General features: G+C 29.4%; 6 protein-coding genes and 1 pseudogene across 7 annotated transcripts; 3 read left to right on the top strand and 4 right to left on the bottom strand.

The window, feature by feature from the left end:
- Window positions 1-9561: 9561 nt before the first annotated feature.
- On the top strand, window positions 9562-15450 carry LOC124823821 (beta-galactosidase-like). Its single transcript, XM_047296132.2, has 19 exons — window positions 9562-9912; window positions 10006-10101; window positions 10219-10331; window positions 10463-10529; window positions 10626-10718; window positions 10897-11040; window positions 11370-11458; window positions 11532-11637; window positions 11771-11858; window positions 12044-12162; window positions 12253-12414; window positions 12657-12832; window positions 12956-13065; window positions 13143-13252; window positions 13350-13460; window positions 13570-13680; window positions 13781-13986; window positions 14088-14415; window positions 14752-15450. Exons 1-19 carry the CDS (start codon window positions 9751-9753, stop codon window positions 14860-14862), a joined length of 2502 nt encoding a protein of 833 aa, XP_047152088.2. The 5' UTR covers window positions 9562-9750; the 3' UTR covers window positions 14863-15450.
- A 5815-nt stretch (window positions 15451-21265) lies between these two features.
- Window positions 21266-23292, bottom strand: LOC124823597 (putative polyamine oxidase 5 pseudogene; annotated as a pseudogene).
- Window positions 23293-33202: 9910 nt separating this feature from the next.
- Window positions 33203-35145, bottom strand: LOC124823837 (uncharacterized). Its single transcript, XM_047296149.2, has 4 exons — window positions 34990-35145; window positions 34810-34910; window positions 33480-33558; window positions 33203-33394 (listed from the first exon to the last, which is right to left on the bottom strand). Exons 1-4 carry the CDS (start codon window positions 34990-34992, stop codon window positions 33347-33349), a joined length of 231 nt encoding a protein of 76 aa, XP_047152105.1. The 5' UTR covers window positions 34993-35145; the 3' UTR covers window positions 33203-33346.
- A 5410-nt stretch (window positions 35146-40555) lies between these two features.
- Window positions 40556-46051, bottom strand: LOC124823846 (CwfJ-like family protein / zinc finger (CCCH-type) family protein). Of its 2 annotated transcripts, XM_047296158.2 has the most exons (12): window positions 45854-46051; window positions 45489-45762; window positions 45280-45409; window positions 45029-45148; window positions 44437-44554; window positions 42806-43242; window positions 42290-42575; window positions 41932-42025; window positions 41522-41667; window positions 41118-41361; window positions 40958-41017; window positions 40556-40857 (listed from the first exon to the last, which is right to left on the bottom strand). In XM_047296158.2, the coding sequence occupies exons 1-10, from the start codon at window positions 45923-45925 to the stop codon at window positions 41233-41235; spliced, it is 1806 nt and encodes a 601-aa protein (XP_047152114.1). In that variant the 5' UTR covers window positions 45926-46051; the 3' UTR covers window positions 40556-40857; window positions 40958-41017; window positions 41118-41232. The 2 variants fall into 2 exon arrangements, with proteins under 2 accessions (XP_047152114.1, XP_087961454.1); XM_088105328.1 differs by lacking the exons at window positions 40556-40857; window positions 40958-41017 and having other exon boundaries at window positions 41311-41450.
- A 19523-nt stretch (window positions 46052-65574) lies between these two features.
- Window positions 65575-66801, top strand: LOC124823863 (uncharacterized). Its single transcript, XM_047296174.2, has one exon. The coding sequence runs from the start codon at window positions 65736-65738 to the stop codon at window positions 66555-66557; it is 822 nt and encodes a 273-aa protein (XP_047152130.2). The 5' UTR covers window positions 65575-65735; the 3' UTR covers window positions 66558-66801.
- A 5012-nt stretch (window positions 66802-71813) lies between these two features.
- On the top strand, window positions 71814-75822 carry LOC124823603 (cytokinin dehydrogenase 4-like). The gene is made up of 5 exons (XM_047295854.2): window positions 71814-72488; window positions 74234-74361; window positions 74497-74763; window positions 74852-75120; window positions 75214-75822. Exons 1-5 carry the CDS (start codon window positions 71879-71881, stop codon window positions 75500-75502), a joined length of 1563 nt encoding a protein of 520 aa, XP_047151810.2. The 5' UTR covers window positions 71814-71878; the 3' UTR covers window positions 75503-75822.
- Window positions 75823-79205: 3383 nt separating this feature from the next.
- On the bottom strand, window positions 79206-83120 carry LOC124823874 (cytokinin dehydrogenase 3-like). Its single transcript, XM_047296184.2, has 5 exons — window positions 82145-83120; window positions 81438-81565; window positions 80455-80730; window positions 79959-80227; window positions 79206-79850 (listed from the first exon to the last, which is right to left on the bottom strand). The coding sequence occupies exons 1-5, from the start codon at window positions 82767-82769 to the stop codon at window positions 79541-79543; spliced, it is 1608 nt and encodes a 535-aa protein (XP_047152140.1). The 5' UTR covers window positions 82770-83120; the 3' UTR covers window positions 79206-79540.
- Window positions 83121-104010: the final 20890 nt, after the last annotated feature.

A 104010-nucleotide genomic window follows, 5' to 3' on the forward strand; every position in this document is an offset into this window, starting at 1 on the left:
TTCTATTTAACAACATCTAGAAAATATTATTGATGCTAACATAAAATATTTAATATAAAAGAAAATTGTTAACAACAATAATAAAATAATTAATTTTTAGAGGAACGTCATCGATATTATACAAAAAACAATGTCATTTCAACATTGTTCCAACCTTAACTAAATCCACGACATCTAATCAAAACATAGATTCACGATAAAAAGGAATGTAAAAATTTCTAAACGTTTATATTTTAAGTAAAATTATTTCATGTAAAGTAATTAAATTACTTTCACAAACTTCTAAAAATTGAATATCTTTATAAGATTTGATCTAAATAGCATGTTTTAGAATAAAATATTTTAAATTCTCTTAAATAATACTATTTGAAAAAATTTTGTTTGGGTTAATGGCTGACACGTGTATTGAAGAAGTGAAATGGGTGGGAAAAAATGTTATGGTGGAGAATAAGAGTAACGTGATTCCGTCACCAATATTCATGAAAGGAGCTGATTGGTTATTACGAATTAGTTGTAGCATCAACATTTGGCTGTTGTGCCCCGCCACTTTCCGCCGCGACCACAAACATGACAGTGATATAGACTGGGATGCCCACGTCCACAACACACCTCTTCTATGGAGTTTTCTTCTTTTTCTGCACATCTAAGTTTTACTGTCTTAACACAAATCACCTTTAGTAAAATATATATATAATAAAAATTAAGTAAACAATAATTTCTGTTTATCAAAATGCATTTACGGTAACGTTGCACCCCCAAATCTTCACATTTTTTTTCCTGTCTCGTCTCACTGGTGGTTCTCTCGTATGATGGTATGGTTTCAGAAGCTCTTCAACTCTCACTTTTGCATCCAACAATCTTCACATATCCGTAGAAGTAGTATATTCAACAACACACAACAAGAGGCGCCTGAGACATACTCTTACTATTGATTTTCACAACCATCATTATATAGGTCTTTTAATCAACAATTTGGAGACAACAACATTGTCTTAGCTAAGTTCTAACTAAAGTTCTTTAAATATTTAGGATTTTCATAGGACATAATTGTCCCACTGTAAAAAAAAATGTAGCCACATGAACATATCATCTAATGTAACAGTTATATTACCAATAGAGATATGGAAAGTAGTGTTATCCAACAAATGATAATATCAAATCTTCATCAATCATACATCAAACTGAAATTCATCACAAAATTTTTAACAATCAAACATGTTCAAAATTTGTATACTTTTTTTCTATGGGACACCAACTTGATCTTCCTTTGATCATAGACAAAAGGATATCATATAAAATTCAAACAACTCTTCCAGCATCAAAATTAAAAAAAAAAAAAAAAAAAAAAATATATATATATATATAATATATATATATATATATATATTTAACTACTTTACTAGCATGGTTTTGGCATAGCGTGAATCTAACATGATGACATAACTCATCAAAAGTGATGTATCATGTCAATATGCAAATCTACTTGCTTCATGTTCTTTTTGAAAAAAATCACTGTGTTGTTACTCATCAATATCAGGATAAGGTGATGTTGTATGCTTTTTTTTTTTCAAGACAACCACTTCTACGAGCCAATTTGTAGATGCACCACATATTTTTTCCTTTTCTATAACAAACAAATTCATATAAAATTAAATCAATAAACATAAAAAATAACTAATTTAAAGAGAATAAATAAAGAAAATAAGAACACACACAAAACTAAAATTAAATAAAATAACAAAACCATTACCAATTAAAAAATTTAAAATTAAAAAATTATAATACATGTATTAAACATTTATAAACAAATATAAGCGAAAAAAATGTAAACGAAAAGGAATGCACTTTAGTGAGAAAGAGTGGAAGATAGGAATTGTGGTGGTGCAAAGGTGGAGACGAAAGTAAGAGAGGAAGGAGAAAGCAGATGCGAAGGCTGGGTTTAGGTTAGAAAAAGTGTGAAAGTAAAAGTGGATGAGTGGAGTAATTATAGAAGAATAAAAACAATGTTTACCTTGTCATAAAGATAGTTTACGAATTTAAAAAACTTTTGAAGTACAGGACGAAAACTTAGAGGTACAAGAAGAAACTACCCTCTTCTACCCAAGTACCCACCAGGTTGGACCATGATACAAAACCCTTTTCTAAACCCTCTCAAGCCCAAAATCAAAAGAAGGCCCAATAACTATAAATTCTACCAGGCCCGTCTTCTTGGACCATCTAGTGCATTTTGCACAGCTATCTGATTCAAATTCAGTATATTAATAACTCAAATTAATGTACATTGTATAATAATAACTAGATTATTTATTGTTGCAGAGAATAATTTCTAAAGTTTAGGTCTATGATGAGATATTCCATTATCCATTATTGACAGCTTAGTTAGTTTATAATTTGCACGATTCCAGTGGTTTGTGGGTTGGATTATGATTATTATATTAATGAATCATACCCATCAAATCGTAACACAAAATCTCATCCACCCACTCTTTGACAAGTACACCTTTCTTTAGCTTCTTCTAACTTTCGTTTTAAATCATATCAGTAACTTTAGCATTACTCCATGGTAAAGTGGCAAAGCAAGAACAACACTAGCTTGCAAATAAATAAATAAAAATACGACATCGATCACATCTTTATTCACTAAGCTAACTTAGGTAAATCGACAAAGTTATTTTTGAAGTTAGACGTATATTTAAATTCTCTAGATTTATTTGCAATATAATTTATATTAAGTTTAGACATCAGATAGAATAAATTTTGTGTATATAAATAAATATACAAATCTTATTTTACAAGTTTTTATAAAATTAAGTTAAATTTAAAGTTTAATTCTTAAATTAGCATTATACCTATTTAAAAGTTTATTCTAATGAACTTTGGTATTTATTAGTTATATAGTTTCATTCATTATCATAATCTTATACTTGAAATATAAATACCTTGATGTAAGTATATTTATTAGATATCTCACATTAACTATAACCAAGATAAATTTAAATTTTATAAAACCAAATCGAAGATTATCACATTTTTTATACTTGATAGATAACAATTCCACTCTCATGTCATTTTCAATGTATAGGTTCTTAGATTTGGAATGAATGGAATTTATGACGAGGGGAGTCGATATGGTTATATTTTATGAAAAATTTTCTAAAAGAGTATAGCTTTACGTATATATTTATTTAGGATTTTGGGTAAACTGTGGTCGAAATGAAATTAGTTATTTATTGTTGAATTTAGGATTAAACAAAGGCATATGATAGCCATTGCCATTTCCATTTAAATTGGTAGTTGCATTTAATTGCAATAAATAGGATTTTCACAACTTGCAAATGGCTTATTGTTTGTGGTCCTCACATGTGACGTTTGAGATTGTTCTATCTGTATACTATATTTGCAAAGTATTCAATAATTTTAATTAATTAGCACTATGCATGTGGAGGAATAATAAGGTATATGTTTAACCAACCTTTTATTTTAATATTTTTATTATAAATTATTTATAGCAAAATCTGATCTTTGATTTTTCTAGAATGAGTTTGAAAAATGTTTTGAAAAGCGTTAAAATAAACTAATAAGAACCTTGAACATGAAGCTATGTCACATGATTATGTCCGTTCACGCATCTTCGTCTCGCATGGAGCAGTAACAAACCCTGATTCACCATTCTTTGCTTCATATTCGGGAAAATTTTGAAGATTAATAATTAAGAGTTGGTTTCCACCATCAAAAGATTAATAGAATTTTGATTGTTTGGAGAGAAAGCAAGCTACTTTATAGCTTTATATTATGATTTTTAATAGGACTTTCTAAATTATTTTTTAATTATTATGTTTAATTAGAATATATACTTAAAATTTATTCTGTTAAATTTCTTATAATAAAAATTCCACAGTACATAATGTATACCGTATGTATAAAATGGATACATAACTTGTTCTTCTATGCAAGAAAAATATATGACATCAATATGTTTGGTTGGTTCGTAAGGAGCTTAATATCCTTTACCAAATCTTATTGTACTTCATTTTTTTTATTGTGTTGGCCAATACAACTTTTATATTTTAAGAGATTCAATTTTAAACACATCATTTCATATGATTTGAAAAAATAACATCAGACAATCCAAATAGTCTAACTTCAATACGAGAGACACTTCAAAACCTACAGTGATATACGGTTTTGTATTGTTTTATAATATAAATATATGTTATAAAATAGTACCTCTAAGTTTATAGTTTCCATATTTAAAACCATATGTTTTCAATAAGGGTGTAAACAAGTACACTAGGTTAAATTTTTTTCCCAAATTAATCCTACTACTCAATAAAAAAAACATAAATTGAATCATGTTGAGTTTCTATATTTTTTTTACTACACACAATCTAAGTCGAATTATATTGAATGATGTTTACTTTTTTTCTAAAATTTGTAGTGTGAACAGATTTTTTTTTTTAAAAATAAACTATAATACTAAATATTTAAATGATTGAATAATTTAATATCTCATAATTATATACTTAATTAATATACTAATAAAGTATATTAAATAATAACTATATTAATATTATTTAGTAACGTGAGTTAGATGATATTGAGTTGAACATGCAATATATCTTACTCAAATTAGTGTTGTAAAAATAGCTATAACTCACAAACTAATTTTTTTAACAAGTCAATTTTCAACTTGACTCATCTGAGTTGAACTCGTGGTGAGTCGGGTTGGCTCACCAACCCACCTAATTTAATTTAATTATTTATTATTGTGTGTTTTAATATTATTAATTAACATTTTTTTATTGTATTGTAAATGGAATTAATGAAAAATATGTTTCAAGAGAGAAAAATATTATAAATTTATCCATTCAAGACTCTACTCTTATAACTAGATAAGTGACACAAAAATTATCAATATTATAAACTTATTTATTCGCTTTTTGGGTTTGCTTTTGAATTACATTTGAGTTTATGTTAATTTTTTTTATTTTGAATGTTTTTGGAGGTCAACATTATTTTATAATGAAATGACTTAAATTTGAATTACAAAATCAATTTAACCCACCAACTCGTGGTGAACCGGAGGAGGTTTAAATTTTTCAAAGATTCACTAATAAATGAGCCAGACCGAATTTAAATTTTTTTGAAATGAGCGAATTAAGTTGTCTCACTAAGTGATCAACCCGTAAGTCAGACTAGATTGGGCCAAGTTGCCCGTTTTGACAGCACTTCTCTAAGTACTAAAAATTGGATTAAAAGTTATATTTTATCTAATAATAAAAATAACTTAATTCAATTAATTAAAATTAAATTATCAAACCCCATAAACATTCGTGCTATTATTAATGTACAAGTATGCCATATTATTAGATATTCGTTTGAAGCAACGTGTTAATCATTTTGACAGATTGGCAATCATTGCAATAATTCAATAATAATAATAATAATAATAATAATAATAATAATAATAATAAAAATAATGGAAAAAATGGAACTAAACTTCCATTTACTTTTATTATTGAATAACGGAACTTAATGTTGAAAATCAAATTGAAGACAATATCACGATTGGAAAAGGTAATATTAGAAACAGAGTTGTATGAACTAGTGTGAAGTTGTTTCATTCAATTTTTGTTTTCAGTACCTACCTGCATGCATTAAAACATTACAAAAAAAATATTAAGTGAGAAAAAAATGATTTAGTAAATGAATATATAGCTCACTGATTTATTAAATGAATCTATAGTTCATAAAATAATTTATTATATAAAGTTTCAAGTCAATTAGAACATACACACAGATCTCCGCGTTAGTAAAATATTATTTTTTAACAAGTCTTAATAAATTTGGTTTTAGTATCATTCTAAAATATATTTTACAAATATATATAAACTTATGTTATTTTTTATTTTATTTTATGTGAAACTTTGTTTTACCAAACATATTTAATTTCATAAAGTCAAATTAAGTTTTAAGTATGCTTCTTAACAAAATAAATATAAGATCAAATTATATTTTATTTTAATAATTTCTGTACTTTCCAAATTATTTTTCACGTCGTAAGTTGTAAAAGAGAAAAAAATACGAAATCAACCCTTAATGATATTTTATAGTGTGGAATATTGGTTTCCTCCGTGCAATGGATGAAGCTAAAAAGAGGATGATATTTATTTGTGCGAGAAGAGAATAAGAATGGGATTGGATTCAAAGTAGCTTAACATAACGTACTTGAAACTTGGAATCTTCCTTTATGAGGAAGAAGAGCAACATGATAGAGTGAAAGTAGCCCAAAGTAGCTCCTTTTTTACGCCAATTATCACACTTGTATTTTATGTGCACTCACAGTCACAACAAAGGAAATTGAGATACATTTACCAAACCCCAACGCAAACCCTTAATATTGCTTTTCTACTTCCTTTTGGACAACATTCTAAATCCTGCTCACTCTCACTCTCACTCTCTGCTTTTATCATATTCTTCAACATTCTAAGGAATTGCAAACAAATGTAGCTAATGCCACCATAATTGTGTTGTCGGGACACATTTTAAACTTTTTTGTGTTGTGACTGAAATTCTGGTGTGGTGAACTGTGTTTAAAAAAGTTGAATAAATGGATTTATTCACCATTATAATTTCATTTTTTTAAGATTCCGAAGTTTTTTATTTTTCTCATTAAATAATGTAATTAATTAAATAATAAATAACCATCATACAAATTGCATACACAATTGTTATTACAACAACTTGTAAAATCTAATAAAATATTCAAACAAAATGAAAATAGACATGGTTGAAACTCTACTAGAATAGCTCAATAAAGTATCCACTCACTCAACGATCAGCACCTGAAGATCCACTCGTCTAGTGACTAGACTCCTCATCTAACAACACTAGCACTAAAACTCACAAAGATTAAATCACTCGTAATTTGTTTAGCGAGCAACTTTCACGTCCAATAATGATTAAGTCAGTGAATTCTATGACTATAATGTCTCTTAGTGAGAATATCCTCGCCTAGTGACTTTCAGGTTAATGATTCTCTGACCTTGGTCTTGCCTAGCAAGTATGTATATCACAAATATGCATATTTATGTTATTCCATACAGGTTAAATTATGCAATTTATGACCATAATCCCTATTCAACATATAAAACTCATCACATAGATCATTTGATGTAGACATCAAAGCCAACACACACGATGAGGATCATTAAGACGATGATTAGGACTCAATTCAAGACTTAGATGGACCCATGACAAAATGAAGGCTTAAAAAGGCCTAAGAGACATTGCAACGTAAGATAAATAATCTTTTGGAGCCCATTTGAAGATTCCACATCTTGAACAGGCCAATTTGATTACATGTATTACATGGTTGGATTATTAAAAAAAAATATATCAACATTATAGTTATAATCATTATTTGAACCTAAAACCATTTAAAATGTGTCAACATGACCATTATAACATATTATATTTTCTTAAAAGTGAGGGATTGTAATTTTCTTTTATTTACTTGCAAATGAAGCAAAACCTACAACTTAATTTATATTTTTAAAATTTTTGGAATTCATAATAAAGCAGAACATTGTTACCAAAAAATAAAACGAGATTATTTCTATTGTGGTTTTCCCTACATATTGTGATCTTATTAAGAATTTCCCAATTATTGTGGTGCTCCTCCCTATGTTTATCAAACATTGGTTTGTGGTGTTTTTTTCTCTGTCTAAGTATTCTCTATTTTATTTAAAATTTTCAATTTTATGTTCTTAACTGTTCTGATCCCTGAATATTTGCTTATTTGGAATCATATCATTATTTAATCAGACAAATCACGTTACAATCATCTAATTAGTAATTTTAACATTTTTATAATTTAGAGATAATGCAATTAGTTTCCATTACCTGTGACTAAGCTTAAACAACTTTAAAACCACAAAAACTTTTTAACTCCATAAGATGTTCTATATACACATATAAACATTATAAGAACCATCATGACATAATGTTCTTATGATTATTAATTGAAAAAAACTTATATTGATAACTTAAACTACGCATGTAACAAAAAAAAATAACCATATGTAACAACAAAACAAATTGGACTAAGAGAAAAAAAGTAGAAAACTATCTTAGAGAAACTTATCGATCCAACTTGTGTGTTTATCACTAGCATCACCTAAATAGTTTCAAATACTGAAATAGACAAATAAAGAGTGAGAACTCAAAAGTAATTTTTTGGAGAGATAATGTGTTTTAAAATAATAAAACTCATTTATAACAAACTATTTATATTAAATATTTTTAATATTAAAATAATAGAGTCTCATTTTAATTACCATCCATTCTAAAATTTCATTTTTTTAGTTTTTACAATAAAATTCATCCTTTTAATAAATTGATATTTTAATTATTAAATTTAATAAATACTATTTTATTCAAATAAAATCACTGAATTAGTAGTAAAAGCTAAGTCATACATTAATTTTTGACTTGTAAAATTATATACATATACATATATATATATATATATATATATATATATATATATATATGAATAAATATTAATATATCTATATAAAAAGTTTTAAAATTATTATCCTCATCCAATAATATATTTTATATGCAGATATTATAGAGAAAGTTATGTTATGCATCTAATTATACTCTAATTATTAAATTTAATAAATAAAATAGTTACTATGATTTAAATAAATTAATCAAATTAACAGCAACCTTGATACAGTAATATCTATCTAATAAAAGTATTAATATAATATTTCTATATTTAGAAATTGTGATGAAAATTTATATGTTTAATAAACTTTTATTGAATTATTATATTTAATAAGTACAATAATTAGTATTATTTAAATAAAGGTCCTTAACTAAACATCAAGTGATACAATAATGTCTAGATAACAAATATCATGATCTAAATTGTTTAATTCTTTACTAAATTTAATTTAAGACATGTTTAGTTGATTCAATATTTTAGATTAAAGTCTTATTTTATTTTATATTAGTCTCATGTTTAAAATACTTTTTGCAAATTTTGTTTATATGCATTGTTTCATAAAACACGCCCTTTTATACTTTTATATTTACGATTTAATATAAATATAACTTTTTAAAATACTTTTTTTTATAATTTAAGATTTTATTTTTATAAATATCCTCATTTTTTTTTCTACAATCTTATTTACACTTCTTAAATTACTAACTTCTTATCCTATTTCTAATACATCAGATATCATCCCTAACCATTATTATTATTATTATTATTATCATTATTATTATTATTAATATTATTACTATTATTATTATTATTATTTTATTATTATTGTTTGGTATTATGGTTTTATTACAATATGTTGAACTCTGTTTTACACGTGGATATCTGATATGGATAATTTGTTCATAAACATCTGCAGAATAGTGAATCAGAGGGAGAAAATGGGACCCAGTTGTTGCTAGACTCCAAAGTGTAGTAGTAGCTTGGATTTTCAAATGTATATAAAGGAGTTGCAGCCTTCTCAAACTGCACAAACCCACCAAAACTGCTCCACAACCAAATTACCTTTGATATATTAAAGTCTTTGTTTGCCATCTCCTTTCAACCTCAAAAGCATCAAAATACATTGTGAGGAAACATCAGAAGCGTGTTTCTCTTGTCCCCTTCTTCTCATTTGGACTTTCAGTTTTTGTTTTTTAAATGTGTGAAGGACACTGACGGGTTCACGGGTTCTTATGGAGAATTTACCAAAGGGTTTTTTTTATACCCTGCTGTTATTTTTGTGGGTTTGTGCAGTCACAGCCTCTGTGACCTATGATCACAAAGCCATTATTGTTAATGGGCAGAGAAGAATTTTGATCTCAGGCTCCATCCACTATCCAAGAAGCACACCTGAGGTACTTGCTTTTTATTATTTTGAAATCACCAAAGACTTTTCATTTTTCACACTGAAAACCTTTTTTTTCCACCATTCTAATTGGTTGTTGTAGATGTGGCCAGACCTTATTCAAAAGGCCAAAGATGGAGGCTTAGATGTCATTCAAACATATGTGTTTTGGAATGGACACGAACCTTCTCCTGGGAAGGTAGTAATGCAAATGTTATATTCATATTTTTAAATATATCATTTCCACATGTCAAAAAGTTGATAGAAAGCTCACTCCTTTTTCTTTTATATGAAATTTGGGTAACTGAAAATTCAGTATTATTTCGAGGATAGATACGACCTGGTTAAGTTCATCAAGGTGGTGCAGCAGGCTGGTCTCTATCTTCATCTCCGTATTGGTCCCTTCGTATGTGCTGAGTGGAACTTTGGGTAATGATTTTGATAACCTGTCTTATAATTCTACATAACATAATATGTATATTCAGAGGATAATTTGTTTTGGAAAAGAACAACACTGTTTAGCAATGTTTAAAGGTCTTTTCTTTCTGTTCGATATTCAGGGGGTTTCCTGTTTGGCTCAAGTATGTTCCGGGTATTGCTTTCAGAACAGACAATGAACCTTTTAAGGTTGGAATTTTAATTTTGCTCGGTTATTATTGTTATGGTTTAATTATGAAATCCTGATCATTTTGTAAGCAATGTTCAATTTCGGTAATCATGTAGGTGGCAATGCGAAATTTTACTGAGAAGATTGTGAACATGATGAAGGCGGAGAAATTGTTCCAGACTCAGGGTGGTCCTATAATTATTTCACAGGCATGGAAATGGGATTTGAATAAGATATTTATTCGTAGGATTGCTTTCAAGTTTCAACTTTGCATTTTGTGATGTTATTTTTTTGTGACTGAAGTTTTATTAGTTAGGCAAACCAATCAATTACAATAATGACCATTTATTGATGGCATTTTATTTGGCCAAAAATTGAATGTGACAGATAGAAAACGAATTTGGACCAGTGGAGTGGGAAATTGGTGCTCCTGGAAAAGCTTATGCCCAATGGGCTGCTCAAATGGCTGTGGGTTTAGATACTGGTGTCCCCTGGATTATGTGCAAGCAAGAAGATGCTCCGGATCCTGTTGTAAGACCCTTTTGCTCAAACCCTTTTAAGAAAAATAAAAAAGAAACATTTGGAGAATAATTCTTATCTTCTTCCCATAAATTTGTGTGCCCCACCTTCGTTGATTTGTTTCTTTTAGGTACAGTCTTCAGTAATGTTTTGGTTGTTTTGTTGCATTAGGTTTTATATTTTGATGTAGGTTCATTGGCCCATTTGTCCTTCTCTGTTGTTGCTTTTCTCTTATAGTTTGTTCTAACTGATAGTTAACGTACCTCTCTCTGTGTCATCCACCCATTTCTGTCTTTTTTCATTGGAAAATTGACTGAACTCCCTTGCATCTTTCTCGATAGATTAACACCTGCAATGGATACTACTGTGAAAACTTCACTCCTAACAAGGAGTACAAACCCAAAATGTGGACAGAGAACTGGAGTGGCTGGTATGTTCGACAAATAAATTATAGTAATAACTGGTCTGGATCCTGTATTCAGTTTATGTTTCGTGTTCTGCAGGTACACTGAGTTTGGTGGCGCGGTTCCTCGTAGACCTGCAGAAGACATGGCCTTCTCAGTTTCAAGATTCGTACAGAATGGCGGTTCATTTGTTAATTACTACATGGTAGGTTGGAACATTGCATTTACGGTCTATCTGTTGGCCAATGTCAATAGATTCTTCCCACCTTTTTATGTAATATGTATTCATGCATTGGAAACTTTGATTTGAGTCTAAAATGTATCATTTTTGGATCCAGTTCCATGGAGGAACTAACTTTGATCGGACATCAGGTGGCCCCTTTATTGCCACCAGCTATGACTATGATGGTCTCCTTGATGAATACGGTAGGCTGAGACATTTGGTTGATTTGTTGACATGATTTGAATGATGACACCATGCAAATTTAAATCTATTTAAAAGATGTTTTTTAATTACTTGCTTATGTTGATGCTTGGGGTGAATATTAATCACTATGCTTTTGCAAATTGTACATATTCATACTAGTCTGAAGCTTGTTTAACTATGTCAGGACTTTTAAATGAGCCAAAATGGGGGCATTTGAGGGATTTGCATAAAGCAATAAAGCTGTGTGAGCCAGCTTTAGTGTCTGTAGATCCCAATGTGACATGGCCTGGTCAAAACCTTGAGGTAAGGACCCAAAACACGGACGTGACTTGTGAAAAATACATAACAGAATTGTTGAAACTTTTTTTGCCGTTTGTCTTAATTTTACTTTAGGTACATGTGTTCAAGACTTCTGGTACTTGTGCTGCATTCCTAGGAAACTATGACACCAAATCTTCCGCTACAGTTACATTTGGAAATGGAAAATATGACCTACCACCTTGGTCTATCAGCATCCTTCCTGATTGCAAAACTGAAGTTTTCAACACTGCAAGAGTAAGACAATACTTTTTATCAAGCTTATTTTATTTTATGAAGGAGTGTAGCCGGAAATTATTTGTGCAGAACTTTTCTGTCACTAACATATTTCTCATACGAATTGTAATGTTCAGTACTTCTTCTGTTGTTCAAGGACAGAAACATTAGACAGATTTTTAGCAGAAAATCTCTGTATTCATATTGGGTTCTTTTTTTCCAAGTATGAATATTCATGTTATCAATGCTATGTATGTAAACAGGTTGGTGCTCAAAGCTCTCTGCAGAAGATGACTGCTGTGAACACTGCATTTGATTGGCAGTCATACAATGAAGAGCCAGCATCGTCCAGTGAAGATGATCCCTTAACAGCATATGCACTCTGGGAGCAGGTTAATATCACCCGAGATTCTACAGATTATTTGTGGTATATGACAGAGTAAGTATCTTTCAACTGATCATGTATCTGACTTCTAAAAAACTAATAAGGGAAATGTTCAACTTCCTGACACTGACTATTCGTATCCTCGCTCCATCTAATAAATTATTGTCCCTTGTCCAGTGTCAATATTGATGCAAATGAAGGTTTTATAAAGAGAGGACAATCTCCTGTTCTTACCGTGATGTCAGCTGGCCATGCTTTGCATGTTTTCATCAATGGTCAACTTTCAGGTAATGATATATTTTCAATCCATTTTTTTGTTATAATAATCTCCGCTCGTACTTATCCATTTTCTGTATAAATGCAGGTACTGTGTATGGAGGATTGGAGTTCCCTAAATTAACATATAGTGACAGAGTGAAGCTGAGGGTTGGCAATAATAAGCTATCTTTACTAAGTATTGCCGTCGGTCTCCCGGTTAGTTATCTGGTTTTGTTTTTTATTTCTACAAATATAAATTATTTCAAGATTCTTTTCCTCTTCCTATCTTATGCCAATGTTTCAATGATGCCAGAATGTTGGGATTCACTTTGAGACATGGAATGCTGGGGTGTTAGGCCCAGTCACACTAAATGGTCTAAATGAGGGGACTAGAGACTTGTCTAAACAGAAATGGTCTTACAAGGTTTGTCATCTACTATTGTTTTGCTCAGTTGCAACACTGAAAGGTTTCATCATAATTATGTGTGTGTCACTAAGAAATAAGAGATTACTCATCTGCATTTTGTTGGCAGATTGGTCTCAAGGGAGAAGCCTTAAACCTTAACACTGTAAGTGGGAGTAGCTCAGTTGAATGGGTAGAAGGATCATTATTGGCTAAAAAACAGCCTTTGACATGGTACAAGGTAAGATTGAATTTCAACAAGTCTTGCATTTATTATGTGACTGATCACGGAAGTAAGAATATCTATTTCTTCTGACACATTTATGCTGTAATGTCAATAGACAACTTTTAGCACACCAGCAGGCAATGATCCATTGGCTCTGGACATGATTAGCATGGGAAAGGGCCAAGTATGGATAAATGGTAAAAGCATTGGACGCCATTGGCCTGGATATATAGCACGCGGTGGTTGTGGGGAATGTTCCTACGCTGGAACTTACACTGAGAAAAAATGCCAGACAAACTGTGGAGAGCCCTCCCAGAGATGGTAAGAGCTGATACAAGTTATTTTTCTGCAGTGAATGGTGTAAGTAACTTGAACATCATCATGATTCATGACATTGACAACATATTGTTGGCATTGGACAGGTACCATATTCCTCGGTCGTGGCTGAACCCAAGTGGGAACTACCTGGTTGTGTTTGAAGAATGGGGAGGAGACCCTAGTGGAATTTCTTTGGTGAAAAGAACAACAGCAAGTGTTTGTTCTGATATATATGAAGGGCAACCAACTCTTAAGAACAGGCAGATGCTGGCCAGTGGAAAAATTAATAGACCCAAGGCTCACTTGTGGTGTCCACCTGGGCTAAAGATTTCCCAGATCAAATTTGCTAGTTATGGATTGCCTCAGGGAACTTGTGGAAACTATAGAGAGGGAAGCTGCCATGCTCACAGATCATATGATGCTCCTGAAAAGGTACCACAATCAGCTTGACCCTTTACAATTTAGATTTGTATTGATGCATACTGGTGCTGCTTCTGATGCTTCTGTCACACAATTTCATCCAGTTCTCTTCTGAATTTTCTACCATGGTCATTAATACTAGTAAATTTTGTATAAGTAGGCACCCTTTTTGTTTCATCTGCTCACTTAATCCTTGGTGACATCTACAACCAGTAATTGCTGGATAATTAGTCATTTGGTTCTGAATGATTAGCTCTACCATGTTATGCTCATGCATCTTTTGCTTATTATCAGTGCTACCTTTTTCTTCTGCTACTTTGTACTATGTATTGTTGGTATTATTTGTAGAACTGCATTGGCAAGCAATCTTGCTCTGTGACTGTAGCTGCTGAAGTTTTTGGGGGAGACCCATGTCCGGGAACTGCAAAGAAGTTGTCCCTTGAGGCACTATGCAGCTAGATCATGTTATTCAATACAACAATCAGAGAAAAAACATGGAGCAGATTTATTAGGTTTAGCACAGAGAAAAAGTATTTGAAGTCCAATACATACAGAATCCAAATCATGCACCAGCTTCCCCAAAAAAAATGTAGATAAAAAGAAATTAGCTGAAAGTGTTACATAATCAGGCTATTCATACACATTCTTTCAATAAACTAGCAGTTGGAACTTGGATAATAATTCTCAATTACATAGTCAACCAATAACGTTTATTTATAGAAAAACTCATTTCAAAATCATGACTTGGGCCTTCGTATAACCTTAACGGGCCTCTGCATATCGGGCTACTGGTTGAAACCCAAAAGATTCAGCTTCCTATCACGTTGTTTTATGGATTGAAAACCACTTGCTTTCTCTCATTATCCTTACTCTTTACATATTATGTCTCTTAAATTGGACATGATGTTAAATAATAATTCAGCTATGTTGTTTATGAAAATTATTTTATTTTTTGTTGTTCATGGATTAGTTATGCTATTCATCAACTGTATCCTATAAAAGAATAATCCAAAAAGATTTCTCTTTTTTAATGGATTCACTTTATTATATATATTTGTTAATTTTATTTTTTAACATATATGAGCTGTGATATTTGTACTATAATTATTTGCATAATTGGGTTCAATACCTTAGGACAAAATTAAACTATAATAAAAAAAACATTAAACTCTAAAATAAAATTATTTTAAATAATGTTACTATTCAACAATAAAAATTTAGTGAACTTAAAATTTATCATAAACTAATCACACATATTTAATAGATAGAAAAATTACAATATTTAAGTTTGTTTGATGAGAGCAAAGCAATATAAAAATTATTTTATACAAATATACTTAATGTCTTTCATTTTCTCACAAATTATTGGCGTTTAACGTGACTTGATAACCTTTTAACACATCATTCAAGTCCGGTAATTGTTTATTTCATTTTTTTAAAAAAAGACTATTAAGAAAGTGAAAAATAATATAATAAAAAAATTGAGGATTGAGAACTGTTAGAGGAGGTATTGTTATATTTAATACTTAAAGCAATGTTGTGTTACAAAAAATGGTGAATTGAGGTCCAATAAATGAAGCATTTTAATCATATTTGACCTCCCAAACTGATTTAACTTTACTTGCTTGTACTTAATTGAAAAAGAAAACAAGCTTTATGGATGTAAAGTTCAATTTTAAGAAAGAAGTGAGGACCACCTTCCACTAATTAAGCTTTAGAAGACATAAACACGATTACTCCTCCTTTTTCCTCCACAAAGTAAAAGGAAAACTACTTTCAATGTATTTTTTTTCCAATATCCATTTGTTGTCTATTCATCATTGGTTGTTGCTAATCTCAAAAGGATTTCAAATACTAACTAATCAATTAACGTAGTTTCTAAAACACTTTTCAACATAATTTCTCTTTTCTTTTCTTTCCTATGTAAACTAAAAGGATATAGCTATCAACCCAATAGCTAAAATGACGAAGTTGTATTTATATAAATGTTTGTCTTTTTAAGATAAGTAATTTAATATGGAGAAAATTATAAAAATCTTTTTATAAATATAATATAATGTCTCAGTGTAAATTTTAAATGTCCAACTTAGGTTTATAAATTTTCCATCTTGTTCGTTCTCATCATTAGCTACACAAAAATTAAGAAAAAGTTGTGTGGAAAAAAAGAAAAAAGAAAAGAGAAGGGTCAAGAGTCACAGAGACTACTACACAAGTGTCTATTCATCTTTTAAGTCTGCGAGAAAAAGAAGGAAAAGTGAGTTATGATAAAGAAGTTGGATACGCAAAGTTAAAGGAGTGTTAATTTGCCTAAAGGTAAAGGTGATAGGAACACTTTTGAGAAGGTATATAGTTTAAATGAAAATTCTGTTTTCAATTTACATCATCTTACAAAATTAATTTAAAACAAATATTAATTTTAGATGAAATGGATTTTGTTTCGATAATAAATATTAAAAACTAATGTTAACACATAATACCACTTGAAAAATTACACTTAAAATTTATTTTGGGGTGTTATTAACAAAATGAATATTTTTCACGAATATATTTTAATGTAAATATTTCTTTTATAATATATTATATTTTGTATGGTTATATAAACTTATAGTTTATTTTATAAAATGTTTTTATCTCAATCTTCTTCCTCAAGTTGATATAGAGATGTTATACATTTCTAATTTTTCTAATAATCTTTCAAAAATATGCTCTACCAGAATTTTGATAAAATCATCTGTGAATGGGTATTTATATTTAATATTTGGTAATTTTAAATGTTTTTATTATTTTTTTCTGAATGGAAAAGCTATTAACGTTTACATCACCATGTTGAATAATGTTGTGAGCAATGTTATATACAACTTTATTATCACAATACAATTAAATAAAACTCCTATGTGCATAACTTAAATATTGGAGAAGTACTTAAAAACATTCAAGAACTATTTCTAAGTTTGCATCTAGTTATAACTTTTCACTTTTTACTTCTTCATGTAATTACCTCTTATAAATATGAAATATTGACAAGTTGATTTTGTATCATAAAAAATACTTGTCCAATTTATATAAGTATAAATCATAATATTTTTATAATTAGAATTTTTATTGAACAAGAACAACTTTTATGTACCTTAAAATTTGTGTGATAATAATATCTGTGTTTTTTTCACTTAGATCGATTTCTACATTGCATCTAGCATAACTTTTCACTTTTTACTCTATGTAATAAAGTTATCTTTTACAAATGTGAAGTATTAACAAGTTGATCTTGTATCATCAAAAGCACTTGCCCGACTTACATTAATATAAATCATATCTTTATAATTGAAATTGTTATTGAACACAATTCTCTTTCCAAAAACAACTTTTATGTACCTTAAAATTTGTGTAACAATACCCATGTATTTTTTGTTATTATTTATTAATATAATATTACAAAAGTTGAGGATGCCATAAGTTGCGGAAGATTTTTTACGAGCTTTGGCGCAAGTGTTGCTTCCAACATTTTGATTTGGAGATATTTCCTAAACTTCACGCTGCCAACGTTCTTATTTTATTTGCAACATTCCTATTGTATTAAAAAAAATCATTTTTAGCATATGTTTTTCTAGATATTTTGGATCTTTTTAAGTCATGGGTCTGATCCATGAACTCTATAAATAGAACACTTCCTTCACTCCAAAACACATAATCAGAAATCATTATTCTCTCATTCTCTCTTTTCTTGGTTTCAAACTTTCTCTTTTCTTCTTTTCCTGAAAATATTATGAGTTTATTTTATTCTGTTTTTAGAAATCACTGCTAGTTCCGAGATCATCAAAAATTCTGAAAAGTTCGTGTTGTATATTGGGAAACTTGCACAATACACCACAGATAAGTCCTTAAGGATAGTGATTTACACGCCTCAGAAAATCCTTTGTTCGTGATCTTTATTCTTTTATTGTCAGCTTTTACAACATTTTTTTTCACTTAGATTGTGCATGAATTGACTAATTATACTAAGAATATAAGTTGAATTTGATATGTGAGAAAGATACACTAATCTCTCAACGAGTTTATGATATCTTTCCTTGTTAATTGGAGTTTAGTCTTTAATACACAACTTCAATCTCCTTTATTTGAATAATTGATTCATTTATATGTTGTCAACGACCAATCAATGCCAATATTTATAATTAGACACAATAATACTCACATTGTGTTAACTTTGGCTATAGGAGCGAATTCCACACACTTGTGGTTTAGAATTTTGTTTTATTGAGTTGCGGTTTAGAATTTGATGGGGGACAAGAAATTATGGGGGCAAGTACGCTGCACACCGTGCTCTGATTGAAAGAAAACAATCTCTCTTCCTCCCACGTTTCGTCCTTTCAGTGGTCCTTCCACTCTTCTCTCCAACTAAACCTTCACCACCTATATATGGCATCAATTATCTCTCATAAATACCATCATTATCTGCATAATACAATTCGATATCATCACTCACATTCCATCCAATAATTGAAACATCAGTTTCTTTTACTCATAACAGACCAAACATGTTGCGGCCAAGTATCATAACATGATTAGAGCCAAAAAGCTCTTCTTGTCAAAATTAACTCCTTTCAAATTTCGAATAGACATTGTCATTGTCATTCTTTTTTTAACCTTTTGTTTACAAGTCAAAATATATATTTGAAAATAATACATGCTGTAACAAAAGAAATTAAATTTCACATTGCGTAAATGCATTGTTTAGTACAAGATACGAAAGAAATTGTCAAGCGTGTACTATTCAGAATTGTTCGTTTACGTGTCAGACAAAGATCTATTACGTAAAGCAATGGTTTGTGATGTCCGATCCTTACTTAATGTGTGATCGAGGCACACAAGAAAACAGGACGAGACAGCAAGTGGGACATTACTGTTTTTTTCTGATTTATTTCGGTAGCTCCTTTTAGTACTTATCATTTTTATTATTTTATTTTTGGAAGGGAATTTTCATCAAATAAAGTAAAAACAAAACAAGTTTTATTTGTAGAACAAAAAAAAAGTAGAAATAAAATTTCTCATTTTGTTCTTTTATTTTTGGAAGGGAGTTTTCATTTTCATTATTCAAATTTTCATGTCTGTTCCTCTTGGATTTCTTCTCTCGACAATATCTAAAAGCAAATTAAAACAAGTATCAAGCTTGGATGATTTGTTTTGCAAAAAAATCCAACGTTAGCACCAATAGTTATTGCTTGGTAGGCCACATGTTGGAGTATTGTCTGTAGAAAACTCTTGTGAGTTAAAGCTTGCACAAAAACGGCATTGGATAAAGAAAATAAAAACAAAACGATAAGCATAAATGATTGGGACGAAATAGATAATGGTTTTTATTCGTTGTTTTACCGATTTTAAACTAATCTTTAATAATACTCAGATTTTCTTTTATACTATTATGATAAAGATAAATAAATAATGTGAAAAATATATTTTTAGATTTGTTAGGGTTTAAGAGGAATAGATGGTATGCACGTAGTAATGTACTCTGCAGAGGTTGGATGGGATGGGACGTTTGATATTGATGAATCCTGGAAAAGAGAAAAAATGAAAAATGAGTTGAAAGTAGAATGATGTGCATTTTGGCACTACTACACCTTTGTCTCATTGTTAACGTTAAAGGACATTGTGGTTGGATACTGCTCTCCTTCACCCATGGGACCCTGTCGTTCATCATTCGCTTTTTTCTATCACATCAAATCTCTATTTCAATTTTTCATTTTTCTTTTCAAAATTTTACAAAATATTGTGTTTTTCTAATATTTTTTTACACACCTAAATATATTATTTTTTATATATTAAATAATTATCTAAATTAATATTTGAATTGAAACATATCTTATGGTAATTATATTTATTTATTTTTAATATTTGGAATAAAATTATATTAAGAATTATTATATTGATAAAATTTAATTTAATGTTAAAATTTAAGAATTAAAAATATGTTTAATTTTCATATTTAGTTAATTTTTATTTATATTTTCTTTCACTATTCTCCTTGTTTTATTTTTTTTCTCTTATCTTTGAGTATACAATGATTAATATTGAACATCTTTTTGTTTACTTTCACGATCTCATGGTCATAATATTCATCATCTTTTATTTTATAAGACTTTGTTTGTCCTTGTCAACTTCAACTTGATAACGTGATATGATATGGACAAATAAGATCCATTAGGATCTTGATTTATGTATTCGAACCCTCTCTTACTAGACTGTTGTTCCTTGATGAAAGGTTGAAACAAAATAAAATGGAAGAATGTATTAGTTGATGGAAAGATATTTTGTAGATACGAAAAGCAAATCGAGGTAACAAGTGCGAAAGTTCACGTTATTAAATTTGTACAATAGGAGGATGTGTGCTTATTTGTACAACTATATGACTGTTTGGCCGAAAGGAGGATTTTTTTACTGTCACGGAAAGTGCATTGTGCAATGTTTTATTCCCAATTGCGGCGAACTAAAGTTAAAACGTAAAGACCATCAATTATTGTTCCAAGTAAAACTCTGATCTGACTCAAACAGATGAGTTATTTCCAGTTTCCTGTTCAAACAGAGGCTATTAAATTACTTTCTATTCAAAAACGGATACGTAGGTGAGTTGAAAGACCCGGCTTTACCGGATCCTTTCCTCTGGGGTAAACCAGAAAATACACATCAAACAGTGTTTATAGTTAGTTCCCCCCTGTTCATTTGTTCAAAATTAATGATGTCTCAAAAGAAATCTATAGTTTTCAAAAATCTAAAACAGTTTTGTTAAGGCCAGGTTGGTGTTTCAAAATTTAAATTTAAGAACATTATCCCTTTGTTTTAATGATTTAAAGAAGATGAAGCAAAAAGAAACTGCACCAAAAAGTTTAAAACAAAGTAATATGGGGATTAATTGGCTACTCTGGCTTTCCCTATCTTGCCACTTCTAATCTCAATTTTTGGCAATCGGTTACTAATCTCCCCCAAAGACAAACTAAGAATATTATCATATGAACTAATGATACAAATTTTAAAAGGGGAGAAAATAAAAAAGAGGTTGTTATATTATAAATCTTAACATGATGAATAATGTTGAATAAGCCTATTGGCTTCCCTAAGACCACTGAAGTAAGCTCCATGAGTTGTGGAATAATGGGTTCTGTGGGTTGCTTCCCCTGCAAACAAGATTTGAAGTGGTGGTGAAGCAGAAGGGTGACTGCTGCTGCTGCTGCTGCATTTTGGCAAAGGTTCTGCCATTTTATCAAAATCATCTCCACTTGATCCAACTGCCACATGACTGTATGAGCCTAAAAATAAAGGATCTGTTCCCCATTGGCTCTTCAACACTTTACTGAATTTTACCTTATATTCTTGGGAGTGCTTTTCAGAATTCACATTCCCGTTGCAAAACTCAACTGAATGTGACAGGAAACATGAAACTGTGTCCGAAACCCCTTTAATGATCTCTTCATCTTTGAGTGACTCGAGTGCCAGAGCTTCTTCCCCAGCAAACCAAGATAAGAGGACACCAGAATTGTTGTAGATAGGACAAAGAGTAGCAGTCCTTCTCATCCACCAGGGTATTTTCTTCTGCCTCAACTCAGAGTTAGGTGAATGGAAAACCATTTGCAAGAAGGGGAACCCTCTGGAGTGCTCGTCTCTTGTTCCATGAGGAGGACTCAATTGCATGAACAACTTATTAACAACACCAAAACCAAGCCTTGAAATAGCCTCAGCCTTAAAGGATGGTAGAGGGGGATGGAACATTGACATACCTGAATCATCATCACGGATAGAAGCCTTCAACACTCCCAGTGAAACCGTGACAATGACATGATCCGCAGACATAACAGACCCATCAGAGAAATGTAGCACCACGGGCCTAGAACGTGTTCCATTTTCCATATTCATTGCCTCGTGTCTCTCGGGTTGCCATTCGATTCTTGTGACTTTTCTTCCCAACTTAACTGAACCAGGTGGTAGCACAGATGCTAACGATTCGATTATGCTTGAGTAGCCTTTACCGATTGTGATTTCTTCCCCCGGGAACATCTGGTATTCACTTTCTGCGTCATAATCCAAAGTCAACAAGTCAGCAACAGATGTACAAGTCCTCTGCGTGTTCTCATGCATGGCAAAGATTGCTTCATCAAGCAACTTCCTACTCCACTTTCCGAACCCTTTGAGCTCCTTTTCCTCTTTTGATGAACCCCAATAAGCATCGAGGCCTTGTCTGAGAAAAGAACCGATACTGAGGATTCCGCTCTCACCCTTGGTTGTTGCTGTTGACATCCTTCCCTGAGCATGGTCCATGAGATTGTTGAAAAGCTCGGTGATGGGGTGAACAAAGGAAGGGTTTAGCACAAAGCCACCTTCAGCAATGGTGGTAGCCTTGTTGTCGTTCCCATCCATGCACTCCCAAGGCTGGTCAGACTCAAGTGCATGGATTTGTTGAGCTATTTTGTGAATTGGACTTCCTTCAATTCCATGGATCCAAGTAGCACCCATCTCAATCCGGTCACCACCAAACTCTGAAGTGTTGATTCTCCCACCAATCCTGTTTCCACCTTCCACAACACACACCTCAAACAAGTTCTTTGAGGCACTCACACTGTGAAGCCTGTTGGCAGCAGTGATGCCCGCCATTCCTGCTCCAACGATCACAATTCGTGCCTTCTTCACCGCCATGGTTACCACCTAGCTTTGCTTTTTGTCACACCAATGAATAAAGATTAGAGGAGGGAAAACAAGCGGTGTGTATGAGTGTGAAGGTGAGATTTGAGTAACTGGCAATGAACTTATAAGTGGGTGATTTGTTGTTTTGTTAAGATTCAAAAGTACTTCTCGAAGAAAATGTTACGAACCAAAATGAAATCGAAGTGACATACTATGTTTCAAAAACAAGTTTAAAGAACAGACACGTAATCATTTAATTAAGAGAATTTGTTCATTTACCTTTTTCTAGTGACTTCTTTCCGCACACTATAATTTATTATGCCCTAATAAAGACACGGCGCTACTTTTGCTTTTTCTCTCTGTAAGACTACAGTTACTTTGAAAATGTTACTTTTATTCAAGTCATTTTCTTTTACTAATTCTTCTTTGATTATAATTGAAGGTTCATTTTACGAATTTTATAGCACTTTAAAATTTATTGATGTAATAATAATGTAAGGAAAGGGGGCCATGTTGAATGTTTTGAAGTGAATAAATGTGGAGAAGTAGAAATGGTAAAAAAGTAAATATGGAGCAGAAGTTAGAGTAATAATTCAAAGACAGGTAGTACTGTGGTCAGCACTGAGCCACATAACCTGTGGCCCTCTTCACACCGCCCAGAACAAACAAATTCAGTTGTACAATGCAGAGACAATTTTTAGAGAAAGGAGAAAACAAAATTTCTAAGCCCAACTTCTGCTTTGTTTGAAAAGGAGTGGGATCAAAAACAAAAAAAAGAAAAAAGAAAATTGTTACATCAATATAATCTCAACTTAGAATCATTTACAGACAAACGAATTAATTCGGTGGAAGAGGAGGAGATTCACATTAAAAACTTATTCTGGAGGTACTGTAATGTGTAGTGCATCTGTTGATCATATATATATATATTTTTTTTTTTTTTTCTATATTTCAAATGTTTTTCTTTTGCTTTCTTTGCAGCACGTCCAATATCTAATTTCATAATCTTATTTTTTACTTTTTCTTTCACCTCCACAACAATTGATGATGTTTGTAACATAATGCACTTTGAGTTTGTTCATTCAATCCAACAAGCTCATACAAGTTCCTTTCACATCTTTTTTAGCAACTAGTTGCTAATTAATTTCATTCACAGACAAATGTAGAAGGCGAAACATTTGTGTCTTTTTGTGTGGTTTGCTACTTCACCTCATTCGTGATATTCTTCCTACAAAATAAAACATTAACATTATTATATTATTAAAAAATTTCAAACATCATGGATTGATGATACAAAAATCGACAAGTTTACTTTAGGAGACAATTAAAATCAATGAAACAATGAGTAACATAAGGAAACAATGATAGAATTGGTGCAACACATACTCAACTCATGTACACGAGCTATAACATGAAAAGACAATAGTAAAAACTTGTTAAACAATAATCACATATTGAGAGTCACAACTGTAAAGTCTAATAATATGTTGTAAAGTTTCAAAAACTTTTTTAATTTCTCATTAATTTTGTTTTCTAATAAGTTTTTCAATAAATTTTTTTTTTACTAAAGTGAAATTCTTGATTGATTGTTTCAAAGTATTGTAAGTATGAATATAGGAAGTTCAGTCTTAGAGCTCATCTTAACATTCTAATGGTTATTCATTCTCAATTAGAGAGAATATGAGACATGTCATGAGAATAACAGGAAGTCTTAGTCTAGAGGTTCTACTTTGACCTAAGGCGAGTGATAATGAACTAACCTTGTATCATACCTTGAGGGACCAGTTGTTTCACCACGACAAGTGCACAAGATGTCATAGTTCGATATTCATACTAATCTGGATAATCCAATCTAAGTCTTGACATGTTTAAGATCTTTTGACTTACTTGTGATGTTTGAAATATTAACTTTTTATATGGATTTTTTTTTTTGTATTTATAACTTACCCTTTTGTTTGTGTAATGTTTGTATGTACTTGTGCTTTAATCTTGACTATGATCATTCGGTGGATGTGAGCAGAGGGTGATGAGGTATCAGTGGAGCAGACTATAGATGAAGGACTCATAGATATTTAGTCTTTTGGTTTAGACGATATGGATGTATATAGTTTTGGTTTAGTTTGGTTTGTATATAAATTTCTTTTATGGTTATTTAGTTGACAATAATAACTTTATATTTTTTCTGTTTTGTTGACTAATTTATTTTATTAAAATTGTGTTAACTCTTTTATAGTATTTATATTATATTTTGGAATGTTATAGTTTGAACTTGTAATATTATCTACTTTTTGTATTATCATAATATAAACAATCACGTAAAAGAATAGTTAACTTAAATAAATAACAATTATACTATCTAGAAGTATTTATTAATAAATTTCAACCTTAACACATTTATATTTTATTAATAATAATAATCAATTTACACAACCTCGCAACATATTTCTTATCATAACAAAAGGTTAAGTACCTGTACTACATTATTGAAAAGTCTATTATAAAATCTTCAAGTGTAACAATATGTAATCAAAGCATTTTCTTTATACATATTCTTTATATGTTCTACTCCTTCCAGTAGTTGCATAAATATTAAATACCACAAAAAAAATCAAATTAGGTAAGATTATAAGTTTAAGTAATCTATATTTTAATCAACAAAAAGTTCTTATCTAATAATAATAAATAAATATGTATTCATAAATATTACGTGGATTGATCTTGTTTTTATGAGAATTTCTACGTTAGCTAATTTTTAAGTTATGTTTGATAATGAGTATGTATATATTCATATCATTCTCATATTCATATTTTATTTACATTACTAAAACATTTTTAGTTTATCATGTAAGCAAAATGTATATAAACAAAAGGACACATATTTTATAATATCAAATTTCAAGAATAAAATTATAATGGTATAAATCAGAAGATGGAGTAATAAGTGACAATTACAATTATAAATATAATTACATATAATTAAAATTTAATAACGATAACCATATCTACTATTTTTGTAATATTAAAAGAAAAAATAGTTTACAAATGAGAAAACTTTATATGTAGAGCGAATTAAATTGTCAAAAGAGATATTATATAATATAAAAATGGATAAAACAAACATAATAAATTAGAAATATAAAATTAATTAATTATAAGGATTTGCTAACACTAACATCTTAACACTAACATCTTAAAGTGTACTAAATTTTAGTAGTGTACTAAATTTTAGTTGACAAAAATATCTTCATATATTATAAATTTTAAACTTTAAGTATTTGAATAATTTCTAATTCTTTTTATTTTTTTATTTTAAATTAAAAATAAAAATTATTAAGATATTCCTGTATTTAAAATATGTTTTTTTTATGAATTGGAATTTTTTTTTAACTAAAATTTGGTATACTTACAATTTTTTTTAACTAAAAATTGGTATACTTACATATATATATATATATATATATATATATATATATATATATATATATATATATATATATATATATATATATATATATATATATATATATGGGGTTTGTTAACGCGCCTACGTCTGTTTTTCAGTTGGTACATTTTAGCAATGTGTACCGAATTTTAGTAGACAAAAATACCCTTATATATCATGGATTCTAAGTTTTAAGGTTAAGGGTATTTTAATAATTTTCATTCTCAAAACTTAAAAAAAAAAAAAAAAAACCCCCGAAACCCTTACTCACCTCTCTCATTCCTCTCAATCCTTTCTCTTTCATCTCTCTCACTCCAACCTTTTCTCTGTCATCCCTACTGTAGCCCCAATTGAAAAAATGAGAAACACTTGCCTTTAAACAATTTGTCTTTCTAAAGAGTTGAGTCATTGACATATTCACCTTGAGGCAAAGGTTCATTCAAGATCTCTTCAATTTCACCATCTTCACTAATTTCTCTAATTTCATCATCTGCATATGTTGAATCATCATCTCTAAAAAAACCCTCCAGGCCAATTACCAATTCTTTTGGATGTCATTATGCTTGTGAAAATTAGATAAAATTAGATAAGACAAAAATTATAAAATAAAAACTTATTATAAAATCATTGTAAGAAATTGTTTAACAATAAGTATTTCTGATTTTTTTTCCAGGTCAATTACCAATTCCTTTATACTTGTGAAAATTGGATAAAATTAGATAAGACAAAAATTAAAAGATCAAAACTCATTATAAAATCATTTTTTTGTAAGATTGTTTAATGACAAGTGTTTCTGATTTTTTCAATTGGGGCTACAGTAGGGTGTTTCTGATTTTTTCAGTTGGGGCTACAGTAGGGATGACAGAGAAAAGATTGGAGTGTGAAAGAGAAAGGGTTGAGAGGAATGAGAGAGGTGAGTAAGGGTTTGGGGGTTTCTTTTTTTTTTTTTTTTTAGTTTTGAAAATGAAAATTATTAAAATACCCTTAACCTTAAAACTTAGAATCCAGAATCCATGGTATATAACGCTGTTTTTGTCTACTAAAACCCGATACACATTGTTAAAATGTACCAACTGAAAAACAGACGTACGCGCGTTAGCAAACCCACATATATATATATATATATATATGTATATATATATGATTATTATAATATTTTAAATTTTAATTTCACTTGAATTTAAATAATAATAACTATAAGTATTGTAATCATTGTTACATGATTTGTGATGTGGAGTGAATCACAAATAAATTCGTTTTTTATTTATTTTTGGAAGTATAAATGAGAGGGGTGTGAGAAATGATACTTGAATTGTTTAGAATATCTTTGGTTGTTTGTAGTTTTGTTAAAAAAGAGAGACATGATCGAGAGTGTGTCTGGACTGAGTTTGACAGACAGTGATTAATCTAAGAATGCCAACAAAAGTGGCAAACCATTTTTCCACTCACTAAAATCTGTCACCCATATTACTACGAACACATTCACATATATTAATATTTTTTATTGAGTTTTTCAAGTATTTTTAAGTTTTGTTAAGAAAAATGTGATATTTAACCAAGATTTTCAAATGTTAAATTCTTTTATAGTATTCAGTCAAGGCTATCATGATTTTGGTAGGAGCCTGAAAATGTAAGGCTACTGGCCCTGCAGCCTAGCCCAAGAAGCTAAGGGCACTAGGACCTCAAAAGAGGTCTCATTTTTCCAGCTCTGAGTTCATTTTTCAATTCCCATTTCTCTCTCTAAACTCATCTCCATTTTCTCCTTCTTGCTCTACCTTCTTTCTACCCTTGCACTCATTTAAACCGTTGAAATTTCAAATAGGCGGTGTTCTTTCGCTCACGGAGTTGAGAGCTTCCCTTCTATCCGATTAGATTTCTATTTGGACGGGTAAGTCAGTTTCTCCACTTTTTCTTGAACTTAGGGCATGCAACTTTACTGGTTACATGGTGCTCCTTTTGATTCTCTATCTATTCTAGCTCTAAGAGCTATTTCCATCATCATTTAGGTGGTTGTAGGACACTGTTTGGGTTTTCTCTGTGAAGGCGCGGTTAGGGCACTCTAGTTGACTATACTACTCAACTTCAAGGTAAGGGGAGCTAATTATTTTTGTATGAATTTATTTTATAAAAATATATGCATATGAATGTTGAACTGGTGTGCTCTTGTGAAATTGTTTTATGACTTTTATTGTATTGGGTGTTGTAATTGAAACTGTGAAATTGTGCATGTTGTGATGTGATGAATTTAATTTGTTTTGAATGAGTTTGTTGGCTGAAATTGATCTTGTTGGAAGGTCAGGAGTAAGGGTTCTGTAATAGCATGTATATGGGTATTAAATAGATGTACAGGTACTGTTTGAGGTTGCTGTGAGAGGAAGTGAAAATATTAAAACTAGGCATTTCAGATTTAGAGCATAAGAGAACAGGGTAGGTAATTTAAATAAATTAATTGTTAATTATTGAGAGCCATTTCTTTGTTGGTAGGATAGAGGAACCTTAAAAACATGAGTTGGCACATCCTAGATCATAGAGCAGTCCTGGCCTGGTCCAGTCAGTTGTGACTAATCATATGTGCTGGCGTCGAAGGTGAGTTTCATGCGTTCAGACATTTGGGTCCTCTCCGGTGACCAATTGGGATAAAAAAGATCTCTACTAGGATGAAAATAAAATAAAACAAGTTGATTGTAGATGCATAAAGTTATGATGTGTTAATTTTTAGTCAATTATAATTTTAGAAAATCAGTCACTGTGTGTTTAGAATTCAAAGTAAGAATCCATATATAAATATATAAATATATGCTTACATATATATATATATATATTTAATATAATATATATTAGTTTAATATAATATATATATATATTAGTTACATATATATCTATATATATATATATATATATATATATATATATTAGTTACGTATCATATATATATATATATATATATATATATATATATATATATATATAATAATATAATGTAAATATATATATTTATAAGATAATGTACGTATCATATATATATATATATAATAAAGTAAGGATAGTTGTTTCTTATATTAAAACATGAGTGTTAATCAATAACTATATTACTTGTAGGTATGTATAAATTGATGCATTTTATGAGTTGTTATGGTTTAGTTGGAGTTGTTTGGTTCTTGGTATTGATTAACTTAGATTTCATTGTGGAGATGTTATTTTTATAATTTGTGAGTGGTGAGTAATGTATATTGTTGAGATTGTGTATATGTTGATTGTGGCAGAAAGTATATGATTACAAAGTGATGAAAGTATGATCCAAGTTGTAAATCAAGTTCCATCTGTGTAGGATCTCTTGGTGAGATCCTTATTGCATGGTAGCTCAGTCTTGGGGGTTTTCCTGACCCTCCAATGGTCTTTCATTCTCAAGTAGAGAGGATTGATCCCTGTGGTGAAGAGTAGCAGGAGGTCCTAGTCTTGGAGGCTTCCAGTATGCTCTAGGGCGCGGAACGGATTAACCTCATGAGTGTGGTAGGGTGGAACCCATTGGTAACGGCTTTGCAAAGCAGTAGAGGCCACTACGAGTGCATAACTCGCCATAGCTCGGCAATCATTCTAGTCCGGACGAGTCGGTCTATAAAACAATGAGTCTTGTGATGTCAATATACTATGTTTGAGTGACTTTTGCATGTCGTGTGTGATTGAATAACATGATTTTTATATCTAGCTCACCCTTGCTTGTTTGTGTGCTTGTTGTATGTGTTTTCTTTTGCAATGATCATCCACTTGGATGTGAGCAGAGGAAGATGAGGTTTCTTTGGAGGCAACATTGGAAAGAAATGAAGATGATGCTGCAGTTTAGACTCACTAGGAATTCTTAGTTCTCTTATGTCATTTTGAAGAACCTTGTTATGTTTTAAGTTTCAAATTCTGGACATATTTGGAATACTCTAATGCTTGAAGTTTTAATTTCTTAGTAAATTATGGAAGACTAGAATCCTATAATACTTTAAGTACATCTCTTAACTGCTTTCTAATATTATAAATTGATGATGTCTTTGCATATATATCTGTTATATATTTAGGATGTCACAATTTTCTTTTAGTAGGCAATAAAATAGGAAAGTTTTCATTACGATTTTAATAGATTATTTTATTGATTTTTATTTTTAATTTTGGATGATTTTTTTCATTTCTATTCATAAGTTGTATTCCCATGATATAATCCCACTCAAATATGTGGCATTTTTCTAATTCTAATCTTATTTAGGTTTTTCTCCATTTCAACAATGATACATATATATGTAGTTTATCTAGCTATTCTAAACGTGTGACTTTTATCTTTTCATATCAGTTTTTTTTTTCTACATCTATATATTTGTTTTTTTTATTGTTCTAGATTATTTATAATAAATTTTAATTATTACTACATAGGCTCTATTATTTTCCATAAATTTTTTACTACTCTATTATTCTAATAATAATAATAATAATTTTGGTATTATAATATAAAATTTTATACATTTATTCAACTTGAATTTGTTTTTTTATCACTTGACTTTTTTTTAATTCTTATTGTCTTTAACTAATATATATATATATATATATATATATATATATATATATATATATATATATATAATTTTTTTTTGACACATTCATATATAAAAGGTTAGAAACAAAGAAATGAGATTTGAACTATTTAAAAACAAATAAGTCATGATAACCAAACTTTTGTTGTGATTAGAGATCTCATAAATAAGTCCGTCATAGTTTTGATTAGAATTAAATTGATTTTAATTAACATGTTTATTCTATGGTGTGCGAAAGTGTTAGGGGTTGTATTACGAGGAGTTAAACTTTGTTATTAAAATTTTATATGGTTAAAGAATTTTAGGTTAAATAAAGTTTTTAATAATTTTTATATCTTTATAGGTGGTGTATAATTTGCAATATACATTTAATGAAATCAGCCATATAAGTGTCGCTTGCATGAGATTTTGACATTATCTTTAGAATACTAATGAATATTGGCACGTGCATGGCCTAACAAGCCCAACACTCATGAAAAATAAGAAGGGCTTGGATAAAAAAAAATCCTATAATTTTTATTATGTTAATTTAAATTAATACTGTTTTAATTTTTAATTTCTTAAATACTTTGTTTAGAGAAGATAATTTTAATTTATTAAATTTAATTTTCTTACTTACATAAAATATTTTAATTATTGCTAAATCTAAAAATATTTAAATATTAAACAATTATTTATAATTTAGAAATATTAATATTTGTTATTATTTAAGAAATTTTAACTGTTACTTTTTTTTCCAAAATTCTTGAACCAATTGATAAGTCAGTTGGATATTTCTTTTAGTTGACTTTTTAATCGATATTGAAATTTTTTCACACATTTATGAAAAAAAGTTTTAATTATTATTGACTATAAATTTTTCGGTCAACCTTAAAAAAATTACAAGAAACTATTGAAAGAAAACAATATTGATGTTATTAATAAAGAAAACTAGAAGATCTAATCACTACATCACCAAAACTAAAAAATAATCACAATACATATCAACCGAAAAATTTTAGTTTCACACTAAAAAAATAAGCTTCATTGGAGAAAATTCTAAATTATAATATCTAGAAAGTAAGATCAGTGATTTATGGAAATAAAAATAATCACAACAATATAGGGATTTCCTTTTTTTGTTGTACACATCTATTTTCTAATTTTATTCTTTAAATATATTTTTTTAATTTAAAATAATTATTTTATTAATTTTACTGTCTTTTTAAATTTAACTCTCTTTTTTTCGATTTGGCTGATTTTTTAAATTTAATAACCTTTTTAATTACCAAACTACCTACAAACTAAATAAAAACTATTTACCATAAAATTATAAAAATTATTTATATTTAATCCTATAATTATAATAATAAATTATTTATATTTAAGTTTCTAATTGTAGTAATAATGATTTTATTATTAAAAGAAAAAGTGAACACATGTAATAAATAATAAATAATCCTGCTCACATTGGCTAATAAAATCATAATTAACATTGATTAAAAATAAATCAAACACATGTAACAAACAACTCAAACTGGATAAAGATGAAAAATAATCTAATTATGTTAACAAATAATTTATTAAAAAATAACTTGAACTTAATATTAACAATAAAATAACTCTAATTATGTTAACAAAAGAACAGACACTATCCACAGTTTGAAAGAATTCTTCAACATTTAGCAAAATAAATGTTAAGATTATAATACTGGGCTAAGTTAACAGTGTTGATTGTAACATTTTTTTTTTCTGCTTTTTTTTTTAATCTGCGATTGTAATCAAAGTGATGAAACCTTGACTAGAAACAAATTAAAGAGAACAAGAAAAAAAAGTAATAAATTTATAGAAACAAGAGTTTCAATTAAATTTAAAATTCTCTAATTTAACTAATGTAGAATTTTAATTTCTTTTAAAATTTCTTAAATTTTTTACAAAATGAATTACCGTCTTAAAAAATTATCAAAAGACTAATTTTTAGTGGCAAGAAAAATCGAATAACCACTTGCACTTTTCGTCGAGAGCCCAAGCCTAAATGCACACTCAAAACCAACCAAACTATCCATTCAGATGTACCCTGTTTATACTATCAACCATGATGTTCATCAGCATTCAGTATATAGAAATGTAATCCAGATTCAAGTTTAAAAACTATCCTCATATATCATAATCTTCTTGAGCATTACACATAACCAACATTGTCATTGATAGATCAAGAACATAACTTTTAGTCATATAAAACTATTTGCTTCACAAAATTTTCATCCAATTCAATGTTTAATTAGACATAAACGCCACAAGCAATTAAGAGGAACAAGGACCCAAAACCCTGCGAAGAAAATACACACATTAGCATAAGTTTACTGTACCATACCAGTACAACGGCAAAAAGTGATTGAACAAAAAATCCATACCAAGAAGACTGATGCAACTGCTCCAGTTGTCAGCTCCTGAACAAGTGAACGAGTTTTCCTAGAAGAGGTTGCTTCATAACTGCAAATAATCATCCATTTATTTTACGACTAAAGAAGAATATAGATACCATGATAGCAGTTAGTGTGGTATGAATATTCAAAGTTCATGATACTTGATCTAACAGGAGACGGGGAAATTCCTAATGATTTTAAGATTAAAAACAGTTATATACCACAAAATACAAGACAATAAAAGTCCAAGCCGGACACACACCTACAACTAATTACTAATTGGTCACAATAATATCATTCAGCTATGAGGTCAGATTTCATATATATAAGCATGTGCCACATACAAAAGTTCTTCCGTTGAACACCAATCACATTTTTTGCACAAGATAACACGAAGCCAGACACAGATTGAGGATGACAAATCCAGCCATTTTAACATAGAAACTATCTATATATCTTAAAATGTGGATTTAACTCTAAATCGATTTCATAAAACCAACTTATAAAATAATGTTCTAACTCCATTTTAACCACATCACTATTTGATGTGGAACTAAAACACCACCTTTGAGGTCGCAATTAAAGCAATCCTAAAAGAGTCTACAACTAAGGTGAATTAGGGCTAACCACAAATAAAGTGGATTTCCAACAATATGTCTAACCCAGGTATGACACAGACTCAACTACTATTTTGGAGTGTCTATACTTCCTTGCACATCATCTCATTTAGGTGGTTAAATAACAAATGGGCAAAAAGGGCCAATGTTAGAGTCACACGTAAAAAGTTAACATCTTGAGCAGGATGCCTGCCTAGAAGATTGTAGCTCAGCAAGATCCTTTGTTAGTCTAAATCCTATGTTAAATTTACTCGTGCACAAAATCTCTCACCCAAGCAACCAATTCCATACCTACAAGCAAGAGAAATCTACGTTCCACCAATGACAAGCACTTATCAAGAGCACAAAACTTGCTTAATTATTTTTGTTATTGTTTTCGGATTAGAATTGGAGGTTTCGCCTTACTAACCTAGCTAACCATTAAACCTTATTACGCAAATGACTGGTGTGAAACTCCAATTCTGAACTTCGTGCTCTCATCTTAGAAAACTTGCCCTGCGTTGACTCCGCTATCACTTAAGGAGATCAAGGTAACAACACAACGATGGCATTTTCCAACAAACTCAGATTAATGAAATCCAGCGTTGTTACAGTTGAGTAAAATTCCAAAGATTCATAAATCCACCGAAACCTTCTCATAATTTGCAAGCAAATTGAAACTTGGAGATCGAAATCGGAAAGACAGATCGAGAGGAACTCACATGAAGAAAGATGCGGTTAAGACGAGGCCGATGGCGAGGGTAAATACGGAGAGTGTGGGGTACCACGAATCGGGCACAGGACTCGTAATCGGTTTTGGAGCCTTTCACAGAAATTAAAACACAAGATTAGGAAATCGAAGTTGAAATTGAGAAGAGAGAAGGAAAACGAAATTGAATTACCATTAGAGAATGCAGAGATAACAGCACTGGATCTTGCAAGGTCCGAAGTGCCAGATGCAGAGTACAAACCCCTTCGTTCTTGCTGACTCTACTCTATATTTCACCGTCAGCGTTAGTCACCTCACCTTACACTTACACCAAGCCCAACTTAGCATTTCGATTCTCTATGGCCCAATTTATCAGGCCCAAACTCCAACATTGGGTTACAAATTGACCCAAGGAGCGCTTCTATTTCCACCTCAATTTGTGGGTTGCAAATTGTCTAGTAATTGACTCAATCTTTCTTTCCTTTTTCAATTTGGGGTTTTGCCTCGTATAAACAAAAAGGATTTTTTTTTAGAAATATTCTGTGTTTTATTCATTTTTTCAACTTTTTATAAATGGAACTTTTTTATATTTAGTAAATAATTTTATTCCGTCTCACCGTTTTTCCCATTTATCTCCTTATACAAACAGAAAGGTTTAACTGAAAATTTTAATTATAAGTCTGAGTTTAAATCTCACCGTGTATTTAGATAAAAAAAAAAGTTGAACGCCACGTGTATAAATTTATTATTGGAAGATTTTGAATTAAAGTAATGTATTTTTTTTACGTGTAATCGTAATGGTGAAATGATCCATCAATTTTGAAACTCAGATTTATGTAAATAAATTTTAACTTTTCAAGGCAGATTGGCATTGCTTCCACGTAATGGTAACAGTTATTATTTTTGCAGCAGCAAAGCATGCTGATACTCCCAAGTTAAGCCTAATAAGACTCTCAAGCTGAGTGCATGCCTCTTGCAATGTTAGGATTATGAACTGCATATTAACAAATCCAGATAGTGCAAGTCACAACTTAAAAAAAATGCAATTTCTTTTTGGGAATCTGATCATAAGGTTAACATATTCTTCGGATTCTCAGAGGACCTGAATAAGAGTTGCTTGTGAATGATCCAGACTCCACCCTGCTAAATCTGCCTGATGAACTCAGCAGTTCTGATGCTTCCAAGCCTCTTTCAATATCAGGCACAGAATCAAAGTTAGTAACTGGGAATTGGCTTTGGAATACTAGCAGAAGGTGTTGCACTTGGAGCTGTTCAAATATTCAGTAGAAGAGCAAATGTGTATCAAATACCAATTGAAAGCGGCTCTGGAAGTTCAAGTTATAGCAATAAACATGACAAGACTTTTATAAATACCCGGTGAAAATGGCCCTGCCAGGTGACTCTTATTGCCATGCACACTATCAACATTTTTATCTTCAATTAGTGTTAATTATAATTTAGATATTATTATAATTTATGCAAAAAGAATTATAGGATCTTTATATGTATATATATATATGTATGTATATATATACATATATATATATATATATATATATATATATATATATATATATATATGGTACTCTACTATTGAAATAATACATTAGAATTATTCTTTAAACCTTTTAATATGGTATTAGAGCTATGGTTAGAGTCTATTCTAACGATATTTATTGTTTGTTGAGCATATTGTTTCACCTCCTATCGGACCACCTATTAATGTCTAGTCTCATACTCCGAGATTTATATATCTCGGTGTGAAGGGGTGTGTTGGAAGTCCCACATCGACTAGAGATAAGACCAATTTATAATATATAAGTAGGTGCAAACCTCATCTTACAAGCTGATTTTGTGGGATTGAGTTAAGCTTAAAGGAAAAGGAAATGACCAAGATGATATATTTCTAGTTACAACAATACCTTTCATCTCGATTTGTGAGGAAACAACTTGGAAACTTCAAATATTTTTTGAATATTGAAGTAGCTAGATAAAAAAACATGGTATTTTTCTATGTCAAAGAAAATATACTATTGACTTACTAAAAAAACATGGTATTTTTCTATGTCAAAGAAAATATACTATTGACTTACTATCAGAAACTGAGCTGCTTGGGAGTAAACCAACAGATACACCAATTGAACAAAATCATAAACTCTTTCAATGGTCAAATTCAACAAGCATAGACAAAGGGAACACTGTATTTTTCTATGCCAAAGAAAATATACTATTGATTTACTATCAGAAACTGAGCTACTTGGGAGTAAAGGGAACATGGTATTTTTCTATGCCAAAGAAAATGTACTATTGACTTACTATCAGAAACTGAGCTGCTTGGGAGTAAACCAGCTAATACACCAATTGAACAAAATCATAAACTCTTTCAATGGTCAAATTCAACAAGCATAGACAAAGGGAGATACCAAAGACTGGTAGGAAAATTAATTTATTTGTTTCATACACGTCCAAATGTCACCTATGTAGCGAATGTTATTAGTTAATTTATGCATGACCCACGAAAGTTTCATATAGATGTTGTTGAAACGATTTTGAGATATTTGAAGTCTGCTCCTAGAAAAGGAATTTTGTTCTCAAATCATGGAAATTTAAAAGTAGAAGGGTACACTGATGTAGATTGGACAGGTTCAAAAGATTATAGAAGATCAACTTCTGGATACTTTACTTTTGTAGAAGGGAATCTTGTAACTTGGAGGAGTAAAAAACAGCCTGTAGTAGCAAGATATAGTGTTGAAGCAAATTTCAGATGCATGACACTAGGTGTATGTGAACTTTTGTGGATTAAAAACGTGCTATCGGATTTGAGCTCTAAACCAAATAAAATTATGAGTTTGTAAGAGTGTTAAGATATGTCAAATATTATACTAACGGATATTAGACAATCAAATTTTGTGTTAGATTCCTTTAATAGATGAAGAATGAAGAATTAAAATACCCTCATATTTATATATATATATATATATATATATATATATATATATATATATATATATATATGGTACTCTACTCTTTCAAATAATACTTGAGAATTATTCTTTAAACCTTTTAATATGTTTCAATATATAAGTGTTAATTGTAAATTAATTAGAAATTAAAAAAATAAGAGTGTGTGAGAAAAAAGATAATGTAATGAAAAAATATTAATTGTTTTGGTTATGAAGTTGATGTTATCTCTTTACCAAGTCTTGTGTATATTCATATTCCTCTAAGTCTTATGTATACTAATGTTTGTCTTCAGTTATCATTCATTTTTCAAATCGTTCGGTAAAGGTTACTTTCAAATGCCAAAATGAATAAAGATTCGGAAAATTTAATAATTAATGTGTAATAAATGCAATCACTTACATTTTTACATCAAATTTTATTTATAAATTTTTTGGATTAGGATCTAATTGTGACTCAATTGGTATTAGTCATATTTTATCATAAATTAATCTTCACCAAACTTAATAGTTGCTTAAGAATAATAGTTTGGTATGTATGGTAGAATTATTCAATCTTTAGGTGATTTCTTTACCGTTTCTTATTGTGAGGACAGTTCGATCATAGGTTAACTGCACGACTCTCCACTACATTAATTAAAAAAAATATATGTACAAAGAAAGAAAAGAAAAGATGGGAACACAACGCAAGAGGACAAGAAGAAAGTGATAAAAGGTTGAAAGAAAGTGAAATTCGATGGCTAACTATTTTATCTCCGACCTACAAAAATAACAAATCCTTGATTGTTCTATTTGGATTGTAGTTAGTAGTGAGGGCACTAGCCTCAAGAGTGAAGACAAGAACACACAGGTGGTGTGCAAACCTTGTTGTCATAGCCAACCTCAACAGTTTTGTTTACATGGAGTTTTTTATCTTTCGAAACATATTTCATGATGTTCCAAGAAATTTACTCCGTAAGGTATCATATATGTTTTGAAAAGTTTGTTTAAAAAATCGTTTCGGAAAAATTATTTCATAATTTATTTCTTGCGTCCGGAAAATTCTGTTCCAAAAATTTATTTTGTAAATTTTGGACAACTTGTTTGAATAAAATTTTAGAATATATAATCTGGAAGTGGGAGGATAAAAGGATCATTTTTATGAGGATAAAAAAAAGAAACAAGATTTTGAGATTTCATTTAACACCTTCAATTTTCTTGAAACACCGCCTATGCATATGGAGATTCGAATGAGCTTTCTGAAATATAAAAAAATATTCCGAAAAACTAATTTGAATTGCATAGAAGGTGCTGGAGAAAGTTGTGGGATGCAAAAGGTTGGAACCCGATTTTATAAGAACTACAAATTTTATTAACATCCACCCTGAGTAGATTCTAAGATAGAGTTGAAGTAAATTTTTAGATACTGACCAAATTTTTTTACACTACGAATGAAAGAGGTATATGATAATTTTGAGACTCAAAAATTTGTTAGTGTTTTTTAATTTTATTTTTTAAGACTTATAATATTTTTTATTAGTTGTAGACATAAAGTGTGAATTTTAGTAATTTTATCTTTTTAGTTCTCTAAAAAAACTTTACTCAAGCAACAAATAATGTGAAGGTTATACAGTCTATGAATTTGACTTGGGTGCCGGTCAAATTTTTTTTAAAGGAAACTCCCATGCCAATCAACTAAAAGAATGCAGAATTATATTATTTGTTTATGTTTAAACTAAATTACATTTTTCATTTTATTTTCTACTTTTAGTTGATAACGATTTTTACTTTTAAAAATTAGGTTTAACTGCACATTTTAACAACTATTATTATTTTAGAAATTATATAAATTAGGATTGGAACTTCATAAACTTTTTTAAAGACTGTTTGGATAAGAAAATATTTGATATTTTAAGTTTTAGTTAATTTCTTATTTTTAAATTTACAAATAAAGTAATTGAGGAAAAACAATGGTTAAAAGCTTTCAATTTTCAGCTCAAATTTCGTGAACATTTACAACTTTGTAATATTTTCATAAAAAATTATAAAACTCAATTCCTATCTATTTTTAAGACAGTAAAACTTCAATATTCGGCTGTGTTTTGAATTGGTGAAATTGTTAGGACATTAAGAATCTGATTAAAAGAAACAAAAAACTTGTAATTCAATAGATTTTTCATTTTCATTTAAGAAAAGGCCCCTTGTATATTTTGACCTAGAGTCCCTAGTTATATTACGAATCGGACTTATCTTGCCCATTATTAAACACAAGCTTTGCAGGCCAAACCAATCTACATTCCACTCTTAAGTGCATAGAAATCTTGCCTTCACGGAAATGTTGCATGCAAAATTCTGAGAATGAAATTGGAAATTATTGGTGACGGGATTGTACGGTTCCGCCCTTTCATCTAACACCCATTATCACTATATCAAAATGAACATTTAATGTGAATTCAAATCATATATTATATATAACTTAAATGGAAAACCAAATTATATTTATTCATTAGTGTAGAACAAACAACATAAACATAAACTACTCTGTCGAGCTTTTATTTTGTAAAATTCCATTAACTAATTCCCAATAACTACGGAAATTAAAGATTTTAGTTGGTACATTTTTTTTATATTTGTATTGATTAAATTTCTTTATATTATTAATTAAATTCTTTCAAGTGGTTATCAAAACCGATTTGGTTTAACTCGATCATTTAGACTTGATCTCATCTTATACCTCAGTTTTAAAAACCCTATTTTTGTTGTGGTGATTAGAGAAAGTTCTATACAGAGAATTCTTACCCTCAACTTTTACACTTAATATCACTAAATTTGTTATGTATATGTATATATATGAAGTTGAATTAATTATAAAAAAAGGTAGAATCGAGCTTTGGGAAAATACAGAGTATACAAATCCGAAAGATCCCTACATTAAATAAAAGGATACTTACTACTGACTACCTGAAAGTTGAAGCAAGTCTCCTCTCACCCTCTCTATCGCCCTGCCTCTCGAAACAAATACGAATACTCGGTCAATTACGAGCAGGCAGCTCCTCTGCTTTCTGACTAACCACAAATAGCCGGAGTTATAGAATATCAAACTCCGTTCGGCGATTCTTTGCCTGAAAATATAGAATAGCAAGGTTGAGACGTTTTGTAATGTGCATATAACATCTCACAAAAAATAGCAATGCAAGTTTAGGAAAGGAAAGTGATGCTTACCACAGAAGCTGCCGACAGAAAAAGGTTACCAGTTAACATCCATCATGACCAACAAATCTCCTAAGCACCAATTCATAGGTAAAAGCGAACTACTATAAGATCAGGTTGTTCAATAAACAAGTAAACAGGTCGATGATTATCAAATTAAACAAGAAGGCACCTTTTCGTTTAGCATTGAATATTGAATCAATCACGACATATAACTGAAAGATGAACAAGGAATCGCCATAACCATGATGACTTCGGAGTAAATTCAGAATTTAGTGCATGAACAATTAGCAGTTTGGATCATATTCTTGAAATCGACTCTTGAAATTTTCAACAATTTTCATTTCCTCATCTTTGCTATGTCTGTGACTCCTCCAATCTGCATTATCTGCCATATTGAGCAACCCAGCCATGACCTGAGTCACGTTTACAGGTATTAACTCTCGCTGATAAATACAAAGAGTTGCAATCTTAACCAAAGCATGCTACCATTGATGACCTCTTTCTGAAAAAGAAATTTTTAAGAAATATATTGATATGATTTGTTTATTCAGTGCATCAATATTAGAAGGCTACCTCGCGGCCGAATTGGACAGGAAATTTCTCGTTCTTTTCAACATGATGCAGCAGAATTTTGCCTCCTGGAACCTGAGCATAGAACAATCCTGAACCCCCACCAATTTGAGTCTTCAAAAACTTCCTTCCATCAGAAATGCTATCAACTGTGTTGCAATAAAGAACATAAGCAGAAGACAAAAAACACCCTCCCAGAACCAGCCAAAATAATAAATAACAAATGTAAAGCATTTTCAGAATACATAAATCAAAGTCCATTGTTTCAAGTCAGGTAATTAGTGCCCTACAATTGATATATAGAGCCAAGGAAAAACAAGGGGGGAAAAGAGATAAAAAATTAATGGATCCAGGTCTGACTCAGATCATGTAGGCAATTAAAAATGAAGCATAATCTGAAGAATAATACTTACATGTCTTGGCCACAAATTCAAATCCCAACTTTTGTGCAGCTAAATTGAACACTTTTTCAACCATAACTGCTTTGGAAGATGGAATGGGAATGGCCTACATCAAAAGGGTGAAAATTCAATTAAAGAGCAAATCTAAAACAGTCAATCAAAAATTAAAAAGGAAATAATATAATCTTCCACGAAGAGAAAACAACGAAACTTCATAAACAAACTGCTATTGATAGAGCTCAAAACAGCTAACCAGAAAAATTAAGAGATTGGCCATGCAACGTGGAATTAAGCAAATTATAAAAAGGGAAAGTGGACAGGGAAGAAGTAAAAGTAAACTATATCGTTAACTATCAACAGAAACTTCTACCTGAAGATTGGCATGAGTGCGACGTAAGGAGGCCCACTCAAAAAATATCACTTCCTTTTCTTGGCCCCTGCAGTAACTCTTGAGACTGTTCTGGAACCTAGAGAGCTCAGTTTCAGATTCAGAAGACATAGATAAGGTATTAAACCCATGCTCAACGGGTATTATCAGTGCATGGTCCTCAACAAGTGGACCTTTAGCCAGTGCCAAGTAATAATTCTCCCCAATGCTAACGATTAAATGTGTCTTCACATTTGGGCTTGACAAGCAAAACCAACATTCTTTTGAGCTGCAGCCATATTTAGGATAGATGTGTCAAAGACTAAATGCCTAAATGTTAGAGACAACAATGAACAAGCAAATAAACAAACACGAGGAATAACTAACTTGCAAAATCAATTTTTTATTGCATTAATATTAGTATTAACAAAATAACATAATTCTAAAACTTACAAATGAAGTATTACTGACTAACAGAATGCACATTGATTATAGAACATAGTAAGTCCGAAGACAAACCTGCCAGATCCGGACCTCCTAGAAGGATCCCTGTCACCTTCATCCAGCAAGTTGTGCTTAAAATTGCAGTCTGGGCCCCTTTCACATTTTCCCTTAATCAAAAAATCTAAACAAACACCTCTCTTACACTGCTCCCTTGCATCTGTATCATGACGAAAATGGCACTTCTCTCCACGTGGACAAGATCCAGAAGAGACAAATTTGAAACACATCTTATCAGCTTGTCCAGTTTCATGTTTTTGTCGCTTTTGAGAAACATCATATCTCCAATATTGAGACTCAGAGATAGAATCACTGGATCTCTTCGTGGAATCCATAGGAGGTGTTCTTTTCTCCACAAATGTGTACGGTGATAAGGTGGTATTTGTGGTTTTCATAGCAATCTCAGTTGAAGACATGGTCGAAGAAGGTGTGGGAGAGATTGCATGAATAAATTTCTGGAATGCAGAAGCAAGTACAACGTCAGAGCACTGAAAAGCTATTAATCTTTTAGGGACCGAAAAAACAGTATGTTAATTTTGTTGATAAGAAAAATAAAGTACTATCTGAAATCAGATTTATCAATAGCACGCTATAGCAGCATAGGAGTGCACATATGAATTGTCATAGCTTCACACATCATCATAGTGGCTGCAAAAGGCATTTTACTCTGGCACTGGTATCCTGATGGTGTCCAAAATCCTGAGAATAGCATTCATCTCCAATAAAACAGTAGAAAGGCCTTTTGTGAGGCTAATTTTGAGATTTGGGTGGAACTGTTTCACCTTCCAGAAAATGCTCATATTTCATAGCAATTATGTTTCACTTGTAAATGCTCCTATCCTCTTCTATGAAATGTGTTTATTCGAGCGTGTGTGTGTGTGTGTGTATGTGTGGAGAGAGAGATCAAATGACACTACACCACATCAACTATGAAACCTTCAATATCTTCTAATTATAAACTTTTTTTTTCCTAAAAAATCAATGTTGGAGTGAAAGTTCATATCACTTAAATCATGTCTACAAAAAAAATATTAATCTAAAATTACCAGATATCCCATCTATATGCATCAAAATCACATAATATATAATTCTTGAAATATACACCAATATGAACTATTTTATTAGCATCTTATTGTTCATTTTTTCTAAAATTTGACACACAATCAAGGTAACTTGTAATTGAACATGTTGATTTTGATAAAGAGTTATTGAAGGTGCCATAGTTAATGTAACTTATACCGGTATCAATTCATTCCTCCCCTACACACACATACACATATGAGGGATCAATTGATTCCAAGGGTAATTTTAAAAGAGCTACTCCTCATCCTCACTATTCAATTCTTTGTAATCTTGGTTCAACATAGTAACTCATATTAACCATTGGTTTAAAATATGATTCATCGTTTATGAACCATTCGATAGTGATTGTTGATCCAGTCTGTCCACTTCATTATTTTTGTTCATATAATAGGGCAGGTTTGATATATTTATGCATGAATGAATTGGGTGGCTGATGAATAAATGGATGCAATTGTCACCCCTACTATTACCGCATCAAAATGTTAAAGTATCTACTAATTCAAAATTTTCAGTTAAATAAATAAACAAAATACTCAAAGAAGAACGATAAAGACCAAAAAACAAACCTGTTTATTTCTATTTCCAACGGATGCAAGCCCTATGAAACGGGTGATATGCACAGCGTCAACATTGGTATATGGTTCACGGGCATAGTACATACCTTTTGTGCCTGCAATGTGATAACTAACCCCAAAAATAACCATGAGAAAATAACTGCAATGATCAGAATCAGGCCTACAAATGCCACAAGAAAGACTACAAAAGCCACATTCGCCCTACCAAATTCCTCCAGAATACTCTACAAATCCCGATCTTATAGTTCCCCCTTTAAATTTAAAAATTTTAATTAATCTTTCTCCCAACCAAATACCATTTTCTTTTACCACTCGTGAGACTGTCACTCCCAATAACAAGAATTGCAAATACAATACTAAGTTTTACCGTCCTACAACAAGTACAATAAACATGATAGAACACAAAAGTCACTCAAGTGAACAAGGAACCACAGACCTAACCCTATCAACTCTCATGTGCACAATCCAATTCCAAGCAAATAATGTGAAATGAGGCTTAAGCATGCAATACCATTTGTCAAATATAAAATGCATAGGCCGTTGACCATTTAGGTAGTTCGCACAGAAAACAAATAACAATTACCGTGGCTTGATCTCCTGTACTAACTCCGATATGGTTGAATCACTGCCTACAACATCAGAGGCTCCAGCAGGAATGTCCGAAGCAGCTGCTCCATTGGTGACGCCACTGGGCCATTCATTAGTAATAATGAATCAAGGAAGTGAACACAGAGAATCCTCTTAGCTTATATTAAATGCAATGTGAGAAGTAACAAGCATGTAACTAACTAACTCTGTCTCTACATGAGATAATGCACAACAATTGAAGGATATGTCAAGAACAGATCAATAATTTCTGGTTCCTCTGCAATAGCTCGCAAAGCATCAACGTCATCTTCGGTATAAGTTCCAAACTGTTGAACACTGGACGACTTCCTACCAGATAAATAGGCCACGGATAACCCTACATGCAACTGCAACATTTAAGACACCGAATTCGCAAGTCCTTATCGAATTCGCAAAGCAAAAGAAAAAGTTGGTACCGAAGAGGGGGAATTTGCCACTGCCTTTCAACCAATATAAGTTGTGGCAAACCTTGAAGCCGTCCATCATGAAGCCGCGGTTGGCGGAGTCCTTGGAAGCTTGCAAGAGAAATTTAGGGGCGGCGACGCCGTAATCTCCGATGAAGTAAGTCGGAAGCGGAATCTGTGATCCACCTTCAATGTAGGCGGTGAATTCATCCAGTTGCTCCGGTGAGTCCGGGAAGAACTGGCCTACGCACAAGAGCGCATCGAATGGACCTGCAGATTTGCTCACCTACAGCAACCACATGAAAACAATGTTCCGAGTGAGTAACGATAGAAATAAACCCTAGATTAGAAACAACAAAAGATAGGGTGAGACTCACTGAAGAGACGCGCTTGAAGAGTTGGCTGAGGCGACCTAAAACGTCGCCGCATAGAAGGATTCTAGGAGCCATAATGAAACCACCAACACAGAAACACAGTTGACGCACTCAATTTCACAGTGTAACTCTTCACTCAGGGCAGCGACCTGGGTTTGGTTCTATTCGATCTCAAGAAGGCTAGACCCATTTGAATTTACGTTATTTACATGGGGATGAGAAATTGCTATGCACATTTTAAAAAATATATACTTACTACACAAATTCAAATTTATGAAAATATAATTAAAATTTAATATAAGCATTATATTTTATAAAACTGAAGGATAAACCTTTACTATTTTTATTATGGAGATGTATTTCAATTCTCCATGGAATAATTTTAATAAAATATATTTTATCATACAATTGTTTTAAATAATATTTAAAATATAAATTTTAAATAATAAACGGTTAATAATTTCACGAAAATAATTGATAAAATATTTTTTTAGATACTTAAAAGTAAAATAATTTTACAAATTTAAATAAAGCTAGAAGTAAATTTTAATAATTAAATAACTTTAATTTTTTACTTTTTCTTAATAAAAAGTAAAACAAATAAACTTAAATTATAATTAAATAAAATGTACAAATCCGGTATTCTTGACATTTGTAATTTAAAAAAGTTTTTATTTGACCATGATTTTAGTTTCATTATATTAATTAAAACTACTTAAAATAATATAAAATAAGTATTTTGACCAGTAATTTGAAAGAATAATAAAATAACATGTGTTAACTGAACATAATCTCTTTCCACCACAGTAGTTATTGGTTCATTGATTTAAATCATTATTTATGAATAGAATATGAAGTGCTCCTATTGCCATGTTCAATAAGTGGTCCTTCACTATCATATGCATTACTTTGAATGATTATTCAATGAAGTAAAATTATGTTATTTATTGATTGATGAAAAATTATGCTCCTCAGTGGAGATGATGAATTTTTATTTCGTTTAAATACATTTTATTATTTTAATGGTGGTTAGGATTTTGGGTGGTGAAAAGTTAAAAACGATTATGTAGTTATATTTAATTATCGTGTTTCTATGTTATCTTTCTTTTAAATTGTCACATATGTCAAAAAGTTACACGAATAACGATTCACCTTAACATTGTGTCGTTAAGATTTAGGCATCATTATAAAATATAAATAAATTAAACAAAAATTAAGATTCTTTGAAAAATTTTGATGATCACTTTAAATAAAAATGACAAAAATAAGTGTTAAACCTTTATTTATTTTTGTTTGTGATTTTTGGTTAAGATGCACATTTATTAATTTGATCATATTTTTTGCAATTCGTTATGGCGTACAATAAATATTCCATAGCATATTTTTCAGTTGATACATTTTAGCAATGTGTACCGGATTTTAGTAGACCAAAATACCCTTATATATCATGGATTCTAAGTTTTAAGGTTAAGGGTATTTTAATAATTTTCATTATCAAAACTTAAAAAAAAAAAAAGAAACCCCCAAAACTCTTATTCAGCTCTCTCATTCCTCTTAATATTCTCTCTCACTCCAACCTTTTCTCTGTCATCCCTAGTGTAGCCCCAGTTGAAAAAATCAGAAACATTTGTCATTAAATAATTTGTCTTTGTAAAGAGTTGAATCCTTAACATATTCCCTCCACGCTAATTACCAATTCTTTCGGATGTCATTATGCTTGTGAAAATTAGATAAAATTAACAAAAATTATAAAATGAAAACTCATTATGAAGTCATTTTTTTAAGAAATTGATTAACAACGAGTGTTTCCGATTTTTTCCAAGCCAATTACCAATTCCTTTGATGTCATTATGCTTGTGAAAATTAGATAAAATTAGATAAGACAAAAATTATAAAATAAAAACTCATTATAAAATCATTTTTTGTAAGAAATTGTTTAACAACAAGTATTTCTGATTTTTTCCAGGGCAATTACCAATTCCTTTATGCTTATGAAAATTGGATAAAATTAGATAAGACAAAAATTATAAGATCAAAACTCATTATAAAATCATTTTTTTGTAAGATTGTTTAACGACAAATGTTTGTGATTTTTTCAATTGGGCTACAATAGGGTGTTTGTGATTTTTTCAATTGGGGCTGCAGTAGGGATGACAAAAGATTGGAGTCAGAAAGATGAAAGAAAAAGTGTTGAGAGGAATGAGAGAGGTGAATAAGAGTTTGGGAGTTTTCTTTAGTCATGATATTCTTCAACCCCGTATATATATATATATATATATATATATATATATATATATATATATATATATATATATATATATATATATATATATATATATATTATCATCTATATATACTTAGTATAAGAGGTATAGCTCAAAATTCTGTAGTCATGATATTCTTCAACCTAACTACTTTTATTATGGCTTACAATGATTTAGATACTACAATATCTTAAAAAAGATAATAACTTTTGAAAAGTGTCTCAAGGAGACATACATAAAAATTAAATTAAAATCAAAACAACGATACTATGTACTAACTCATAGTAGTACTTTCTCAATATCATATATTACACTAGAAACTTTACACATAATGTAAGACCCATGAAAAAAAAATATTTAAATTTAATAAATAGTTATTTTTTTTATTTTTTATTTTTATTTTTATAAAGTTAATAAAAGTATGGTAAAAAAAAAAATTAAAATTTATGATAGGTAACAATAATAATAATTTCAAAGGAAGGAGTTTAAAAATTTGAGAATTTATTTTAAAAGTTAAAAAAAAAATGAATGAATAGTAAATAGTAAATAGTGAATAGTGAATAGTGAATAGTGAATAGTGAATAGTTAAAAAAAAAATATTAAAATAAATTGTGGAAGAGGACACTCCACGTAGAATCAATTATTCAGAGATAAGAATGGTGAATAAAAAATAATTTTTGAATAGTAAAAATGAATAGTAAAAGTGAATAGTAAAAATGAATAGTAAAAATTTTTGGCTATAAATAGCCAAGGGGGGGAGGATGAAGATTTGCACCAAAATTCTAGGGAAATTGTGAGAGGAGAGAGTTGGAGGAAATTCTAGTTGAAGAGGGGAAATTCTGGAAGTTTCTGAAGAACGGTTTGAGAAGAGGAACCTAAGTCTGGAATAGAGGTAAGGGGAGTTACATTTTGTTTGGTATTATTTTGAGTCTTGTATATGTTGCTTTTGGTTGATCTTAAATCTTGAGTGTGAAGTATTTTGTTTCTGTATGATTTTGAATTTTTGATGAGAACATGCTTTTGTGCTTAGATCCAAGTGTGATAGTTGTAAAATGTGATGTTGATTATGTTATGCATATGTATGCTATTAATTCCCTATGGATGGATTAGAAGTTGTCTAACCGGCTCTGCCAGATTCAACTTCTTGTTTCCCCATACTTTATATTGTTTTCCTTTTTCGTTTTTATTTTTGGAAGGATTAGAAGTTGTCTAACCGGCTCTGCCAGATTCAACTTCTTATTTCCCCAAACCTGTTATTATTCTTATTATTTAATTACGTTGTATTCTTGGAAGGATGAGAAGTTGTCTAACCGGCTCTGCCAGATTCAACTTCTTGTTTCCCCATACTTTATATTGTTTTCCTTATTCGTTTTTATTTTTGGAAGGATTAGAAGTTGTCTAACCGGCTCTGCCAGATTCAACTTCTTATTTCCCCAAACCTGTCATTATTCTTATTATTTAATTACGTTGTATTCTTGGAAGGATGAGAAGTTGTCTAACCGGCTCTGCCAGATTCAACTTCTTGTTTCCCCAAGAGTTTTTATTAAGTTTATTTTAATGATTGTCAAACATTTGATTCTTCTCCGTTGACTATTTATAGTAAGATTTTATTATTGTTAATTTGTTTGTAATATATTTATCTTGTATGATTTCTGTGTTGAATGTATTTTATGATGTTGATATGAAATTAAGAATCTGAACATGATATGAGTTTTATGAGGAGATTTTGTAATAGTATGACATGAGTTGAGGAAAATGAGCATGATATGAGTCTCATGGAGAGATTCTATATTGGTATGGTATTAGTGTATATGTTGATGTTGAGGGTCCTGTTGTTGGTGGTTATCCTAAAACTCTAATAATCTTCCAGTATCAATTAGAGAAGGATGTGTTATGTGGTGAGAGTAGTAGGAGGTCCTAGTCTATGTTTATAGACATTAATGGATTAACCTTGTGGGTGATATGATATATTATATTTGGCCAAAATTTTTGTTGTTGAAATCACCACAAGTGCATGACCACCCGAGACTTCCATCAACATTATATCCGGATAATAGAGTCTAGAATGATAATTGCATTTTACATGAATTTATGGTGAATGTATTACGTATAGCAATAGTGTAATGTTTTTCTTTGAATGTTGCATGGTAGCTCACCCTTACTTGTTTGTTTGTGCCGGAAAAATCTTATTTTTGCGATGATCGTATAATGTTTTTGTTATACGGGAGCAGATGAGGGAACGACGTCTGAACCAATTCAAGTGAAGGAGGAAGCAGCAGAAAAATGAAGAATATTTTAAGAAAAAAAAAATAAAACATAAATAAAATTAAGAGTGTTTTATTTATGTGTGAAATTATAATGTATTTCTAGTGTGAACTATGTTACTCATAAAGGGGATTGTAATATTGTACGATGTTTTCTTTATTAATGAAATAAATTTGGGTGTGAGATGTTTTATATTTTGGGGTGTTACACATAACAACAAAAAATTTTAGAAAAAAGTTTTAAAAATTAAAAATAAACACACATTGACACGTATATTATTCTTTAAAGTAAAAACATTATTTGATAAGTTAAAACACAATTGGAATTCTCTTAAAAGCAAAAATTAATATCATTCCAGTAAAGTGAAAAACATTTAAAAAAGAAATTAGATAATATAAGTTCGTCCATTAGTTTTGTGAGAGATCACTGTTGAATTTCAATGTTAGAATTAAAATGACATCCGTGATTTTTTTTCTTGAGAAAAATTCACAATTTTCTTAATTTTTTAAATAAAAAAAATCAATTAAAACTAAAACAAAATGACGTGACTTTTATTGAAAAAAAGTTACCTTACCTAGTCTTTGTCTCCGCTAGACAACCAATTTTCTCTTTCTCCATACTATTGGTGGGACCCACAAAAATTATTTAGTTAAAATATAAAATAAAGAAATATTTTGATTAAAAAATTCAAAATTACAAATTTATAGTTAAAATAAGTATTGAAAAATTATGTAAGAAAAATATATTTTAATTGTTTTATTTATTTCGACATATATATGATGTGTTACCATAAATCTATTACTGAATTTAAATATTGAAATTTTTTCTTTAAACACCTTGATTTTTTTTCAACTCTAAAAGTATGACGTTATTTTCCAATGATAACACACTCTTACATTTTTAAGTAAAATTAAATTTGTACCAATTACGTATCTTTTTGAGTTCAACCTTTTAAGTCTACATCATAATTATATATATTTTAATATTGTGAATGAAAATACGACAACACACCTTCATTCATCACTAAAGTTTTATTTCTTGTGTGATAGTGAGTTGAGGAAGAAAGAAAACGACTGGTTGGTCTTGGTCTCCATTTCTGATGCCAATCCTTAAAGTTGATTAAATAATTTACTTCAACGTCAACAAATTTTGAATATGATTTGTAGAATATTGAACGTCACTTTATTTTCAAGAAATTTTTAAGGGATGAAATTAGTCGTTTATCACTAAAAACAAATTGTATTTGAGAAGATTATTTAGCCAAGCTTAATGTAACCCATAATGGTTTTAAGTAAGGGAGATTTGTGGAACTCTGTTAATTGCTAAAAAGTTTATTTTTAAATCTTAGAAAATTAATCTAGATTTATTTCAAATTCCAACAAAAGTATATAATGAAATAATTTTTGAATATTTTTATAATCAAAAAATTAAAAAAAAACTAATTTTAATAAATTCTATTTTTGTTTTTTTTACTATATTTTTACTAAACTCTTGGGTTTGCTCTCCCTTTTAAACCCTTAGTCTAGCTCTCTCAAAGGATTCACGGTACCTCAATCATTTGTCATGTACCCCATTAGACTTGTGTCGCATTGCTGTACTTGCACTGCAACATTGGAACCTGTATAGTATGATATCTAGGCCGAACGGTTAGCGTTTAAGACCGATCGGTCTATCTACTGTAGCAGCGTTCGTCAATTCTACTGTAGTAGCGTTCATCAACAAACTAGGTTAAAGGATGTTGGGCCACAACGCTCGTCAACCAGGTCAAACCAGATTAAAAGGTGTTGGGTCACAATTAGGCCATCATTTAAGCTATTGGATAAAATATCTGATTAAAGATACTCAAAAGGCTGTTTATGAGCAACCGACCGAATTTTAAGGTACCTCCCCCAGAACGACATCCAGAGTCCAAGCGAGCGGAACACTCAATTCCAGCGTCAGAAAGCAGCCAAGCCACGTCAGGATGGTACGTCTCTCGATCTCACAAAATATCTACCAAAACATAACTGCTTTGTTACACCGACATCGCAATGCACACTACATTGTCTCGTTGCGCCTGGAACTTCATCATTAAGCTTGATAATTGATAATTGTGGAGTTTAGAATTTGATTTGGTTTGCTTCAATAAAAAGATTAGGTTTTCTTCTCCATTTCATTTGGATGACTTTCGTCTATTGGTTATTGTTTTTAAATTTGTTGCCTTAGGGGTTATATGGTTCCATTTTATTTCTCATCGAAAATTAAATTTCAATTTACTCAAAACTCTGATGCTCCCTACTCTCAAGGTTTCATTCCTTCCATATTGTCTTTAAAAATATAACTAGTCATAATGATATTTCCAGCAAATGCATGGAGTACTTTTTCTCCTTTCATAACTTCTTAAAAATATTCTAATATATGCCTAAGCATTCTTCTGAATCTCTCTCTCGATGATATACAAAATGAGCATGTCAAATAACAGAGATTATGCTCTCTTTTTATAGAAAAATATTGTGCTATTTCAACTCTCAAGAAAGTGTTGGTGAATCATGAAATTTTCTTCTAAGTAAATTATATATTAATTTATGGTTATATAACTTTAAAATACTTGTTTTCCATATTTGTTTGAAATTTTTAAATATATCTTCATATTTTATTTGGTCTCAATTAAGTTTCTATTTTTTTAAAACATGTAATAATTATGTCTCGTATTATATAATCTTTATCTGTTATTTTAATTCAATTTAGTTTTATTTTTTTAATTGAATACTTTTTTTGTCTTTGTTTAAAATAAACATTATAATAATATTTTGATTAAATATTTCTAACAATATTAAATTTATTTAAATTTATATTTTTCATTAAACTTTATTTAAATATTGTTTTAAAATTTTAAATATATTTATTTTAAATTTTTATTAAATTGTTTTAAAATTTTACATTTGAATTTATAAAATTATTATTTTTAGACCAATTCTAACATCTGTATAAAAATTATTGATATATGATATTATACAAATATTTGAAATATGAAGTTATAAATCTATATAAATTTATATGCAATTATTTGAATTACAAATTCAAATAAAAAACAATATTAAAGTTTTATGTAATGAAATATCAACACAAATATATTTAAAATTTTAAAACAAGTTTTAAATACATTTCAGTGTAAAATATAAATTTAAATAAATTTAACTTTATTAAAAATATTTAATAAAAATATCAATTTTATAAAAATATCAATGTTACAATTATATAATAATTAAATATGGTCTTTGGACAGAAATTAAAATTTTCAAATTAAAAAATAGAATTTAATTAAATTAAAATAAAAAATATGAAAATCAAATTGAGATTCAACAATTTGATATGTTACACAACACTGAATTAACACATACACAAAATTAAAAACAAAAAAAATTCACATATATAACACATATTTAATGTTATTGGGATAACAGTAAAAAAAAATCTAATTAAGACTCATCAAAATTTGAGACCTATTTAAAATTTTAAATTTTAAATAAATACGTTGACCACTTGAGTATTTTAACTATTATAACATTAAAATGTTAAATTTTTTTAATTTTCTTAATTTAATTATTAATTCTATTTTCAATTATTTATTATACTTTTTTTTTCATTTTTAATCAACCATTATGTAAAATTTTTATAGTCCTTGATCTTTTGTGCCCTCAAAACCTTATTAAACGTCTCTTATCTTTATAAAGGATGAAGATGTAATAGATTGCCTTGTTTAGTCATTATAATATATACAACTATTTTTTTTTTCTATCAATATCATTAATTTATATCTATATTATCATTTACAAAAATCTCATTTTATCAACTGTTTTTTATATAAGTACTTATTATTTTACTATTTATAACATTTTTCTTAAACCAAATTAACACTCAATAAAAATTATCGTAAGTTATTAATTATTATAATACTTATATTTATTAACGTAGCAGGTACGTGTTTTTATTCATGAATATAAATTATTTACTTTTGAAAGTATTTTTTATTCATGAATATTTATATATATATATATTTTTTTAAATTAAATAAAATTATTTAGAAAAAAATTATTTAAAATATAAAATTAAATAAAAAATAATAAATTTTCAGTCCAATTCAAATTAAATGAATAAATAAAATATTGATACAAATAAATTTAGTTTTTCTAAAAAGACAATTTTAAATAAGTTGCATAAAGATACAAGTTTATAAAAAAAATCATCTTTTACAAAATATCTTCGTGTCATAAGTTTATATTAAAATATATATATATATATATACATATATATATATATATATATATATATATATAAATAAATAAAGTCAAATTTTAAACAATTATTCTATGATTAATATTTTTTTATTGATTATTTTATTATAATTACTTGAGTTTTAATCACTCAAATAAAATTTATTAATAACTATTAACGGGTAAATAATGAATATGTATGGATCAAATATTAAGATATTAGTATTTGTCACATTTAATAAACGAGTAATTAAACATACTTAAAACACGCGAATATTTACTAAAGATATTTATCACAAGTTTTATCTGTGAATATCTGTCAGTACAGTTTTCTTTTGTCGTCTTCAATAACTAGTTAGAGTGATGTGATGTTCAAAGTTTTTATTTTTAATATTAGTTTTTAAAATAAAAAAAAAGTGCGGATAACATTAAATTATAGTTAAAACAAAATTTTGAAATCTTATCTTTAAGGAAAGTGGAATCTTTGTGACTTTTCTGGGTCAGGTGAGTCATTGATGTACATTCGATCTGAACATTATGAAGAATTATTAGCACTTTACAAAAATAAAGTAGTGGAATAATAAAAAGAGACTTTTCAAACTCAAATGGAGAAATGGATGTGCAATTCCAATACAAACTTTTAGCTTTGTAATTTTTTCATTGATTACGTACATTTGTATACAACTTAGTATAAGTACTTTTAATACCTCTATGATATTGATTAATGGAAAAGTCACAAATAAAAAAAAAAACATTTGTGTTTTTTATAGTAGTGGTGGGTGTGGAAAATGAGAAAACTCGAAAACTGAAAAAAGTGTAGTGGATTTAATCTCATAACCTATAAATCATTCCTTTCAAATAATTCATCAACTTAATAATTATTACTGTGTAAAGTTCACTGTTGGCAAACTTTTTTTATTCAAATAGTTGTTGCTAAAATTGGAATTAAACCTAATATGAGCATATAATAAAGATATTGAATATTTGAATAGTTATTTAGCATCTTTAAAAATGGTTTTAACTTTTTATTTAACAGTCACTAATATGTCTTTCGGTAGTTTTACTAATTTTATTTATTTAAGGGTCGTGGTAAAAAATAATTAAAATTTATTTTTTTAAGTGTTGATATTATTTTAAAAATAAAATTGTAATGAAATTATAATATTTAGAGTGGGTAATTTTTTAAATACAATTATACATTAAATTCAACTCTAAAATTATCATAATAATTTAACATTAGAACAATTTGAGTCAGAATAATCAACTTAATATTATTACAAAATAACTTTTAAAGAAAAAATGCAACAATTATAGAACGTCTAACCTTGCTTTTATTTTATTACCCATTTTGCATTGGCCATAATTTATTCAAAAACTATAAATAAGATTCTAGGTTTCGCAAAGTTAATATTAACATTAACTTTTGGTTGACGTTAGTAATAAAACACATCCAAATAGTTCACTATAACACTATTTATTTTACCCAGGCAACTACAAATTCATGCTGATGGCTATCTTAATTATTATAAAATTAAATCAAATTAACTATAAATCATGATCATATACCTCCATAGTTAAATGACTTTTGTCAAATGTTCTGCTAAAAGACATTTATGAAATGATTTTTAAATCTCAGTTCATTAAATCGATAAATTGAATAATAATAATAATAATAATAATTGAGTTTGAGTAGTGAATTACAATATTTTAGATTTCTAACCAAATTAGAAGTAAAGTTTAATATTTATGAATTTTTTTAACATATTTAAATCTTCAATTTTATTTTTGGTATGATATTTTTATTTAAAATTTAATAATAAACTATATAAAATTATTGTTCATAATTAAAATAATTAGTAAAATCACATGTGTAAAATGAAAGTTACATTTATTTAAAAGTAAAATGAAAGTTTTTTAGAAAAAAAATTATTCAAAATGAACCCACGACCCATAATCCAGCTAAATTAGCTTGCAATCCAAAATTTAATAAATTAAACAGTCAAATATAAAAATTAAATTCTAAAGTTAGTAACGGTTCTCGCATTCGGAACGGTATTTCCGGTATTTAACGCACTGCAGTCCTCAATTCTCTCTGCAACACTTTTTCATTCTTAAGAACTCAAATTTTCCATCTGCATCAATTTCATCCTAATTATAGCCAGGTGTGTTTTTATTTATTTTTGCTCTAATTTTTTCATTTTTTTTTTCTTTCTAACTTTTGTGTTTTCAACTCTTGCTGTGGGTTGATTTTGAATGAAATTATAACAGTTTCGTCTTATACTTGCCATATACTTAAATGATGCAAATTCAGTCAATAACTTGACGACATTTGTAATGTTTGAACGTCTATCACATGTTATTGTTCAAAATTATTTGTCCTTTTTAATGTGAAAGATATACAAATACAAATCTCGTGGTTGCATGTGATTTTAATGTGTTTTAAATGTGTTGTCATTTGTTGTTGGAAACTCTTCATGATGCTAAAATTTTCATCAATACACTTTGGAACTCAATTTTAAAGCTTCCTTATCATTCAAGATAATTTTTTTATGCCTTAGAATTATTTTAATTTACATCATGAGAGTAATTTTACAATTATTAGTTCTTATTCATTTTATTATTGCTCAATATTATCTTGTTGACTCGAGATATTCGTCATTCATTTGTTTCCTTAGAAACTTATAAAAACATTAAATATTATCTTTAACATTTTAGATGTCGTGCTCCAAATTTGATCCAAAGATAAAATATTATATTTTTATAATTATAGTATTTGGGATAAACTTAAATTTTAAGATTTTATTAATAATTTTGTTAAATTTTATTTTATTAGTTTTTGGTCTAGTAATATTTAGTTTGATTGAAAAAAAATTAAAATAAATTCAATTTTAAGAAAATATTTTAGTGAGTGTATAGTAAGATTTCTTAACATATAGTTCCGGTAGTGTAATTGAAATAACTATAAAAAAACAACATTGATAATATTGAAATAAATTATTACTTTTGTCTAGAAGTGCTTGTTTTATTTTATGTTTTAATTTTATCTCCCTTGACATAAGTAATAAATGTGGAAAAAGTATTAACCAAAAAATGTTAGATTATCTATAATAACCGAATAATAAATTTTACAATTAATTAAACAATTCTCAATATATCATAAAATAGTAAGTAGAAGTGTAGCGAATAATGCAAATAAAAGGTATTTAATATTCTAAATTTAAATAACATTGGGTTTTCTTTGATTTTATCTTTTGCTTACAGATAGATATTATAATTCCTTTATATAACATTTCTCAATTACCTTTTCTAAAAATTAATATTTTTAAATGGATCCGTCATTAAATTATAATATTACTTATCATATTTACACCGTTAATATATTTCATGACATATATATTTTAAATTACAGATATAATTAATTATATCACTTTAATATTTTTAATAATAATATAATGGTTTTAACATATTTAATTTATTATATATATATATTACATCACCTTTTACAAAATGTTTTTTAATTTTAGCAATAAAATCTTTAACATTTGTTATTTTGTAAAGACAACCCCTTAAGACATATATAGAAAGCCACACTTAATAATTATCAGACTCGTGCGATCTGAGTTGTCTAATTTCTCATCATATTTCCTCAAATTGAGAGATATTAGAGTCCCTAAGAGAATGATGTTAATACAGGGTCAAAATCCATGGATTCAATTAGGGTCAAAACACCTCTCTTTCTTATTCTTGAACCTCAAAGTTTACACACACACATATAATTTTTCTTAACTTTTATTTTACTTTTCTCTTTTTTTTTCGATGGTTTTAATCGCTGCATTCCTTTTATTCCTTAAATGTATTATATTTATTTTTTAAACGTATTTCAAAATATATTTATTTCTTAAATGTATTCCCAATTACGTTTTTTTAATTGATTTTTGAAAACTAGTTAAGAGTTTATCGACCTTCGAAAATCAATTAAGAATTTACCAGCTTTAACCGTATTTAAAATCTTAATTATTTTTTAAAAATTGTTGAACTCTTAATTATTTTTCAAAAGTCGGTTAAGAAATAAAATAAGTGTAGTGACGGAAAGCATCGCAGAAAAATGAAAAGAAAAGTAAAATATATAATAAAAAGTTAAAGATTATATATGTAATTTTAGTGGCCAAATAAGAAAAAGGAGAGTGAAGGGAAAATCACTCCAAAACAAATCAATAAAAAAATAAACAAGAACCCCACAATTAATTGAACCAATACTCCATAAAACAATATCTCATAAAATAATACGGGGAAACGTACTTGAATTGACTATTGAAAACAACATAGATAAAAAATATTAATATTTCTACTATAGAATATTTTAGATTTCCTTCTTATTACGATGAAGAAAAAGAAACATAAATAAGTGTATGTGCTTATTATAGAAACCATTACCCTTTTATAAAATATTTATTGATTATTTTTTTTCTAAAATTCAATATATTTAATTTAATCATTCATTAAATTAGAATATTATATTTAATATTTATATAATTAATATTTCATGATATATATAATTAAATAAATAAATTTAATGTTTTAACTAATAATATAAGAATCTTTTAACGCATTCAATTATTTTCTGTACTAAAAAAACTTATAGTCAGTCAACTCTTAATTCTTGAGAAGTGAGGTCAGTTCAGTACTTGACACCCAAAATTCCAGTAGTTCACACCCAACACCGCAGATTTCACATGAACTGTTATATTTGTTGTTGTGGGACCTTTCTATCCTTGCTTTTTCCTTACCACCCAACCAACTTCATATCTACTTTTCTTTATGTTAATTTTTTGGTTTAATAGCCAATTTAGTCCCCACTTTGGTTGAAAAATCTCAATTTAGTCCCTCGTTATAAAAGTGTTTTACATTAGTCCTAACTTTTAAAATAGTGGGTCAGATTGGTCCCTTTCGTTAAATATAAGTTAACGAAATTAATGGATGATGATGTGACACAGCTTAAAGCTGATGTGTTAGATTGGTCCCTCGTTAGCTTTAAGTTGTGTCACATCATCATCCATTAATTTTGTTAACTTATATTTAACAGAAAGGACCAATCTGACCCACTATTTTAAAAGTTAGGACTAATTCAAAACACTTTTATAACGAGGGACTAAATTGAGATTTTTCAACCAAAGTGAGGACTAAATTGGCTATTAAACCTAATTTTTTTTAATGTTTTATAACAACCATATGTACTTTTGACATTTTCTTTTACTTACATCGATGTAATTTTTTCACTTGAGTTAGAGATTTCTATTATTGACACGAAACACGCATTTATTAACTTCGGTGTTTTAAAAGTTCATTTTTAAACGTGTACTTTATAAACGCACGTGCTGTGAACTAACATTTACAATTTCTAATACGTCATGACATTGCACAAGAGAGCCAAACCGAATAATTTGCACTTTTAATTTCACAAAAAAGCTAAAATGTGAAAAGAAGAAAAGTGGTATGTTACGGGCTATGCTTCTTTAACACGCAACAATGATATAACACAAGACTTTGATTTAAATCTAAATCTGATTGTTTTAAATTCATAATTATTTTAAAATACTATATGTACTTTATGGTTACTGGTCAATCAAGGATGGAACCATCGATCATTCAGTGAAAAAATAATCGACCGGTTAAAATAGTTATTAATTGATAATTAATATAAACAATCAGTTAATGAGAACAATAATCATTTATTGACAATTAATATGAATAATGTAATTTATTAGTAATTAATGGATCATACCTAAGAATAAACTAAATATAATATTTATAAATATATTTTTGAAGGGGATCAGGTAATCAATTTTGATTAATTATCTTTATTGTACTATTATTACGTAAAGTCAGTAATTTCTCCCACGCGAGGAAGCTCATCCAATCTTCAAAAACAATGAGTGCTTTGAATAAGTGATTTCAACACCTTGCCCCGAAATACTAGAATTGAAATAGTTTAGTTTAATTCTCATTTTTTATATATATTTCACTGAAATTTATAGTGTTCCAGTACATCTAATTATTCTATATAGTTCAGGAGGGGATAATATAATTAATTTTCTTTATTTAATTTTTTAAGATGATTTTTTAAATTAAAATTATGACAAAATTTCATATTTTAAAACAAACAATGATGTCTTAAATGTAGTAATTAATATTATCAAATCTGAGTTTGGAACATATAATCTATATTACTTTTTGTAATGGTTTCAAATACAGTGATGTATTGATGTAGAAACTCAATCTTGAAATTTATCCCGACGCTCCAATAATTATTTCATGCTAGATAGAGAAGTAAATTATGTGGTGAGGAGTAGCATGAGACTGTCCATAGGTGATAGACAAATTAATCTTGTATGGTAGCTTGTGGTGAGTCAGTTGTTTTTTAGTGTAAAAATTTGTCATAGTCCAACATCAATACATATATCCGAATTGGTCGAGTTTATAAATAATTTGTATGTTGAGATTTGGAAATGAAACATATTGTATGATATTTATAATTGCATGAGTGAATTTCTTTTAAAATGTTAGCTTACCTTTTTGTAGTATTTTGATTTGTTAAGTTTGTTGTATGTTTTTGTATGATCACATGATAGGTGTGAACATAGGAAAATGATACTTCTTTAGAGTATGTTTTGGACAATAAAGAAAGAGATGCTTAGTCGTGCTTAAAGTAATTAATAATTTTTCTTTAGTTTATATGTCGATAAACCTTTTGTAAATAAATAAATGGTTTAAACCCTCCCTTGGTCCTCAAGTTTGTATGAAAATCTCAGTTGGGTCCTCAAGTTTTTTTCTGTCTCAATTGGGTCATATTTTTTGTAAAAGTGAGCACATTGTACCATAACCGTTAAGTGGTGTGAGACGGCGTTAAATTGGTGTGAGCTGGATTTTTTCATTTACTGACGTGGCATTGTGCACTAAAATTGAAAGGCCACGTGGTGATGTTTTGACTAGAACCAGATCTTCTCCTCCCTCCCCCTCTGCTTCCTTCCATCGGCGCCACCCACCAAAAATTGTTGTAAATTTGCTAGCTCTTATATCTTCTGGATTGTAAATTAGCAGGTTTTGCACTGTGGGAACTGTTATTCTGTGCAAGAAACTCTCATTTTCAAGTTATCAGTGTTTTGCTTCAAGTGGGTAGGGTAAAGTAGTGATTTTTGTGGCCTCAGGTTTGATTTGTCGAATTGAGGGTTTATCTGATAGTTAGATTTTGTATCTTCTTGGTGTTTTATGGATGGGTTATGTGTTTTGTTTTCTGATTTGTGACCAAATCTGGGTTGCTACTGTAGCTAATGTTGTGATTTATTTTGTGTGACATGAGTTTAGTGATTATGGGTACTGAAGAAGAGGATAATAAGATAGAAATATAGAAATCTGAGATTATGTGGTAACAGTTTCCAGGTTTCCTGCAAAATCGTTCGATTGCTATTGCTTGAATAATAAACCAAAACTAATGAAGTGATCTGCTTTTGTTAATCGGTGACTTGATGCAACATTGTAGAATTCTTTCTTCACCAGCATATATTTTGCATTTCTTTTTCCCCTTGTAGGAATTATTTACTGGAGCAATTAGTGTGACTTGTATCACAACTGATTATTGTCTTATTTATATAAAAATTAAAATTAGCTAGCAAAATGTTATGTCATTTATCATGAAGTGTTCTTGAGTAGTAGCAAATGACTTTATATGTTAAAAGGATAAAATTATGCATTCTGTGGTTATTGAAAATACTCCATAGAATTAACCACATAAAAATATTACTCGAGGATATTAACAGGAAATTTCATGACTTCATACTCTTTCCGTAATCTTTTCTGTATCATCTAATAACTTTTTCTTTTCACTATTTATTTGCCTTCTCCCCTCATTGCTTCCATATTCTTGATGATGATGATGACAAATCTGGCATACTTACAACTAGTTATTCTGTTCTGGTCCCTTTCCTCTTGATCACGGTATCTAACAATTAAAGTCCCGATTTTGCCACAATTTGAAGAGGATAATAAGATAGAAATATAGAAATCTAGGAATGCTGATAACGGGGTGAATGTATTGAGACCGGGAACTGGTTCTGTGAGAAGGAGGGTTAGTTGGTTAGTGGGCATAATGGGTGGCATGTGTTGCAAGCCCTCTGCCATTGAAGACAGTAAGGAGAGTCCAAGGGAGCGTTTATCGAGCAAGGCTGTGTCGGACTTGCGTGTATCTAGGGGAACTTCATCGAGGAGGGAGGAAGTTTTTAGGGTAAAAGATAGATATGATAACAATGAGGGAAGAACGACATTGATTGATAAGCAAGGGAATGGTTCTGCTAGAGTGCAAGGTGATAGTATTGAAAGAAAGAGGGAGAAAATGGAATATGCTGTTGCTCCACATCCGGGGATTGGTAGTGTTCCCAAAGCCATGGAAGGTGAACAGGTTGCAGCTGGGTGGCGCCGATGGAAGGAAGCAGAGGGGGAGGGAGGAGAAGATCTGGTTCTAGTCAAAACATCACCACGTGGCCTTTCAATTTTAGTGCACAATGCCACGTCAGTAAATGAAAAAATCCAGTTCACACCAATTTAACGCCGTCTCACACCACTTAACGGTTATGGTACAATGTGCTCACTTTTACAAAAAATATGACCCAATTGAGACAGAAAAAAACTTGAGGACCCAACTGAGATTTTCATACAAACTTGAGGACCAAGGGAGGGTTTAAACCTAAATAAATAGTTTTGATCGAATTATATATAAATTTGGATTATAGTTATTTTGGATACTATATATATATATATATATATAATATATTATATATATTATATATATATATATATAATATATATATATGCTCAGTAACTTTCTAGTTTTATTGAAAGTGTAATATTTTTTAATAGTTGTTTGTTATTATTTAAATGAGATGTTATAATTTTTTTTATATTTAAATATTTTTGGAATGAACATTTTATAAAAGATGTTTTTGGTGTCTCTAAATTTGACTTGAAGTGTTGTTATGATAAAATTAAATAAATAAAAGAATGTTTACTTACCCATAAATAATATTGCTATATTTAAACAAGTAAAATAATCAATAAAATATAAGTATGAAATTGAAATTGAATTTAATTTAGTCTCTTTAGCATATAATTATATTTTTTATATAATACATGAAATAAAAGATAATGATATATATAATATATTAAATTTATGATTTTAAGAATTTTAGATTTTAAAACAAATAATACGTCAAATGTAATAATTGATCTAATCGAATTTAATCATATAGTCTATACTGTTGCTATTTTCATGTTTTAAACTAAGAATTCATGTAAGATCGATTGTTACACTATTATGTTCAAATTTGTATAAACTCTTAATAATCAAATATATATGATAAAATTCATCTTCTCATATTAAAAAAACTTAATTAAAAATATATAAATAATTATGTAAAAGAGAAAAAACCAAAAACAATTCAATTTCAAATACACAATTGTCATAATTAAATTCAGTTTCTAAAAATCTATACTAATAATATATTAATACCCAATATAATTTCTAGAAAATCTATGCTAATATGTTAAAATCAAGAATGTATTATTACACTTAAAACGAAGTATCCTTACAGCTCAGTAACATGTATGAAGCTTCAAAATCTATAATATTTAGTAGTTCAAAGTTCTCAGTTTTCCTTATCATTATATTATATTATAGATGGTATGCCCAGATATCATAGTTGTGACTCATTCGCATCTGAACACAATAAACGAAGCTCTTGCAATATTATCATACATATACATGCTCTTCTTACATACTAACTCATATATTAATAAGATGATATTTATACCCTCCTTATACCAACCTATATATATGAGAAGAATGTTTTTCTAGTCTTCTATAAAAAAATGGGTCGCACTCCAACTATATTTTATCTATTTTTTACTATTGATAAAAAAATATCAGATTATTCTTTTTTTGATAAAGGATTTATTTTAATAGTTTTCTCTTTAAACATTATCGTTTTAATCTCACTGCAAGCGAAATACACAACGCTAATTTTAACAAATATTCTGTCATTAGTTAAAAATTATTGTTGTTTCTTACCTTTTATTTAATAATTGATGATGAAAGCACAATTTTCTGTAGTTATCACAATTTAATATAAAAAATCAATTCATTAAGTGTTAATTACGAACTAAAAGACGAAATAAAAGATTCAAGGAGAAGAAATCATGACGGAAAATAAGAGAAAAGATTAATTAAGATGAAATTAATATAAGAAACTTGCAGAATTAGATATCATACCAAAATTGTTTTTTGTTAATTTTAATTTTCTATCTACATACTACTTTTGTTTTTTAAGATAAATTAACATGAGATAACTTTTGTTTCCTCTGTAGCAATAAAGATGTATCAACTTGAATTGCGATTTACTCTCATGTGATAAGATACAACACATTAATAAACCAAATTTACTTGCGATATTTTTAATTTTCAACAAATATTAATTAATAAGAAGACATATTAAAAGAATATACATGAGATGTTATACATGTTAACACTATTCTTATTAAAACAGTGATTGAATGACTATACGTGTTGAAAAATAATTAGCAGGTTGATCTGCCATGAATTAAATTATATTTTTAACAAAATTCAAAATTGGAAGTTTATATTTTAAGCTAAAATTTTAATTTATAATAATACTTAAATACCTATTTTCGGGGAATAAAATATTATCCTTATCAACATCACTTTGGTTGTTTTTTTTTTCTTTTTCATTTATGATTTATTTTATCTGCAAACTTTTCTTTTTTACCCTTGAGTTGCGTTGCTGCATTTCTCTTTCTGCATAATAAAATAATGGGTGTATTATTGTGTAACATGGCCGTTTACTGAATTGATTGAGAGTAAAGGTTGGAGGATAGCGGTGGAACGTGGAGGGCTTTGGAGAAGAAAGAAAAGGACAAAGTTAAAGGGAAGTAAACGTCAACCATAAAGCAGCTACAGTATGTCATATCTCTGTATTTACATCGCACAAGACACAGCATACTGCACAGAGAGTTTTGGAGCTCAGTAAACTCTCAGCAATGGCAGACCCAGCAAGTTTCATTGCCAGCTGGTTAACACCCTCTTCTCTCTTCATCTTCGTCAACCTCGTCATAGGAACAATAGCAATCACTTCTCGCTTCACTCCCAAAAACCACCACCACCACCACCACCCTCATCTCGCTCCTTCACCCTCCCTTCTACAACGAGTCAGCTCCTTCAATCTCACTCACTACTATACCCATCATCACCACCCAGACCCAGATTTCACTCACCCCCAACTCGTTCCAACACCCTCATTGTTGCAGCGAGTCAAGTCCTTCAATCTCTCCTTCCGCAAACACGAACCCACACATGCAGAAACACACCACCTCCAACCCCAACACGCCCAATCTACAAACCCGGAACTGGTTCGGACACCCTCCCTGTTGGATCGCCTCACGTCTTTCGATCTTTCTCTTAAGAATCAAGAACCCACGAATGCACAAACACAACACGCGCAACCCGAACCAGAACCTGAACAGCCGGAACTGGTTCGGAGTCCCTCGCTCTTGCAGCGGCTACAGTCCATAAACTTGTCGCGTCTGTATAGATCGGAGCCCGTACACGGAGAGGATCCGAGTGGCGGGCCGGGTAAGGCGGAGATGAGGAAATCGGCGAGCGAGAGAAGGGGCTCGATAGAACGCGAAGAGGAAGAGGAGGTGGAGAGACGGAGACCACAAACGGCGAGGGTTGAAGCGACGTCATGTAGAGAAGACGAAGAGGTGGACGCGAAAGCTGATGATTTCATCAACAGGTTCAAGAAGCAGTTGAGGCTGCAGAGGATTGACTCTCTTCTCCGTTACAGAGCAGGTAGCGGATAGATTATCCGTGGAAGTGGAAGAACAATAACAGGGCACAGACGTCACTGAATCTACGTCGTCGTTTCATCACCTTTGTTATTACTTTGTACTATTATTATTAGTATAATACTAGTTTGTATTAAGAAAGAAACCATGACTTGGTCAGTTTGCCAAAGTTCTTGTTACAAGGTCTTTTTATTATTTTATATTTGCATGTGTGCTATAGTAATGTTAAAAAAATAATAAATATTCATTCTAAAGTGCACCTTGTTAACGAAAAGTAGATGCTTATAGAATTATGAATAGGATTTATTATACAGTACGTAATATTATAACATGAATACCAATTAAAAGGTTTGGGCATTAAACTGGGAAAATGATACGAATTGGAAGGTGTTTCCCAAGGTCTTATTCTCGTTTACTTTTCATTGTTGATCTTGAACGTAGACATGTGAATAAGTAAAAAAAATAAAAATTAACAGTGGTTTGAATGCTTTTAATTATCATAATAAAATTAATTGCTATTTGGAGGATGAAGATAAAAGAATTTGAATATTTTATGAATACAGTAATATGAAAAATTATAAAATAACTATTTTTAAATAGTATTTATAGATCATAACAAATTATAAATTTATTTTATGAATTTTATGACAATTACTTTTAGTATGTGGATTGAACTAGATAAAAACATTTTGTTAATTCTTTAATCGATTATCCATTCATCCACAGAATATGTACGTATCTCTGAATTAATTAAGTGTAAACAAGATTCATAGTTTTTATTTATTTATTTGGATGAGTTTTTCTTAACTCGCGTGGTAGTACATATAATTTTATTTGTTTATGTTGTAATTTATTTAATTAAACTAAAAGACTTAGAGTGTATTTAAATGCTTCAAAATAATTGATTATACATTACTCAAATGTTATTATAAGTTTATCTCTTTAGAAATAAAAAACAACCAGTAATTCATATAATGTTTAAACTAAAGAAATTTAATTATTATTCGTTTTTTCAAACATTCATATATCAAATTTTCTCATGTGATATTGCTCATGTGTTCAGATTCATTATATTAAATATGAATTCAAAGAAAAAGTTTATTTATTAAATATGAATTGAAAGGAAAAATAACATGTTACAAATGAACAACGATTTAAAGTTTAAAAGTTAAATATCAAAATAATTTATATTGAAGGTCAATAATTATATATAAAATCAAGAAGATAATTATATTTACTTAAATTAAATACAAAAGAAAGAAGATAATCATTTGCAGTCTTATGTGTATAAAAAACCTATAATATATATAAAAGAGTCTCTTAACAAGATTCATATTGATGTTTTTTAAGATTATTCTTTTAGATTTATCCGAGAGTCTTCTCTTATATTGTTGTCATCTTATTTTCATGTTAAATCAAAATTTTTTAGTCTTCTTTAAGCTACTTCTTAGAAACATTTCTAATTTTTCTCATTCCTTCTTTAAGTTATAATTCGATATGTGTTTTAGTAACAAAATTACTCTCCTCTTACTTCTCATAATTAAGATCATATGAATTTATGAATATTTTTAGAAATACAATCTATTTAAAAACAAGACATAGTTACACTAATAAATCGTTAATATACATTAGTATCACTGATTAATCTCTCATTTATCAAGAGCTTTAAGCATTCATAATAATGACTAATTGAATGTGATTGATGAATATATTTTGTGATGCTATGTTCAACTTAAATATATGGTGATTTGGTAACAACTAAAATGATGGTACTGTCATATGTATATATCATGTTCCAAGAGAAAAATGCACAATTAGAAAATATAGTGTAATCCATGCTTATTTGTATTTTAGTTTGTTCTGTTATAGTTATGTATTGATATATCTGAAAAAAAAAACAATAATAGTAATTAAATTACTTTGATAACTATAACATTGATCTTATCCACCCATTGAGGGGCTGATTGGGACTTGTGATTAAGTTTTGGTTCAATGTTTGAAAAAGTAGTTGTGATTAAAGTAGTTTTTAATGATTGGGACTTGTGATTAAAGTAGTTTTTCTGAAAAAGCAATGTATTGGTTATTGACTACCTAGTCTTTCTCTGTCCAGAGACATAATTTCTGACTGAAATTCTGGTAGAGATACATTAGTTGGAAAATAAATTATTGGAGTAGGATAAAATTATTATAATTGAATATTAATGTATCCGTATATTTATATTATTTTCTGGAAAATCCGTTCACATTCATAGGTGATTTTGTGTGTGTATATGTTAAAATTTAGAGTGATTTGTTTCTACGTTAATATTCTCGATGCATATTTGTTTCTGCATTAATATTTGTAAAGCAAATTGTAAAATTAGAGTGAAAATTTTATCATATTTTTCTTGTTCTGAGTTTAAATATGAATGGAAAGTATGAAAAGAGTAAAAAGTAAAATTTGTGATTTGAAGGAGGATGATTATGGCATAGAAATTGTTGAAATGGTAGGTTCACCTGCCACATGCTAAAAATGCAGTTAAAATGGCAAATCCAAAAAGTGAGGTCCAAGGATCCAAAGTCTAGTCTCGGACGGATGAGAGAGAAAACAAATTATATATATATTAGTAATATTATTGAGAACCTAATTTTGTACCCAATCTTTTCTAAACTAAATTGTTCAGTTTACTTCTATTTATGTTTATTTTTCTATTGCTATTCCAATATTACATCATAGAAGAATATTTCAATTTAAAAATTGTTCTGATTATGATTTTTTTTCTTTTCTAGTTATAAGTTATAAAGGAAATTGACTTTAAGTGATACTATATGTTACAGGTTTATAAACAAATATTCTCTGGAGAGCGAAACGAATTATTTAAAGGTTCATTTATGATGAATAAAATGAAGAATTTTGGTTCTAATTATCTGGTATACGTAACAGATAAATTAATACCTATATATTAATTTCTTATGTATAGGGCCTAAAGAAATGAAATCATTGCACCATAGATAATGTGGAAAAACTAACAAGGAACCTAATCGATAAATCATTTCATTCGACAATAGTGAAATAAAAGTAAAGAGTCAATAACATAATATTGATGATTTAAAGTGAGAAAGGGTAATATGAATAATTGTAATGATACTAGTCACATTGAGAAATCAAGGTCCCAGATGAAGAAAAGAACAAAAACGAATCACTAGCTGTTGAATAAAATATGTCAATAAATATAAAAATATGTTACTAAATTAAAATCATCGATGAATAGAATATCTTGTTGATATCAAAATTTATCGACATATCAATAATTATTAATGGTAGATAATTATTGATGAATTTTTAAATAATGTGATATTTGTCTGTTTTTTGCTTTTTCTCATCTTTATCGTTTTTTTTTTCTTTCAGACGTAAATTTAGATGTGGTAAAGATTGGAATTGAAGGTTAGGATTACAAAATTAAAATGATGAGTTTAGAAAAAAAAAAACAGAATGCAGCTCAGTTAATTAAGAAAGATGATAAAGAAACTAATACCATAATTTACGGACATAATTTATTTATGAAAATATTTGCTGATAATAAATATTATAACTTATCAATAAATTTTATCGGAAGAATCCATCCATACTTCCGCTAGTAATAAAAGTTTCCATTTATTGATAAATTTTATTCATAAATTTATTACTTTTTCATTAAGGGTAAGTTGGACATTTTAGCACCCGTATGGAGGTTCAGAATCAAATCACGCGGATGCAGAGAGATTTTGCCACCTCTGAATGGTATGCTAGTGTTCGGGCCTTATTATTGGGCTAGCTCTGTTTGGGCACCCCAATAACAAAAGCCATTATTCATATAATTTATTATCGAGAAAAAATAATTTACAGGATCTAGTGAGTACAACGATTCTCTGAAATCCCATTCAAGAGCATAAAGATATGAACTCTGATATGTTAATAATTTTTCATAACAACTTTTTAATAATAAATTACATGTTACTAATTTATTGATTGATCCGTTTGAATTTATTTTTAATATAATATTTGAAACGGATTAATAGCAAAGTAACACGTGAACGTTAAAAAACATTTTTCTAAATATATCCTCTAAGTATATTTTAACTTTAAAATCACATTCAACTTTATTCGTTGTTAAGACTCACTGATGGTGGTAGAACTGTACTAGAAATATCTTTTGCAATCTTAAATGGGCCACGGAGGTATTCCCATTAAGGGTTATGGTCCAAGTCAGAAGTCTGGTTCAACTCTCGAGAACTTTGTCCACACAATGAGATACACGAGTGATATATATGACCACAGATACTCATCAAACCATTTCGTGTATCATGTTTCTCACCTCTTCTGTGACCAATGTGAAACTCTTTTTCTTCCCAAAGTTGGAAGAAATTCATAGTTCATCACATGGAGCAAGTGGTATGCTGTTGATCAGTATGCACAAAATAATTCCATAATTTTTAATCACATTCTTCAAACTCACAAAAACGTTTCCCACATATATACGTGATGAAGTGTAAAGGGTAGATCTATATGTTACTTCACGTTGCAGCACAAAGAAAAAGAACCCTAACCTAAAAGGCGGTTATGTTATCTATTAATTCGAAGTCAATGAAACACACAAATATATATATTATGCATACTAAGAAGTGTGTTAATGGAGGTACACTAACAACGTAGGTGCTTATCTAATAAACTTCACTCTGATGATATCATATTGAGCAAGTGTGGACTTTAATCATTGTCAACACATGAGTTTTCATTTTTCTGATATTGTGTCAGAGAGGTTTTCCGGCACAGAATTGTTGTAAGATATATACATAACTGATTTGCATGTACAGAAAATTCCTCCTTGCGTATCAGATAATTAATATTGCTAGGTCAACTGCCAGTTAATTATTGGTTGACCACGACAAATTCTCACACGTAATACCGATTATTAAATGAAATCAGTGTAAAGTCTCCCATCTCCAAATGTAAATAAAGGAAAAAACAAAGCTCGACCTTCAACGTTTGACCACAATTTTATAAACTCCGTCCAAGGACTAGTTTATGACGTGATCGGCAAAAAGATAATGCTGCTAAACAAGTAGATGAAAATCGAAGTTTCTGCAGCCTAAAGCGTGCAAATGAAAAAGGAAATTTACAGCACTAAAGGCGTATAAATCTAAGCAACAACAATACACAATATTATAGTAGACCACGACGTCGTTGCATTCGCCAAAAATCATCTTCTTTTCTCTTCTTTCCTATATATACATGTAACTAAACAAGAACACTTTCATAGCCAAATTCAAAACAACAGTGCATTAACCAAATTATCAAGTCCCTCGTCTCTTCCAAAATGGGAAGTTATTTTAGATTTTCAAAAGCTTTTGTTGTGCTAGGGTTAGCCTTCACAGTGCTGTCACAGGCACAATCACAACCTTGGTCGTTACTCCAAGCACCAAAAGACCTAACCCTGAAGCTTATTCGTGATCCTGTGACCCTTTCACTGGCCTCAACCGACTTTGGCCACATAGTTCATGACAACCCTTTTGCGATTTTTTCGCCATCGTCCATCAGTGACATCTCTCTGTTGATAAATTTCTCGAATTCTCTTGCCATCCCTTTCACCATAGCTCCCAGAGGGCAAGCACATTCGGTGAATGGACAAGCCATGGCAAATGATGGGGTTGTGGTAAACATGACCGAGTTGAATGGGTTCAGAAACGGTGCTGGGATTGTAGTAGTGTCTGATGGCAGAACAAATGCTCCATATGCTGATGTGGGTGGAGAACAAATTTGGATTGATGTGTTGCATGCAACACTTGAGCATGGACTCACACCACTCTCTTGGACTGATTATTTGTTCTTATCGGTTGGTGGAACTCTCTCCAATGCTGGGATTAGTGGCCAATCCTTCAGGTTTGGTCCTCAGATTTCCAATGTTCGTGAATTGGATGTTGTTACAGGTATGGATTATTACATATATTCTCTTCCCCAGCTAATATCTATTCCAGATTAATTTGCATTCAAGTTCATCACCATTCACAAAAAGATGAATTCAAAGTTTTATAATCTTAAATTGTTTAATATACTTCATTGACAAAATCTGTCTTATGTGTGTGTATATATATATTACTATGCAGTCTTGACTGCATTGATTTTAATTTATTAAAATGTGATATATCTTTTTAAACTTTTATATGAATTATTGTTATTTAATTTCTTTGCTGTCTGATTTGTATGTACATGATTTTTTTATAATAATTATAACTCAATGGTGAGAGCGATGGAAAATCGTATTTTTTATTGTTAAATAAAATAATACTGTCAACGTACTGATAGACTCATCTTCTCTGTCCTTTTATTTCTGCATCATCAACATTAAAATTTGAGGAAGGATCAAACAAAACGTCAAGAATAGTGAAAGACATACGTACGAAATAGTTATTCTATATGAGTATCCGTTTTTGTTTATTAAATTTCATGAGTACATCCATTAAACTAAGAGCCCTTGAACATCTTGGGTATATTATATATTAACAAAAAAAGTCAGATGAATGGGTTTTATTAATCAACTCAGAATTCAATGAAGCCTGTTGATTAAGCTAACTTGATTGGTCACATCATATCTTTACAGAAGATTTTAATCTTGTCTCTTTATGATGTATGAATTGACCATCCATTAAACAATTGATGCAGGTTATATGAGATTTAGTAGTTCTTTCGGAATTGGCTGGGTTCAAAATCTTTGGTTGAAGCTTATATCTTTGATTTACAACTTAGATTATGTCCAACGTCAAAGTTAATTAAAATATGTATACTGATAAAGAATTTTAAAAACTGTCTATTTTTCTTGACAATTTTTTTTTGAAAAAAGAGGATTCTGGGGATTGATCTTGGGTTTATATTATAATAAAAAAAGAACAGAAAAATGTTCTTGTGTTTTTTATTCTTTACCATTATTGTAATATAAAAATTTTCTGTGTGCTACTAAATCTGTTTGTGATTGATTCGTGAACAGTCTTATGAAATGAAACGAAGAATTATAAAACTAATTAAAGGGAATGTAATTGTCACGTGACTTCATCATATATTTGGCAAGATTCCATAGCAATCAATGATTAGATATGAAAGATAGACTGCGGAAGGAAAGACTACACTGTTTGTTTTCCTATTCGACCGGCTTGGTCTTAAATAAGTCCTCACCCAACAAGATGTCAGCACGCACACTTGTTTCTCTTTCTCAAATATTTCCCATAAAATTAGCAATTACAGTTGCATAATTTTGGCAAAATCTCTTTGACAAATACAAGTCAACTCTCTTCAAGGAAACTATGAAAAGATCTTCTCCTGAATTTTCGACTTTTGCCATTTGCTACTCTGGCAACTTTACATAGTATCCATCGTTCAATTATTCTACTATTACATATTTAATGAGTGAGGCAAGCAATTGAGCATGATTTTCAAGCTGTAAATAAATAATGGTATTGAAGTTTATGCGAGTTTGGTGATTAAGTTCATCTAAATTTTTTACTGAATATACAAGGGATGCTGTTTTTTTTTATAAACATCAGTAACTAGATTTGTTTTTGGAAGCAGAAAAGACATTTTTTACAGGTGATTTTACACACTGGTTTTCATATATCTCTAAAATTTGTACACTTTTTCATCGGACACACTTGACACACATGTTTACACCTCGCTTCGACAGGGAAAGGAGACCTAGTGACATGTTCTTCGGAGAAAAATTCAGAGTTGTTTTACGCCGTTCTAGGAGGATTAGGTCAATTTGGAATTATAACTAGGGCAAGAATAGCTCTTGGACCCGCACCAACTAGGGCAAGTATCTCTTCTTTTTTATTTATTTGTTTATTTTGTAAGTCAGATCTTGTTAGAAAAATGTTTACAATAAACACTTAACATTCTTCAATATCATGCTTAGTTAATGAAAATTCATTTGCTTAATCTTTGCAGGTGAAGTGGCTCCGTTTGCTTTACAACGATTTCTCTGCATTTTCTGCAGACCAAGAACACTTGATCTCGTTGAATGGAAGAAACGACACCATTGCTGCTGATTATGTAGAAGGTTTCCTTCTGCTAAATCAGCCACCACTGGATCTTTCTTCTTTTCCAGCGCCCGATCAACCTCGTATAACTTCCCTGCTGACACAATACGGCATTATCTATATCATAGAGCTTGTGAAATATTACGACAACAGTACACAACAACATGTTGACGAGGTAATAACGTATATAAGTTTAGGAACTAAAATTTTATGAAATACTTAAGGTAGTTATTAACTTATTATGTTTTTATATGTTTGAATAGGATGTAAAAGTTTTGGTGGAGGGGTTGAAGTTTGTTCCCACGTTTATGTTCGAAAAAGATGCATCATACGAAGAGTTCCTGAACAGAGTTCATACCGACGAGCTTTTCCTAACATCACAAGGACTTTGGGATGTTCCTCATCCTTGGCTAAACCTCTTTGTTCCAGGATCTCGAATCTCAGATTTCGATGAAGGTGTGTTCAAGGGCATTATTCTGAAGCAAAATATCACTGCAGGAGTTGCGATAATCTACCCGATGAATCGATCCAAGTAAGTTATAAGAAATTAAGTTTGTTTGGTTTGGTATGCATATGGAATAATTAGCAAATATAATTAATGTAAATGCATATAATTAATCCACAGGTGGAATGATAAGATGTCAGCAGTTACACCTAATGAAGATGTTTTCTATACTGTGTCACTTCTTCATTCAACTGGGTTTGATGAAGTGGAGGAATTTCAAGCTCAAAACCAACGAATATTAAAGTTCTGTGAGGATGCTGGTATTAAGATCAAGCAGTATCTTCCCCAAAACAAAACAAGGAATGAATGGATCAAACAGTTTGGCTCCAAATGGAAAACGTTCCAAGTAAGAAAAAATCAATTTGATCCCAACAGAATATTGTCACCTGGACAGAGGATTTTCAATTAAATATGAAATAATCAACGATGCAATTTACCATACTATAGTCTACCACTGTTGTACAGGTGTTACGGAATCAATTTATACTAATGCAGCATTAATATATATTAATAAGAATAAATGTTGTATGTTCTAATGGTAAGAATTCGTCTCTTTTTGCTTCCTTATTTTCACAATGTCATTCTTTACCACCACCGTTCACTTCTGCAAGAAAAAACCTACTCTTACTTTCCCATAACCCCTTTGTTGCATGTTGAGTCTCCATTATGCCATCGATTAAACCCACCATCCTTACTTTTAAGAAGCTATTACTTTGTAACTTTGAGTTGATATTATGTATATACATTATTTTCATAACAAATAAAATAGTCGAGGCCTTAAAATAACTTTGTTTCATGGAAGAACACAAAAAAAAGTTTTTTTTTTTTATGATTTATTGATCAATTTTTATTTATTTTTTTAGTTTTGAGGACATAGTTCGTATAATGAATTCTTATTTCATTTTGTTGTGATTTAGTAACACGATTTTAGAAGAATTGTTGTGCTCACACTTCATTTATATCTTTATAATTTTATCATATTATTTATTGATCTAAGAAATTTTTTAATTGTTTTAATTGAAAGGTGACATTTTACTGTGAACAAATTTTTACAGCTATACAAGTGAGATCTAGAGTAAATAAAATTATTACTACTATGAAAAAAAAACTCTTTTACATTGATTTTTGGCTACAAAACGATATAAAAAGTGGCTTACTATTGATAATGGAATGAATCAATGTGATATATGCATTTTCTACATCCATTTTAATCATTATCAATGAAAAAAAAATCTTTTTGTATTGTATTTGAGTGTGAGATATGTAATATCAATTTTAGAAACCAATTGATATAATATGTTAGCCTTTTACATTCTTTAACAACTAACGGAAAAATTCCTTCGTATCAATTATATTAGTTGTCTAATCAATATAAAAAGTCTAACATATATAAAATGTGTTTTTTTTGTAATTAAAGCATAAGAAATATAAAATTTTCGATTAAAGAAACCTCTAAACCCTTACTCACTTTCCACATTCCTCTCAACCCTTTCTCTTTCATTTCTCTCACTGCAACATTTTCTCTGTCATCCCTACTGTAGCCTCAACTGAAAAAAATGATTTTATAATGAATTTTCATTTTATATTTTTTGTCTTATCTAATTTTATCTAATTTTCACAAGCATAATGACATCCGAAGGAATTGGTAATTGACTTTGCCTGAAGAGTTTTTTTAGAGATGTCGCAGATGATGAAATTAGAGAGGTTAATTAGTGAAGATGATGAAATTGAAGAGATCTTGAATGAATCTTTGCCTGAAGGCAAATATGTCAATGGCTCAACTCTTTACAAAGACAAATTGTTTAACCGTGAATATTTCTGATTTTTAAGCGTTCGAGAGTTTCTTGTTTTTTTGTTTTGAGAATGAAAATTACTCAAATACCCTTGATCTTAAAGTTTAGAATCCATACTATATGAGAGTATTTTTGTCTACTAAAATTCGATATTATTAAAATGTACCGACGGACAAAAGAACGTACGCAAATTAATAAACTCACACACACACACACACATATATATATATATATATATATGTATATATATAGACACACTTGATTTTTAATAGATAAAGCAATTTGTAACTTTAAGAATTAATGAAGTATAATGAATTTTTTATTGCCTTCTGATCACGGTTGCTCTAATGAGATAGCTGCGATAAAGTTTACACATAGCAATCCTCTTTTGTTTCACTTTAAATTAAAAAAAATAGGAGGGTTACTACAAAAGAGAGAAAGCAAGGAGAAAATTAAGAAAAAGAGATATGATGAGGACATATTTTAGGATTAGAAAGAGTGGAAAAAGGAAAGGAAAGTAAGTAATTATGATTAGGTGGTACATGATGATGCTCTTTTCTATCCATTGTCAACATAGTATGATTCACAGCGTGTGAATCATGGGATTCTGTCATGGATTTTCCACAACAATTAGACATGAATCTGTTAAAGCAAATCTAGTTTATTTACAATGGAGGCACCAAAAAAGTCAAAAAAAGAGGACAAGGAATTTAATTTAATTGCTGGGACATCTCATAACTTTTCTTGTCTCCAGTTTGCCTGCAAGCTGGAATTAAGTGTTGCAACATAATTATGCACCCTCCCAATAAATTATTAGTTACTTCTAAACCATTATTTGTAATCACACCTTTTGTCTCTCAACTGTTCAAACAAAATTTTAGTTTTCATATATTAAACAACATGAGGACATCATAAGTAAGTATTGGATCTTGTCTGGTTTAAAATGTGAATAAAAAGCCTCATTTTTGTGATTAAGATCAGACAGGTTTTATTAAGAAAACCTTTCTATAGTTAATTAAAATGATAAGAATGACAACTAGATCATCAGTTTATGCTTTAATTTAAATGATATTTTGATTAGTAGATGAAGTCATTGCTTTATACTTTTGTGACAACAAAGGCCCTCGTGGGTCTATCTGAATCAAAAAGTCAAAAATTATTCCTATGCGAGAACGACAAAATATAAGCCAACCCTGAAAGTTTTAAGTTGATGTGACTGAATGGAAAAATGGTTAATGTGATATTCTTTCTGATATCCACCATTCCAACTCATTATCAAATTCGTCTTTTGTTTTCTCAAAAAGAAGCTATTTAATAAAGTCACCACTACTAATTTAGTCCAATTAGCATTATTCTATTTTAAGAATCAAGTTTATCACATTTAAAATGGGTTCTAACAAATATCCCAAAACCCTGTATTCCTCTTATGTTATCTAACAAAATTGAATAAAAAATAACAAAAAGTGTATCTAACACTCACTTATACATTACCAACCACCTTTTAATAAAGTTTTCATTATTCTTCTTTAAGTATGTCGAATTGTTATAACGTTCTTGTTCTTCCTATTGCTTCTGATATAAACCTCATTTGGGGTATACATAGTTTCATTTTTCTATATAATAATATTCTTTGCTTGTTTTTTGTTTGTTTGATTTTTTGTGATAATTTGATTTAAGATGGCATCATATATGGATATAATCTGTGTTTTCCGGATTATAATCATACCTCAGAGCGGTAGAGACATTAGTAGCAATCAGACACTCCTGTTCGAGAAGTTTTCCCTTTTTTGAATAAAATTTTATTAACAGATAAAAAAAAAACTTCAACCATATGCATAATTTTGAAAAAGGCCAGAAATGTTTGTAAAATCTACAAGATTATGAATGTCAATTTTTCATCATAATATCTTCTTTAAGGCACCAAAAGTATGCAAAAGTTCTGAAATTGTGCTTGAACACGTACGTCGAACTAAAGGACTGAACATATTATAATTATTTGTTAATGTTTCATCCTTCTGTTACATGCTCTTTGGTGTTTTACTTATTAGATATATACTCCCACTTGCAATATGTTTGAACCTAAATCTCTGAACAGTATTCTTTAATTAATTTTTTTTGTGTGATTTTATTAATAAATTTTATCCTGGCTTCAAAGATAAAAAATGAGAAAATAGAATCTGAAACTTCAAATTAAATTAAAGAACTTTTCAGAACAACTTATGATTTGGAGTATAGTGGTGAATAATTTTTTCATATAGACGGTGTCATTAGGAGAAGTTATATATATATATATATATATATATATATATATATATATAAACAATATTATATAAAGAAATTAATACAGAATCGTTACACATTTAATGGAGGACCAGAACTGCTTAGAACATCTCCAGCACATTTTCTCCACACTAGCAGGTTTAGTGACAGACAGTGGTGAGAGACAACTTGTGCTTCTTGTACAAGACTGTGCCAACCTATAATCTATCTAAAGTACATAGCATAATTTAGATGTCAAAGTAATGCTGAATTTAATACCCCACCTTAATTTCTCTAGAAAAGAAATACAAAAGTCATTTTGGTTTCGATCATCATAGTATGTACACCAGTCCCTCCATGAACACTTAGGTTTTTTTTTTTCATTGGGGGAATATTTAAAACGCTGGTTGTAATTGTTTGTGGAAGATTTTTTGGCCGGGTGATAGAATCATTTTTGGATCAAACTGGTGTTTTCTTTCCAAGAATTTCATCCATTTGGCACCGAAATGGTTTGTCCAATCTTCCTGTGTGCTGTGATTAGGAAGATATTGCTTAACCTTAATGCCAGCATCCCTACAGAACTCCAAAATTTCTCTGTTTTGAGCATCATACGCCTTCCAAGAATCAAACCCACTTGAGTGCAAAAATCCAACTGTGTAGAACACATCCTCGTCTGGTATAGATGCTGACATCCTATCGTCCCATCTGGAATAAAATTTCATAGTATTATTAGTGACTGTTCTCTTCTGAATTTCACTGCAAAAAAAATGATGGGATCGAATTAAAAAAAAAATTGCATCATTCAAGGCTTACTTGTTTCTATTCATAGGGTAAACCAGGACTGGTCCAGAAGAGATGTTTCTTTTAAGAATTATATCTCTGAATACTCCAGAATTAAAATCCAAGATCTGAGATTTTGGTATAAACAAATTAAGCCAAGGGTGAGGAACCTCCCACAGTCCTTGTGACTGAAGCTTCAACTCTCCACTTCGAACTCTATTCAAGAACTCAACGTATGAGACATTTTTCTCATAATAAAATCCGGGGATATAGGCCAGCCCTTGGAGCAAAACTTGAATTTCCTAGAGACAAAGAAAAGAAAAATATTACTACCATTTATTAAATAATTAAAATTTATGTTATATATAAAGATTTAACATCTTGGTTATGAAGGTGTAATCCAAGAATCACAACATATATACATATATAGGCATTTGCTTTTGAGTAGTTAGGGACAGTGGTTTTTCTTTTTTGTTTGTTTGAAAAGAAATTTGATCTAACTAGAATATGATATGACCAGAGAGGATACCTTGTCGACATTTTTCTCGGTTTGGTCGTCATAATATTTAGCCACTTCAAGACAGTAGAGGATGGTGTGCTCAGTTATTAAAGAAGCTATTCTGGGATGGTCAGATAGAGGGAAGAAAGAGGATCTCCAATTATTTATGGGGCCTTGGTTCATCAGCAGCATCCCTTCCAGAAAATCCAATGCATTCTTTTGTTTCCTTCCATTGATTGAGATTAATCGTTCCTGGTCTTCGGTAAAAGCAGAAAAGTCACTATAAAGTAGTCTGACCCACTTAACCTGCATGCCAACAAAAATTCACCATTAACACTGTCTTATACCAGTAAACTTACACTAACCAAATAGAATATAATAAAACGAAATACACGAGAGAGAGACACGTATTTATGGATGTATGTATGTATGAATGGATGTGCACGAGCTCACACCACTGGTCCAATCAAAAATTGGAAAGATAAACAAAAGATTACGGCTGTAACATGTGGTGGCCATAAAATATCCGCATTCTTCATGTGTTATAGCTTCAAAGTGTCATGGAATGTATCTTGAAGGTCTTTTCAGAAAGAGCACTTGTTGTTTGGTTTGATAAAGTAGATAAGGTTTTAATTAAGTCATGGAAAGAATGTGATCATAATAATACTTGAGTTTTTCTAATTCTATTGGTTCAGAGCTTAGGATCTAAGACTGTTTTTCAAACTCGTATTATGTATGCTTTCAATTTCAAATCCACATTAAGTGGTTCAAACTCTTACGTACGAATAACTCGTCTTGTTTTCATTTGTGTATGTTTTTATCATGGATGACTAATACACCAACATAAGATGAAATGAACAGTACGTACGTGGGTGCCAACTGCCACTAGGTAGATATGTATATATACAAAATGACTATTCACCCTTAAAAAATGACAATTCGATTCGGCGTCACTATGAATTGGTGGTGGAAAAGCTACAAGACAAAATTCTAGTCAATTCCTATGGACGTACCCTTTTGGGTGCTGCCTCAAGAGCAATTCTCGCCCTTGCTATCACTCCAAATTGTCCCAAGCCTCCAAGAACCGCGTTGAATAACTCCAAGTTCTTCTGGGTAGAGCAGGTTACGAACTCTCCTTTTCCTGTAACCAAGTAGACGACAAAAATTATTTAATAAATTGCACAATTAATTAAATGCATGCATGCATCAATTGTTAGAGTAACATTTTCCGTAGGTTGGTAATTAATTAAGTCTTTTCATATGAATGAATTGACCAATATAAACGATTTGACCAACATTAAGTTAATACAAAACTATGACCGTGGACCTGGTTACTGATTAACCCATCGCTCACCCATATTGTAGACAAAGACCATTCCTGTTCTAGAGTTCACCAACCACATTAACAGGTTTTATAAGACGTGTTCAACAAAATCATATCTTATACTTTTAGCAGAACATCTACGACGACACACCATGTCATATATCATAACAGACAAAATTTGAACAGCTCAAGAAGACTTCGCCTTTCTCGTTTTCTCAAAGTTTCGACATGAACACGTTCTCTCAAGAAAACTGGGCAATAAATTTGAAAAACTTACATACAATGACAGGTACGGTTGCCATTGTCTCTGATTTTGGCCACTAAAATGAAAACAGTAATAATTACCGAGACAAGATGTATGAGAAATTGCGGAGAAACTTCGGAGAAACTGCATACCTGTGATAACATCCATTTCATGAACCTTGCTGATTTGAGGTCCATAGCGGAAACTCTGGCCACTGATTCCAGCGTTGGAAAGTGTTCCTCCCACGGTCAAGTACAAATAATCAGTCCAAGAAACGGGTGCAAGTCCATGTTCTAGTGAGGCATGTAGCACATCAATCCAGAGTTGTTCCCCTCCAACATCAGCATAGTGACCTATCAAAGGGTCTTTAGAGACACTGATAGAAACCCCGTTTCCTTGTTTTCTCAGTGTGGCCATGTCAACCACTACCCCATCACGAGCCATGGCTTGTCCTTGGGTGGAGTGGCCTTGGCCCCTCGCTGCTATGTGAAAGGGGACAAAACTGTTGTACGAGGTTTTTATCAAGGTGGCTATGTCATCTATGGAAGATGGATGAAACACAGCTGCCGGGAGCTCATGCACGATATGGCCGTAGTCCGTAGAAGCCATCTGAATGGTTTCGGGGTCATCACGAAGCTTATGGAATATATTTTCAATGTCAAGATCTGGAAGAATCAGAGCTTTCTGTTGCTCGGTTTTGCCCACTGTGTATATCAAACGGGTTATGGTTACTAGAAGTAGTATGAAGCAGGTTGAAGAAGGGTAATTCAGAGGCATTTTTGGAGAGAGAAAGAGAGAGAGAGAGAGAGAGAGAGAGAGAGAGAGAGAGAGAGTAGTAGTTGTGTAGAAGAAGAAGATGATCAGAAGAAAAGTTTGGTGTCGTGGTGTGGTGTGGTAGTGGGTGAAGGGAGCTGCTATAAATAGAAAGAGGGAGCTTGCATGAGAAAAAGAGGGTTTGGGAATAGAAAAATGGTTTTACACAGTTATTGGGGCTGTATACATATATGGGGATGGATCGTGGAAAACAGAAATAAGAAAGAAAGTGAGAAAAAGTGTAAACGTAAGAGGTGATGTGGTCTAGAAGAAAGAAAGAAAAAGCTTAAAAATATAGCGCAGGTAATTGCGCAAAGAGAGTGTGAAAAATATTATAGGTTACATCTTTAGGATGTGAAGGGAAATTATAAATTATATTGCGCAGAGAATGGGGTGGCAAAGTGTCAAATTCAAAGGTATGTATGATGGAAATGGAAGCGGATAATAGAGTGTGAAGGTTCATGTGAATTGTGAGGAAAGTATTAAAAGGAAAATAATTAATTAATTAAGATTTGCGTACGTGTTTGTTGTTGTGAATGATGATGATGTATGAGGAAGATTCCCAGCAATGGAACATTTGAACCCACAGATTTGTAGGATTTTTTTTATTAGCACTTGGTATTGGTGTATTTCATATTTTAAGGATGAAAGTGAGTCAAAATTAGGTAATTATCAAAAGGATCTCTTAAGATATGTTTTGGGGATCAGAGAAGTTGTGATTGATGAAACTGTTTTGCATCCAACTTTTGTGGGTCGTGGAGGGGTACTAAGAATGGGAACGGAGGGAGACATAACACCGGATTTTCTTCAGGCCAAGATTTTGTCTGTGACCATCCAAACCAACATGTAATCAATGAAAAGTCAAGCAGGCAACTCAAACTATAATTATACCCACCAATCTTTCTCTCTCACTACACTTACAATTCACTTAACACCTTTCCATCGTATTTTTCCAAATTTAAATAACTTTCTCCCATTATTAATTACATTAATTGCTAATTATTACAACAATCTTCATTATCATTAATAATTACTTCTCCCCCGGTCTAAATATACCTAACTCACCACTTGTTCTTCTCCCGTCTTTTACATTTTATAAAAAATACTACAATCCCTCGCATGCATGCTATAATTAAGTAATAAAAATATGGTAAGAAAAACGGCATGCCATGCACATGCATGATGGCTAGTAATTTAATTTCGCTTCTCCCTTATAATTTGTTATGAGATAATTTATACATATATGATAACAAAAGGGGACAATAGTAAATACTGTGTTGAGAGAATGTCAGGATACTATGAACCATATATAAAGAATATATATGTATGCATCAAATTGGTCTTTGTTGAGTAGCAGCTGAATTAATTAAACAAATTAGACAAAGACAAGTAAGAGATCTGAGTTCCTAAACAAAGAATTGTATAAGGAAATTTGACTAACAACTAAAGGGCGTTCAATGAACAATCTTTGACTTGTAGATCACGCAGGTAAGAGGAGCTATCAGCTGACAACAAGACCTTCCACCATGCAAGTCTCTGTGGAACCATATTCTACTAATGCTTCCAATTCAAGATTGTAATCTTTGACGATGAATGCTACATGCATGATCAATAACCAAAACATAAGAAAAGACTTGCAAGGCACAGAGCCACTATACTCACATTCTTGAATTGATCAAAATACACAACTTTCATCGTGTTCAAACAGTAGTACTTACTTGTTAGGTTCTACCTAATGAAAGAAAAAGAGTGAAAAGAAAGAGTTGGTCTTGGTATACATAATAAAATCCTACTGTTCTTAACACTTGTATATAGATATAAGAAAGAATTTTATATAGTAGAATGTTTTGCATCTTTTGAAATGTTTGGTGAAATTGATATTGAAGTTAACGAGAAATGCAATATCCTGATACTTTAACAGAGTTATTGTAGTACCATGAGTGATGAGAATATGCAATGAAGGTAAGCTTTCATGCCAATATTTCCGTTTCTGATAGATCCTTGTAAATGAGAGATGTAAAGGCATATGACAGAGATACACATATCTTCACGAATTATACATAGACAAATATGAAAAGGGAAGAGGGGGCTGTTCCTTGTCGTTTAGTTTCAAAGTGGTCTTAAAATTTTACCAGTTGTTGTTTTGCGGGTTCAGTACAAAGAAAGACACAAGTTTTTGGCATGGCAGTTAATGCTAATAGAAGGAATGAAACAAAGTAAGACAATGCCGTGCACTGCAATGGGAAGTAGAGGGGGGACTGTTTCTTAGATATTCAAGATCTTTTTGGAGATCTATCACGTGGTCCCAAAAACAAACGCAACGAGAAAACAATAACATTTCAAACAAAAATATTCATTTCACATTTCCAACCATATCATCTCATAGATTCTGAATCCTGGTTCAAACCAACCTTATCATCAAAACCGTATCTTCTTCCAGATCATCACTGAACCGGTTAATCGCTCACTCGCTTTTTTTAGAGACACATAAGGTAAAAAAAATCAAAACAAATCATACTACACTGTCAACTTTCTACATATATAAATAATCAAACTTGCTGCAGTAAACTTCCTCTGATATGATTTGCTTCTTTTGAAAAACCTCTTCATATTTTAGTTTTATATTCATTCTAGTTCAAAGAAATGAAATTTACATTAAATTCTGGTAAGAAAAATCATCATAGAAAATATAATATATGTGTATACTAGTGGGAGGGAGGGACCTACTGTTCTCATTTCTTGCACATGTTACTTTCAATTTTGATTTTGGATAGATTATGAAAATAGAAAAACAAAAAGCTGATAGTAGTAGTAGTGTACGTTCTACATGGTGCAATTTTGTATCACTATATATATCTCTCATCTTGACTCACTCCATAACTCATAATAAAGTTGTTGACAAAAAAAAAAAAGAAAAAGTCAATACTTATACTCCAAAGTCGCCACATTGTAATTAGATTTCACTTTCATGTCAAGAATATTAAAGAGTTAGTGCGATGTATTCACTAAAAAAATTATAAATTTGATACTTTTAGGGTTAGGGCCATTCTTTTATATGATAACGTACGTCTTAAACCAGTTTTCCTTAACAGGGTGTTTAGAAGTTTATCGTTCATATATTGAGTTACATATTCATTTTCATTTTATCTTTAGTTCTTTTAATCTTAGTTTTAAATTTAATAAACACTGAAAAAAAAAATAATCTTGATGATTTCAAACAATTTCTTATATATATATATATATATATATATATATATATATAGTTCTCTTGATTAAGAACGAGCTTAGTGGACTAATAGTTTTATATAGGATATGAATTCCAGGATTTGATTCTACCTTTCTTCTCTTAAGATTTTGTCTACATGATTTCTTGTATCTTTTCTCTTTTTCATATACCTTTTCATGTGCGTTTTGCGCATTAAAAATAATTCTCTTTGATCGCTTATTTTTTGCTATGTATGCTTTATGTGTATTTCTTAAAGAAATCTCATGTTTTTTAAAAATTGCACTGATTAAAAATAATCTTATTTCACAATTATTATCATAAATATAAAATATAACTTATATGCTTAAAAAAATTATTTATTATGATTTTGTCTTATAGTATAATTTATATATTTAAGAATTGTTATCTTATTGATCGTATAAACTAAAATACTAAAAAAAAAAACTATAAACGAAGACTTAGTCAAAAGGTTTAATTAGAAAAAAGTTATCTCAATGGCATTCTAAAGTAAATGAAAAAAATATTCGTTTTATTGTAGTAATGTGAGGCTCCATTATTTATCTTGTTAAAATTATTAACTTTTTAATAATTAGAGTAAAAACTTATCTATAAAATCTGATTTCTTAATTAGAAGCTATATATGGATTATGTGTATGTATACATGAATTATTGAGAAAGATTATTCAAGATGAGCAGGAGGTTTAGTGTAATATCTTTTATATGTGATTATATTAATAATCAGAATATGTGAAAAGTCAACACTAAAATACTTTTTTAATCTATCTTTTTCGAGGCCATCATCAATACATATACTCTTCTTGTTTTTTCTTTTTTTCTTTTTTTTTCCTTTAGGGCTTTTAGGTCTCCTAACCAGTGTTGTAGTTTTTATTTTAAAATTTACTATAAAAACTTAAACTCAAATCACATAAACCACTCACCACATATTTTTCAAAGAGAATTTTCTTTTTATTTTATCAATTCCGAAGCCAATAAGAGTATTGTGGTGGGAACGTTATATGTGAACTCTCACTCGAGTTACATCAACTCTAAGTGAACTCTTAGAGTCTGTCATTCGATGAGAAACGTTCTTCGTGAACTCTTATAAGAGTCTCTTAAATCTAGAGAACGTTCTAAGTGAACTATTAGAGTCTGTCGCTCGGTGAGGAACATTCTTTGTGAACTCTCACCCGAGTCTTTTAGACCTAAGGAATGTGAACTCCTAAAGTCTGCCACTAGGTGAGCAATGTTTTTCATGAACTCTCATCCGAGTCTCTTCGACTTAAGGAATGTTCTAAGTAAACTCATATAGTCCGTCGCTCGGTGTAGAGATGAATGAAGACTTAAAACACATCAAAAATAGACTCCCTAACACAACGTGAAGGGCTTTCTTAAGCTCGTAATAATTCCTGCGCACCTTTTTCAATGAAGAGCTTGCTTGGGCTTGAGGGACCTGTGTACTGAATGAATACCTCTCAAGCTAATAGACCGGGCAAACAAGCAATTAACAACTAGTAAAGACAACCATTGATTGACACTTAATGAGAATAATAACCGTTTATTGTTAATAGGTCAGATCTAAGGGTAAACTCATTTTAATATATATAAATATATGTTTGACACGGAGGTCAGATAACTAATTTTGAGTACTCATATTTTATTAAACATTATTACACAAAGTCACTAACTTGAGCATCGGAGCGTCAGAGTGCCTTTGATAGATACCCTCTCACAAGGAGGAGAGAGAGCGAACAACGTAATTTAGATAATGAAAGATCATCACGAAGTCCATCCAATCTACTAGACAACTTTAAATGCTTTGAATAATAAATCTCAACCCCTACTCAAAACAATATATACAATAGGTTACACGAGTTAGCAAAATATATACATACATACATATATACATACATATATATATATATATATACATATACATATATATATATATATATATATATATATTTATATATATATATAATAATTTATTTTATTTTTATAATGACTATTTTGAAAGTTATATCCTGCAAATTTTGTTTATCTGTAAATTTTTTGTTTCGTATATAGGTTGAAATACTTCATGTCCTTACATATTAATTCTGTTTTTTTAGTGATAAAAAAAAAAAAGTAAACTTTGCTTATCTATATTAAGAATACATAGAAATTAAATCCTAAACTGAAATATTCAAAATTTCCAAACGTATGATAATGAAACTGCGAAAAGCCTTCAGTTAATTGATACATGTATTTTGGTTTGACCATGTATATCCATTAAGTAAACCTGCCATCAAGCACTATGGAGGTTAGAAGAAGCATCACATAAGACATATTTATATGCCTGTAAATGTAACCACAGAAGTTTCAATATTAAAAATTGTCATTTACCTTGTATTAAAATCTTGATTTTAAATATATATGGTTTCTATTGATAAAGTACGATTTTTTTTTTCACAATCAACGTTTTTTTTTTGTTACGTTTAAGCAATTAATTTTTTAAGGACAAGATTAATTGTTAAAGTATAAATTCGGATAGAGAAACGCAATACTCATAAATTTAAGAATTAAATGAAAAGTTATTGCAAATTTCAAGAAGTGTTTGCCTGGCCTCATCATGTGTGTGGTTGAAAATAAATAATTTCATATTTAGTTGTATATTTTCATATGGTAAAGTTATGTTTTTTCTTCCATGTTTTAAGCAATTTTATTGTCATGAAAAGAAAAACCAGTATATATATTTTTCTATTTATGATAATTGAAAATGGATCTTAGGATTTCTCAATAACTCAAATAAAACAATTATTTATATTCTGATAAGAATATAATCTATCTTTTTTTTTAATTAAATAATTTTTAACTTTTTAAAAAAATTATTAAATATAAACAAACCCAAATATATCTAATAAAAAAATAACAGGCAGGTAACATATTCCTAAAATATAATTATTTTGAAATATAAAATTATACTATGATGCCAATTCATTGCCGATTAAAAATACAACTCAAACAATAATCAGTGTTTGATTATTAAATCATGTTCAAAAGTTTTTGCTGTTGTAGAATAAACAATTCTTGAAGAGATTTTGTTGGACAGGACGTATAAATTTAAAGAGTGAATAGACTTTTAGAAGTGATTCGTCAGTTAAACTACATTTGATTTAAATTTAAATTTAAATTATTTTAAAGGACATTTTCTAATCTCAGAAATTGAAATTCAATTCAGTTTAGAAGCAGTTCCTCTTTCAGAAACTGAATTGAAATAAGAATTGGGTGTAATTTTTAAATATAGATTTTTCTATACAGCGATTAATTTGGTTTAATCTTGTTTTAACTAATAATGTGGTTCCAAGTAATTATTCTTGAGTCTTGACAGTGAGATATTATCTAAAAAAGAATGTTTGAAGAGATGGAATTTGTTTAAGATTGATTAATGCAAATGCATGTAAACTAATGCACCTAATGTAATGATTAGAGCTGAATTTGAGTATGTGAATGAGTCTTGGACAATATGATTATAACTGACCAGTTCGGTGTGTCTTTAAGCAAGCATTCACTTTTAAACTCACAATTTTCTTGCTTCCAACTCACTCTTTGGGATGGGATATTAATACAAAACACCAAATCAATAAGGTCATATTCTTCCATGCCTAAGGGCCCTGCCATTGAATTTCTTACCCAGACACTTCATACTCAACTAGTTAACTGGTGCATGCATCCATATAACAACCAAAAAAAGGTGCTGCAATGTATTTTATATGTATGTGAATGCAACATCTATGGGTGAAATGTGTAATTTAATAGGAATGATGAGCTTGAGAAGATTAAAGGTGTAATTTAGTAGGAGTGATTATATGTTACATTGATTTGAGGAGATTAAATATACATTATGAATTGATATCATCTTCAATTAACAATCTTAAAACAATAAATTTATGAACTTTTTTATATGTTATTTATTTTTTTATTTAATATGAAATTTAAATTTATTTATATTTAAATCCATAAGAAAATATAATAAGAATTATGTTACGATTTTACTGAGGACAAAAATTTTCAAAACAAGTTCAAAAATAATTTCAATATGTTTTCTTTATATGATGGTAAAAATGAACAAAGGTGAAAAATGAGGTTTGATTTTTATTTTAAATGTCATGAAAGTAAAAAGAACACAAACTTTTTTTATGAACATATTTTTTAAAAGAAAAACATCCTAAACAAAAAAAACGGAGACATTGATAAAAATTCACAATTAAGTTTCGTAATAAATACTTAGGGTCACAAATGAAAATTGAAAAACTAACAAAAAAAACTTCATAAAACGAAACAAATTAAAGTTAACAAAAGATGCAAAAATGAATCTTCAAACCACCACATTTCGTCACTGGAGATCAAATCCTAACTTCCAAAAAGAGTTTTAATTGCTTTCAAGCAATGAAAAATGAGGAAGGACCCTGATTATGATATATAAAAGAAAATTACATCATATAATAGGACATCTAATGTAAATCGTTTTCAGTCATTTACAAAAATATCACTGTATTTTTTATGTGAATTTTCTTACTCTGATACGTAAATTACATTAGTACAAAAATTACGTACAGTGTTGAATATTTTAGGTTTCGCAAACCACGTCATATAAGGAAACGTTAAGTTGACGTCGAATTTAAAAAATTTGACGTTAAATTAATGTTGAACTTTGTTAATAAACTACGTTAACGTCGAATTTTGTCAATATACCATGTTAATCAATTTTTTTTGTTTTCTTTAATTAATTGTTATCTTTTTTTACAACTCTACGAGACCTCAAAAACAGAAAAACAACAACAATAAACAATGAACGTGTAGTGTACTATCAACAACAATAACCAACAATAAACAAATTCAATCAAACAACAACAACAAACAAGTTCAACAAAAAACAATAAACAAGTTCAACAAATAAGTTCTTCAAAACGAAAATGGAAACTAACTTTCAAAAGGTGCGTTCGTCGAAATAAAGTGTTGTCACCCATAAGAGAGAAAGCAGAATGCGCCTATGAAGGACAAGAGCACGAAAATAATCAGTCAAAACAAACGAAAATCATACATAAAGTAGTTAATTAACATGCATTTGTACCAAATGAAAGAAAGATTATATGTGATGGTCGTCAAACTTCGTTCGAGAAAAGTTTGAGAAGAGAAGAGGGTTTCGCGTGGTAAGATAAGGCGAATGAATTTTCAATCTCGCTCAAATTTTCATTGAATTCACTAACCTTTTGACAACGATACAACATTCGACGTTTTATATCATTTTACATCGAATTACAATTCTAAACAACGTTTAATAATTGCATTTATTTACAAAAATGCTACCAGTCATTTTTAACGTTGGCTATTCCATGGTTGGATATTGAACGTGTGACGTTATATCTGTTTTTGCGTTAGGTGATGCAAATATGTAATTTTTTTAATGAATATAAGTGGATAATTAAGATGAAGAATAATAGATGTATGATTAGAAATTTTCTAGTTACAATGAAACATTGTATATGGTGACAAGTTTTTATTTTATTTTTCTTAATATACATATATTTTCAATATATTTATATATTTGTAACTGTTAATTAAAAATTATGTATTTTTCACATGAGGAGAAATAATTATATATCATTTGTATCTAGTTATACATATGTGCATGACTCATAATTTTTCTTACACAATCTCATACTTAAGTATTAAGTGTGACATCAAATTCTATACAAATAATTTTTATCATTAAAAAGAAACTTTCAACTTCCTATAAACTTTTAGGCTTTGTTCTTTTGAGTCATTGTACTGTTTACAAGAGTAGCACAAATGGATTAAGGATTGTATTTATTAGAGTTGTCAAAATGGATCACAACCAGCGGGTCAATCCGGTCCACCACGGGTTCGAGCCGGGTTGGGTTTGAAAAAATTGTATTTTTGTATGTGGGTTAGATTTCAACCCGGCTCATTTAAACCCGACTCATGTAGGTTAAACCCGTGGTAGGCCGGGTTGACCTACCAACCCACCTACCTAATTTTATTTTAGGGTTTAGGGTTTAGGCTTTAGGGTTTATTTTATTAAAATTTAATTTTAATTTTATAAACAAAATATTTATTATTATTTTTTGCTTGAAAAAATTATTTAAATTCCTTATTTTCAAAATTAATTAAACACCCATGTTGGGAATGAAATTTAGGAGTGAAATTGGTTTAGATTTGAATTATAGAAAGTTTGTAAATTTTTTATTTAAAAAAAAATTGTAATTAAGTGAGCGAATCTGTTTACCCACCAACCCGTGGTGGGTCGGGCCTGATTTGAATTTTTCTGGCTCGTTAATAAGAGTGTTTCATCCTACACCTTCAAGATCTCATCCTGCACCTCCAAAAATTCCACTTTTATCCTTCTGACATCTCATCATTATCCTACACCTTTAACTTTATAGAAAATTTTATTTTTAATTTTAATAAATATATTTTTATTTTCTTCTTTTTCTTGTTAAAAAGACTCTATATCACCTTAATAATAACTAAATTTAAAATTCAAATATTATTTAATATAATTTCATATTTTAATAATTATTAAAATATGATTTATGTTATAATAATAATTATATTAAAAATATAAAAATAAAATAATTAAAAATAAAAATAATAACAAAAAAATAAATTATATTAAATAAAATATTTAATATATTCAAATATATTAAATTATATTAAAATATTAAATTAAATTAAATAATTATTAAAATTTAAATAATAAACAAAATTTTAAAACAGTTATTTAACAAATAAAATTATATTAAATAAAATATTTAAATATACTAAATTATATTAAAATATTAAATTAAATTAAATAATTATTAAAATTTATATATAAAATAAAATTTTAAAAACTCTTTATCGGATATGGATATCCGATTTATAACTTATCGGATATCTATATCCGATTAACAAATTTTTCAAAATTTTGTTTTTCTAAAATTTTAATAATTATTAAATTTAATTTAATATTTTAATATAATTTAATATATTTAAATATATTAAATATGATTTTAAATATTGTTTTTATTTTTATTTTTATTCTTATTTTAGTTATTATATTATAATTTTTATTTAAGTTTAATATTTATTAAATTTTAAATAAAAGGTAAAGTATTAACATATTTTATAGATTTTAATATATAAATAAACTTTTTAAAATTTTCATTTTTATTTAAAATTTAATAATTATTTAATAATTATTTAATTTATTTTAATATTTTATTATAATTTAATATATTTGAATATATTAAATCAAATTTATTTTTATTATTATTTATTATTGTTATTATTTTATTTTTATGTTTTTAATATAACTATTATTATAATATAAATTATATTTTAATAATTATTAAAATACAAAATTATTTTAAATAATATTTAAATTTTAAAATAAATTAAATTAAATTATTATTAAGGTAGTGAAGATTATTTTTAATAAAAAAGAAAAGAAAATGGAAAAATATTTATTAAAGTTAAAAATAAAGTTTTGAAAATGTTGGAGGTACAGGATGATGATGAGATGTCAGAAGGTTAAAAGTGGAATTTTTGGAGGTGCAGGATGAGATCTTGGAGGTGTAGGATGAAACACTCCGTTAATAAATGAGTTGGATTGAGTTGGCTCACTAAGTGACCAACCTGTGATGGGTTGGGTCGGATTGGATCGGATGACCCGTTTTGACAACTCTACTATTTATGTTTATTTGAACGTATTTGGAAGAAAAAAAGAGTTGATTTGGGAGATAAATAATTTTTTCCATTTTTGCTGTGCATGAGAGATTTGAGAGTACTTAGATTTGCCTTTTGAAGCCATTGTTTCATGACGAGCTAAATTTTTTTTCAAATTTATTTTATTTTCATAATTAATTTTGACTTTTTTCCCTCTTATAATTTTTTTACAAAATTTATATTCTCAAAACATTAATAATAATAATAATAATCATAATAAAATAATAATAATAATGATACAATTTTTTTCATGTAAAAAGTAAATTTTAATTTTTTTCTCTTCTTATAATAATTTTTACAATTATATATAATATTAACAATTACAATTTTATATTATGTTTACAGGGTATTTTGATAATCTTTAATTTCTATCAATTAAACAATTTTTTTTATTTGTCCATCGATCAAATTCTATGCTAATTTTCACAAACTTTACTTTCAAATCCATTTTCACTAACTTCCAAATCTATTAAAAAAAACAACAATCAATTCATCTTGAAATTCATTCACCCACTCTCTCTCTCTCAAATCAATATTCTAAAACGAACATAACCTTACTCTTATATATTTTCTATCCAAGCAGAGAAAGTCTTGCTCCTCTCATGCTTGGAATAATTTTCTAATTTTTATTTTCTACCTCTCCCTTGCCAATTTTGTTCAAAGTTTAGTCTTTAACATATCTCCTAGTCTTTCATGAATTATTTTGTTATACTATTTAAGCCTCTTCGGTCGTCGACCAAGTTTTGCTATTTTATCAAAATATTTCTTTTCCCGATCTTCATATTTTGGTAGCAAAACCCTATTAATTATAAGGAGTTTTATATTGAGATTGAAATATCCATCTCTATATTTCTATAAGATCTCGTTGAATTTATTTTTTCACACTTCATCTCCCATACCCCTTAGAATACATACTTCTTCACAGCTAGTATAGTGTATTTTCTTTTGATCAGGTCTCCTTATTTCAAATTTCTCCTCGTTGTTAATTCATTTGTTGGTTCCATTTATGAGTATTTCTACTAAATTAAAATTTAGGCACTCTTGAATTCAAGTAATCTATTTTTCAGAGATACCTAATTTTCCAATAATGTAAGAAAAATATTTCAATTCATGGGATTATGTCTTTTGATGATCAACTTTAAAAACCAAACATCTTTTACTCTCTCTCTTCACCTAATCTAGTTCATAAGGAACAAATAACAGTCTGTAACAAATATCTTTCTCTCAATAATGTAATTCTGTCTTGAAAAATGAGCTAAAATACGACAATGTTTCCTCCAAGTAATGTCTCACTTTTGAAATTAAGATTTGGAGAATAAAATTATGGTCAAGCACCAAGTTCAATATTAAAAAACATGCATCACAGTAAAGCATAGCTGTCGGCAATTACTAGTTGTTTAGCAAGTTGTTTTTAAGTAATCCGTACACACTTGAATAGGCTACTTATTAGAAATTTTCTATTGAAATGTACATAGATTTTAGGTGATTGTAGAAAATAAAAATTAATTTTCTAAATATTCAAAATATTTATTTGTTTTAATTTTCAAAGTGCACTTCACACTTTCATTTATTCTACTACAATAAGATATATTTTTCTCATTAATTTATCATATCACATTTTCATTGAATCTATTGTTGGGTTATATTTTTTCCATTTAAACTTTTTTTATTAAGAAAAACGAGAAAGATTGATCACTTCCGAAAAATGATTTAATCATATAAAAGACTTCACATCACATTTGACATAAAACCTTAAGATTATGTTTTTTTTTTGTGTGGATGACATAAAACCTTAAGGTTATTTTTTTTTTTCGTGGATGATTCTATTAATGTTTAGCTGTGAGGATGATGAGTGAGTATGTAGCTCGTTTGGTTATCGTGATTTGTAACGATTTGAAAAAACGAATTTGTTAGAGTATAGTTTTATCCATTCGCACATCATGCAAGAGACATGGGAATGTACGATCGAAGATTTAATGAAAGACCAAAATACGCTTGCCTAACATGAGATTTGGGAAAATGTACTTTACATATACAAATGTTTTTGAGGAACGAAAATCAATTATGTTGATATGAAATCAATTTTGAGTAATTTAAAAAAAGTAAAATCAATTCTTCAATATTAAAATTGATTTTGATTCATTTATATATATATATATATATATATATATATATATATATATATATATATATGTTATTAATCATTAAAATAGTTATAATTATAATTATAATATTTTTGTAATTTTGAATATCAATTTCAAATTTATTTCAACATATTTATATTAAAGGTAAAATGACAATTATTTAATTTTATCTATTAAAATATATTTTTAATTTATCATACACATCATATCATACACATTTTTTTATAAATTTTTTCTTTAAATCTTTTCATTCATCCCTTCAAATATTGAATCTTAAACAATATCACAATCTTTTCTCCATCTCTTCAAATTCATCCACTCACTTTCTCTCAAATTCTCTCTCCAATCCAAACATAAAGGTTTAATGTTTATACATTATTTAAATATTATATGATTTTCTCATTTTTTTCAAAAGACTTTCAATTCATACTTATATTTCTAATCTTTTTTTTTCAACTTTATTTAACTGGTTATTTTCTCACCTTTTACATTTATTTTTCTCCAATATTTCTCTTCTTCCATTGTCCAACTAAATGAGTTCAAGTTCTCACTTTGTTCTTAATTATTATGAACGCTCGAAAACCTAAAGCTATCAATTATAAGTACCCTCAAGCAAGATTTTAATTGAAGTTATAAATTCTCAATCGAAATGAACTACAGATGTGAAAAATCATTTACTTCTGTTATAATTCTCTATTGTATTTATATTAATATAATATATATAGTAAAATAATGGTTTAAGTTTTACTTTTCAACTTAACTTTGAAGTTCTATAAAAGAATTGGATGTATGAAATTGTTAATCCATGTACCTTGAATAAAAACATTTAATATATTTGATTTACATTGATTGAATTGATAAAATGCTTATTAGTGTTTTTGTTATCCATTTATATAAACTAATAAGATGGTAAGTAAAAAACAACTTTAGGTTTTAATCAACGAGTTAATTTGTTTTAAAAATCATTAATTTAGATTTTGTTTTAAAAAAAAATTCTGAAAAAAATCATCATGCTCGTGTACGACTTTAAATGATGGAAATGAAATCATCAAAACATATAATTATTTTTTATATAAATTAAAGTTTTGAATTGAAATCGTTAAATGATCATATCAGTATAATCGATTTTGAATGAAAATTATTATTTATATAACAATTTCAATATACTTAACTTTGAATCAAAGTGATTAATTTAGAAAAAAAAGGCATATAAATAATTTTGAAAAGAAATGGACTCTGTTTGATCAAAAAACCAAACAACTGTCGCTTCTTTAAATTAAGATTAATAATACTCAAACTCAAATTCCAAAAAAGTATTGTAATCTATCAAAACAATTGCTTTTGGTTGGACCTAGCAAAAAAATCTACTGTTAAACTAATCGTAGAAGTTTAAGAACGATGTGTTACAAATCTTAGGTCTGGCAGTAAAATCACAAAAATAAAATATATAAATCGTGGAAAGAGTTTTCGATGTTAAACTTGTACTTAAATTGAAATTCAAGGAATGTTAATATTTTAAAGAAAATAAAAATTGTAGTACGTTAATGTGTTGATTTGACATTCTTCGTATTAGTTATTTAAACTGATTTGGTAAATTCATTTTTAATCTAATAATTTTTTAATATTATCAGACTAACTAATTTTATATTTTTTGTAAAAATTATTTTTTAAACGTTTTATTTTTAAGAATAGATTATATTACTTAACATTTTAGAAAAAATATTTAATTAATTTAATAATATTTATATTATTAGCGTTTAATAATTTGAATGAGAGGTCTAAATTTAGTAGAGAGAAGCATCAGGTAATCTAGAAAAGATTGTAAAATATTAGATAGGATCGGATGCAATCTAATAAAATAATTGAATTGAATCTATTTATAGATACATTGAGTTAAGTTTATAAATGTGGTTGAAAGAGTAGTTAAAATTTTGGAGGAAGATAAAAAAGGAAAGTAATCAGTCACTTCCCTTTGGAATTTTGCGGCAGAAAACGTACAAGTTCCGTCAGAAAACTTTAGTATATCGCTTTATTCAAAGTCCAAAAGCTCCCCACGATGCTTACGGTAAACGATTAGAGACGGTAAAATGTCTACATAATTGATTATTGTATCGTGGAAAACATCAAATTTCAGATTTATGATGTCGGATTTAAACATAAATTGTAACATTAAAGGTAGATTTTATAATTGAGTAAATAGTTATAGAAAAATATATTAATAGAAAAGTATAGTGAGAATAAGTAGAGATTTTATAAAAGGAATGTATGATAAATAGAAAGATGTAATGTCAATTCGAAGGTAAAGGCTATATGTGGGTATCTGTTTCCCAGTGGTCTGCCTATTCCCCTCCCAACGACCAAAGGGTGACGGGTGAAATTTCCTAGTAGCATCCACCAACAGATCTTCTACCATTGCCAAGTCACATCACATTACCATTCCACTATTCATCTTTTCATCATTAAAACAAAGTTCATTAACACTTCACTAATTCAAATTATAAATATCTTCAAATCATTAAATTATATTTCAATCATCAACTCTCATGTATTCCTCTTAAATATATTTTTGTTTTTTTATAGACAGAATGATAGATTGATCAAAAAGGTAAAATGGAAAAGGTAATAGATGAAGAAGAAAATATAAACGAAACTTTTGCAAGAATGTAATTTATATTAAAATAAATTATTAATGTTAGAATAAAAGTTGGAAAAGAAAACCAATGAAAATAGTAACTTAAATTACTACTACCAATATTAGATTAGTCATTTGTTGTTGACGTTTTCATAACATTTGAAATTTATATTTGTAATTTGTTACTCTTAATTTATATTTAAACTATCTATTTGTGACAATTACAATACTAATTAAAGAAAAGAAAAATTGCATAAAATATAGTAATTGTTTTAAATCTCCTACATTATGCTAAGTGTATCTATTTTTTTTTATGTTTTGTAGTAATTATTATAAGTAACTCTCTCCTACATTAGTTATTCTCATGATTACACTTTTCTCAATGTTTTTCTTTTTTTCTTCGATCATGTTTGTTTTGACAACTTGACAACATTTTCTTTTTCTTTCGATCTTTTGTCGCTCAAACACAATTTTCTTTCTCTTTCACTCTTTTAGGCTTTGTTTACTTGAATGAATTTGGAGGAGAGTGATTGAATGAATTTGAGAGGAAAATAAATTAAATCCAATATCCCCTCAAGCTGCAACATATATATCCTTAATGCTTAGCTTGGACAACAAAGATTGAAATTGTGCTGAATACAAAACTTTAGTATGAATGTCTGCAAGTTGTGCTGAAGTAGGAATGAGCAAAAGCTTAATTACACCAGCTTGAACTTTATCTCTTATGAGATGACAATCAATTTCAATATGCTTTGTCCTCTCATGCATGACTGAATTATGTGCAATTTGTATAACAGATTGATTGTCACAAAACAGAGAAATTGGTTGTGGTAGAGGCTGTTTCAAATCATGGAGCAAATACAGAAACCATTGAATTTCACATGTTGTGGAAGCTAAGGCTCTATATTCTGCTTCGGTTGATGATCTTGGATTTCCACCTGATTAATGATGCACCATAGAACACATTAAAACCAGTCACAGACCTTCTAGTGTCAGGGCAAGCAGCCAGAATCACTAAAAGCCTTGAGAGCATGTTTTGTGTTGGAGGAAAAGAATAATCCTTGTCTTGGATTGTTCTTGATATATCTCAGGATCCTTGTTGCTACTGCATAGTGATTTTCCAAAGGATTTGAAAGAAATTGGCTGAGAGTACTAACAGTGAAACATAAATCTGGTCTTGTTGGTTAGATATAGTAACCTGCCAAGAAGTTTTTGATGTGTGAATAAAGTGTAATTGCATTCATATCTTAGTTTAGGCCATTTGCATACATAATTGCATTAATTGAATGATTTCATCATACATTATCCTGGTTTCGGATCATACATGGGGATTTTGTGTTTTTCTTGTAGATTAGTGATTCTAAGTGTCAAAATCACAACTTGGGATGAATTGAGGTACAAAATGCAGATGCAAAACAGAGAGTTCCACAACCTGGCTGTGGACAGTTCCACAACTGTGGATTTTGCTCCAAATTGCAGATACAAAACAGATAGTTCCACAACCTGGCTGTGGACAGTTCCACAACATGTGGATTTTGCTTCAGGAAGTACATAATTGAACAGAGAAGAGCACAAGCAGATTGTGGATTTTAAATCCAGAGAAGAGCACAAGCAGGTTGACATCCCAACAATCCTGCATCTTCTAGTAACTCTAGAGCATACTTCCTTTGTGTCAAATTAATGCCTTGTTGAGATCTTGCAATTTCTAAGCCCAGAAAATACTTGAGTTGGCCTAGGTCTTTAATCTTTAACTTTGCATTCAATAAAGCCTTCACAGTTTGGATTTCCTGGATGTCATCACCTGCCAAAACTATATCATCTACATAAACAAGTAAGATGGTAATATGAGCATAATCACTTTTGATAAAAAGTGAATAATCTGATTTTGATTGTATGTAGCCCAAAGAGAGTAAAGTAGTTGTCAGCTCTGATATCATATTAAGAAGTGGACTTAAGCCTAACTCAACCCCACAAAACTGGCTTTTAGGGTGAGGTTTGCACCCACTTATAAACTAAGAATTGGCCTTATTTCTAGTCGATGTGAAACTTCTAACACACCCCTTTCACGCCGAGGTATAGACATCTCGTGCATGATAGTAGAAATTGGGTGATCCGATAACGGTCCGATAGCGGGTGGAATAGAAGAATAAAATGCCCACTTAAAACTCACTAGGATAGGCTCCAACCATGCCTATGATACCATGTTATGAGAAAAAAAAGGATAGAAATTTTATTTCTTAATGCATGATCAAAAGAGAATACAATTTACATATATATAATTGTTTGAAATAATATAAAAACAGAATATAAATATAAAAACAAAATATATGAACAGAAAATAAATTAAATCCAATAATTCACGTAGAAACATTTAGTTTCATGTAGCATGCGGTTGTCGTTAGCATATGTCATAAGCATGATGATTTTTTGGCTAAATAAGACACCAAGTTTGGAAAATGGTAACCATCGTAACACAAACATTATATCAATACATTAAAATTAATATTTCAAAATCTGATCCCATAAGTTACTGATAGATGAACCTCTGAAATTGGTGACAAACTAATGAACGGACCCATGCGCAGGAGCCTAAGAGCTTGTCATCACCTTCCATAGGAGGCGTTCCCTTTTTCAACCACAAAATTGAGTTTAGCTTTTGCCTTTTCGTTTTAAATATACCAAAGATCTAAAACTGTAGAAATACAGCAAAAAAGTTTCAACACAAAAAGTGGCACCACAATCTTACTTTCCGATCACTTAAACATTTCCAACTGGACTTTAGAATCACTACATGCGTCTGAAAACTATAGAACAAAAGCAAAGTGGTTGTCATTTTGCGTTCACTTGTACATAGGAGCACGTACTTGTTTTTTGCTTCTTTTAAAGTTGGAGGGAGCTAGTTAAAATTGAACGTATCACATCAAATGTCTGAGTGTAGTAGTAATTATTTTGTCGAGAGGGAGTACACTCTATTAGGTTTATGTGTAAAGAAAGTGGCATGAGAATATTTGTGGTAATGATATCAAAAGATTCTAAAGACGATCTCGCATGCACGAGTGGAGAAAAATACAAAATTGATGCTATCATAATTAAGTAGGAACATAAACAAAAACACCAACATGGTTAGGGCAATTTTCCTTCACTCTCCTTTCATGCTAAAGCAATATTCATTAGTAGAGAAACCCTTTTTCCATGTGAACATGAAAGGTTTTCAAAATACAAAAAGAGAGTGCATTCACATTGGTTACTATATCATAACGTTATTTCAGAAACAAAGTTTATACGAGACTGTGGACCACGCTACATATATATAGAGAATAGGTCATCAAAAATATATGGTGGAGGACAGTCAGTTGCTAGCAAATCGATTCTCCAAACATTTTCTTATTAATATATATACCACCTTTCATATCTTAAATTTCTCCATTTTTCACGTGATGGATCACTACGTTTCCTTATCTTACCTTTCTTTATCAAAATCACATATCTATTCAGACAACCTTATTTGAATCAGACAAGATAGTTGTGAACAATATGATTATTATATTTTTAAATTGAGTTATTACAGTTTAATTTTTCCATTAATGAGATCATTTTTTTTTTCATTATCTTATTTACTTGTTTAGATACAACATTTTTTTTGTTAATATACGGAAAAATTAAATTGCATAAACGTAATTAAAGAGTATAAAATTTTAAAGTATTGAACAAATAAAACATAATTAAAAATATTTAAATTTAATTAAATAGTCATGATGATACTTATAGGAAGGTTCAACATACACATAAATCTCAAAATGGTAAGATATTGTCCGCTTTGGGTCAAGTCCTCACGGATTTATTTTTGGTACCACTCCAAAAAACCTCTTACAACTTGAGGTATCTTATGTGTATATAAATTCATGTTTATCTCTTATTTTATCTTACGTGAGACTTTGTTTGTACCCAATATGAATGCCAAGTAATCCAGGCTTCCATTAATGATTATTTTTTCTTCATGAAGTGTATTATTGCAAACTTAGTTGAATATGCATTCTATTGTTTTGGTGCCAACTTATTGAAGTTATAACTTGCGTATCTTTTTAAAGTTATGTATTATGAATTATGAAGAAAAGAGAAACTGAGCAAGATATTTAAGATAACACTGATTGTGAAAGATCGAGTCACTCATCTTTTTGTCGATTGTATAAATTGATAAGAATTTTGGCTACAAAAGGTGTTGCATGTGATCAATCTTTATCAAACACATGGCTGACTATGAAATTAACTACATTTTCCTTTCAAAAAGATATCTTAAATCGTGCTGGAAATATGATAATTGCATTTACATGTTTTTTAATATTTTAATTGTACTTTTAGGATATTTGACTGATAATATAAATTAATTTTATTTATTAAATTAACATATATATCTGGCTTTCACTTTCTTAATATCAATTTCTACCATTTATTTTTCTTCTTATTTCCAACTTCTTAGCTTTTAAACATCTAATAAATCATTTTTTTTCATTAATTTAATCTAGTGCCGATAACAACTTGTATCCTTTTATTTTGGTTTAAAATCTTTGTTTCGTTTTCTTCTTCTGACTTTCAAATACTCAACAAGATTGTTCTTAATTCATCGTCTTCTTCTTCATACATGCTTATTAAAAAAAAATCACATCCATTGAAGTTTTTCTTCATTATTTCAAAACATCTTTCTTTTCTTCAATAAAATCAACTAATGAAAAACTACTACTCCCGCATTGCAAATATGCTAACAAAATACTCTTAAAGCTTTTATAGCCTATTGGAATAGATATTACTCCATCTAAACTTAAATACAAATAAAAGTGTTTATGTTCGATAAATTTGAATATAAATTAATTTTCACAAACTTAATCTTATTCAATGTCATTTATTTTACAACATATTTAAATTTCCAAATCATCTATGATTAAGGTTAATTTGAAAAATATATTTATAAGATTAAGAAAAGTTTATAATTAATAAAGTTGTCGGTTAGAAACATGGCTTCTCCCTTTTAAACCCAAAGCTTGTGTTAGACAGCTCTATTATTCATTTCACGGGATAAATTTATTAAAACATAATCTTTTAACAATTTTTTATTCCCTTAATAAAATATTACTAAAACGAATAAACTAAGATAATTATTAAATGAAAAGTGATATCTATATTGAAGTTGATTTTTTTTCCTAAATTTCAACCAATAATATGAACAGTTTTTCAATTCCACTTTTTTATTCTCAAACAAACAGGAAACCTAAAACCCCACCCAACGTTGGTTCAGAGTATTTGAAGTCTTAGGTAAAAATTGTATTAGGGCTTGTTTGGTTTTCCACGTTATCTTTCGAAATGCTTGAGGCATGATTAAATATTATTCAATAAAGATTCAACTTGTTATTGTTTTGAGGAGACTAGTCGACACTAGCTTAC

Source organism: Vigna umbellata, chromosome 1 (genome assembly GCF_029865625.1).
Source record: "Vigna umbellata cultivar VRB3 chromosome 1, Vumbellata_1.0, whole genome shotgun sequence".
Lineage (NCBI taxonomy): Eukaryota > Viridiplantae > Streptophyta > Magnoliopsida > Fabales > Fabaceae > Vigna > Vigna umbellata.

Coding starts and splice junctions, on each gene's coding strand:
- LOC124823874 (XM_047296184.2), bottom strand. CDS start 82,769: ATGCCTCTGAATTACCCTTCTTCAACCTGCTTCATACTACTTCTAGTA. Junction 81,566..82,144: donor TGAAATGGATGTTATCACAG/GTATGCAGTTTC, acceptor ACTTGGTTACAG/GAAAAGGAGAGTTCGTAACC. Junction 80,731..81,437: donor TTGAGGCAGCACCCAAAAGG/GTACGTCCATAG, acceptor GTTGGCATGCAG/GTTAAGTGGGTCAGACTACT.
- LOC124823846 (XM_047296158.2), bottom strand. CDS start 45,925: ATGGCTCCTAGAATCCTTCTATGCGGCGACGTTTTAGGTCGCCTCAGC. Junction 45,410..45,488: donor TGGCAAATTCCCCCTCTTCG/GTACCAACTTTT, acceptor AGTTGCATGTAG/GGTTATCCGTGGCCTATTTA. Junction 41,668..41,931: donor TGAATTTGTGGCCAAGACAT/GTAAGTATTATT, acceptor ATTGCAACACAG/TTGATAGCATTTCTGATGGA.
- LOC124823837 (XM_047296149.2), bottom strand. Junction 33,559..34,809: donor TTAACCGCATCTTTCTTCAT/GTGAGTTCCTCT, acceptor GATTATTTGCAG/TTATGAAGCAACCTCTTCTA. Junction 33,395..33,479: donor CAGTTGCATCAGTCTTCTTG/GTATGGATTTTT, acceptor TTTTCTTCGCAG/GGTTTTGGGTCCTTGTTCCT.
- LOC124823863 (XM_047296174.2), top strand. CDS start 65,736: ATGGCAGACCCAGCAAGTTTCATTGCCAGCTGGTTAACACCCTCTTCT.
- LOC124823821 (XM_047296132.2), top strand. CDS start 9,751: ATGGAGAATTTACCAAAGGGTTTTTTTTATACCCTGCTGTTATTTTTG. Junction 10,530..10,625: donor CAGACAATGAACCTTTTAAG/GTTGGAATTTTA, acceptor GTAATCATGTAG/GTGGCAATGCGAAATTTTAC. Junction 13,253..13,349: donor GTATTGCCGTCGGTCTCCCG/GTTAGTTATCTG, acceptor CAATGATGCCAG/AATGTTGGGATTCACTTTGA.
- LOC124823603 (XM_047295854.2), top strand. CDS start 71,879: ATGGGAAGTTATTTTAGATTTTCAAAAGCTTTTGTTGTGCTAGGGTTA. Junction 74,362..74,496: donor TTGGACCCGCACCAACTAGG/GCAAGTATCTCT, acceptor TAATCTTTGCAG/GTGAAGTGGCTCCGTTTGCT. Junction 75,121..75,213: donor TACCCGATGAATCGATCCAA/GTAAGTTATAAG, acceptor ATTAATCCACAG/GTGGAATGATAAGATGTCAG.